The sequence below is a fragment of the Urocitellus parryii genome, chromosome 3 (genome assembly GCF_045843805.1).
Source record: "Urocitellus parryii isolate mUroPar1 chromosome 3, mUroPar1.hap1, whole genome shotgun sequence".
In the NCBI taxonomy this organism is placed as follows: domain Eukaryota; kingdom Metazoa; phylum Chordata; class Mammalia; order Rodentia; family Sciuridae; genus Urocitellus; species Urocitellus parryii.
Window position 1 is genome coordinate 198,736,332 of NC_135533.1, and position 144,179 is coordinate 198,880,510.

Genomic DNA, 144,179 nt, shown 5'->3' on the forward strand with positions numbered 1-144,179 from the left:
CAGGCATGGCCCGAGAAGGACAGGCCATGCCCTCATCCCGACCTCGGCCGGCTGGGTGGGTCGTGAGGGGCACTGGCAGGCCCCGGACACTGGCCATAGATTCCTGGTTCCCAGTAACTGCACAGCCAGCAGGCTGTTCAGATTCAGGCAGTGATAAGAATGGAGGTTCTTAAAGTTTTAACTGTTTAACCTCCAGGACACGCAGAAGAGCACTCCCTTCATGGCTCCCAGGGCCTAGTCTTTGCTCCAGCTGCGGAAGCCCCGGCCCTACCCCCTCGGCCTGTGTGTGGTTCACGTGCTCACTCCCTTTCAGTTGGTTCCAGGAAGTTGACGCGTCATAACTTCGTTCGCTTGGCAGGCATACACCACATCTGGAATAGACAGCAGCCAACATTTTGAGAGTACTGAAATGGGCGCTATTTTCCCTCCAACGTGGAGCCTCTTTAGTTCCCATATTGGAGAATGTGGAGCCTTGGGATTGGGATTGGCTCAAAAACTTGTTAAATTTCAAACCTCACGAGGCGTCATAGCCATCAGGCACCTAATTTGTGCTGTGTTTAAAATAGTTTCCTACATACAGTATTGGAGATATGGAAGAATAATAAAATAAAATATTATTTTATTTATTATTATTTTATTTATTATTTTTTAAGCTAGCTCTTTTTCACATGCTTTATTGTACTCATAACTTTCTCTTAACCTTTACTCCTTTGTCATAACCTAATTGTGAAGCTCATACTCAGTAGGTTCAAACATTTGGTCCCTGTCATTAGCAGAGTGTGTTGGCTTTTATTTATGCTTCAACTTATATGGTTTTCCAGTCAGAAAAGTTGGAGGGCATATTGTATGTTTTGTAGGGGGTCTCTGTGCTCTAATTTCAGATCACTTGCTTTACAGATTGTAAGCTGTACAGACAGTCCAGACCTTTTTTGCGTAAGTCCTTTTGTTTCATATGTCAACTCTATTAAATATTCAACTGAAAGAGCAATTCATTTCAGAGAACGAGAATATGATTTTAGAGAATTAAGAGTACACAACTACAAAGGGTACCTATTTACTCAGTAAGTATAGACTTAACTTAAAGTCTCCAAGAATTTAGCACCATTATTTGTAAGGCTAAAGCCTTACAAATAATGTTGTGTTTTCTTTTAAAGTCCTCTGTTTATTGTTTTTTATTAATTATTACTATTTTATTATTTATTATTATTATTTATTATTCTTTTTATTAAATAAAAACTTTATTGTTTTCTTACTAGAATCTCTACTTCCAGGGTACAGTTTCTAGTTCATCCTGACAACTCTGCTTCCCTGTCAACTTCAGCTTTCTCCTACTTTTCTGGAGACACTAAGAAGGGCCATTGGAAGGAGGATCAGTGCACTAACTGTAAAGTCTTTTGTCTGAAGCTGTTGTAGTACCCTAGGAATTATGGCAAACTGCACATGTGGGGTTAAAACAGAAGTTTTAAGGTTTACTAGTAGATGTACTTTATGTTTATTTATATGTTTGTTAGTATTCTATTCAATGGCAGCTGTTTATACTTCAGGTGTTGTTGTTAAGGCATAAATTTTGTTGATTCACTTTTTGTGAATGACAGAAGGTGTACTTCTTAATGATGAACCAATTAACTTACCCAAAATTGGAATGATAACTTTTAGAAATGAAACTGCTTTGCCTGCTTATACTATAAAATTTGGGACGTAGAGTTTTTGGGACATGTCATGAAGCTGATGGATTCCTTTAATGTGGTAGTGTTTTCCTTCTCACCACTAATCTTCAATACTATTTTAAAATTGAATGAAGATCTTATAATCAATCTGTATATTTAGGGGAAAACAGAATGAAGACATCAAAATACTCTTGAGAAGCCATTTTCAAATTCCATGTGACATTTATTACTAATGGTAGAAATTATCTTCTTCTGATATAAGGAGGATAGGAAGAAAATAAGACCCTGAGATCTTAACAACTTACTCCTATCTGTACTGCATGGATTTTTTTTTTTAAGTTGTAGATGGACACAATACCTTTACTTTATTTTATTTATTTTAAAATTCTTTTTAAATTTATTTTTTTCTAATCAGTTCTACATGACAGCAGAATGCTCTTTGATTCATTGTATACAAATGAGCACAATTTTTCAGTTCTTTGGTTGTACCAAAGTAGGGTCATACCACTTGTGCAATCATACATGTACCTAGGGTAATGATATCCATTTCATTCCACCATCTTTCTTACCCTCATGCCCCCCCTGCCACTTCCCTTTGCCCCATCCAAAGTTTCTCCATCCTTTCCTTGCCCCCCACAATTATGAATTAGCATCCACTTATCAGAGAAAACATTTGGCCTCTGATTTTTTTGGACTTAATTCGCTTAGCATGATATTTTCTAAAAACCCCATCCATTTACCTGAAAATGAATAATTTTATTCTCTTTTATTGCTGAGTAATATTCCATTGTGTATATGTACCACAGTTTCTTTATCCATTCATATACTGAAGGGCATCTAGGTTGGTTCCACAATTTGGCTATTGTGAATTGTCCTGCTATGAACATTGATGTGGCTGCATTACTGTAGTATGCTGTTTTTTTAAGTCTTTAGGGTATGGACCAAGGAGTGGGATAGCTGGATCAAATGGTAGTTCCATTCCAAGTTTTCTAAGGAATTTCCATACGGTTTTCCAGATTGGCTGCATCAATTTGCAGTCCTACCAGCAATGTATGTGTGTGCCTTTCCCCCATATCCTTGCCAACACTTATTGTTGATTGTATTCTTGATAACTGCCATTTTGATTGGAGTGAGATGAAATCATAGTTTGATTTTCAATTCTTTAATGACTAGAGATTTAAACATTTTTTCATATATTTGTTGATCAGTTGTATATCTTCTTCTGAGAAGTGTCTGTTCTACTCCTTAGCCCATTTATTGTTTGGTTTTTTGGTGTTAAGATTTTTAGTTTTTTATATATCTTGGAGATTAGTGCTCTGTCTCACATGTGTGTGGCAAAAATTTGCTCCCCAAATGTTGGCTCTCTATTAATTTCATTGATTGTTTTTTTTTTTTCCTGAGAAGAAGCTTTTTAGTTTGAATCCATCCCATTTATTGATTCCTGATTTTATTTCTTGTGCTTTAGGAGTCTTGTTAAGGAAGTGGGGGCTTAGTCCGACATGATGAAGATTTAGGCCTACTTTTTCTTCTATTAGGCTTAGGGTCTCTGGTGTAATTCCTAGGTCCTTGATCCACTTTGAGTTGATTTTTGTGCATGGTGAGAGACGGGTTTAGTTTCATTTTGCTGCATATGGATTTCCAGTTTTCCCAGCACTATTTGTTGAAGAGGCTATCTGTTCTCCAATATGTGTTTTTGGCATCTTTGTATAGTATGAGATAACTGTATTTATGACCACATGTCTATTTAGGTTAGGGTGAATGTCTTCTCTGAAATAAAGTGACTGACTCATAGTGGGGTAGGGAGAGAGAGCATGGGAGGAATAGACAAACTTTAGATAGGGAAGAGGGGTGGGAGGAAAAGGGAGGGGGCAGGTAGTTAACAATGATGGTAGAATGTGATGGACATCATCATATTTAAATTTTCCATAAATCTGATGTTGCCCTCACAATTCAGATTTTTTTCCTAGCATCAGAAAAAACAATGTAGTCATGTGGTAATTACATTGCAAGTGATACTTGGTAATTGAATCCATGAGTATTTCTAGATAGTTGGCAAAAAAGGAATTTGTCCTTGAAATCTGTTTTTGAGATGGAGAGAATATGACTAGGTCGGAGAGGAGATAAAGGGGCCTGAGCTCTCATAAGCATTCCTGCATATTAAATTGGGACAAACTGGATTCTGTCAATCTCATTTATTTGTAATTGCCAGCCTATATGAAATGCCTTATGTCTGAGGCCATCCAAACATTCTAGGGAACTGAAGATGTTTAGTGTGTTGCTGGGGGTTACCTTAAGAATGAATGTTGGAGAAGTAAACAGCACCTAAATCACCGAGAAACTCGTATACTAGGCTAAGGAAACTGAACTTCATTCTTGCCAAGGGAAACCAGTTGGGTTTGAAGTAGGGCTATATGTATGATTGATTTGTGTTCTAGCAAGGTCATTGGTAGCATGGTAAGAATTAAGGGTGGGTGAAATAGGGACCAGGAAAGCTTAATAGACCAGCAGTTCCTAAATGTGAGTCTAATAACAGTCTACGAATGTTTCCACTAATTTAAAGGGAGATAACGATGAAAACACAGATAAAATGCTTCAGATATAGCTGTACATGTCCACATAAGATAAGTTACAGTTGTCAGAAACTTATGCTTTCTTGTTTTTACATTAAACTTGTTTTTATGAATAATTATGAGGATTATAGCCTTTTGTTTTTTACTATAGTTAAAAAATATCTTTCATTAAAAAATTAAAAGATGGACATGCTATAATGCTGACCCTTTACCTTGCCATTCATGTTTTTCAAACTTTTTGAAAATAAAAAAATTGCTAATGTGTTAAATAAGGTTTTTCTGGATTGGCTTTGGAAAATTGAGTTAAGAGATTAAAACAGTGTTTCTCAGACTACCTGTAGTTAAGGATTAATTCCCTCCTCCCACTGCTAATCTTTCATAGAGAAATTTTTTTCTTTTTTACATGCCTAGCACATAGTATGTTACATAGGACTAATCACATGTTTATACAACATGTGTTATAAACCCTGTGTGAGATGAGTCCAATGATCTTCAGTTTGGATATCTTGGTGATGTCAGGTTGCTGTATAAAAATTTAAACATTTAATTTTTGCACTGATGAATTCATAAGAAACAGTCTACAGAAGGACACCAACCCACAAATCATCTTTTAATTGTAGGGCATTGGATTGTGCCTTAATGGATCAAATCAGGATCCTGCCAGGGTTAGTGCATTGAACAATTGAGAAGAATTGATTTTCCCTGTAGTCAAGAGTACCTTGGGGGCAAAAGCCTTGCTTTTCTTGGGTTCTGAGGGCTAAAGGGAACTCCTTTAGGCCCTGGAGAGAGAAGTAGTGTCATTGGATAGGGGCTCTGGAATTAAGAGCTGGGCTGTAGTCTAAAATTCTCAGGGAAGCCTGTAACCAGCAAGAACCCTTCTTGAATAAGACCTGTGCTTACTGAGATTGTGTAACTGCTTTTTAGGTCAACTGTATAATTTTTTAAAGATGTTTTTATAGTAGATGGACACAATACCTTTATTTAATTTTTATGTGGTGCTAAGGATGGAACCCAGTGCCTCACATGCGCTAGGCAAGCACTCTACCAACTGAACTATAGCCCCAGCCCTCACCTATTTAATTTGTATCTCTCAGATTGTTGAGCTGTAGTAGAGGTATAGGCTTAAAATAATTTTGTATTGTGAAGGGGGTGCTGTAAAAAAAAGTCTACTTTAGAGTATGGGTCAAGGCAAAGTTGGTTTAAGAACCTTCCGTCTGGAAGCCCCCTGAAGTGTCTAATTTGATCAGGTGGCTGAAATCTCACATGTCGACATAACTGCCTGCTACTGGCAGCCTTGAGTATCCTTGTGTGTAGTGCTTAACAGGCAGAGGGGAGGTGTGAAAGCAGCTTGTTGAGAAAACTCTGAACAAATTGCTGGCATGGCCTGCCCTTTGCTACAGATTCATATGATATTTTTATGCCTCCCTTATGTGAGCAGTGACCTGTTATAGAGAACAGAAATGTCCAGGAAGTCCTCTTCTTAACATAATAGAAACAACCATGTATTAAGTACTTATCATGGAGCAGGTACTAGGTTATGGACTTTACATGCTTTATCTCAGTTCTACAATAAGTATGAGATAAAGGGTTATTATTGTCAACATTTTATGGATGGTTACACTGGAACGTATTGAGGGGTCAGAATTTAAACCCACAGAATGACCCCAGGGTCTATACTTGTGATCAGGGTTGTATCACCTCCCTTATTCATCTACTGTATTGGTGCTTTGTATCCTAAACTAGGATCTTTGAGATCAGGAGTCCCAAATTTCTCTTTTTTATGCCTGTCCCTTCACACCTGAAGGACCACCTGTAATCCAGTTCTCACATATATTTAGAGGCCAGCTCCAGCCTCTGTTTTTCCACTCTCATGATTGGGAATGGCTGGTATCTTACTCAAAGGTCTTTCTAGTTAAAGATCAGATATTTAAAGAAAAATAGGGGTAAGAGAGAGGGCTTAGAAAGAGCAATCGTAGGCTTGATCACAGTACGCTGGTGAGGAAGAGGATCAGAGAACTGTGTTGGTTGGAAACTGATGGTACATAAATGAATGTGTGAGGATCAGATTGTGTATTTAACACAGTCAACTGGTGAGATAGGCAGATGTGCCAAAAATATGATAACCACTTGGACTTTTTAAATTGAATTAATTTTAAGCAATATACTTGGATCTCAAGTTTCATTTGATTATGACACTGGCATTATGTAGCCTACATAATTCAGTTTGTTCACATTATGAATATTATTATAGGACAATGAAAATCTATCATAGTATTGCACAGGCTAGTTATTAACTACTTTAAATTTTAAAAAATGTATCTTGAATTCTACTACCCTAGTAGATCCCCATTTTAATTTTTTCTGTGTTGATTGTTAGCCCATGTCTTATGCCAAAAATTGAAACATAACAGATAAAATGATATGCTTTGCTTTCATTTTTATTATTATAAGTTTCTTTCCTTTATTCAGTTCTCTATGATTTTCATAATTTCTGCTTCTGAGTGGAAGTACCCTTCTATATTTCCTTCTCCAAATTGTGAATTCTTTTTAGGGTAGAGACAGTGTCTTTTTTTTTTCTTTTCTGAGGAAAGGCTTATTTAGTTCATAAGTGTCTTATTCATATTTCCCCTCTTTTATCCATCCAGTAGATGGTAGATCATTTTTATTCAAGTTCATTTATTTGGGCATTAAGAAATTTCCATTCATAAGCCTATTAGTCAGCTTTGTGTTACTACAATGAAAACCGGAGGCAACTAACTTTGTAAAGCAAGAAGTTTTGTTTAGCTCACAATTTTGGAGGTTCAAAGTTCAAATGATATAGTGCAGGTTTGGTGAGGGGCACCTCTTGACTGCATTGCCTCATGGTGCATGGAGGAGGTGGTGGTGGGAACAAATGATGTTATCTTGAACCAGGAGCAGAGAGACAGAGACCAGGCCCTGCAATTCCCAATGACTGCATGATTCCAATGACCCAAGGACTCTTACTAGACCTTGCCTACTAAAGGTTCTATCACCCAACCAATGGCGCCACCCTGGGGACCAAGCCTTTAATATAGACCTCTGGGAGATCCTATACACATTCAAACCATAGTGGTGAGCTGTTGTAAATAATGTTGCTTTGACCATGTCATGAATATTGTTCCCCCTTCTTTTGCATGATTTTCTTGAAATACATTGCCAAGAATGAGATTAATCAAATCCAAGAGAGTAATAATGGTATATTTTAAAAACATGCTGCCTATGCCTTTTAAAAAGATTATTCAAATTACTTTGGTATCAGAAATGTTTGAGGTTAGTACTGGATTTCAATCTTATCAGCAGTATTAAAAATTAAACTTAAAAATTATTGGTATAAAATGCTACTTGTTTTATTTGTGATCCTTTACTATGATTACTAAGGTTGAACATTTTGCTATATTAGTTTACTGTATTAATTCCTAATGTGAAAATTTTCTGCTCATATTATATCCCTTTTTAAATGAACATAAATTCTTAAAATTTTGCTTAAGATTTTAAGATCTTTAATACAATGTATAAAATCCTATTGCTAATCTCCAGAGAAATAATACCTACTCATTTTCTATGTTATGCTATGTTTTTAAAACATAATTCAATTTAAAGTGTTTTTAAGTTTCTGAAGGTATTCTCATAACAGTAAATAACTATTCTAAGATGTGTGGTTTATGATAGCCCTGCAATGAAGTGTTTAAATAAAAAATGTAATAGGCTTAATTTTCAGGCTATTTTGCATCATTAATCACTAAATATTTTTCCTTCCTATCAGTATGTTAAGCTACTATATTAGTTGCTTGGAGATTTTTAAATGTCTGATAAGACTATTACCCATCAGAGAATCTTTTTCAAATACATTTATTCAACAACCTCTGTACTTTTCTAAATGATTATAATATATACATACTTCATAACATATAATATACATATTTTATAATTTTAAAAGGGCAAAAAAAATTTTTTAAAATGTTAATCTGGTGTGCACCCATACTAATCCAGTAATAACCTTAATACATTCCTGTATTACCTCCCAACCAAACTTTATTTTTTTTTAGAGAAGTTTTGGGTTCAAAGCAAAATTGAAAGAGATTTCCCATATAGTCCCCTACCCCACACATGCATAGTGTTAGTTAGCTTTCATTTCTATAACAAAATACTTGAGATACTTAACTTTAGAAAAGGTTTATTTTGGCTCATATATTTGGAGGTTCAGTCCATAATTGTTTGGCTTATTGCCCTGGGCCTGTGGTAAGGCTACCTCATCATGATGGGAGTGCATGGTGGAGCAAAACTAGAAACCACGGAGAAAGAGGAAGGGACCAGGCCCCACAATCCCCTTTGAGGGCACACCCTCAGTGATCTAAAGGTCTTCCACTAGGACCCAGTTCTTAAAAATTCTAAGAACTACCTCCCAATGAGGTACCCTGAGACCAAATCTATAACACATGGACCTGTCGGGAACAATCAAGATCCAAATGATAATATTCTGCCCCCGGACCCACAGTTTTATGTCCATCTCACAATGCAAAATGCATTAAATTTATTCCCAAGAGTCCCCAAAGTCTTAACTCTTGCAGCATTGCTCAAAATTCTAAGTACGCTTTGAGACTCAAGGCAAAATTTGTGAGTTTAGTGAGTTACTATAAGAAATAAAACAAACACATGCTTCTAAGATACAATTGTATGATAGGCATAAGGTAAATATTCCTATTCCAAAATAGAAGGATAGGAAAATAGTAAGAAGAGATCAGCCTGAAGCAAGACTGAAGCCCAGCAGAGCAAACACTGAATACTGAAATTCTTTGTCCAGCATCCAGGGTACACTGTGGCAAGAGATACACTATGGCCTTGCTCCGTACAGCCCACCTGGCCATGATCTTAGGTTTTATACGCTGCTTGCAGTTTCATTTGGCAGGCACTGCATGTTGTTGGCATCTGTCTTTTTGGGGTCTCCATTACAGCTTTAGCTTCACTTCCACAGCTCCATAGCTTGCCTTATCAGGGGCTTCTTGCAGGGATGCTGACCTTGCCATATGTTGCCTGGCTTCCCAGGGTTTCCTTTGAAATCCAGTGGAAGTCTCTGTGATCCAAAACTCTTGGATTCTACATACCTACAAGACTAGCAACACATGGATAGCACCAAGTTCTGCTATTGATGTGAACTGTACCTGGGCCCATTTGAATTATGGTTAAAGCAGTCTCCGAAGGTGCCATGCTAGCTGAACATGGGGAAATGAATCCCAGGGCAAAAATTACCTACATGATGCCAGGTAGACAGGGAATCCCAGGATTCTTTTCTGAAAACATACTGCCTGGAAAGTCTCTGAAATACATTTGCATTTCTGTATATCTGAGCTTAATGGCTGTAGTTTTGTCAGTTTGTGAGATGTCCTCAAGGTATCTTTCCCTTTGACCTGGTGCAAAGCACTTGGCTTCTTTTTATGGGCACTAGCAACCGCACCCTCCTGGCTTCACCTTTACACATGCTGCTTTCTTGGCAAGCTGCAAATTTTCCAAATCTTTTTGCTCTGATTGTCTTTGCTTCTGATTTCACTATGAATTTGGCTATAATCAGTAAGTTATACCCATACCTGAATGCTTTGCTGTCTTGAAATTTCCCCTGCCACCTAATCCAGTTTATTTCCTTTAAGTTCAGCCTACCACAAGTTATAGGGTATGTTCAAAATGTATACAAAAGTTTTCCCATAGTGTAACAAGGGTGACTTCTGATCCGGTTCCCAATAGAGTCCTTATTCCCCTCTGAAGCCTCATCAGCATGACCTTTACTACCTGCATTTCTATCAGCATTTTGGTCTTGTGAGTCCTTACTAGGATCAGCTGTTAAGCTCTGCTTACAACATTCTATGCTTTCTTTCCTTCCATAATCCAATTCCATGATTAGCAGTAAATAGTTAAGAGCAATGGCCCCACTTCTCAGTACTAATTTTCTATATTATCCAACTTTCCATTACTATAATGAAACATCTGAGATAATTAACTTAAAGAAAAATCTTTATTTTGGCTCACAGTTTTGGAGATTTCAGTCCATGATCAATTGGTCTCATTGCTTTGGCCCTACAGTGAGGCAGTACAATATGTTGGGAGTATGTGGCAACTCAAACTGCTCACTCATTAATCAGGAAGCAAAGAGAGTGAGGAGAGGTCTCAGTCTATTTTAAGGGTACACTCCCAGTGCCTTCAAGACCTCCCACTAGACCTCCCACCTCTTAAAACTTCCACCACCTCCTATTAGCACCACCTTAGGGACCATGCCTTAACACATGGGCCTTTGGGGTATATTTAATACCCAAACTATAGTATTACCTGTCATTGCTCAGGAAACCCCATAAATAGGAAGCTATACATGATGGAAGTAAGGACTGTGAAAGAAATATAGTTTCAAAAATCCCACATGGAAAGGTGAGCTGGCAATAAATAGTGGGATTTGTTCAGGTTAATGTCTATAAAAGACTCTGGAAAGATTGTTGAGTTAGAGCTTAGTTATAAAAATAGGAGGCCCTAAACACTCAGAGCCACAGATATTCTTGTTAAGGGACAGATTATGATCTGTGATTATGGCATCAATCAATTACTCATTGTCTTGAATTTCTCTTAGTTCTGTCTCCATCCCTGAGAGGCCAGGATATTATGCAATAGCTAAGAACGGCCTACAGCTGACGAATGGGTGGCATGATTCATTCCCGTAATCCCAGTGGCACAGGAGGCTGAGACAGGAGGATTGTGAGTTCTAAGCCAGCCTCAGCAAAAGCTAGACACTAAGCCACTCAGTGAGACCCTTTCTCTAAATAAAATACAAAATAGGGCTGGGGATGTGACTCAGTGGTCCAGTGCTCCTGAATTCAATCCTAGGTAACCAACCCCTCAGAAAAAAAAAAAAAAAAAGCATAGAATAACTTCCATAGGGGATGTTGGCCACACGGTGGCGCTGTTCGCTTCTTCAAATTCTCATTTAACACATTTCTTTCTTGTTCCTGGGATTTTGGATGTGTCAAATGCTGATTGCCAACCTGGAAGTTTAGTGCATTTCTTTCTTTTTAGTTTTTCAGTGCAGGAGGTGAGACTGGTCAATGGCTGATGAGAGAAATTTAGAATATCCATTACTGTTGAGTTCTCAGAATTCATTTCAGATCCTAGAGGAAGCAGTCGACTAAGCCACAAGTTCCTACCTTGGAGAAGTACCAGGCATTAGCAAGAACATTGAGCTGATGCTACCCTTCATTCATTCTCTTTCAGGAACAGGATTCCTGAAACTGTTTATTTTTTAAAGAGAGATGTCAGCAACTTAAAATTGATGAAAGAGAATTGCCTTTGTTGACATAGAAAGGTCATAATATATTGCTAAGTGAGAAAAAAATAAGCAAGTAGTATTCAGTGGAGGGGAACAGGGAATGAGCTTTCTAATACCCTTTGCCCAGCACAATAACATAGAAAGCTTCCTCACGTTTGTTTCTTGACCATCAAAGTCCTCCCAAGGGTTAACCATTGTAATGATTTCTATTGCTATAGTTAGAGTCTGTTCTACATGCAAGTAAGATCATTAGGTATGTACTCTTTTATGTTTGGATGCTTTCACCACAATTTGTCTATGAGATTTGTTCATGTTGTTGTTCATATCATAGGCTTAAACATTGCTGAGTGTGACTTCATTGACTGTGCCACCAGTTGATAAATATTTTCGTGGTTTTAGGTTTGGGACTGTTGTGAATAAAGCTAGTATGAACATTGTTTTACATGTCTTTTGGCTAACCTATTCCATCAGATCTCTTGGAAATGTGTGCATGTGCATATTTATGCACACACATATTTATATATGTAAGTGGAATTGTTATAGTAGGCATATGTTTAGTTTTAGTAGACATTGCCAAAAGTTTTATAAAATAGCTGTAATGAATTTTACTGCCTACAGCAATGTATGAAAGTCTTAGTTGTTCCCAGTCTCCATTTCTGCTAGTTTTTTAAAATTTAATTTGTTTTAGTCATGTATTACAGTAGAATGCATTTATGTACTTTGATATATCATATATAGATGGGGTATAATTTCTCATTTTTCTGATTGTACATGTTGTAGACTCACATCAGTCATGCAGACACACACACACAAGATAATAATGTTTGTTTCATTCTACTAACTTTCTTATCCCCATATACCCTCCCCTCCCCTCCCTTCACTCCCCTCTACCTAACCTAAGATAACTCTATTCTGCCCTCCTGACCCCACCTTATTCAGAATTAGCATCTGCATATCTAAGAAAACATTCAGACTTTGTTTTTTGGCTTATTTCACTTAGCATGATATTCTCCAACTCCATTCATTTATCTGCGAATGCCATAATTTTGTTCTTCTTTAAAGCTGAGTAATATTCCACAAAATATCTATACCACATTTTCTTTCTCCCTCCCCTAGTCTTTTTAATATCAAACATTCTGATGGGAGTATAGTAGTAAACTTACTGTGGTTTTAACATATATTTCAACTTTAACTTATATTTTAACTACGTTGTTTACTTTTTTCACATACTTATTTGCATTTTTAAAAATACTTCTTCAAATCTTTATCCCATTTTTCTCATTGAACTGTTTGTCTAGAAAAAAATCCCTTATCATATAATGTATTATGAATATCTCAGTCTATAGCTGACCTGTTCACTCTCCTAATTAAAAATGTCTTTTGACAAAGAGAGGCTTTAGTTATAAATTCAATATTTCAACAATATTCAGATTTTTCTATTCTTGTGTCACTTTTTTCAAATTGTGCTTTTCAAATGATTTGTTCATTTTATCTAAAGTGTCAGATTTATTGGCATGAGGTTGTTCATGATACTCTTTTATGTTTTCAGTATGTGTTGTGATTACTCGGCCAGGTAGGCTGGAACCCATTCACCTATCCATGCCCTCAAAATTAGTTTGGGCATCAAAATTCATGAGGCCACACATCCAAGGGGATATGAAGGAATTTATTACTTAAAAATATTATGGATTCTGGGGAGAGCAGGGAAGGTACCAGAGCCTGGGTGAAGACAGTTTAAGAGAAGGGCAGGGCAGGGCAGGTGGTTTGAAGTTTAATGGTACTTAAGGGTAGAGAGGGGGTGAGGGTTCTCATTGTGCCCCTGGGGCTTGCGTGGTTTGATCTTCCCACTCAGAGAGGGAGCCCACAGGCTGTGTATAGGGCTCGCCCACTTGTGACACCCAGAAGGAGAAGGAGCAGGGCTGGAAAGGGCAGGTGGTCAAACGTGAGTAGAGTTATACCTTTCAGTCTAATGTCTGTAGGATCTGTGGTGGATGGAGGAGGAAATCAATCTTAACATTCACTGAAATAGCCAATACTTTCCTAACTGTCTATATTTGAAAAACAAGATAACTAAGTATAAAAATGGGTTACCGATGATCTTAACTCTTTGAGCTTGGCCAAAGAATTAGATTTTAAATGTGAAACATCCTCACTGGCTGCACTGTGACTGTCTTATAAGTGAGAACTAATGTTAGAATTCCAGAAAAAGTACAATTAATGACAGGGCTCATTTATCCATGTTCATTTATCTTTACTAAGCTTGGATCCTTGATTGCCCCAATAGTAGGAAGCTTAAAAAACATGACTTATGAAATGTTCTTCTTGTTTCTTACAATAAATGAAAAGGGAAAGCACAATTTTTAATTCTTTGAGCAGAATAGAGGCTTATTTATATAGGTTAAATGGCTTGCCCATAATTACTGTTTTCTGGAGGAGCAATGACGTTAGGTAAAGATATTGAAACATAATGTCAAAATGTACTTATACATTCATACATTGCTGATCGGACTGCAAATTGGTGCAATCGCTTTGGAAACCAGTATGGATATTCTTCAGAAAACTTGGAATGGAACCACCATTTGACCCAATTATCCCACTCCTAAGTATATACCCAAAGGACTTAAAATCAGCATACTGTAGTGACACAGCCACATCAATGTTCATAGCAGCTTAATTCAGAATAGCTAAGCTATGGAACCAACCTAGGTACCCTTCAACAGATGAATGGATAAATAAAATGTGATATAAATACAAAATGGAATATTACTTGGCCATAAAGAAGAAGGAAATTATGGCATTTGCTGGTAAGTGGATGGAAATGTAGCCTATCATGCTAAGTGAAATTAGCCAATCCCAAAAAAACCAAAAGCCAAATGTTCTCTCTAAAACGTGGATGCTAATACACAATAAGCAGGGGAGGGAAGAATAGAAGTTCATTGGATTGGGCAAAGGGGAATAAAGGGAAGGGAAGGGGAATAGGAATAGGAAAGAGAGAAGAACGAATCAGACATAACTTTCTTATGTTCATATATGAATTAACAACCAGTGTAACTCCATATCATGTACAACCACAAGAATGGGAAGTTTTACTCCATGAATGTACACAATGTCAAAATACACTCTACTGTCATGTATATCTAAAAAGAACAGATTAAAAAATGTACCGAAAATTTTAGGTAATAATTTAATTATTTTAATATAAAATACATGTGTCCATAATCTATTAGGATGAAAAAAAAATGTCATGCTAGCTGTGAAGTAACTTAAGGCCCTGTCCCTGGTCATGTGCCTTGGGATCTGAATTTTCTCTGATCTGCCATTAAGGTGTGCAATTCTTCATAAAACAAGGCCTCGATCTTCCAGGAACAAAAGGAGTCACCTGGTAGCAGTGAGGGCTTACAGGATTGGCACACCCTAACTGATCACCCTGTAATTTGTTGTTTTTCTCTAGCGAGTTATCCAGCTCTGTCCTCCTTGCTAGCATGTCTGACCCTTGTTTTACTCACACATGGTTCCTCCCTACCAGAGTCACGGGCAGAAGTCCATTCTACTCTCCCCAAGTCCATAAGTGCCAGAGTCTAGATTTTTAGCCTCAGCATATTCATCTATAAAATAGAGAAAATTGTAATTTTCTATTGTAAATATTTTTTTAAAAATACATGTACCTGAAAATATTTTGTATTATTATGCCTGGTGCCTTGTGGATGCTCACCGAGTATATGCAATCTCTAGTTGAATTTATGCATCCTGGAAGTGAATATAACTGATACAGCTGCTGAGCTTCTTTTAGGCTACGGTGACCAGTAATCTCAGTTTACTCATTATTGTCTCAGTTTTAGCACTGCAAGTCCTATGTCCCATGAAACCCTTTCTTGGGACCTGAAAAACCCTAGCTTTTGGTAATGGGCAGGGAGGATTGGGGGTAAGTATAGAACTCACATTGTTGCCTGAAAAATAGGAGTTGAAAGCAGTCCTGTGTTTAGGATAAGACATAGTTTATCTGCCTTTTGTAACTGCTGATGCTTATTTTACTCTCCACTATTGATGTTGCGACCATGGTTTATGGTTCACAGCAATGGAAAATTCATTGTAGTGTCACTCCAGCTGATGGGACTTAGGTGTCTGGCTTAGGTGTATTGTAATCATGGCATTAATAGTCTTTTGAAATTTTGTCTGTGGATTAATCATTGGTTTAATTTTGAACATTATAAATATTATGATTACGTTTTCAAAGAAAAACGTGAATAAGAATGATTATCAAATCATTGCCAGCATGATCCAGACATCTCTGTGGTAAAAAAAAAATGGCTAAATGACTTACTTTAATGACAGATGGGAAGACACAACTGAATTAAGAAGGTGAGTAACCAAAACAGAGCTTACTACATACTATATGGGAAAGAATTTGGGATTGAGCACACTGGAGAAGGAGATATGAAAGCCCATATTTAGACTGGGTCTCACAAGCTAGGACGAGGCAGGCAAATGCCTCAAAATCAATCAAAGGTGGTTTTGTTTGTGTTTCTGCTTTTCCCTTGCCCTTCCCCAAAGACATCAATGCTTGGTCAAAAATAGAGGCCACTGATCTTGTTTGGGTCACTTCCTTGATTGCTTTATGAAAGTAAGTAAAATTATTGCATTAATCAGCCTTTTGTCACTACAATGAAGTGCCTTAGGCAGGCTGCTTATGGGGAAGAGTTTTATTTAGCTCACAGTTCTGGAAGTTCCAGGGCACAGTAGCTGCATCAGCTCAGTCTCCTCCTGGCAGGTGGAGATGGAGAAAGTGCACACAGTGTTATGCATTATGTCACATAACAGGAAGCCCTGGGGAGACAGGGTGGCCTGGCCTCAGGCTCTTATAACAGTCCTCTCACAAGAGCTACCTTAATCTCTTCCCAAGGCCAGCACCTTAGTCAACCTAAGGACCTCCCAATAGACCCACATCATCTCCCACTACCACCTTGGGGACCAAGCTTCCAGCCCATGAAACTTTGGAAGACAAATGACATCCAAATCATAGCATTCTGTGCCTGGTTGCCAAGGTTCATGTCTGTCTCATAATTCAAAATGAATTCATTTCATCTCTGGGAGTCCCAAAGTCTTAACTGTTCTGTCATCACTCAGAGGTCCAAGTCTGAAGTCTTCTGAAAGTCAAGACAGACTCTTCTAGCTCTGAGTCCCTGTAAAATCAAAACACAAGTTATATACTTCTGGGAGATAATGGCAGAACAGAGAGAGGTTAAACATTCCTGTTTCCAAAAAGGAGGAATAGGGAAGTTGAAAGAAATAATTGGCTCAAAGCAGGACTGAAACCTAAACCCAGCCAGGCAATGTTAAATCACAAATTCCAAGATCATATCTGCTGCAGGCTGCCCGGCCTGGCCGCGTGGGCTCTCCCGAGCTCCGCTCCTGCCGCTGCTGTCACCGAGCACGCCTGCTGCCTTCCTGCTGGGCGCCTTCCTGCTGGGCTGTCAGTGCACGCCGGCTTGCAATCTTGCAAACCGGTTGGGCACAAAAACACAAGCCAGTCAAACTGAAACAAAGTTTTATTTTGTGAGAGGCCGTGTGCGTCCCCTAACAAGCTGGTCCACACACGTGTGTTCTACCTGAGCCGGGGGCCCCACTTCCCCCGGAACACCCTCCTACCATCCTTTCTCAACCAATGGGAACTCTCCCATTATAAGAGTGACATGAGTAACCTGAGTCCCGAAACGGGCCCAGGTAAACAGCAGGAGTCCAATTACCATATGAATATAACTTAACATAATCATAATCTCAATGGCTGGCTGGCAGTCACTAAACCCAAAGGTGCCTGTATCAATATTTTTGCTGTGGCTCCTAGCAATATCTGTGCACCCTGCGTGGAGGGTTGGAGACCCTAAGGCCACAAGCATCCCTGCCTCTACTGCTCTGCTGGTCACTGCCCACATGGCTGCTCTCTGGGGCTGCAAGCTGATGTTGGAGCCTTTCCCTATTGGTCTCTGTACTTCTGGGTTCTCCCCATTAGCTCTCCTCCCTCAGCTCTACTAGGCACGGCCTCATCAGGATGTCTTTGTGGGGAGAGTCTTTGGCAGACAGTTTTCTTCCAGGCCTTCCCAGGTCCTTCTTAGAAATCTTGGTGGGAGCTGTCATGACTCTTGCATCCTACAAAGTCAACATCATGTGAACACTGACACCATGGTCTTCTGCCAGCACAAGCTGTGCGTGAGAACTTGAGCCACAACTGCAGGAGGCTTCTCCAATTGAATGCAGGGAAACAAATCTCCAAGTGGTCCTGGGTGGTGAACCTGCATAGAGTGCGTTATTTCTCTGAAACAATTCTGCCCTGGAACATTTCCAAAGCAAATTTGCACTTGTGGGCTTTTGGGCCTGGGATGGGAGAAATTGCCTCAAAGATTTCTGAGATACTTTTGAAGCCATCTTTTCTGTTGTCCTGATGAAAAGCACTTGGCTTCTTTTTATTGCACTAAAGTCTTCAATAAGTAGTTTGCCTATACCCTTGACTCTTGTACTCATTTTTTTTTTTTAATTTCCTGGTCAGGTTGTAGGTTTTCCAAATTTTCTACTTTGCTTCTTTTTGCTCTCCAATTTCACTGTAAGTATAACTAAAAGCAGTCAATACCCATGCTACAGCCTGCTCTGCTGTTGAAGTTGTCAAAGGGTGTGGACACAATGTAGCCAAGTTCTTTGCCATGAAGTAACAAGGCTAGCCTTTTGTCCAATTTCCATATTTCCATAAGAGATTGCTTCCCTGGAGTCCTGCCATCTGTGCCCTTACTAGAATTACCTATAACATTATTTGTAGCATTCTAGGCTTTTCCTGGCCTGCTCCTCCAGAATCTTTCAAACTCTACCAATAAACAAGTTCCAAAGCTTGATCCACATTTTTAGGAATGGTAACAACTCCATTCCTCAGTACAAATTTTATGTTTTTTTTTAGTCACTATAGTGAAATATCTGAGACCAGCTAATTTGAGAAAAAAGAAAGTTTTGGAGGCTTAGGGTATGATACCTGCATTTGGTGAGGGTCCTCTTACCTGCATCACATCATGATGGATAGCAATGGTGGGAACAAGTGATTAGCTCTGAAATGGGAATCCAGAGAGAGCTGGGTAGGTCAGACTCTGGTTGTTCTTACAACCTTATCCTGAGAACTACCAAGGGATTACAACAAGAAGTACCTTAATCCTTTCCAAGGGCAGGGCTCTTCATGACCTAAGGATCACCACTAAGCTCCTCCTCCTAAAGGTTCCATCAGCTCCTAACACCACCACACCTAGGACCAAGCCTCCAACAAACGACATCTAAACCAGAGCAGTTATATTCCTGATTACAGAGGTTGCAACTAAAAGGTCCTGTGGGCAAACAAAGGGAGATAATTTTATGAATGTGTTGGGCTCTTAGAGTGCAGAGCTCATTCTGAACAATCATACTTTCTGTGATTATCTACATCAAATGATATGTCAAATCATGGCAACGACAGCAAAAGTTGTCCCTAGCCATTAGATACTTGGATTTGAAAACTGGAGTATCAAATTGTCTTCTTGATTTCTATTAAGATCTTAATGAAACTGTGAGAAGCATAAAAAATTGTTGATATCTTGTCCAAGCATAAACTAGTCTTTCCTCATCAATCTGCCTATTAGGCAGACAGTGCAAATATAAATCTTTGGCAAATTCCATTCGTCTGGTCTATGATCTTCATACTAAAGAAAAAGAAAAGTCTTTGCCTGATACATGACCTGCATATCTTTTTTTTTAATTATTGCAACCATTTTATTATTTTTTTATTATTTTTTTATTGTTGTTCAAAACCTTACAGAGCTCTTGACATATCATGTTTCAAACATTAGTTTCAAGTGAGTTATGAACTCCCATTTTTACCCCAAATACAGATTGCAGAATCACATCGGTTACACATTCACATTTTTACATAATGCCATACTAGTGACTATTGTATTCTGCTGCCTTTCCTATCCTCTACTATCCCCCCTCCCCTCCCCTCCCCTCCCCTCTTCTCTCTCTACCCCCTCTACTGTAATTCATTTGTCTCCTTGTTTTTTCTTCCAATTCCCCTCACAACCTCTTTTATGTAGTTTTTCATAACAATGAGGGTCTCTTTCCATTTCCATGCAATTCCCCTTTTCTCTCTTTCCCTCCCATCTCGTGTCTCTGTTTAATGTCAATCTTTTCTTCCTGCTCTTCCTCCCTGCTCTATTCTTAGTTGCTCTCATTATATCAAAGAAGACATTTGGTATTTGTTTTTTAGGGATTGGCTAGCTTCACTAAGCATAATCTGCTCTAGTGCCATCCATTTCCCTGCAAATTCCATGATTTTGTCATTTTTTAGTGCTGCGTAATACTCCATGGTGTATAAATGCCACATTTTTTAATCCATTCATCCATTGAAGGGCATCTGGGTTGGTTCCACAGTCTAGCTATTGTAAATTGTGCTGCTGTGAACATCGATGTGGCAGTATCCCTGTAGTATGCTCTTTTAAGGTCTTCAGGGAATAGTCCGAGAAGGGCAATAACTGGGTCAAATGGTGGTTCCATTCCCAGCTTTCCCAGGAATCTCCATACTGCTTTCCAAATTGGCTGCACCAATTTGCAGTCCCACCAGCAATGTACAAGAGTACCCTTTTCCCCACATCCTCTCCAGCACTTGTTGTTGTTTGACTTCATAATGGCTGCCAATCTTACTGGAGTGAGATGGTATCTTAGGGTAGTTTTGATTTGCATTTCTCTGACTGCCAGAGATGGTGAGCATTTTTTCATGTATTTGTTGATTGATTGTATGTCCTCCTCTGAGAAGTGTCTGTTCAGGTCCTTGGCCCATTTGTTGATTGGGTTATTTGTTGTCTTATTGTCTAATTTTTTCAGTTCTTTGTATACTCTGGATATTAAGGCTCTATCTGAAGTGTGTGGAGTAAAAATTTGTTCCCATGATGTAGGCTCCCGATTTACTTCTCTTATTGTTTCTCTTGCTATGAAAAAACTTTTTAGTTTAAGTAAGTCCCATTTGTTGATTCTTGCTATTAACTCTTGTGCTATGGGTGTCCTATTAAGGAATTTGGAGCCTGACCCCACAATATGTAGATCAGAGCCAACTTTTTCTTCTATCATACGCAGAGTCTCTGATTTGATATCAAGGTCCTTGATCCATTTTGAGCTAACTTTTGTGCATGGTGAGAGGAGGGGATTCAGTTTCATTTTGTTGCATATGGATTTCCAGTTTTCCTAACACCATTTGTTGAAGATGCTATCCTTCCTCCATTGCATGCTTTTAGCCCCTTTATCAAATATAAGATAGTTGTAACTTTGTGGATTAGTCTCTGTATCCTCTATTCTGTACCATTGGTCCACCCGCCTGTTTTGGTACCAGTACCATGCTGTTTTTGTTACTATTGCTCTGTAGTATAGTTTGAAATCTGGTATCGCTATACCACCTGATTCACACTTCCTGCTTAGAATTGCTTTTGCTATTCTGGGTCTTTTATTTTTCCATATGAATTTCATGATTGCTTTATCTATTTCTACAAGCAATGCCATTGGGATTTTGATTGGCATTGCATTAAACCTATAGAGGACTTTTGGTAATATCACCATTTTGATGATGTTAGTTCTGCCTATCCATGAACAGGGTATATCTTTCCATCTTCTAAGATCTTCTTCTACTTCTCTTTTTAGGGTTATGTAGTTTTCATTGTATAAATCTTTCACCTCTTTTGTTAGGTTGATTCCCAAGTATTTTTTTTTTTGAGGATATTGTGAATGGAGTGTTTTTCCTTATTTCCATTTCAGAAGTTTTGTCGCTGATATACAGAAATGCCTTTGATTTGTGCGTGTTGATTTTATATCCTGCCACTTTGCTGAATTCATTTATTAGTTCTAGTAGTTTTTTTGTAGACCCTTTTGGGTCTTCTAGGTATAGAATCATGTCATCTGCAAATAGTGATAATTTAAGTTCTTCTTTTCCAATTTTTATGCCTTTAATTTCTTTTGTTTGTCTAATTGCTCTGGCCAGTGTTTCGAGAACTATATTGAATAGAAGTGGTGATAGAGGGCATCCCTGTCTTGTTCCAGATTTTAGAGGGAATGCCTTCAATTTTTCTCCGTTCAGTATGATGCTAGCCTGGGGCTTAGCATAGATAGCTTTTACAATATCAAGGTAAGTTCCTGTTATCCCTAGTTTTTCTAATGTTTTGAACATAAAGGGATGCTGTACTTTGTCGAATGCTTTTTCTGCATCTATCGGGATGATCATATGGTTCTTATCTTTAAGTCTATTGATATGGTGAATAACATTTATTGATTTCCGTATATTGAACCATCCCTGCATCCCAGGGGTGAATCCTACTTGATCATGGTGCACAATTTTTTTGATGTGTCTTTGTATCCGATTTGCCAGAATTTTATTGAGGATTTTTGCATCTAGATTCATCAGAGATACTGGTCTGTAGTTTTCTTTCTTTGATGTGTCTTTGTCTGGTTTCGGGATCAATGTGATGTTGGCCTCATAGAATGAATTTGGAAGAACTCCCTCTTTTTCTATTTCCTGGAATAACTTGAAAAGTATTAATTCGTCTTTAAAGATTTTGTAAAACTCCGCTGTATACCCATCCGGTCCTGGGCTTTTCTTGGTTGGTAGTCTTTTGATTGCTTCTTCAATTTCATCCATTGATATTGGTCTGTTCAAATCGTGTGTGTCCTCCTGAGTCAGTCTGGGCAAATCATATGTCTTAAGAAATTTATCGATGTCTTCACTATCTTCTATTTTATTGGAATATAGGTTTTCAAAATAATTTCTTTTTTTTTTTTTTTTTTAATTTTTAATATTTATTTTTTAGTTCTCAGCGGACACAACATCTTTGTTGGTATGTGGTGCTGGGGATCAAACCCGGGCCGCACGCATGCCAGGCGAGCGCGCTACTGCTGAGCCACATCTCCAGCCCCTCAAAATAATTTCTAATTGTCTTCTGTATTTCTGTAGCATCTGTTGTGATATTGCCTTTTTCATCCCTTATGTTAGTAATTTGAGTTCTCTCTCTTCTTCTCTTCGTTAGCATGGCTAAGGGTCTGTCAATCTTGTTTATTTTTTCAAAGAACCAACTTTTAGTTTTGTTAATTTTTTCAATAGTTTCTTTTGTTTCAATTTCGTTGATTTCCGCTCTGATTTTAATTATTTCTTGCCTTCTGCTGCATTTGCTATTGTTTTGCTCTTCCTTTTCTAGGGCTTTGAGATGAAATGTGAGCTCATTTATTTGTTGGTTTTTCCTTTTTTTGAGGAATGACCTCCAGGCGATGAATTTCCCTCTTAAAACTGCTTTCATTGTGTCCCATAGATTCCGATAGGTTGTGTCTGAATTTTCATTTATCTCTAAGAATTTTTTGATTTCCTCCTTTATGTCTTCTGTAACCCCTTGATCATTCAGTAACATATTGTTCATTTTCCATGTGATATTGGATTTTCCCTTCCTTCTTTTATCATTAATTTCCAGTTTCAATCCATTATGATCAGATAAAATGCATGGTATTATCTCCACCACTTTATATTTATTGAGGGTTGCCCTATGGCATAATATATGGTCTATTTTTGAGAAGGATCGATGTGCTGCTCAGAAAAAAGTATATCCATTTGATGATGGTTGGTATATTCTATATATGTCAGTTAAGTCTAGGTTATTGATTGTGGTATTGAGTTCTATAGTTTCTTTATTCAACTTTTGTTTGGAGGATCTGTCCAATGGTGAGAGAGGTGTGTTGAAGTCACCCATAATTATTGTGTTGTGGTCTATTTGATTCTTGAACTTGAGGAGAATTTGTTTTATGAACTTCGCAGCACCATTATTTGGTGCATAAATATTGATAATTGTTATATCTTGTTGTTTAATGGTTCCTTTTAACAGTATATAATGTCCTTCTTATCCCTTTGGATTAATTTAGTCTTGAAGTCGATTTTATTCGATATGAGGATGGCCACCCCTGCTTGCTTGCGAGGACCGTGTGCGTGGTATATTTTTTCCCAACCTTTCACCTTCAGCCTGTGTATGTCTTTTCCAGTCAGGTGTGTCTCCTGGAGGCAGCATATTGTTGGATTTGTTTTTTTAATCCATGTTACCAGCCTATGTCGCTTTATTGGAGTGTTTAAACCATTAATGTTTAGAGTTACTATTGATATATGGTTTGTACTTCCAGCCACTTTTGATTATTTATCTCTCTTTTTTTTTTTTTAAATTTCGTTTGTTTCTCCATGATTAGCTTTCCCCGCTCCGTCTGTCTTTACTGAGGTACTTCCCACTGTTGGCTCTGGTTATTGTTTTTCATTTCTTCCTCATGAAGTGTTTTGCTCAAGATGCTTTGCAATGCTGGTTTTCTGGCTGCAAATTCTTTTAGTTTTTGTTTATCGTGAAAGATTTTTATTTTGTTGTGGTATCTGAAGCTTAATTTTGCTGGGTACAGAATTCTTGGTTGGCATCCATTGTCTTTCAGTGTTTGAAATACGTTGTTCCAGGATCTTCTCGCTTTCAGCATCTGAGTTGAAAAGTCCGTTGTTAACTGTATTGGTTTACCCCTGAATGTAATCTTTCTCTTTTCTCTTGTAGCTTTTAATATTTTCTCTTTGTTCTGTATATTGGATATCTTCATAACAATGTGTCTTGGCATTGGTCTACTGTGATTTTATATGCTCGGTGTCCTGTATGCATCTACAATTTGTATATCTGTTTCCTTTTTTATTTCTGGAAAGTTTTCTGTAATTATTTCATCTAGTAGATTACTCATTCCCCTGGTTTGAATCTCTTTCCCTTCCTCTATCCCAATGACTCTTAAATTTTTTTTTATATTATCACATATCTCTTGTATGTTTCTCTCGTGATTTTTAACCAGCCTATCTGAGTCAGCTAGACTCTTTTCAAGATGATATATTTTGTCTTCATTATCTGACGTTCTGAGTTCTACTTGCTCCACTCTATTAATGATACTCTCATTTGAGTTTTTAATTTGGTTTATAATTTCCTTCATTTCTAAGATCATTGTTTGATTCTTTTTTATAATCTCTATCTCCTGATAAAGATGTTTAACTTCTTCTTTTATCTGTTTATGTAATTCATTCTCAATGTGTTCTTTCGCTGCTTGAATTTGCTGTCTCGTATCCTCTTTAAGGTTCCGGTCCATCTGTCTAAGGTGTTCCATGAGTTCTTTATATGACCATTTTTCTGATGACTCTATATCCTCCTGAATATTTAGGCTGCCCTGCATTGTTTGCACTCCTTTTCTTCCTTGCTTTTTCATGCTGTTCATATTGCTTCTTGTTCTGTTTGACTGCTGAGTTACTGTTTACTCCTATAAATTTATTTGATGCTTGGGAGGAAAGGTATTAGAAGGGGAGGGAAGAAGTCACTAAAGAGAATGAGAGTAAGCAGGTAGAATTCAAGGAAGGGGGAATAAGAAAATTGAAAAGAAATGTAAAGACAGAAGAAAAGAAGGAAAGAAAAAAATAGAAAATTAAAAATAATTTAAAGAAAAATAATAATAATAGAAATGAAAAATGAAATTAAAAAATAGAATAAAATAAAATAAAATGGATTAAAAAACATTTAAAAAGACAGCAAAAAAAAAATTTATAAATGCAGTCCTAGAGTTCGATTAACTGCTCTTCCAGTAGATGGAGCTATACCCACTGGGCCAAGTTTCTCCTCTCAGTAGGCGGGAGTCAATCACTGTGCAGCAGTTCTTCCTCCCGGACTGGGCGGGTCTCCACTCCTGCTGTTGGCTGTGTGGGCGGGGCCTTTCACAGAGCCGGTCAGGGGTCGTTTGCAGCGCCGGGCTGGCAGGTGGGGGGTGGTCATCTGCAGCTCCGAACTGCCAGAGGAGGTTCACAGAGTGGGGCCGGGGCCGGGCAGGCAGCGCCTGCTCCCACACTCACTGCAAGGGTGTAGGCAGCGGCCGCTTGGCGGTGGCCGGTGGCGGTTCACAGAGCCGGATGGGCGGGGGCCCAAGCAGGCAGCGTGCGTCCCCTCGTTCGCTGCAACGTATGGGCAGTGGGCGTTTGGCCGACAGCGGCTCACAGAGCGGGTCCAGCAAGGGCCCAGGCAGGCAGCGCCCGCTCCTCAGTTCGCTGCAACGTGTGGGAAGCGGCGCTGGCAGTTCACAGAGTCCAGCCGGAGGGGGCCCAGGCGATCAGTGTCGGCTCCTACATTAGCTGCAACGTGTGGGCAGCGGCCGCTTGGCGGTGGCAGGCGGGACTGTGCCCCTGCTCTGCGTTGCCGAGATTCAGTAGTCTGTGACAAGCTGACACCTCCAATTAAACTTACTAGTTCCCGGCCTGTCTCCTTTCAGTGGAATTTTGCTTGAAGTTTCTCAGCCTGACGCATGTGGGTGTATTAATGAGTCTCTCTGATCCCCTTACCACGGACGCATTGAATGTGCTGCCTTTTCGCCCGGCCGCCATGCCATGACCTGCATATCTTGACACACTGTCAGAATGGGGTGTCATGTGCTCACTTGGGATATTGAAGCTTTTATAATGAAATTGTTTGGCCACTTTAAAATTGCCTCAGTGCCTATAGAAGCACTTCATGAGATTTTTGGTTTTACAGAAATGGACCTTTCTAGACCTTGTTAGATGTGGCTAATTCTTGTTATCCATAGAAAACATTAAAATATTGGGCTGGAGGTGTGGCTCAGTGGTAGTGCACTTACCTAGCACATGTGGGGGACTGGGTTTGATCCACAGCATCACATACAAATAAATAAATAAGGGTATTGTGTCCATCTACAACTAAAAAAAATTTTAAAAAAGTTAAAAAGATTTTAAAATATTGGCCTGCCAGAAATCAAATTTTCAAAGTGTGAGACAAGAAGGGCATCTGATTTAGTTTGCTTGGGCTGCCATAACAAAATCTCATAGACTGGGTAGCTTAAACAATGCAAAATTATTTTCTCATGGTTATGGAGATTAAGATCGAGGTGATATCAGTGTTGGTGTCTGGTGAGGGTTCCCCTCTTGGGTTTCTTGGGTTACAGATGGCTTCTTGTGGTGTGCTCACTTGATGTTGTTGTGCCATACAGGATGGAGGATGGGGGTGGTGGTGGGAATGGAACACAACAGATAAAGATATTACTCCTACAGGATCCCACCATTATGACCTCCATTAGCCTTAATTACTTCCTTAGAGGACCCATTTCCAAATACTTCCATACCAGGGATTAAGGCTTTAATATATGAAGTTTGGAGAACAGAAATATCTAGGCCATAATGATGTCCTTTAATTTCAAAATATATTGAGGATGAGAAAGAGAAAATGATTCTAGTAAGACCAAAGTTTCTCCAAAACTCTTTCAGGAAGCCACAGGGAACCTGAAAAGATTACCTCTGAGTTAAGTGATGTTATGTGCTAAGATGTGACAAAAACTCATATAGCAAAACCTGCTTTTAGAAGTAAGACTGCTTTAGAACTCCAAAACTGCCACCAAAGGAGGATAGCCAAGATGAGCAGGAATTTTCAGTTTCTTTATTAGAAGTTGTAACTTATTTAGACTTCAACTTCAATTTCAAAAGATCCCATTACCTCTGTGCTTGTTTTCACTTGGCAAATCAAATACCAGGATGCATGCAATGCTGCACAATTGCTCGTTTCTGTCTGCTCATGCCCTATCAGTCAAAGTTAGTCTGTGGCCAAACCCAACAACAAAGGAACAAAGATCCAAGCTCTGCTCACTGCAGGGGGAAGAAGAGTGAACATTTGCTAAACAATAATCTAAATTACTCCAGCCCCCTTCAAGAGCTTTCTGTGGGCCTCTCTCAATGATTTCCATTTTCTCTTTGGCTGTCCTCTTTTGCAAGGAAGATTGTGAAATATGTCATTTTTTTTGACCAGGTACACTTCTGTCCCTAAATTATAGGGGTTCAGTGAATAATGAAAAAAAAAAAAGAAACATAAATTGGATGTTAGCAATCTCAGTTGCAAAATAAGCTCCTTTCTCATTTATTATTCATGGATTCAACAATTATTTTTCCACGTTGACTTTGAGAAAAGCCCTGTCCTGGATGATGTAACTTACTTGAACATATTCCATGGCCATGGGAACCCAGGGAGGTGGGCTGGGTAAGGTTGATGTTCCTTATTTGTCAGATGAGGAACCTGAAGTCAGTGGAGGGGAAGTTGCTTAGCTGAGGACCCAGAGACCCAGGGTGATGGAGGCTTCACCTTGACATATACTTTTTAGTCACTGACTAAAGGAAGGAATGTGGTCAATCATGCCTGGGTTCTTACAGCTTCCAACCAGAACTGATGTCACTTCCTTTCCCATCTCTTTGGCCAAAGCTAGAAAGATATTCACACCTAACTTCAATTGGGGTAGAGAGCATATCCTAACCATTGTCTGAAAGATGGAGAGCTAGGTGTTGATTAAACAGCTCTAGTGACTACCATAAATTAGCAACTTGGAAACAGGGCCTTCCAAATCTCCATTGCAATATAACTAAGAGACCCTTTGATATCTACGTGGTATGAGGTGGGTCAGGGACAGTTTAAAGGAGACCTTGCTTTCTAGAATGAAACAGTTAAGTCAAACACTGTGGCACACACCTATAGTTCCAGCTACTCAGAAGGTCAGGAATTTAAGGCCAGAGTGGACAACTTAGGAAGACTACTGTCTCAAAAGAAAGGAGAGAGAGGGAGGAGAGGAGGGAAGGGGAGGAGGTAAGGTAAGAGGGGGAAGAAAGGAAGAATAGTTAGACTTACAGGCATAAGTCTACACCTCTTACAAAACTGCCTGGGTCAAAACTTTAAAATTGTCCTTTTTTTTTCTCCCTCATGGGGTTGCAAAGCCCACAGGGGTGAGAGGTTCTGCAAGAAGACCCTGTCTTCAGCACAGGGAGGTCCGCCTGAGTTGGGGAAGGAAATGACAGAAGATCTAATTCTTTGCACCTTCTCTGACCTCTTCCACTCATTTATTGTGCCCTGATGTTTGAAGACCTGCATCCTGCCTTTTGTTCTTGCCTTAAAAATATCTTCCTCTTCATTACACTCTAGATTTGGGTTTGCTAAACCATTTAATATCTGGCCTCAGGAAAGTCATTTCAGTCTCCTAATCCTCAATTTCTTCATTTATAAAATGATCATCAAGCCGGGCTTGGTGGTGCCTGCCTGTAATCCCAGCAGCTCAGGAGGATTACGTGTTCAAAGCCAGCCTCAGTGACTGTGAGGCTGCTAAGCAACTCAGTGAGACCCTGTCTTTAAATAAAATACAAAATAGGGCTGGGGATGTGGATCAGTGGTTGAGTGCCCCTGAGTTCAATTCCTGGTATTCCCCCCCCAAAAAAAAAATGATCATTTTTTTTTTTCTGTTAGGATTGCTTGTAATGATTGAATGAAATAACGAACAGAAGGTACCTGCAACATTAAGGGCTGATTACATTCCCTTCCCCTGCCCTGGCCCCAATATGTATCCAAAAAGAACCCTCTGGGTCTTTGTTTCCCTTTAGAAACACCATGGTCAGTGATGACCTCCAATCGTTCTGGGGCAGAGGGCTATTGGAAAGATGCCAGTTTTAGTCACCTAGTGATGATTCCTGTTAATTTCAATCTTGAAGTGTAATTTTTTCAGCCTGGTCCACAGATTCTCTCAGGGCATCCTACTGCTGACTCTTCCCCTACTCCCACCCATTGCCTATAGGTTCTTAAGAATCTTGAGTTCAAAATATTGGACTACCTAGGGAGGGAAGTCCAGGGACTAGTTGAAAGCCACCTAGCTGTGAATAGTGAAGCCAATATGGTTCTGGGCTAAGAGCTCAAGTGCAGTGCTCTCTCCAACAAGGAGCATGCAGACCCTAGGGTCCTGCCCTGATTGTGCCACGGTGGGCAGTAAGTAGGCCACTCAGGAGACATGCAGGAACTGTCTGCACATCCGAAGAGGAGAATGTCACCGTATCCACCTCTTACTCCAGCAACTTTAACAGTGATTAGTTCTCCAGTTTCTCCAGAGGAAAATCTGTTCATTGTTAATGACCTTAAGCGGTCAACGGATTTTTCTTCCAAACCGCCCTTGGGAGCTGAGCCCAAACCAGGCGAAGAGGTGCCAATAAAAGAGACTTGTCTTTCCGAGGCTTTGCAGCAGAGGCGGTTTGAGGAAACCTCAGACAGGCCGTCGCAAGCTCATAAAGCATCCGCACACCTTACAGGAGGGATTGGGACGACGCATCCAGGCGCTGCCCGGCACCTCTCGCTTCCCAGCCTTGGCGCTTCACCCTGCGGGCGGGCAGGGAGGAGCCCTTTCCTTCCCAGCACCTGGGCCCCTATTCCCGGCAACTGTGGCTGGCTGAGCCCCGGGCAGGGCTCTTATTGTGAAAGGAGCTTCCCCCTCCCTCACTTTAGGGGGGAATGTGGGTGCTGGGCCAGGACTTGCAGCGGTGACTTTGCAAACTCCGCAAGCGTCCCCAGCAGATCTAGGAGGCTCCAGGCTGCGGGAGGGCTCGGGCAGACCTGCAGATATTGGCATCTGCACAAATCCCGCGTTAGCACCTGGCTCCTTACCCGCAGAACATCCCAGGACTCATTGCACGCCCGGGAGTTGGCGCCGGGCCACCTGGCCGCCAGAGAGGTGTGGACCTTCAGTACGCGAAACCCGAGCCGAGCGCAGCGGCCGCGTGTCCTGCCTGGGACGCCTGGAGAGCCGCGGCGCCGGGGCCGCCCGGAGGTGGCGGGATGAGTTTGCAAGGCGGCTGAGCGCGCGGAGGAACTGGCCCAGTCACCGCAGGGACATGGTAGGATGACCCAAGGGGATGCGCGCGGCGGGTGGGGCGGGCACCTGGACAGGTGGTTTCTAGGGCGCACAGTGTCTCTGCGGCGAGCCCGCGCTGTCTTCTGGGGCCTGTTGTTCCCCGAAAGTTGCAAGGGCCGCCGGCGGTTTTCTTTTCAGAACTGGGAGAGATCAGAGTTGCGGGTTCCCTTGCCGGAAGCACCTTGGTGGCTTTCATTGTGTTTGGACTCACACATCTTGGTTGAACCATAATCCATACGAAGTGCTGCTCAAATTGCATCCAATCCACAGAGAAAGGAAACGGGAGTATTCTGTATGGCATCCGAGGCTCCTGACAATGGGCAAGAAGCCTTTGAAGTCACAATGCTTTCTCTGGAAAATGCATGTGAATTCTAAATATGGAATTATATTTCTACAGCTTAGCTGGGTGTCCATATTTTAAAAACAATGCCTTATTGGTTTGTTTTTTTCCTTTTTTACCACGTAGTTGAAGTTGCTTTAGTAAGGTTCCACGCCTGGCTCCCAGTGCCCCCACCTCCCTCTACCTGCTGGTCAGAGGACTATTTAGGGCAGAGGTGGGAGACTGGTCAGTCTGAGATGTCTCTGATGAAGCTAGATCTGTGGACTGATAAACCTCAAAGATACCAACAAAAGGAAAGATTAAAAACCCTTTGAGAATTTGGCCAGGCAGGTTAGCTGAAACACTTAGGTAAACCCAAGGAAGAGACTCCCCCTAGGACTGGCTCAGATTTGATCTACTTCCAGAAACCATTTGAGAATTTGGCCAGACAGAACACCAGTGGTTCCCACCTGGTTTTCTGAGTACACTGAGCTCCCCTGTTTCTGTGTCCTCCCTCCTCCCTTCCCTTCCCCTTCAGGCTCACTGAGGACACATTAGAGCTCCACAGAGATGCTGTGGGCCTGGAATTTAGAAGGATATCTCAATACTGGATCTGAGAGGCTTTATCCAGTAATTCCTGTATGCCATCATATTACTGATCCAAGGTATACAAGGTGAGAAATGCTGGGTTAGAAATATAAAGCTGAAAGTTTGGAAACCTTCAGGGTCTTTAAAAAGTGAACCTGGAGTTGCAAGACCTGTGGGGCAGTTTTGATCATATGGAGGTGGGTGTGGGTCTCTGCCAGGGCTAGGTGTGTATATTTCAAAAGCTAAGATTGAGACAGTTGCCATTTTCTTTCTTTGCATCAGTAGTGGGAGACTTGATGTAGGCCAAGGGCTCTGAACTTGGATAAAAAAGACTGATAGAATTATTACTAGGGCTGGGGATGTGGCTCGTAATAGAGCACTTGCCTTGCCTATTATACACAAAGCCCTAGGTTCGATCCCGAGCACCAGGAAAAAAATAAATGTTTTCCTTCTGTATCTTTGAAAAAATAAACAATATATACAACTTCTGTCGGTACCATGATTATCACTGGGCATATCTCCTACTTTTTTTTTTTTGACTGGGTATTGAACTCAGAGGTGTTTAACCACTGAACTTACATACATCCCCAGGCATTTTTATTTTTTTATTTTGAGACAGTGTCTCACTAAGTTGCTTAGGGCCTCATTAAGTAGCTGAGGCTGGCTTCCAGAACCTGCAATCCTCCTGCCTCAGTCTCTCACGCTCCTAGGATTACAGGTGTGTGCCACTGCTCTGGCTTTCCTAGTCTTTCTGAATATTATTTTAAAGAGATGAGATTTTATCAAATGTGCAGTTTTGCATCTGCTTGGTGTTTATTCATAGTAAAGCATGTTTCCATGTCTGGAAGGTCTCTAAAGAAATCTTTATAACCTCACCTTTAACGTTCAGCATCATGATTTTGGTCATCATCTTGTTTGGGGGAAATCTGAGTGGTTTCCAGTTTGGGGTTGTTTTCAGTAGTGTGTGGCCAGCGTCCTGATTGTGGAAATGGGGATCTGAGTATCCAGCAAAGTGGAACTCAGGTGAATTCCATTGTAACCACCTTCCAGGACCCAGAGAGTGTGTTGTGGAAGTTTGTATGGCATTTTACTCTGTCACGTGGGCATGTGATCAGGTGGGCAGTCACGAGGATGGGATCCCAGGGGAGCCCATACATGGGCCAGTCTTTCTGAGAAGAGCCAAAGCCAAAATCCCTGGAGGTTAAGATTCAGAGAGGGAGGAGCTGAGCCTCCATCCCGTCTTAATCTCTTTGGGGTCACTCAGAGTTGGTGAGGACATCCCAGATTGCTTGTGTTAGTTGTGGGATTGGTGTGGTAAACAGTAGAGAAAAGGCCAAGGGTTTGTGCCAAGCAGGTCATTGCCTGGTTCTGGCAAAGCAGTCCATTATTCTGAACCTCAGTACTCATCTGTAAAATGAATTGTTATGGGGAGCAAATAGAATCATAGAAGCAAAAACGCTTAGTGCCCCATAGATGATATGTGTTGGAGTCTTGTGGGACACATGCATTTTTTTTGGTCTGAACCTAAAAGAAGTAAAAAAAAAAAATGCCTTTTTCATTCAATGCCAGTCAAGGGGATGCTTCTGGATGCTTCTCCAGGGTGGATCAAGTAGAACAGATTTAATCCCCCAATAGTTGTCTGGCTCCTTTCAGCCTCTCTTCTCGGTAGGCAGGAGAAATCCAGTCTACAGAGATGCTTGTCCTGCTGTGTCCCTGGGCCTTCTTGCTGAATGCTGCTTCCTGGGAATGAACAGCCCACAGACCTAGCAATCTGGGTCTGGCTGGGTGCCCCAGCAGTTGCCCGAGCTGAATAAGTCCCAGATGTTCTCAGAATCAACAGGAGAAGAGGTTAAACCAGTTTTGGAATCAAGAGTTGAGAACCTTGAAATCCAGCTGCTGAGCTTAGAGAATTTGATTCTCTCTCTCTCTCTCTCTCTCTCTCTCTCTCTCTCTCTCTCTCCCTTTCCCTCTCCCTCTCCCTCTCCTTCTCCCTCTCTCTCCTTTGGGCACTTCCTGCTGCATGCACTCAGCTCTGTGTAGGGCTGGGCTGGAGCAGAGGCTCTTTAACAATCTCCCACCCCCTAAGCAGACCACCAAACTGAGCAGGGGTTGTTCCACAAATCGGTGGCTGGGCAAGAGGGGGTGGAAATAGGCCACACAAAGAAATTAGTTCCTTACTTATATCAGGAACCAGTGAGAGAAACATACTGTAATCAGGTCTCAAAGAAGATGATGAACCCTCAGGATAGGCCTGGAAGACCCAGTCCAACTCCCCACTGAACTACAAGTAGACCACAGAGCATCAGTTTTCTTCAGGGCTTGGGTGCTGAGAGTGACAGGGGGCTATCTTTACTTGGGTCATTTTTTGAGTGACTGCTAAAATGTTCCCACCAGGGAAGTTTGAGATGCAATTCCTACGTTGTCCCTGCATGTGCACAGGCCTACATGAAAAGGACCAGCTGGCCTGAAGTAAAGATGGAAACCTTGATTTGTGGATAATCCCCAGATGCCTTTCTGTGTGTGGCATCCATCCCCCAGCCACACACACCTACTCTTGGAGTCTGGCCTTATTTCCCAGGACTGGGCATGGTGGCCCAGAACTGCTTGCTGAGCAAAAGAAGAAATGGGCTTTAAGACAGCAGCTGTCGGATCCTGGGGTTAAAAGTGGTAGGTAGGGAGGAGAGGGATGTGGAGGTGTGGAAACACTGGAGGCCTCAGGCTGGTCCCAGGCCTCCACCGAATTTGAAGGAATAGGTGTTCCCTTGGGCAGGGGCTGGGTTTTACCCCCAAAGGCTTTGGAATTCTTGCATGGTGTGTTAAGAAGGCCACAAAAGGGGATTCACAATCCATGTGTAAATATATGTTAATGTTCCCCTCATTCCCAGCTGCCTTGCCATTCACTCACTCACTCACTCACTCACTCACTCATTCATGAAATGCCTACCTTGAACCTGAAGTGGTGCCGGGGCAGAAAATAAAAAAATAAAAACACATACCTTGCTCCCAGGACTGCAGAATCTAATTAGGCTGCCTATGGGTACCTGTGGGTGCCTGGGGGTGTGGATGGGGATCAGGAGCTGGTGGTTGGTTTAGAAGAAAGGGAAGCACAAAATGTTTCAGTTCTGTGAACTGAATGTTCTGATGAGGACACAGAGGAAGGGTGGACCCAGACTGAGAGGAGTGGGGACACAGGGAGACCCCAGGACAGGGAGTATTTGAGGATGACCTGGATCTTTTCAAATGAAGAAAGGAAAAGCCATTACACATCTATTATAATAGTTAAAAAGCAACAAACATCCTGACAGTATCAAGTGCTGGTCAGGATGTGGAGCAACTGGAACTCTAAGAACTGTTTCCTGGTGTGGCAATGATACGGTCACATGAGAAAACAGTTTGCCAGTTCTTTTTCTTTTATCTTTCTGGTGCTGGTGATTGAACCCAGGGCCTTGTGCATGCTAACTACTCCAGAGTAGTTGGGATTATAGGCAGGCACCACTGCTATGCCCAGCCAACTCATTACCTCCCCACCACCCATTACTGAGAATTAAACCCACAGACTACCACATGCAAAGTACTCCACTGCTGAGCTTTAGTTTATTATAAAGTTTATTATGAAGTTAAGCATGCACTTATAGGATAACCCAGCAATCTTGTTCCTATGCATTTATGCAAGAGGAATGAAAACATATGTCTACACAAAACCCTGGATGTAAATAGTTATAATGGCTTTACTCATAATTGCCCCAAATTAGAAACAACCCAAATCCCATATGCTCCTCTGCTGTGGACTGGATAAATAAACGGTGGTAAACTTAAAAGCTTTTTCTGTGTGATTCCATGTATACAGCCTTGTAGAAGAGGCAAAACTATAGAGATGCAGAACAGATCAGTGGTTGCAGGGGTTAGGGATGGGGAGGCTGTGATTGCAAAGGGCCAGTACAAAGATTTTTGGAGGGATGGAAATGTTGGGTTCTGATTGTGGTGGTGGTTGCATGAAGCTGTCTGTATATCGAAACTCAAAAAACCGTACACACAGAAGTTTAGCCTTACTATATGTAGATTAAAAGACAATATAATCAAAAGAGGAGTGGAAAGCCCTCTAGCAGATGAAACAGCATGTTCATTTTGCCCTGGAGAAAAAAGTGAACTGTTAAAAGCTGTCTGATAGGGTGTACAACCAGAGATATGAAAAATTGTGCTCTTTGTGTGTAATATGAATTGTAATGCATTCTGCTGTCATATATAGCAAATTAAAAAAAAAAAAAGAAGTTGTCTGGAAGGGACTAGGGAAGACCACAAGGGAACCTCTGGGAGATGGGACTGTGGACAGAGCCTAGTTCTTAGATGTGGGAGGAGGTCTCTCCACTGAGTTAGGGATTTGTGTTATTGTCCTGAAGACAGAGCAGGCAGTGGAAGGGTTTTTGAGCTTGGAGAGATAAGACTGTGTTTGCATTTTGGAGAGTAGTTTTAGGACTGGGAGGAAGGGTTACTGAAAGGAGTGGGGTGTCTGGGGAGTGACTCAGGTGGCCCATAGGCAAAAGGTAAGAGGGATATTTGGGCAGGAGAAGCTGCAGCCTTTGGTAATCTCACCTTCTGAGTATGTGGCTTTCTGCCATCTTTCACCATCTTCATTTTTATTTATCTTTTGTTGTCTCTTAACTATCATACTTAGAAGTAATTATGATATAGCCAGGCACAGTGGCACACACCTGTAATCCCAGCAACCAGGAGGCTGAGACAGAGGATAGAAGTTTAAGGACAGCCTCAACAACTTAGCATGATCTTGCCTCACAATTAAAGAGAAGTGCTGGGGATATAGCTCAGTGATAAAGTCCCCTTTCCTGCCCCGGGGTTCAATCCTCAGAACCACCCCCACAAAAGTAATTATGGTATAATATAGAAATAGCTTCTTTTTACAATAACCGTATCATTTGAACTCTATGAAGTAGATTATTAGGTTATTCTTTTTTTTTTTTCAGTACTGAGATTTGAATCCAAGGGAGCTCTGCACCCCTCAGCTTTTTTAAAGCATTTTTAAAAATATATTTTGAGACAGGATCTTGCTAAGTTACCAAGGCTAACCTTGAACTAGTGGCCCTCCTGTTTCAGCCTCCCAAAACACTGTACCCACTGCATCTAGCTATTATGTTATTCTTAAAAGGAAGTGATATCTCTTCCTCAGTCCTCTGAATAGACTTTGTTCATATTGTCTTTATAATCAGAAGAGTAGGATGGAGACAATTCTAATAAAAAGTGAGTACAGTGTTGCACATGTCACCTGCGTGGCCTTGCCTGTGGTGCCTGATGCCTCCACTGGACCATACATCCAGCTGGCTCCCTTCTTTCTGGCCTCAGACCCTGCCAACCAGCCCTGCTAGAGGCCAGGCAGGGGTGGTGGCTGCTACTCCTCTTCTAACCCAGCTTCTCTGATGCTTGGGTTTGTGCTAAGTGGCCGAGGGAAAGGACTGTGTCACATGCTGTTTACTTGTGGGCAGTTTTTGTTTGGCTTTGGAGGGTGTTTGCTTGCAATGAGCAAACAGCCTCTTCCAGAACCATCTGGAGAATTCAAATACTCCTATCTTGGCTGGGCCAGCAGGTTCGTGGTTCTGTGTTTAGGAGCCAAGTTGGGTAGCAATTTTTCTAGAAATGCCATCAGCCAAAGCCTGGTCAAATACAGCAGAGTGGCTAGGGCTAGATGACACACAGGGAACAGTAAACAAAGAGAGGAGTCCCAGATGATGGATGTGTGATGAAGAGAGGGAGGCACAGGACGAGACTGGCTCTGTGGAGGGCCTTTCACCTGTGGGCACCGTGGGAGCAACAGGTGGCCCTTTCAGGCTGTGCGTGGGCCATGTGGCAGGGGCTCTGGGTGGTGCTGGGTATAGTGATCTGAGCTGGAGTTCATCAGTGGTGTCAGCCTTTGATGGAGCAGTGGTGTTTTCTGCAGGTCTGGCTGGCAAGGGCTGCCTGTGCCGCCTCTCACGTGCCCAGGAAGAGCCCTGTAGGCCTGCTGGGGAGGCATGATCAGCAGACAGTTCTGGCTCCTTCCGGTGGTGGTATTGGCTCTGCCAGGCTGGTTTTGCTCCAGTGCTGTGAGGTGACTTCTAATGCACTGGGCACTAGGAAATTCTCAAGATATATGTGTAAGGATTTAAAAAGTTGCCTTAGTACCTATAAAAGCTCTTGATGCCTTTGAGGTGGAAAGTGAAGACTTAGATATATAGGGTCAAATCAGCAACATCAGAGTCATAATTTCAAGAAGTGCAGAATCTATAATTGCCTTTGTCTTTTTCCCCAAAGGAGATGAATGAACGCCAGGCCCAGGGCTCATGTGAGAACCTGTCACTGCCAGGTGGGGAGGGGGAGCACCTTGTGGAGGGAGCAAGGAATGTTTTCTATAAAGCTCAGAGGAGGTGTGTCCTGGGAAGGGGCCTGTCCTCCCACTTGCTGTGTTCTGGTCTGGGCCATCTTGTCCCTCTAGGCCTCCATTCTGTCTGTCTGGACTTCTCTTTCAGGGTTCATGTTGATACATTTTGTGTGTGTGTGTGTGTGTGTGTGTGTGTGTGTGCCTGTGTGTGAATATAGAGTTGTAGAATTTTAAAAACTTGTTTTTTGAATGTTACTGCTTCTCTAATCATAGAGGAACTCGTTTGAAACTTTTATTTATTTATTTACTCATTTTGGTGCAGGGGATTGAACTCAGGGGTGCTTTTCTGCTGAGCTCCATCCGCAGCCCTTTTTATTTTGTCTTTTGAGCCAGGGCCTCATTAAGTTGCTGAGGCTGGCTTTGAACTCACAATTCTCCTGCCTCAGGCTCCCAAGTCACTGGGATCACAGGCATGTACCAATGCACATGGCCATTTTTGAGACCTGATAGTATTTTGAAAATCTCTTGTTTTATCTTCTCTGCTGCTTTTTTAGTGATAAGAGCAATCTCTGCATGTTGTGGAAAGTCCCACCTGCTTTCTGTTCTCTTTGGAGGAGTCTCTGAGCTGTGTGTCCACAGTAGAGCCTGCTAGGGGGTCCCATGTGCTCTTGGAGGGGAGCTTCCCACCAGCTTCTCAGAGTGCTGCTCTCTGGCTGCTCCTGGGTCAGTGGTCGCAGTTGTTTATAGTGGAGGGAGGGGGTATAAAGAGAACCCACATTAACTAAGTTTACTTATGGGAGAGGCATATGCCTGCAAGTGCCCAGGTCATGTAAGAGCATTGAGAAGGGAATGAGGAGCCCCAGGTCTGGGTAGGGAAGGGACCAGGCATAGTCAGTACCCTGACTGGGCCTCAGATGTGATGTTCTGTGTCCACCTGTGTTGCTCTGTGGTCCAGGCCCATTGTTCTGTGGGTCAGGGTCTTGTTCTATTGACATGATTCTGCCTTTTTTTGGGGGGGGGGTAGGGAGTACCAGGGATTGAACTCAGGGGCACTTGACCACTGAACCACATCCCCAGCCTTGTTTTGTATTTTATTTAGAGACAGGGTCTCACTGAGTTGCTTAGCGTCTCGCTTTTGCTGATGCTGGCTTTGAACTTGTGAGGGTGTCATGTGGGGTCTGGGGGCTTCTCTACTACCCATCTCTTTTTCTTGCTTGTATCTCAGCTTATTCACAGCCTCTACAGAGGCCTGCTCTCTCACACACTCACTCCACACCCTCATATACAACCACATGCTCACACTGACACACACACCCTCACACATACACTCACATAGCAGCTGCAGAGGTGCCGTGTGGGCTCACAGTGGCCTGCTGTAAGGTGAGCTGTTCAGAGGGTTGGGAGGGTGGGACCCAGGCTCATGCTGTGCCTGGGCTGTGGTGGGGGCTGTGGGTCATACCACCTGGCTGGCTGGGACCAGAGGAGGTAGAGACTGCAGGCAATTGAGGGCTTGAGGCTGGGGTGGCCAGTGAATGGACCATTGGTTGTCTGTCCCTGTGCTGGGTGGAAGGTGGGCAGGACATGCACACCTCCTCCAGGACAGAGCTGCTCTGTCATCTGTCCACACAGAGCTCAGTGTGTGCTCCTCGGGGCTTGGACCCCACTCAGGGACTGGCTACCAGCAGGACTGCCTCCTGGATGGCACAGTGCTCCCTCCAACCCCCACCTCCACATCCGGCCACTGGCTGCTGGCCTTGGTCCAAGTTGGCTGTAAGGTTAGCCATGACACTCACACCCCCGCAACCCCCACTTCTCCTGGTGGCCCATATCCTATTGCATCTACAAAGGTGCTGTTGTGTTCCTTTCTTTCAGAGCATTCTCCTTTGAAACTCTAGTTAGAATCTTCCCTCTCCTTGCAGAGAGAGTACTGATGTCTGGCTGGGCAGCGACACCCTGTCTAGTCACTTCCTTGTGACTAGAGGCTTCTGGCTCCTCATTAACACATTCTTTCGCCCCTGGCAGTGGCCCAATATGACTAGGTTTAGACTAATTGTCACAATATCTTAGTAAAGCATGAAGGGCTCAGAAGATGGGTTATAATCAGAACTGAATTCAAACCCTGCTTCCCACCTGGGGCAGGTCAGTGAATATATTACCCTTCAGCCTCAGTTTCCTTTTCAGAACACTGCCTCCTTGTGGAGCCTTATGCTCCATGCCATCTGAGCATGAAGGGCCTTGCACAGTATTTTGCAGCCTGGAGCACTGAGCTGTGGACATTGACCTTAGATGGCAGACAGGGCTGGAGACACAGCAAGACCTGGGCCTCCAGGACTGCCCTTGGGTCCTTCAGTGCACCAGGAGGAGAAGGAGTGGGGAAGCCTGGACTTTAGCTCCCACACAGAAGTAGTTTTGGCAGGGAAAGATCAGCACTGTGAACTAGAGAAAGATGGAATTGGAGCAAGGGGGAGAGCTCCGGGGCCTAGTACAACGGTTCCATGACCTGGGGTCCATGAATAGTACTCACGGGAGCCCTAAACTTGATTGAAGAACAATTAACATCTTTAGTCTCCCAAATCTCTAACTGAAATTCAGTATTTATTCAATAATGAATGTGGGAACCTGTTTTTGTCATTGTATCATGACAGTGGAAACAGACATTTTTTTTTAAATTTATTTATTTATTTATTTTTTGGCAGACACAACGTCTTTGTATGTGGTGCTGAGGATCGAACCTGGGTCACACGCATGCCAGGCGATCGCGCTACCGCTTGAGCCACATCCCCAGCCCCAGAAACAGACATTTTGAAATACAGTCTTCACACATCACTACCTTGAAAGTACATTTGTTACGAGATGTGCTGATCGACTGTGTTATTTAATGTTTTGGTAGAGAAGCACATATAAGATCAGATCACAGATTTGTACTTTAGAAGATTTTAGTTGCCATGTTTCAGTGCCAGTGATTACCTTTGTTATCCTGTCATTCATTTTATACATTTTAACATAGCATCCTGAGACAGGCCCACGGCTTTACCAAATGGTCAGAAGCATCTTTGGTATTAAAATCCAGAAGCCCTGCTTCTGTGTGGTACCTATCAGTGTGATCCAGTTGTTGGGGAGTACCCAAAGTCCATTTTGCCTAAAAGTCTTTCCCCAGCCTCCACTCCAGGGTCATTAAAAATAATCTCCAGCAAAATTCTAGCATGTGTTGCTTATTAGAAGAGAATTTCCCCTCAATAGTGAGAACGACATACTGTGTATGTAACTTGTATTATTCTAACAACATCAAAACAACCATATCATAAGCCCTGGGCTTTCTTGCTTTCTCTCTCACAATCTTATTGAATCCCCTCAAATCTTCAGACTGGTAACATTAGAAATCAATAAATACAGGCCCAGTGAGGTTGAGTAATGGCCAAGTCATGCAGTCCACAAGTTCTGAAGGCCTTCAAGGTGAGCCCTTCAACCACAAATGTGATGCTCTTCCCAGTCAGTTCACCTCCCAATCCTCCCACTTGGATGGAGCCCTTTCATTAGAGATTATCTGTTAAATGTAAATATCTTTGGACATCAGTAGAGGGTTGCCCGGAGGGTCTAGGTCCCAGGAGCATCTTGGGTAGATAGAGAGAGAAGGGTAAGGCTGGAGCAGGGGGGCCTGGAGTAGGGGCCTTATTCGGATCTGGGGAAGTCTGGGAAGAGGACATTTCCACAGAGGAGGTCGGGGATGGGGAAGCCAGCGCTGGAAGGAGGCATTCATAAGAAGGAGGAGCTCTGAAGCCGGACTTGACCCTGTGTACTGGCACATGTGGGGCTGAGCCCCTGTTATCTAAACACCTTCTGCGAGGTGCCGAGGGAGCTCCCATTTCTGGAGGCCTGACATAGTTTTCTGTCTGGGACTGAGCCATGAGGGCAGTGGTGGTAGAGAAACCGCGTTTTCTTTGTGTTATGGACACAGAAGCCTGCTTTCCTTCTCTGCCTTCAAGAGGGTCCACGTGATGCCCACAGGACACTTTCCAGAGCCTCTCGTCTTTAGTTATGGCTCTCTCCTTAATTAGGGAGTTCCTGGGAGGCAGCAGCCCCGGTGCCTATCACTTCCCCCCACAGTGCCCAGCATAGTGTAGACGGCCGAGGATGTGTGCAACAATTGTTCTGATTGCTTGGTAGCCTTCCATGTCTCACATTTAAATCTCTCCAGAACTTTCTCAGATGATGAAATACTCTATCCTGTGAGGTCAAACAGAGTAGCCACGACTCACAGGTGGCCCTTGAGCTCTTGAAATGTGACCAGTGTAGCCAGAAATGGAAGTATTTAATTTTAAGGCATTCCTATGTAAATTGTGCCCTGTGGCTAGTGGCTCTCATGTTGTATCAGTACAGCCCTGGAACAAGAGATGGAAATTGAGGTGCTAACGGAGCTTGGGCTGCTGGCAGAGGTGAATGAAGTAGACTGACTACAATTTAAACCAATCCAAGTTTAACTGAACAATGATCAGAGAAATGTTCATCTTCTGTAAGAAGAATAAAGCAAATGAGATGCCAAGGCACCTTGGTGCTGGGGGACAATATGGAGGGGTGGGGTCTGGGGTGAACTGCAGTGTCATTGAGAGAGGAAGCCATGTTCTACTCCAGCCATGCAGGAACATAGCTCAAAATGTGGCTGAAGTTCCCCCTTTCTGAGGAAAGCTGGAAATCTGTAAAATATCCTAGATTTTAAACATTGGCTCAAATATATTTACAACACTTTAGGTCAAACAAAACATACCTACAGGCCACATTTGGCCCATGGATCTGATTTACAAATTCTCCTCTAGGTCTGTAGCAGTCCATACCACTTGTTGGAGACTGAGATAGATTTAAGGCAGAGAGAGAGGTGCATTCTGTCCTGAGGCCTCCCTGATTGACTCTGCCTCCTCCCTTGTCAGCAATTTGTTCAGAGGGGAGGGTGGATGAAAGATACAGAGGCCCCTCCTCCACTCATCTCTGTATCTTGGCCTCAGAGCAGCCAGAGAGTAGAATCTCTGGAAGGTTGGAAAAGAGCAACCCAGAGAGAAACTTGCTTTAATTTTTTTTAGCCACAATCCCTATCCCCTCCGGCCTCAGTTCCACTTTCCAGCCTGAAAGCAAAATGTGTAGCTCTTAATACGATGGCAGCCAGAGAAAATTTCCAACAAATGACAGGGTCTCCTAAATTCCATCTGGCCTGCATGTTCCCACACTGGTGCTCTTGTGAACTGGAACAAAATGCTAATTCAACTATGGATTGAGCCGCAAAGCCCCAACCTATAATCAACGTAGAGGCTGGAGCAGAGCAAGCATCAATCAAGGCCCAGGAGATGAGGGACCCTCCTCTAACTCCTCATCTCAGGAGTGGCAGAGGGTTAACATTCCCACCTATAGGGCATGGGTTCTCAGCCCAGGTCCCAGGATCCCTGCCACAGAGCCAATCCCATGGCACTGCTAGAAAATCCCAGTTATTGTAATGGTAACGAGGTTAGCAACAGCTAACACTGATGAAACTTAACCATGTAGCAGGCTCTCTTGTGAACGCTTCATCTACAATAGCTCATATAACTCTCATGTACTTAGTTGAGTGTCTTTATTTTTATGAGTGACAAATAACATTGTTATCCCATCAGAATTGCGCCACCATAAGGGGAGGGCTTTGGTCTGTTTTGTTTGTAGTGCATCTCTCCTTCCTGGGAACAATATTTATCTCAGGGAACATCTGCTCACAAGGTACTATTATTATCCCCAGTGTACAGATGAAGACACCAAGACCCAAGGTCACACAGCAAGGGCGCAGGGGAGTTGGGATTGGTGCCCAAGCAGACTGGCTCTCGTGTTATTAACAACTACATTCACTGTGAGCAGATCAGGGTTTCAGTGGGGCTCTCCGGGACATTTTAGATTCAGGGTTCTCATTTCCTGGCTCAGCCTGTACCCTGTGGGCCTTGGGCTGTCCATGCTGAGCCTGAGGACTTGTGGCCTCCCTGGAAAATGTGTACAAACCTTGAGAGATTGTTTGTCTTTCTGATGACAAGTAGGTCCCTCTGTTCCGGGAGCAGAGATCTGGCAGCATGTGTGAAGGGCCAGCACAGCACATTCCATGTCCCCTCCCAGCTGAGCAGGCGGGCAGGGCTGAGCTCAGGCTGGAATAATGTCCCTCTGTGTGGGGGTCCAGGGGCAACCCCGTAGCTGGGGCTCCCTGGATTGGGTGGGAGATGGGGAGTTTTCCCTTCCTGCCCACTTCACCCTTCACCTTCTGCAACCCAGACTTGGGTTGCAAGTTCCTTTCAGAAAGTCACAGAGAAGTCATTTAGTGTGTGATGTGTCTGGGGATTGGCGAGGGGGGCCTGGGATCAAGTTGCCAGACCTGGGAGTGAGAAGGCCCTCAGCCAGTCTTGCTGGGCGCACCTCTGGCCTCTGCTCCCTGCTCTGTGGGGCTCTTCTTTGGCTTGAATTTGCAAGTGAGAGTCATTATGTGCACAAGTTTCTATGGTGGGGGTGGGGTGGGAGCAGGTGGGGTGGAGAGAAAGAAGGATAGATGTGGGATCCACAGAATTGGTGAGAATCTTCAGATTGCAAAACAATTCATTCTTTTCCAAAATTGTACCTCCCAAGGGCCTCTTACCAAGGGCTGCTGTGACCTCAGTGGACACACTCTTCCCCCCTATGCCTCACACGATAGCTGCCCAGGGGAGGAATCCTCTTCTTTCTGCTCTTTGTTGACATTTATTGAACATCTACTAGGAGTGGAGAAATTTTAAGTGTTTGACAGTTATAATTCAATTAGCATCATTGCCATAAAGTTTGTCCTCTTCAAAGGGCTTCCTCAGGGGGAGACCTGGAGACCAGAATTTCAGTGTGCGTAGGACTGTGGGAGACAGCAGGAGGGAGGAAGTGAGACAGGACAGGTAGCAGGTACAGGGCACGTAGGTGAGCAGGTGGATGCTATGGACAGCTGGGGCAGGGTCCTATGGAGACATCTGGGAGACCATGTAGAATATGCCCCAGGTCGGAGTCATGCTCCACCAGGAGCCTACCAATTCCTGTCTGTCAGGGGTGGGGGGCTGCTCCTGGGGGTATTTACTTCCCAGCAAGCATACTGCTGCTAACTACTTCTGAAGAACAGGGGAGGGTGCAGGAGAAGGGGTGGAGGAGGGAGGGGTCAAGACCAGCAAAGGAGACCCGTCACCAGCAAAGCTCAGTCCTGGGGTGCGTGTGTGTGCGCGCCTAGTTTGCTCTTTGTCCTGGTTCATTCTCGGTGGCATGATGTTAATAATGGTAGCTATCATATTTTGAATGGTTACTATGGTCCTGTGACTCTTACATAAGAGGTTTTACACATTAACTTATTATCATTTGGATATGAAGTATCCCTCCACCCAAAGCTCATGTGTTAGTCAATGTTCAGGAGTGAATGATTAGATTATGAGAGCTGTACCCTAATCAGTGGATTAATCAATTTGATGGATTAATAATTTGAAAGGACTGTCTGGTTGGAAACTATATATGCAGCTAGGCTGTGGTGTGAAGAAGTATGTCACTGTGGGCATAACCTTGGACTATATGTTGTCTCTAGTTTCTCTCTCTCTCTCTCTCTCTCTCTTTCTCTGTCTTTATCTCTTTCTCTCTCTGCTTCCTGGCTGCCATGAGCTGACCAATTTTCCTCCCATGCCCTTATCCCATGATGTTCTGTGTCACCTCGGCCCAGAGCAATGGAAGCAGCTGACCATGCACTGAACCTGGGAAAACGTAAGCCCGAAACCAACCTTTCCTCTTCTAAGATATTCTTGTCGGGGATTTTGGTCACAGTGACAAAAAGCTGACTAACATGCTCATTAATCATTTGCATCAACCGTAGGAGGTGGGTGCAATTATTTCCATCATTTTAGAAATAAATGAAGAGTTACAGCACCCATCCTGGGTGTCCTCCCTAGAAACAATGTGAGGGACAGTCTCTTCCTTCTGTCTTCTGGTATGATGGGCACAGTCTTGTGTGGGTGGCCCTCTTCCTGGTGGATCTTCCTCCCCACTGCTTACCCTCTTCCCTGTGACCTTGGTGCTAACCTGGGGTTTACCGGGGTGAGTTCACCTGACATCACCCCTGTCATCATAGCTGGTGCTGAGGTGGTCTCTATGCTCAGACTTGGGTGTGGGGACTTTCCATTCAGTGACAGCTTTCTTAGAATACACAGGCTGGGCAAAACCTGTTTCTTGACTGTCACAACTGTGTCATTTCACCCATTAGCTTTGGCATTTTTTTCTACTAACGTGCATAGAATGCATTTTACATTGTGACCTAGTGTGCGCCTGAACACACTCACACACACACACACATGCTTGTGCATGTGCATAGATAAATGAAATTAAAATTTCATGAAATAATGCTCCATGACATTTTCTCCTCTTTTTCTTTCTTCCTTTTCCTACACTTAAAAAAAAAAAATCAGGTAATGACCCAGACACCACTAATAAATCCTAACCACAATGTGACAACCTGTTTGAACTCTTCTCTCATTTTAATGTCTCCCTTCTGGAACTTGGCTCAGGTCCCAGAATGAAGCAAGTTTGGAAGACAAATGCGTGCTTTTGCATTATCAAGTCACCATGCCTCCCTGCCAACATACAGTCCCTCTTTTGGACTCAGCTGGTGCACATGGTGCTTCCTCTCCACAGATGAGTGAGTACCCCAAAGTGAAGGTGCTCAGATGCCAGACCTGGGCCCAGCTGTCAGCACCAACCCTGCTCTCCTCCCCACTCTTCCTTCTGGGCAGGTTTAGAGGGAGGGGGTGTCTATCGGTGTTCCAGTGGCTGCTTCCCAACTGCCCACACTAACGCAAAACTCAGGTTCCCAAAGTGGGGTGTGCCAGTTATGGACCTTATGGAACCCTGTGGCTTAGGAACTCCTGCAGTGGACAGATATCTTAAAGAAGCCAGGTGGTTAGTCCACAGCAGCCAGGGTAGGAGGTTGTATTAGTATTCTATTGCTGCTGTAACAAATGAACACACATTTAGTGGCTCAAAACAATGTAAATTTGTTTTCTGATGGTTCTGGCTGGAAGTCCAAAATCAGAGTCACTGGGCTGAAGGTGTGAGAGGTCTGACCCCTCCTGGTGGCACTAAGGGGTAATTCTTTTCCTTGCCTTTTCCAGCTTCCGGTAGCTGCCTATATGCCTGACCTGTGCCCACTTCAGAGACCACTGTTCTGATCCTGCTTCCATCACTAGATTGCCTTCTCCTCTTCTGTCATCCTTTTCCCTCTCCTAAGGACACTTGTCATTTTCACTTGGAGCCACCAGGTAGTCCAGGATGGTCTCTCCATCTCAAGATCCTTAATCGTATCATAGCTGCAAAATCTCTTTTTTCAGATGGAGTAACATAGGTCCAGGGATAAGGGCCTGGATATCTTTTGGAGGCACTGTTCAGTTAATCGTGGGGGTCACCCAGCCTCTGCTTTGAGGACCATGAATTACTCACCCCTTCAATAGCTGGCCTGCCATTGAGATTGGGCTGGCATCATGTGCTCCTAGGGGGCAGGTGAGACCAATGTGACTTCTTCATTGCTTTCCTACTTGCATCTACCAAAAATAAGGAAAATCACTAGTTATGAGACATTGAAGAAACAACTATGGTGTTCTTCCACTTCCAGGGCCAGATTTTCACTCTTCAGCCAAGTTCTTCTGTGGAAAGACAGGGAGCCCCAAAGTCTTACAAGTGGAAGAAACTTAAAGATTGTATAAGTCAGAGTCTCAAACTGGTGGCCCTGGGCAAAATCAATGAGATTCTCTAGACTTGGTCCTTGATGCTGAAGAGAGAGAGATGAAAAAATCTGGAGAATTTTCCCTCAAGACAGCAGCCATGTGCACCAAGCCATGCATTTCCACATAATTCCATGTCACATGCCAGAAGATAAACGTGCTCTTGGTGGAACTCTTAACATGTCTTTGTCACAATCCTCTGTAACACTCCCAGGTGGATGGGTAAGGTTCTTGGAAGGCAAACAGGACAAGTCCTTTAATACTTTGAAAATGCTATCCTTCTTAGATGAGTTGTTTTGGCATGGTGCTCCCATGGAATTCATTCAACCAGTGGCTGAGATTATGATCGATTTAGTTTTTGTTTTGTTTTGTTTTTTTTTTTTTGGTGGTGTGGGGGGGTGCAGGATGGGGCATGAAGGACAGTGACAATGAATTTCTCCTACCTGTTAGTTTTGTCTTTGGAAGTATTTTTCCTGGACCTTTCCCCCTCAACTAAATTGTACTTTTTTTTGAGGACAGGGAGAATTTTATGGTTTTGGGGGCCCTCACAGCACCATCATGATCTGGTGGAGGGGCCTATGTACCTGTCATAGGAAGGAAGAGGGAGTTGTGCCCCCATGTACCTAGGAAGAGTGCTCTTTCCTGGGCTCCTTTTGTCCTCTTCCACCTTTGCCCTGGCCCTGTCCACCAGATACACTGTTTATGAGAAACTCCAGTGCTGGGGATACCCAGGACTAGATCTTCACCTTGTCAGCACTCTGACCAGAGACCTCATAGTGTGGGCTAGTTAGCCTGTGCGCTGGGTCAGGCATTGTAACAGGTTCTACTTCATGATGTGAGGAAGGAGCAACAGCCTTACAGCTCCTGCTTTTCTTGGGAGAACTTGGCCATACGTAGTCCAGGAAGGGGATCATTCCTTCTAATACTGGATGCATTTAATCCAAACAGCATGTGGTCATATCCAGCCTGAAATGGACTTGGCCTCGTCAGAACAGAGGAAGAAGAGCCAGATGTTAAGAAATATTGTTCTGTGCTCAATGGGCTTGCATAGCCTTTAGCAAGTGTGTGGATGAGGTGGGATACCTGCTTATTTATTTTCAAATACAGAGCTGAAGGTAAGGAGCCGAGGGCTGGTGCTGATTGGCTTTGCCCCTTTCACAAGATAACTGAGCAGGGTATGGTGATGCGTGCCTGTAATCCCAGGGATTTGGGAGGCTGAGGCAGGAGGATCCCAAGTTCAAAGGTAGCCTCAGCAATTTAGCCCTAAGAAACTTAGCAAGACCTTTCTCAAAAACATAAAAAGGCTGGGAATGTGACTCAGTGGTTAAGTGCCCCTGGAATCAAGCCACAGTACCAAAAAAAAAAAAAATTACAAAAACCCAAAACAAAACAAAATACAAAAATCCTGAAATTCAAGGAGAGTTGGTAACTTCTAGAGCCTTAATTTCTCTAGGAGCTCAGTGAGAAGCTATGGGTGGTGAAGAAGAAAAAGGTGAGGGTCAGAACAGGTGGACTTCTGAGGGCATGATTACAGTGCTGGCATTGGGGGCCTCTGGGGATAATGGTACTTTTTCTGTTTCTGTAGCCAATGAGAAGTGGGTCAAGCTTGATTTGGAGAAGGAAATTCTGAGGGCTGGGGAGGCTTCCTATCATTTGGGTCTTTGGTTCAACCTTTCCTCTTATCCTGCAGATGCCAGGTATCTGGCCCGCTGCCTCTCCTCACCCTCCCTCTCTCCCACCTGGGGTTCTGCCTCCCCATGGCTTCCTGGGCGCATGAGGCATGTTCCTGACCCCCGACCACATTCTACTCCTACCCTCCCTTCCCTTTTGGATGCTTTTTATTGCTAGAAACTACATAACATAGAAAACTTGTTGATTGGAAATCTGGTCAAATATGAACGGAACTAGGTAGATCTGCATTCAGATGTTCTTCTTCCCAGAATCCCTCATTAGATGATGTTGCTTATTTTACAAGACTACAATGTTGGAGACTGAGTCTACCATAAGAATTTTCCAAATCTAGTTTCATTTTGTTGCTACAGAAGATTCAGTATCTGTTCTAAGACTCAGGGGAAAATGGATGAGTTTTCCAATCTCTTTTTTAAAGGTTATTTTCCAAGAGTAATTTGGATCTACACTTAATTTTTGCCTAATTTGATATATTTAGAATCTGACTTTCCCAAATGTTAATGTGTCCTGAGTACATGCTTGCCTTTGTATTTGTGTCTATATTCGCACTGGTACAGTTTATCCTTTAATACAGCATTTCTCCAAACCCTGTGGGCTCCAAGGATCTCTGCCTTGGTGTGGAGCTGTGCTGTTCAACATGGTAGCCACCAGCCATATGCTAGTCTAAATTGTGATGTGCTGTATGTGTGAGATTCACACTGGACTTTATTATGGTATGAATCTGGAATGTCCCTCCAAAGCTCATGTTTTGAAAGCATTGTCCCCAATGCAGCAAGATTTAGAGATGGGGCTTTTAGGCAATGGTTAGATCATGAGGGCTCTGATAAAAATCAGTGAATTAATTCACAGATGAATTAATCCATTGATAGCTGGATGGACTACTGAGAGGTGGGATGTAGTTGGAGGAATGCCATGGAAAGGCTTCTCTTCTACTGGTCCCTTGCTCTCTCCCTCCCTTTCTATTTCTCTTCACTTCCCTGGCTGCCATGAATTGAACAGCTTTCCTCTGCCACACTCTTCCACCATGACGTTCTGCCTCCTCTCAGACCCAGAGCCATGGGGTCAACTGACCTTGCACTGAATACTCTGAAACCATGAGCCAAAGTAGAATTTTTCTCTTCTGAGTTGTTCGTGTCAAGTGTTCTGGTCACAGCAATGAAAAGCTGACTAACACACACTTCAAAGACTTATTATAAACATTGCGAAATATGTAATTAAGAGGTTTTATGTTGGTAACATGTTGAAATGATAATGTTTTGGATATGTTGAGTTAGAAAAAATTATATATTTAGATCAATTTCCTATGTTTTTTTTTGTAATTTTAAAATGTGGCTACTAGAAAAATTTTAATTTCAGATATGGTTTACATTATATTTCTGCTGAATGGGTCGGAGTTAGAGAATACTGGCTCATAGCTGAGCCTCATTGCCCCAGTATTCTGGCTTTCTATCTCATAGAACAAACCCCCAGTTTTTGATGGTTGTTGTCCAACTTGCCAGTACAGAACAAGAGATCAGGGTGTCTAGCTTATTAGGTAGACTTCCAACCAATCCTCTGTTTGTTTTGATTCATCTTCACTACCCTCATCAGAGGCACCTTGTGACACCAGTTCTTGACCAGTTGGTGGCTTCTGTGGTGTAAGTCGTGGTGTCTTGACCTTCTGTCTTCCAGTTTAGGATTCACTTTTGTGGATCTGCTAAGGTTGTCGCCGCCACTCATTCACCTCTTTCCGGCTTCCTAAATTTTGCTTGTTTGCCTTCTCTCTTTTCTCATTGTCCTTCAGGGTTTGTCACTTAGAATAAAAATGCTTGGGCTAGGTTATAGCTCAGTGGTAGAGTACATGAGGCCTTGGGATCAATTCCCAGCATCATAGGTGGAAAAAAAAAAAGAATGCTTTGCTGCCATTTTACAAGACTTCAGGGGCAAGACAAGGAATAGCATGTGCTTAAATCACCAGTTTTGGCTGGACAACAGAATTTTTGTTTTAGCTTTGTGTCACTGTGACCAAAAGACCTGACAAGAACATTTTACAAGAGGAAAATTTTATTTTGGCTCACAGTTTCGGAGGTTCAGACCATGGTTGGCCAATTCCATAGCTCTGGGACCAAGGTGATAAACAACATCATGGCAGGAGGGCCTACTACAGGAAAGCAGCTCAGGACATGGAAACCAGGAAGAAAAGAGAGAGCTCCACTCACCAGAGACAAAGTATAAACCCCAAAGGCACGTCCCCAGTGACCTACTTCCTCCAGCCACACCCTAACCTTCCTACAATTACCACCTCGTTAATCCATCAGTGGATTAATCCACTGATTAGGCTAAAGCTATCATAACCTAATCATTTCACCTCTTGCATTGTCTCACATATGAACTTTTGGGGGAGGGGCTCATATTTAGATCATAACAACAGCATTGCTTTTCTGAGTCCAGTATCTGCCTCTGAGCCTGTCCTCCTCCTCATGACCCAGGATCAGTTAGATGACCCAGCTCAATTTGCCTCCAGAACTTGTTTGACTTTTGAAGGCAAAGCCCTCCCCACCACCGTTTTTTTTTTTTCCTTCTGGGACAGGAAGAACTATGTTTCAGCTCTCCAGGTTTGCTTACTCGTGGGGAGAAGGGAGGGAGAGGGGAAACGACTTTTGTTCTTTGAGTCTTTTATAATAGTAGGGACAAAAATCCAGTTAGTATGCAGATGGAAGAAGCCAGATTGGAGGCTGAGTCCAGCTTTTAGACTTAGATATAAGGCCATGAGAAAGTGACTGAAACTCTCTGTGCCTCAGTTTCCTCAGTTGCCAAAGTGAGTGATGACTCTTTCCTCATTGGAAAATCTTAGCTCATATAATCGTGAAGAGACAGATCCAATTATTTCTAGGTCTTCTATCACCTCTGCCAGCAATAGAGGAATTGAGCTTGGCAATGGTAGCTACAGGCAATGTCCTAGAGTCTCCTGAGGGGGGTTACTTTCATGTCTCCAAGTTGGTGACATGTGTCCCCAGACATGACTGCTTACACTTCCTCCTAAATCAACTTCAGCCTGAAGCCATCTGTCTGGAATGAGCTCTGTGCCACATAGTTGTCAGGAAATACCCACAAACGTACTCACTGCAGGGTCCCTTGATCCCATTGAGTCTAAGACCACTTATCTGAAGGAAAAGGTAAGGATTTATTTTTTTCATCTCAGGTTCCAAGCACAGTTTATTTGGTCTGAATCTTCCTGAAGGCCAGTCTTCCAGGGGTACCATGGCTCTCCTAGGGTGGCCATCCTCCCAGGAGTTCTTTAACCCTCCTCAGGGCTCTGCAAGAGTCCACAGAGCAGCTGGTTGCAGAAGTCTTCCTCACTGGACTACAAAGAAAGGGGGTTCAGAAGCTGCTCTTTTAGTCAACCAAGCAAGTGGTGCTCCCAAGGAGGGATCTTGACATCAGTTCCTAAGACTGTTGTCAATCTTTCTTCCCTTTCTTTTTCAACCATGGGTTATCAATTCTCAGAGTGCAGGGACACTGTTTTCAGCCCATTCATAGATAGAAAGAATGAGGCACAGAGTAGTGCCTAAAGAAGGTGCTGGAGTTATAAAGTACCTCAAGGACTTACTAATCCTGAGATTTAATGATAGTACAAGGTGATAACCATAAAGATATATGCAAATACTTAAATATATTAGCACTTACATATATTAAAACATATTGAATTCTCACTACAGTACTTTGAGGAAAAATATAATTTTCCCCATTTTTCAGATGGGGAAGCTGATGTTAAGTTACTGCTTGTCAGTGGCAGAGCTGAAGTCTGGCCCTAGATATTCCAGCTCCTATGAATCCTTCACCAAATCCTTCCAGATACTGCCTTTCTGAAGTAAGTGTTTGTAATACAGCCAGCCCTCACTGTCTGCAGGTCACACATCATGGATTCAACCAATCATGGGTTGAAAAAATTTGGAAAAAGTATGTCTGTACTGAATCTGTGCAGAATTTCCTTCTTGCCATTATCCCCTAAACAATATAGTATGACAACTATTTCCATAGCACTTACATTGTATTGGGTAGTGTAAGTCATTTAGAGATCATTTAAAGTAAAGACTATTTAAAGGAGGTGCCTACGTTAAATGCAAATACTACATCAGTTTATATAAGAGACTTGAACATCTGTGAAATTTGGTGTCCTCGGTGTCTTGGAACCAATCTCCCTCTAATACTGAAGAACAACTGTGTTTGTCCGTTGTCTCAGTCAGTATCAGGCTCTTAGCTCATATAATAAAGAGACAGATCCAATTATTTCTCAGTTTTCTAACACCTTTGCCAGCAATGCTTCCCCATGTCAGCTAGGAGCATCAGAAATGCTTCTGGATAAGGCCCTGAGCTGATCCCTCCAGCTCTGGCTGCTGGGAAGGGCTTGGTTTCTGGAGGCTGAAGACCTCAATGGAAATCCCAGCTCTTCTACTTAGTTAGCATGTCACCTTAAGCAAATTACTAGGTCTTTCTGAGTCTTGAGTTCCTCATCTGTAAAATGGGCATGATGAGAATTCCTTCTTATCATCCAGAGTCAATGTGAGATATACGGAAACAATATCTTTCTACTTATAATAGTGAAAATGCCAAACAAACGTTATTATCAGTCAGTGGAGTCCCTAGGAGGTGGCACCCAGCTCTGCTCTCCGGTCTTCCATTCTTTGCCAGCTCTGCCCCAAGCTTGAACAGATACCTGGCCTGAATGTAGACAAGGCCAGTTTTGTGGAAGAATTGGAGGTTAGGCCACACTGGAGCGGGGGGTGTGGAGGGGAATGATTATCATTCACATTTTTACTATGAGACAGTGAGTTGCTTGAGGGAAGGGGCCACACCTTCTTGACACTGGTGTCCCTATTTCCTGGTCTAGTGCTTGGCCTGGGGGGGATCAGAATATAAGGATAAAATTTTGATGTAGCAGAATTGTCCCTTTGGAGGCAACTACCTGCATCGTATCTCTGGATACCTAGGATTCCCCCACTGGTACCCCAGGGGTCTCAGAAGTGCCTGTTGTCACATGGTTTTCCCAGTGTCCTCTATTCTGTGGCACCACCCAGACATGTGTTGGATTCAGGCAGTTGTAGATAACAGCTCAGCTACCAAAAACAGAAGCCACTCTGGTGAAGGAGGGAGAGTGAAAAGGTGAACCCGCTTCAGGTTACCCTGTAAGAGCCTCCTTCCTGCTAGTGAGTGGGCTCCTAATGTTTTCAATGGCTGCTTCTTGAGTCTTTCTCCAATACCCAAATTTGAGAAATACGATTATATTAAATACCATTATAGCACGAATGTATAAAAATTCAATAAAGTAGGCTGAGAGAGTTAAATTTCAATTTTTATTGCTGTTCTTGAAATATAATTTTTATTTTGGCAAAAGGTCTACATGAAACAATTTCTTGAATTGCTTTTTCATTTCGTGAGGGCATGGAAATTTGTTTGGATTGCAGATTTCTGCCGTCTCTAAATTTGACATTCCTTTCTTTATTGTTTTTAAAAGTAGTATTTTCTGTGGCTTGTCTTCTTGTTTCTTTTTTTTTTCCTCTTTACAGGGAATAGTAACTTTCTAAACTTATTTGGGTTTTCATTTCCTTCCCAACACTAGCTATTGTTATTAGCTCACCAGGGGAGTTTCCATTCCATCACAGGGATACTGTGTCCCTGATGTCATTTGTGGACACTAGCAGCAGAATCTGGTGGAGAGCATGGACTCCTCCCACCATATTTGCTTGGAGAATATGAGACCCAGATCTGAGCCTCAGAGGTATTTCAAATGCCATGGACCTTCACCCCATCCAATCTCCAATAAATCCCCTAAATTGAGAATCCCCTAAGTTGAGACATCTATAGTCACTTTGCCTGTTCAAAATACTTTTTTTTTTTTCAAATATGCCAAGGGCATTTACTTGGGAAGATTAAGGAAAAGGATAAGGAGGAGATCAAAAAAGATGTTTGTTTTCAGTAGGAACTTTTTTCTGTCCTGAAGAATCTACTGTGTGGGCTGCCATCATTGATGAGGCTGGACTGGCTCCTTTGACTCAATACCCACTGCATGTCAGGGACACCTGAAGTCATTGGAAGGGGCTGGAGTTTACCCTCATCATTCTGATGTGAAGTAACAAGTATATGAAGTTTGGGGAACATTTAAGTCCTGCCAGCCACTTGCTAGTTGTGTGACCTTGAGAAAGGTACTTTACTTCTTTAAATTGGAATGTTGGCAATATAGTCACTCCATTAGTGCATGGTGGTAGGGTTTTGAGAGAGCCTTGTGCATGGTGGACACCCAGAGTGGTTACTGTTTTTAAGGGTTGCTAGATTTACCCCATAAGTCAGCTGTTTTCAATTTCCTGGCCTGTAGTCGAGAATGTTTGGGCTGGAAGGAACTGGGCCACCACCTGGTTCTGGAACAAGCAGGAGGCCTAGAATCTGCCTGGTTGTGAGATCAAGCCTCAGTTCCAATTAGGGGATAACAAGTTATTAAGAAGTTGATTCTGAGGCTGCCTCTCAAATATGCCCAGATTTGAGTGGGTCAAATGGTGGCATTTCTCATTGCTATCCTTCTATTTATAGGAGTAACGTAAGGCAAGAGACACAAATTTATTTTCGTTTTGAATGGAAAACATGAAGCCCACAAACATTTTTAATTTCCCTCAATGAATTTGCCCTGATGCAGAAAGGTGGCCACCCACCTTTGGTCTCATTCAAGTCTCACTTTACAGATGAACAGATCACTCCCAAACAGAGAGGACTCCTTTGAGAGAGGGGCCATTCCTACCATCAAGTGTAATCTTTTGGAGTTAGGGCTGGAGCAGGGGCTGCCACCCGCAGCACAGCAATCAAGCCAGGGGCTCAGGCCAAGCTGCTTGGGTTCACCCCCTAATGCCGCCCTCGCTAGCTGTGAGCCTTGCTTTCCTCACCTATAAAATGGGGATATCTGTACTAGTACCTGCCCCATAAATCCAGCCTGAGGATTCAATGAGGCTTCTTCCCCAAACAATTTCAGGCACAGTGAATACTGAATAAATGTTAGTTATCATTCCTTTGGTTTTGTTTCTTTTTTCCTCTAAATTGACTGGGTCAGAAATTACAGGGGCAAAAGTCCTTTCTTGCCTTGAAGTTGCTGATGTGGAAGGAAAATCACAGCCCTCTAATGGAACTAAGCAAGGGAGCCTGGCCGGGAGGTGGCTTTGGAGACAGGCAGCCTGGGATTCTGCCTGCAGTGGAAGGAGTGACTCCAGTCCTCCAGCACCCAAAAGATTTGACCAGGAGAGGGCTTTGGGGTGCTCAGTGGCTCTAAGGGCTGGGCCCATCCCCTTTTGCCCCTGAGGGCTTATGTCAGTCCAGCTTTCTCTGCCTGGGGCCTAGCTCTGGGAAGCTAAGGGCAGCAGAGCCCCACCAGGGCCTGCAGACTTGCTCCAGGGACTCTGACATGTGGTTTTAATCCAGGCTCTGAAAATCTGCTCATGCATTCTCTCTCGCCCCAGGCATAGTTTTGCTGTGACAGTTATTCAGCTAAACTTTAAAAAAAGAAAAAAAAATGGCACAGAAACTCCAAATTCTCAAGTCTCTGCCAGTTTCAGCCAGAGTCTGAATAGTGATAAATCAGTGATCAGTTAGTTGGTGGGGAGGTGCTGTTTAGAAGAGGGTAAAAGCTGGGGACGATGCAAGAGGCTGCCAACCCCTTAGTGATGACCCCAGAGTCAGAGTCAAACTCGGCTTCTACTAAACACACACACACACACACACACACACACACACACACACACACACACCACTAGGCTTCCCACATCCCTTCTCTCACTCAGAAAGCTCCTAAGAAATGCTTGGTGAGTGCTCTGTAGTGCTGCCTATGGGGTGGGGACAGGAGTGTGTGGTCTCTTCCCTCCACAGATTATGATTTCAACTTGAAAACATATTCTTTTTTTTTTTTTTTTTTTTTTTTAAAGAAGAAAGAGGAACCCAAACAAGCATTTCATGGTCATCCTGCCATCCTGTGATCCCACTCTCCATGACAGTTTGGTTGAGGACCAGGCTTCTGCCATCTTTTTCTGGTCTCTAATAGCTGAGAAGAGATGACTTTGCCTCTGTCTCTGCCAGGTCGTCCCTGTGCTGCCAACTGGCTGGAACCATGTTTGTTAAGCTCCGGGGCTGTCAGGGGGTAGAGGCAGTGTCAGCAATGGAGAGCTGGTGCCAAAATGTGAGCCAAATCCAACTGGGTTTTCCAGCAGTAGAAGAGCTTCCTTTTCCCTGTGACCCTATAGAAATGAGAGAAGTCTTCTGCTGGCGTCAGAGTAGAAACCATCATGAAGCTCGGCATTCCTGTTTCTCAAACTGTCTATTCGAAGGTCACTAGTTTGTGTTAGAATTTTTTTTTTAAAAAATCCTTCTTGAGAGCACTCCTTGGTTCCCATTTAACCGGCAAGTCCTTCCAGGTCATCTTACCCTTTCATGGTAAAAAGCAATTTTCCTGTTAGTCCTTCCACACCCTTCTGTGTCTGTGGTCAGGTGAGACCATCAGCCTCATCACAGCCTAAACCCTATCTGTAGTGACAGCACCACACTCTTCTTAGTCCAGGGAGGGTTTTGTGCTTCATTACTAAACTGCCTTGGTGTTACCTGACCAAGTGTACACATTGAGCCCAAGAGAGACTTTTGAAGCCAGGAATCTATAGAGTTGGGTTTTGCTGAGATAATGCTGCCTAGCAAGAGACCCATAATCTCAATGGCTCAGAACAACATATACCTGTATCTTGGCTCCAGGGCTCTGGGTAAACTGAGCCACAGAGGTGTGGCTGGGTTGACCCCAGGCAGAGGTTGGGATCAGGTCTTCTCCAAATGCTTCCCCTGGAGTTCACGCTTCCCATAGGACAGATTTGCAAGGAAGTAAGCAAACCATGCAAGCAAGTTTAGAGTCCACTTGTTGGATCCACTCATGTTCTAATGACAATGTTAAGTCACATGGCCAAGGTCAGAGAGAGTAGGCAGGTCAGGATTCTCCATCTGCAGCAAAACCACCACAAGGAGGAGAGGAAGAATTGTGAACAGATACCACCATCAGTGACATTGTCCTTCACTTCCTGTTGAGAGCTGTCTTCCATCCTGTGGAGGTTATGGTGGGGTGTGCTGGGGGGTCCTGTCTCTCCTCAGTACAGCCTCAGCTTCCCAGTAGGTTGGGGTCTTTTGATTACCAATCTCCTGGCCTCCCTTTGAATCATCCCTGGGGAGCTCCAACCCCACACCTGTCTGAATGTATCTTTTCCTGTTAGTCCCTCCATGCACTTCCCTCCTGGCTCCCACTCTGTTAACTGCATTTTCCCATATGCTTCTAAGCCAAGTGCTTCCTCCCCATCACATCCTGTTTGTCTCTGGACAGAGCCTCTGCAGAAAATTGAGACCCTCCTTATTGCCAGGTGGCTTCCTACTGGCTTACTCTGTAGGTTTAGGACCAAAGAGCTTCTTTTCTCCCTCTTTCTTGGGTTGGGCTCCAAAATATCTCCATTTTTACCCTGACATTACAATGTGCCAATACCTGGGAAGAGGAGTGGGTATTTTGCAGACCCCAGAAAGATAATGTCTAAAAAATGGGGAGAGAACAACTTGGATCCCACCACTCATGCAAATGGACCAAACCCCTTGGTGGGCCCTTTACACATTTTGACTCATTTGCATAGTTATATATGTCTTCCTTGGTGGGAGAAATGGTCTCATTTCCCTATTCTATAACTCAGGCCACGGAGCAGAGGCAGTGTGTGATTTGCACATGGTACGCAACTTAGAAGGGCAGGCACAGAACTCCGTGGAGTCTTCCCTAAGCCTGTGCTGTTGGTTCTTCTGGCTGATTCCTTTTCTCACTCCTCCTCCACAGCTGTGGGTGGATGTGGCCCTTGGGCCAGTGGGCATCTCCTCTGAGGAATTAATGGGGAGTCCTGCCAAAGGGGTAGATGGTAGGGAATTGAGAGGGAAGAAGAAATAGAGCAGCTGTAGGAGAAGACACACCATTTCACTGCAGGGCAGAGGACGATGGGAGTGTTTGGATGGTGAGAATTGGGGGGAGCAGGAAGCCTCACCCAGCCAGTGTGCAGCCGGGGTCAGCCGGGGTCCTATCAACAAACATTCCAGCATATTAGGCATCGATCCCTGCTCTTTTTTTTTCTAATGCATTTTTTTTATTATTCAGCTGAATATTTCTCTACAGAGGATTTTTTTTTTTTTTTCAGTTTGATCAAAGCTGCCTTTCATTTCTCAAAGCTTTACTTGGGTGGCCCTACCAGGGACATCTGCTCATGGCGGTTCTGAACCTCTCTCCCTGCAACTGCCAACTTTCCCCAGGTTGTCCGAAGCCAAGTAAGGCCGAGAGCAGGATCAAAACAGCCTGTCTCCTTGGAACATCTTTAGAAGATGATTTATTTCTCCCAGTGGTATCTAGTCGTTTGAGAATACAGATTATGACTTCAACTTGAAAACACATTTTTTTTTAAAGAAGAAGAAGGAACCCAAACAAGCATTCCATGGTCATTTTCCCCTGCAGTATTGATTTAGAATATTGGTATTCCTGCCAACTCTGTGACCCTAGGCAAACATTAGCTCTCTGGACTTTTTTGTTTTCTCAGCTGCAAAATAGGAATTAAATAATTCCAATTTCCATAGGTGGTTGTGCAGATTAAAGGAGATAATAACTGCCATCCAATGGAACAGGACCCAACAACTTCCTTTCTTAGTGTCTCCTCTATGGAAATAATCAGGATTTTCCCTAGAGAGATGTGTACCAGATATTCAGTGCAGCATTGTTTGTTATGAAAAAAAAAGGGAATTGCCAACACCTTGGTTTTGACTATGAAACTGATGTGAAACTTGGCTTCCAGAACTGTGAGGATATACACTTCTGTTGTCTTAAGCAGTCAGATCTGTATAATTTGTTACAGCAGCTACAGGAAACTGATACACTGTGATGGAGGCCTATATTGTAATGCGGGGAAAAGAAAGGCCTGGAGAGATGTATCCTCAAATGGCTAACTGTGGCTCCTTCTGGGTAGGGGAAGCAGATGTTCACTCTTGGCTCCGATTTCATAGTATTATTTGGATTTGTCATAGGCAATTTTTTTCTATATGCATGCTTTACTTGTGTGTGTTTTTAAAATGGTAAGAAAACCAAATTAAAAAGATATCTGACCTGGACAAAACTTTGGACTCTGACTTCAAAATGGTTATCAGATAAAGGCATCTTAGGGATGATATTCATTGCTTGATCAGGTTTGGTTCCACTGAGGACCCGGGGTTATATCATACAGAGTGCCTCTCAGAATTGTCTCTCTGAAGGATGGAGGCTGACTTTTGTCTCCTAGTGACTTAAAGTTTTCACAAAAGGCATTAATTTCTCCTGCAAGAAGGCAGAGAGTGATTCAGGCCTTGAGGTGGCAGCTGACGTTGTGCAGGAGGATTGTCCGCTGGGGCTGTAACATGAGTATGATAACTTTGATTTCCTCTTTTCTATATTCTTGATGCTCTGCTTTCCAAGGCCTTGCTGCTCAGGAAGGTCCTGTTTTTGTAGTGTTAGGTAATTCCTAGAGATAGTAGTATACAGACTTGCCTCTGAGTGTGACTTCATAAGTAAACGAACCAATCCTGGGTCCATATCCTCACCTGCTCCTTCTATCAGGCGTCTGCAGTCTGGGACACTATTCCCATCCCTCAACTCCCCCAGGATCAAGGGGAACCACACCTGTAGCCCAAAGCCAGAGGAAATTAGTCATGCAGCCCTGAACCTGCTCAGCTTCCTTCTTTTCTTTCCCCATTCTTCCAGGGGCCACCCGTCTATCTGCCTGTTTTTCTCCCTGTCTGGGCTTCACCTTGTGGCCCTGTGTGGCATGCCATGCCTCCTGTTTCTAGGGGACCTTGAGTTTAATAAAAACTTCTTTCATCCCAATCATTTTTATGTCTGTGTGTCAAACCACACCTGTTTGAAATGAATCGGAGTGCCTTAGGATTGGAGGAGTCCCCTTGGCCATCAGGTTAGCCAGGGAACAGTGTTTGCATCTCCCTGATAACCCCTCTTACCTGAAACTCATTTCATAGAGAGCTTCCTGTGTCCCAGGCACTGTGCCAGTCCTGAGATGCAATGGCAAGTGGGTCAGGGTCTTGTCAACCTGAATCAATCCATCCACGGGGAGAGATGACTGTTCAATGATAAAATACCGAACAAGAGTGAAAAATGTTGTGCCTGGGAGGAGCAATGAATTATGGGAGCACACAGAGAGGGTGTCCAACCCATGGAGGGGCCTCCAGGGAAGACTTCCAGGAGACATGTCTAAGCTGAGACCTGAAGAATAGCAGGGAGGAGAGGAATGTCCTGGATTAAAGGAACAGCAGGTGTGAAGGTGTGGAGACAGGATGCCTCTGTCCAGAAATGGAAGAAGCTCAGGATGGTTGGAGCACTGAGGCATGCGCACTTTCTCTAAAGAGCTCAGAACGGTGTAACCTAGCTGCAGAGAGTGGATCACAGAAGAGCGGGAGTTTGGCACTGGAGGCCAATCAGGAGGCTGTTGGCTGTTGCCAGTGTCCTTGATTCAGTCAAGTCATCACAGTGAGAAATGGACTGATTGAAGAGATGTGTAGAAGGAAAAAATGTGCTTGAGTATATGGAGCAGAAGAAGGTGTGGAATGAAGGTCAGGCTTCTGGTTTAGGTATCTGAGTGGAAAATGCTACCTTTTAGCCTGGTAAGAAACAGAAGCTATTTTGGTAAAGTGTGTGTGGGGGGTGGGGGGGACGAGTGCACAGCACACTCTCTTAAACTCCTGCCTCGAAGTCGACCATGATGGAACTCCCTTAGTAAGTTTGAAAACCATTTTTCTAATGCATCTCCAGTAAGAAGGAAAAGATTCTGGTAAAATCCAGGTTTGGGGAGCACAGATTTTTTTAGGACCACACATTTTCAAGGAAAATCTCCAGGCTCCTTCTCCCCATCTGGTGGCCCTGGGAGCCCTGTCTAGAGTGGGTGGAAATCTGAACCCTGCTTTTACTTCATTTCCTGTTGCTTACTGTTTCTGTTACTCATTTGTCCGTAGGACTGTTCCCTTCAGACTCTATAGTAGGGCATCTCTCCTGGAGACTGTGGTCCTGGGTTGTCAGGTGCCAGAAACCAGAGGGTAGTTCCCCTAGAGTCTCCTTCACCCAGGTGAGGGGGACAGTTACCTTAGTGGCCCCTCTGACAACAGCATCAGGTCTTGGCCTTGCACATCACCCTAGTGTTGGCACATCCCCGTGGGCTTTGGGACTGTCAGTCTAGAGCTTCAAGGGAACCTCACTATCCAGGTCAAGGTAGGTGATTGGGTCTCCTGGTGGTGACTAGGCAGTGGCAGGAAACCACCTCCATTTTAATCTGTCTTCTCCAAGGGTATCCCTCAAGGACCCACATTGCCTTAGGGGATGGTGGTGTTGGGGTTCCTCATGTCCAGCTTTGCTTTGCTGTAGATGCTTATCAGGGATGGATGGGTCAGGGGAAGGTCCATAAGGGCCCACATGAGGGTCAGTCCACTTCCAGTGTCCACCTGAATTGGAATCACTGGCTATTGTGGGGAAGGAGCCTTTAGGGTCATTCCATCCAAGCTGGCCCTTGGTAGTGAGGGAGGCTGGTCCAGAGAGTGAGGTCAGGCAGCCAACAAACACTGCCTCTGCTGACTCCTTGTCCCCTCTTCTCCCTAACGCTACACACTGGCTCCCTGCAGCCAAGGTATCCGGCATGAAGAGGGTCCACAAGACATGAATGCACCAGCCACGGGGTGGTGAGGGGGAGATGTTGGCCTCATTTCCAAAAGATAGGAAGACCTGGGGCAGGGAAGGCATGAGTGTGGAGGAACTGGAGGCAGGAGGGGGCCGTGGGATATTCTGAGGCTTTCCCACTTCCTTTTGCTTGTCTTTTGATGTTCAGGGTACTGAGAAGAGAATGTGTTTGGTTCCTGTAGAAACTGCCACTGGCTCGGAAAGAGAGTAAAAACAGACAAAAAAGAAAATGCATCTAGGGGCCATTCTTCCAGGTCACATGCTTGAAGGGAAGTGGAGGGCCTAATGGTGACTCAGGGAGGCTGGGGATGCTCTTAATTGCACAGGGAAGGGACCTCTGAGATGATCTTATGAGGCCTTTTTGGTTGCCTGAAGCAGGAGTGCACATGGTCCATGGCCCTGGTACAGAGAGGATGGGTCACATTGGATTTGCTGAGTCCCATGGAGTCCAGGCAGTAACTGCAGCTCCCAAGGGCCAGGCTCAGGACTGGGCCTGTAGCTCCAGGAAGCTGGCCAGGCTCCCTTCTGTTTCTGTCACTGGTTTGTCTGTAGAAGTCCTCCCTTCTCTCTCCCTACAGACTGGCTTTCAACAGAACAGACCAACTGCTGTCATACTTGCTGGGTGGCCACGGGCCCCCACTTTCATTTGATGAGCAGAGCAAGTCAACCTTACCACAATCCCAAGTTCCCAGGGCTGAGGACAAGGGCGAGGATCTGTTGGCCCAGAACTGGTCAGGGTCCAGGACCACCCCATCAGCTTTGGTCCGGGGTCAGGGTGCCTGGACAAATGTAGCTGCTGGGGTGGATTGTGGGGGACAGAACTGGAACTTTTGAGAGAAACTGGGAGTCTATTGATGCTGCACATTCACTGCAGAACTGATCCCGAACAATCCCCTTTTGTTACCCACAAAGGGACTTTTCAGAACAGCGAGCACATACATGAGAATAATGGAACTGGGTTTGTTCTGTTGGCCTGGTTTCCTCTTTAAGGGAGATCTTTTAAATTCTGTCTGCTTTGTGCCTAGTTTTCTATGCATTCCAGAAACTTATCCCATACTTCACGTAATATCAAAACTCTCTGAGAAGAATCTGGCAAATGCAATAAGTATATTTAATCTGGGGAGAATTTTTGTGATGTGAGCTACATTTTTTTTAAATTATTTATTCAGTCGCCTCATAGTCATTGATTCTTACTATATATGAGTGCTCTACCGGCAGGTGTCATTAAAGGAAATGCTCATGGGTACAGAGACCTCCCAGTGGAGTGCCTCAGACAGCTCCTGGCAGCTCTGCTCCTACTTTTCCTTGCAGGCACCCATATTCCTTCCCTTTCCAGTGGCTCCACGCTGCCTTAGAGCTGTGGTGCTGGCATCTGTCATAGGGGGAAGTTGGGAAAACCCAGGATGCTGGGCCCACTTCTGGTTCAGTGCTTCTGGAGTAGCGTTGTAATGCCAGATTCATGGGACCCCAATAAACCTCCAGGAGCCGAATCCAATGCAATCACACAAGAGTCTTTATTGCAAGCTCGAGCCTGGACTCACAACAGTGTCTGACGCAGCGGTCCCAAGGAATGAGTCCTGGCCCTTAGTTCAGTGAGGATTTTTAGTTTTTTTGGGGGGATACTCTATGCATCACAACATCACACAAATCATTCACACCACGGGACAATCAAACAACTCTTAACATTGATTGGCACATTCACTTGCAGGAACAAGTCAGGTAGGGGTGATTGGTGATTTCAAGAGGTGGATAAATTTGAACTGATGGGTGTACACGCTAAAATACACAGTTTCCTAATGTGTTATCAATCACCTAAACTACTGGGAGGGTCACCTGGCATTTCAGGTATTTTCCCTGTCTCACGCTGATTGGTGGTTGCTAGGGGGATGCTATGGGTCCTCACCTAGACTAACTGAGTCAGGGACACCTGGCTCTGCAGATCTCTCCTGTTATTTACAGACAAACAACTCAGCGGGTTGGGTATGTGCCTAGGGGCGCTCTATGGGTTTTTCTAAGGACAAGGGTCACGCCCCCTCCCTCTGGACAGGCCTTGAGGTAGAAGCTGGTTTCTCAAAAATGGAGTCACCTCAGTTTCTCAGGGCCTGAGAATCCACATTTCTGATCAGTTCCCAGGAGATACTGAGACTGCTAGTCTAGGTACCACGTGCTGGTCACTGCCACTGGATGTTCACTTGCTAAAGTGTACAGAGCTGATACTGCCACATTCAACTGCCAATGGGACAGAAAAGGGACAGAGAAAGGCCACCGCAGCCAACTTCCTTTGAAACAAGTGGCACAGGCAGAGTGATTGGCGCTCATGCCAAAGGTTAAGAACTTTGTCACATGGCTATGAGCACTGGCGACGGAGGTGGGGCAAAGTCATCTTTCACTGGATGGCCATGTGCCCTGGAGAGGAGGATGAGCATACTAGTGGAGGACAATTAGAAGTCTCTCAAGAGGGCCCATGGAATCACATGGAGATGGGAGCAGAGGAGTTCCCAGCACTTAGTGGAGGACACAGATGTGGAAAATTCCCTTGTGGGGCATGATGGCCAGCGTTGTATGGTGGCTAACCCATACAACGCATAGGAGAAGGAGAAGCCCAAGCCTGTGTGCAGGTGTTTTCTGCAAAGGCCTGCGGAAGGTAAGGGCAAGCCAAGCTGCCCAGACTTTGCTCTCTTTGCTCGCTCTCTCTCTCTCTCTCTCTCTCTCTCTCTCTCTCTCTCTCGAGAGAGAGAGAGAGAGAGAGAGAGAGAGCAGCTAGCTGTCCCTCCACCTGGGCTACAATTTCTTCACTCTTCCCTGCACCTAGGATGCTCCTTTGTTCACTGTCGCCATGGGTTTGTGGGTTGGGGCTGATGTCTTTCCCAGTCTCAAGCTATCTTTTCCCACCCCATCCCCCAGGCATCTTGGCTCTGGAGAAGGCTGCGTGGCAAGAGGCGCTCAGCGATGGCATTCTGCCTCTTGATGATCCTGTCTGTGGTGGCTGTTAACCGCTTCCCCCCAGAGCATCTAGCTGCTGGCCCAGACCCTGGCCCTATGGATCCCCAGGGGGAGACTGGCACCCCTGGGCCCCACATTCGCCAAGCTCTGAGCTCCAGCCGGAGACAGCGAGCAAGGAACATGGGATTCTGGAGAGGCCGGGCTTCGCCAAGGAATTCCATCTTGGCCTGTGCTGAGAAGCAAGGCCACAGAGGGCAAATGGACAGAAGGACACAGTCCCCAGAAGGGGACACCAGGCATTTGGGGAGGGCCAAGAGGGCCATTGCTTTGGCAAGAGATCTGAGAGTCAGTACCCAGCATCTTGTGCGTCTGGGGGAGCATGAAGTCAGAGGTGCAGGAACCAAAGCCCTGGGACACCCCTGGCACAGCAGCCCCATCAAGGAGACATGGAGAGAGATGGGTTTCCTGGTCAATCCACTCACAGGGAGCAACGAGGCAGCTCTTCCAGCCTGGAGAGCTACTGCTGCACTGACCCTCCCATCCGCTCCAGCGGCAGGCAGGGATCAGCTGCTGGAAACTGAAGACAGGATCTCAACTGGTGAGGAACAAACAGGGGACAACACCCCAGGCTTGGGGGCTCATCAGTGGCCTAACTCTGTTGGGGAGCTGCAGACATCTATATGGTGTGACGCGAAGACCCCCGGGCTGTTGGCCAGCCCAAGGACTGCTGGGCAGGTTCCCCCATGGCTCACAGAACATGATGTGCAGACCCTTCGGATGTTGGCCCAGGGAGAGGTGGTGGGCAAAGCCAGGGTCCCCGCCCATGGGCAGGTGCTGCAGGTTGGCTTCTCTGCCCAGGGTACCCTTCAGGACATGTCTCCTCCCAGCTTCAGCCAACTCTGCTCCCAGGGGCTCTGTGGTCTGATCAAGAGGCCTGGGGACCTGTTCGAAGTCCTTTCCTTCCACGTGGACCGTGTGCTGGGTCTTCGCAGGAGCCTGCCTGCTGTGGCCCGGAGCTTCCACAGTCCCCTGCTGCCCTATCGCTACATCGATGGTGGCATAAGGCCTGTCATTTGGTGGGCACCTGACGTGCAGCACCTGGGTGACCCAGATGAAGACCAGAACTCTCTGGCTTTGGGCTGGCTGCAGTATCAGGCCCTGCTGGCCCGTGGCTGCAGCGGGCCAGGCCAGGCCTCGTGCCTGGGCATCCACCGTGGGGAGTGGGCACGCCTGGCACTCTTTGACTTCCTTCTGCAGGTAGGTGACTCTTCCCCTGGTCCTGGTTTGACAGTGTATGAATATGTACACCACAGAAATTAACCAATGCTACAGATCAGACTATCTTTTATTCCTAGAGCATGGGTTGTTAAGTGTTTACCAGCATGCCACTGTTTATAACTGAATATTTTTGAATCAACAATGATTCAAAACAAGGAAAGAGATAAAGGGTAATAGCAGTTCAGTGTAGGCACCAAAGAGTGCCTGTGGTCCCTGCCATGCCCTGGTGTTGTTGTGTTGAAGGGAAGAATGGGGATCCTAGGAAAGGTTGGGCTCTTAGGGCATGGGATCTAACTGGGGAGTCTATCTGTCTGTCTATCTATCTATCTATCTATCTATCTATCTATCTATCTATCTATCTATCGTACCAGGGATTGAACCCAGGGTTACTTAACCACTGAGCCATATCCCCAGCCCTTTTTATTTTTTGAGACAGGGTCTCACTAATTGCTCAGGGCCTCCCTAAGTTGCTGAGGGCTTCAGCTCTTTATTAACTGGCCTGTTACCAGTGTGGCTGTCTCAGTTTTTGTAAGCTGGGAGTCAGTTGTAGACACACACATGCAGAAACACAGCTGGAAAGAAACATAGACAAAAATAAAGCTCAGCAAAGGTGGACATGTGCAGTACATGCACACTGGGTCAAGTCCCTATTTCTGTAGAGACCTTTATTTATTTATTTATTTATTTATTTTAAGAGAGAGAGAGCGAGAGAGAGAGAATTTTTTTTTTAATATTTATTTGTTAGTTTTCGGCGGACATAACATCTTTGTTTGTATGTGGTGCTGAGAATGGAACCTGGGCCACACATATGCCAGGCGAGCGCGTTACCGCTTGAGCCACATCCCCAGCCCCTATAGAGACCTTTATTGAAGATAAAGGTCAACACTAGCTCTTAGGTTCACCTATGGAGATGAGTAGACAGGCCATAGGACAAGATTCAGGGTCACAGCCAGGTAGCCAGGGACAAATATGCCATATTTGGTTGGTTAGAAAATTCTTAGATGAGGACTGGGGATATATCTCAGTTGGTAGAGCGCTTGCCTCGCATGCACAAGGCCCTGGATTTAATCCCCAGCAACACACACACACACACACACACACACAAATATTCTTAGGTGACACATAATACTTTGGAGATCTCCCATAAAAATCTAGCTTTCTTTAAAATTCAGGGTTGTTTGATAACACTGGGCCTCCATTCCCATAGGTCAGGATCAGCTCGAGCTGAGTAGCTGGAGCCTGCCATACTGTCCTTTTGGCCATGGGCCCCACCTCCTCATGGTCTAATATCCAGCTCCTCCTGCCTCTGTGGCCCCTTGAATATAGCAGACCTGTAGATGCTTCTAGTCACAGATTGGCCAATTCCCTGTAGTCCTTCCTGTTCCTCCAGTCTGTGTTCCACAGCTGTTTTGTGGAGGAGGAGTCATGGAGCCTGATAATCAGGAGCACGGGCTTCAGTATCGCATAGACTTGGGCTAAACCCCTGTGCCCAAGGCCACTTGCCACCCTGTGACACTGAGCAGATCACTTCACCTCTCCCAACCTCATGGTTCTCACCTCCACGATGGGATTGGGTATCCCATCCTCATCCCCTCAGGCCTGGCCGTTTTAGTACATAGTATCTCCTACAGGTCAGCAGTTCTATCTTCCGACTTGCTCTGGGCCCTGTAGTCGGCTCTGGCCAGTGTGTGACACCCTGGAAGTGCTGGGAAATTAGTGCTCTCCAGGGGATGTGACCATCCATCCAGGTTGGGGTGGGTTTCCCAGGTCATAGGACTCTCCATGCTGGAACTGGGACATTCCCAGGTAAATAGGGAAAAAAAGCTGGCATGCCTCCTCCTGAGGCAGCCCTCAACCATAACTGATGGGAGTTGGTGTAAATGTCCCATGGGCAGGTTCTGCACATCTCAGAGTCTCCAATGGGATTGAAGCCCAATTATCACTAGGGGTAAGTCTGGCTTTCCCTATCTTGTCCCCCAAGTTCTCTACTTATATGTCTTAGAGTTAGCTCACAAATACATTGCTTTCAGTTGAATCTTTGTCTCAAGCTCTGTCTCTGGGGGAGCCCAGCCTATGTCAGATGGTAACACAGACATTGTACAGTTTCTGCACGTGAAATCCTTTATGTAACATACTTTAATGCACTTAATGCAGTACCTGGAGGGTACACACTCAACCATCAGCAGGCAGCGAGCCCAACACTTGTCAGGGATTAACTCACTTGCAAATGAGATACTACATTTATCTCTATTTTAAAGTTGAGAAATTGAGCCCAGATAGGTTCAGTTACTTGCCTAGGGTCACAGCTGGTGGACTGAGATGCAGCCTGGATGATGGAACTCAAGAGCTCTCTTCATTGCAGGGTCCCTATTCAGCTGGCCATGAATGAGGGCAGGAAAAGGGGACACTTGCAGGGATGCCCTGGGGCCTCGGATCTGAGGCACAGTTCCATGCAGAGGCCCAGTCCCGATCATGTGCTTGAGGCTGCTTTCTGCTCCACACAGAGTCCCTCTGTTCATCTCCCAGGGTTGCAGCATGAGCGTCTTCCTCGCTGCCAAGCCCTGCTGTGGGGACAGAAGTCTCTGCAGCCAAGGCACACACAGACTGGCAGCATGTGCAAGCACACACTAAGAGATCATGCTCCTGCAGGCAGAGGATGGTCAAGGCAGAAAACTGCAGGTGTTTATCATAGAAAACACTGGAGCCTGCGTGGGGAACAGTGAGTGCCCAGGGTGTACGCGTGGGGCACTAATAGCTTCTGCTACTCTTGATGAATAAGTCAAAGATACGTTTCAACTGGCCAATATGACCAGGACTGTGCTCTCAATTAAGCAACTAGTTTCTCTGAGAAAGATAAAGCACTGATAGGTAGTGGAATATCCTCCCACCTTACCCCATGCTGTGTCGAAGGAAGAGGTTTGACTAAGAGAAAGCCCATTGCGTCTACATGGATCAGCGAGAAATCAGTTGTACTTTAATTGTTAGAAATACCCAGGTGCCGCAAGAAATCAAACACGTGCTCTAAAGTGGATAGGCAAGGCAAATTTTTGCCCTCTTGCTGGCTATTAAAACCTGGTCAGCAAGCGTGCCTAGTGGCAGTCCCTAACCCAGCGCTGCCCTTCACCCTGATTGGAGGAGCTCAGGTCACAATCTACTCGATTGGCTAATTTTAAAATTGGGGCAGGCAAAGGGAAGGGGGATAATTAAAATGGCTACAATTGGATCCAATTAAGGCTATATTTTGAAAATGAGCCGCAGGGCTTTTCTATTTCTCACATAATGAACAAAACGGGCGTGGAGTGTGTGTGCATGTGTGCTGTGCTTATAAGGAGGAGGTGGCTCAGTGAGCTCCGGCCATCTACAGCCACAGTTGCAGTCTCTCTGGTGGAAGGTGGAGTCCTTGTCTTAGAGTCTTGGAAAAGTTAAGATGGTGACTGCACAGCCAAGGTATGGCTGGGAGGAGCCGTGACCTTCATTCCGCTACACTACAGTTCTATCCGAAGGGGAGCCAAGAGGCTCTCTACTCAGGAGGCCAGGAAGGAGGGACTTGGGACTTGCTGGGGGATTTGACATTATCTATCCTTTTTTTTTCTTTCTTTCTTCCAAAGAGCTTCTTATGTCTGACTCCTTCAAGAGGACACATGATGGCTGGACTGGGTGGGTGAGCCGGAGAATTCTGGTAGACTGTGAGCTGGTAGTGTTAAAGCATAGAAGTCATTCTGCACCTCTGCCTGTGGGACAGATGGTCTGGGTTGCCACCATCCTAGTGCAGGTGGTAAAATCCCCTGTGTGCAATTGAGGGCTGCTCTTGGGAGTGGTCCTTCACTCCCTGGCAGGGCAGGCATGGGAAAGAGCTCTGTGGAAGCCACATGGCACTGGAAGTTAGAGGGAAAACTTGGAAGTTTGCCCACAGGGTCGGGCTCAGAGAGCATAGCTCTTCCCCAACCTAGTCAGATGGTGTATTTCCCTGCCAAGACCAGGCAAGGTCTTCTCAGTGCTTTAGTTATCAGTACTTCAAGTCCCCATGGCCTCAAGGACCTGCACACCCCATCTGCTTCTGTCCTCTCCAGCTTTATCCCTCAGATCCTGGCCTCGGTCAGTTTCTAAACGCACAGCTAAGGCCAGGCACAGAGCCTCTGCACCCACTCTCCTCCTGGCCTGGAGCCTCCTTGCTCTGACTGGCTTGTAACTCCTCCTCTGGCCTCAGCTCTCCCCACCTCCTCCTCCCCAGCTGTTCGCTGTTGGTTCTCTTTCACAGATCCTATTCACAGCTTCCTTTCTGATCCTATTTACAAATCATCATTTGTTCACACATTCTCTTTCTCTCTTTCCCTCTTTCTCTGTTTAGTTCAATACCACACCCCAGCACCTAGCACAGGGTCAAGCCCTCAGCTGGTCCTAGATTAGCACTTTCTAAATGAAGGAAAGAACAAGTGAACTTACAGGGTCTTTGTATGATTTTCTAAGTGCTGCTATGCTCTCTGCTTCTCAAATATCACTTCTTTATACCCTAAAAGAATTCCAGGGCTTTCTACAATTCTCTTAGTCTGTCCTACAATCCCAGAGGTTGAAACAAGACAATCATGACCCTGGCCTTCTGGCAGTTAACCTAGACTAGTTAACCTTCTAGTTAACCTCGACTCCAGAACAAAAGATGGTGCCTGACACCGTCCTGCACCTGCATGAGCCACCCTACAGAGGGGGAAACGGGTTTAGGAGGTGTTTTAGTCGGCTTTTTTTTTGCTGCTGCGACTAAAAGACCTGACAAAGACAACTAGAGGAGGAAAAGTTTATTTAGGGGCTCATGGTTTCAGAAGTCTCAATTCATAGCTCCATTCCTTGGGGCTCAAAGTGAGGCAGAATATCATGGCAGAGGAATGTGTTGGAGGGAAGCAGCTCAGGACAGGGCCAGGAAGTAGAGACTCCACTCACCAGATGCAAAATACATACCCCAAAGGCACGCCCCCCATGACCTATCTCTACCAACCATGCCCTACCGGCCTTTAGTTACCACTCAGCTAAGCCCCATCAGGGGATTAATTCACAGATTAGGTCAACACTCATAACAATCATTTTAATCAGTGTTCCTGCACTGTCTCTCACAGGAGCTTTTGGGAGACACATCATATTCCATATCACAAGAGGAGGGCTGAGGAGCCTAGCCACGGTCTCACAGCCTTCGGTATTGGAGCTGGGATCTAACCCAATGCAGTTTGGCCATAGAACATCAGATGTTCTATTAGACAGGAGCCCAGATTGGTGACCCCTGCCAAGCAGAGTTGGGAAACATGATGGTAGCTAATATTCATGAAGTACCTACGCCTGTCTGGCAATACCTGTTGCAAACTACTACACACACTCATTTGTGTCCTTGGGCCCAAGACAGGGGTGCCATGCTTGCTTCTCCCCATTTTACAAATGGTGCAGCCAAGTACAGTGAGACAAGCTGCCTGTTCACGGATGCTGGAAGGTGCCACTAAGCATCTTATCATATATTTAAATGCAGGATCTAGACTAGAGTGAAGTGTGATAGGCAAAATTCTATCATGGCTCCCGATATTCCCACCCACCCAGCAATAACCCCCTCCCCTGAAGTGTGAGACCTGTAAACACGAGGGAGTATCACTCCAGGGAACAGGTTACTGATCAGTTAACTTTGAGTTAATCAAAAGGGAGGTGACTCTAGATGGCCCTGACCAAATCAGGTGAGTTTTTCAAAGAAAGCAAAACATCTCATAGTCTCTTGCTGACCTCAAGAAAGAAAGTGAACAGCCTGTGTTGAGTTGCTATGGGGAGGGGTTGCTATGCAACAATAGAAAACTAATTCTCGAGGCAAGGGAGGTACCCCCAGGAATTTAAAGGGCTGGCCCTCTCAGCTCTGTGGTTAACTCTACTTTTGCACAAACCTGAAAGTTAATGATTTCTTTGGTTTTTGTTTTATCTCTAATCCTGCCTTCATCTAAAAGCCTTTAAAAACAACAAAGCAGTCCATATTCTTTGCCCCATTTTCTTTTTCATTCGGGGTGGGTACTGGGAATTGAACCCAGAGGTGCTTAACCACTGAGCAACATCCCCAGCCCGTTTTATGTTGAGACAGGGTCTCACCGAGTTGCTTAGGGCCTTGCTAAGTTACTGAGGCTGGCTTTGAACTCGTGATCCCCTGCCTTAGCCTCCAGAGGCTCTGGGATGACAGGTGTGCACCACCATGCCCAGCTACCCCATTTTCTGTTGGGTTCTTGGTCTTTTTTCCTAACGATTTAAAGAGATTTTTGTAGATTACGGAAAGTGGTCTTTTCTTTCATTGTAGTGTAAATCTTAAATCCAGTTGTCAATAGCTTTGTGTATATTTTTTTTGCTGGGCAGAAATTTTTAAAAACTTTACATTGTTGAAATGATCAAGCTTTTATCTTTTACAACTTCTAGGTTTGTGTGTTGTCTTAAAAGGCCGTTTTTGCTTCAGAGTTATTTTAAAAATTCTCTCCTGCTTTTCATAAGTTTTGGATCCATCTGGAAGTTATTTTGGAGTAAGGATAAGGTGTGAAATGACTTTTTTTTTTTCTTTTCAGATGGCAGCCCAAATGTCCCAGCACCATTTGTTGAAGATTCAGTCTCTCCCCCCGCCCCATCTGAAATGCTACCGGATAGCATTTCCTTATGTATACAGATACTACCAGTTAGCCAATTTCCTTATGTATATACACTTCTATTTCCCAGCCCTTTTCAGTTCCAGGAAAGGGTCTATTTATATGCCAGAATCACACTGTTTTAATTACTGAACTTTATACTTTATGTTAATAACCAGTAGGGCTTGGTCTTTCTCATTGCTCTTTTTTAGAATTTTCTTGATATTCTTGTATATTTTTTATAGGAAATTTACAGTCAGCTGTTACTTCCATCCCCTTCCTAAATCCTTTTGAGATTTTATTGGAGCCAAGTTAAATTTTTTGTGGACTGATTAAAAAAAATTACATCTTAAAATAGAGTAATTCTAGCCAAGAACAGGATATGTATTTGTCTGTGTTTCTCAGAAGCGTCTTGCTGTTTCTTCAGCTGATCTTCATTTTTATGTTGGGTTATTCCTGGGTACCTCATCTTCTTGTGGTTACCACAAGTAGGATCTTCCCTTGCAGGATATGTTCAGGTGGATCACCGGATTAAATAAGCCTATTATTACTATATCTTAATTTCATTACCATTGCCTACTAACACGGTCTTCTAATGGTTGTTCACTTTACCCTCTGGGGTTTTCCATCTGTTATGAAAGGAATTCTGTCTTCTCATTTCCTCTTCTTTCTAGTGTTTCAACCATGACTTTTTTTTTTTTTTTTAATACTGGAAATTGAACCCAGGGTGCTTAACCACTGAGCCACATCCTCAGCCCCTTTGATTTTATTTTGATTGCTAAGTTGCTTAGGTTCTGGCTGTTGCTGAGTCTAGCCTTGAACTTTTTTTTTTTTTTTTTTTGGTACTGGGGATTGAACTCAGGGACACTCGACCATTGAGCCACATCCCTAGCCACCCCCCCCCCCTTTTTGTATTTTATTTAGAGACAGGGTCTCTTTGAGTTGCTTAATGCCTCACTTTCGCTGAGGCTGGCTTTGAACTTGCAATCCTCCTGCCTCAGCCTCCCAAGTGGCTGGAATTACAGGTTTGTGCCACTGCGCCCTGGAAGACTTGAACTTTGATCCTCATTTCTTAGCCTCCTGAGTTGCTGGGAATACAGGTGTGCACCACCATGCCTGGCTCCCATGCTGGCTTTGACTGGAGATAGGAGAAAGCATTCCTTATTCCTGCTTTGTTAAGAATTGTCAGGGATGGGTGAATAGTCGAATTCCTTTTGGGGATCTGTGGAGGTCGGTGTTTCCCCTCACCGCGTTTCACGGGGCCCTTTCTGTGAAAGCTGTTTAGACGACAACTCACTCTAGCTTTCCCAGTTGGAACCTACCTTGCTCTGGTGGATTTTCCTTTTCGTGGCTGCTGGTTTTGTGTTTAGAGTGATGTACAGATGGCTTTTTGGATAAGCAGTAGTTCTTAATATAGCTCTCAAATCCCATCACCTGATTCCTAACCTGGTGCTGAGAATGTGGCGTTGGGCATGAGGCTGATGAGCTGAGGTGGATCAGTTTTTCCTTCCCTGAACCTGTCGGGGAAGATGCTGTGATGGTCATGGAGGGAGCATGGCAAGGTGAGTCTTTAGAGGAGAGTGAGAGAGTCAAAGCAGCACTGCCAGCCAGTCAGTCACTGTGATCCCAGCCTGATGCCTCCATGGAGAATGATGCAGGGGTTGGAAAGGGAGCCCCACATCCAGCCACGATGCAGCCCTCTGACCCTAGGTAGTGAGCCTGTATAGCCAAGAGCCACCCTTTCCATCCTGTGGATCCTGTGACTGCACCAGGTTGGGGAAAGATCCCTACCAGGGGCAGTAGGTTTCCCTCTGGAATCTATCAGACCTGGATGGGCACTGGCTGAGGAACCCCAGAGTTGGCTGGGGAGCCTGGTGAGTCTTGTTATAGGATTAGGGCCATCCCCATCCCCTGGGCGGAGCTTCCCCCTGGACCTTTCTTTCCACCACAGCTGGGCCTGATGTCCCTCCTTGGCAGACTGCAGTGCCTTGTCCTATTCAGATATCCTATTTGGGAGGTGACCACACTAGGCCACCCCTGAAGCCTGGGTGGGGAGGTGGGATGCAGTGGGCAGGTTGTGAGTACCATCCTCTTGGGAAGAGTCCACTGTGCCCTGTTCTGCACTTCATTTGTTCTCAAATTCAGAGTGCCTCAACTATGTCCTGGTTAGGCTGAGCACCTGTTGGGATCAGACTGAACCAAGTTCATTTTTGACACTCAAGAGCTTGTGATGCTGATGCTAGAGAACAACATTCCTGCCACACTGTCTGACTCAGTGGTCAGATCCAGACCACTCGGGGTTCCAATCCAGGCACCACCACTTCCTAGTTATGTGAACTTAGGCATAGTCAGTCCCGTGACTCAGTTTCCCCATTTCAAGAGAGGAAACTAACAGTGTCTGCTTCTTGGCTGCTGGGAGAGATCAAACAAGTTGTTCTGGGTAAATCACTCAGAACAGCAGCTTGGAACAGCGTAAAAGCTTTGAGATGTCTTAACTAAAATTAAACAAAACTTCAATTCACATCATGATTTTGCAACACTGCTAGTTTGGTTCAGCAAAAGAGAACTGCAAAGGGTTATCATTTCTTTAAGTAATGCCTCTTTTTTTTTTTTTTTTTTTTTTTAATGGGGGCAAAGGATCAGATCCTGAAGGAATGTGGGAATGAAATTTCAGCTCTATCCTGTTTGGCTCCTGATCTGCTGTCTCAACCTAACTTCTCCTAGTGGAAAAAAATAACCAGACTGCGTGGCAAAGTAATCAAGCTGGCAGTTCTGCCAGCCAAGCTCTTCCTGTCAAACATTCAAATGGGAGTAGATTTTGGGAAGCCAAAGTGGTACATATGATAGGGGCCCACATTCCTTATAGCTTCCTCTGGAAATGAATGCTGCTGCAAGTTAATTTCCTGCATGGAATGGCCTGGAGATAGGTCAGGGAGGGTTGGCAGGACCAGAGGGCCTTGTCTGGCCTTGTATCACGGCATGAAGCAAAAACCAGAGCAGTTACTGTATTCTAGTCTGACTAGAGCTGCCCTGACATTTCCTCTCCCAGCATAAGAGAACTCGGGCATTTTTGACTCACAGATACATTTGTCCTCAAAACAGTAGACCTGCTCTTGCTGGTCCTGATGTCCCTCCTTGGCAGACTGCAGTGCCTTGTCCCATTCAGATATCCTCTTTGGGAGGTGACCACGCTAGGCCACCCCTGAAGCCTGGGTGGGGAGGTGGGATGCAGTGGGCAGGTTGTGAGTACCATCCTCTTGGGAAGAGTCCACTGTGCCCTGTTCTGCACTTCATTTGTTCTCAAATTCAGAGTGCCTCAACTATGTCCTGGTTAGGCTGAGCACCTGTTGAAGAAGGAATGTGGGAATGTGTCACACTCTGGCTCTCAGGTCTGTAGCTCTGTGACAGCTAGGGGAGGCTTGCCCTTCCTGGGAGCCCAGAGACCACTGAGAACTCTCCATCAATAGTCCCCTGCTCTATGCATCTGTCGTCAGCCTGTGTGGTTCTCAGAGGAGTCCCTGGGAATGTCACTGCTCCTTCTTGTTGATGAGATAACTGAAGTGTAACAAGGCCAATACCTTCTTCGGCTTAGTGGAGAGAGTGAAGATACGGTGGAACCAGGATTTATCCCTAGAATGAACAGACTAAGAATAGTTTTAGCACTCTTAAATGGCTAAAATAAATTGGAATTTTGTACAGGGTACTTTGGATTTAACCCAGGGGTGCTTTACCACCGAGCCACATCCCCAGCTTTTTCTTTCTTTTCTTTTTTTTTTTTTTTTTGTAAGATGGTCTTGCTAAGTTGCTGAGGCTGGCCTCAAACTTGTGATCATTCTGTCTCCCAAGTCACTAGGATTACAGGCATGAACCACTGCATCCGACTCAGAATAGTATTTTTGGATATAACAAATTATTGTGAAATTCAAAATTCAGTATACATAAAGTTTTATTGGAACATGGGCATGTCCATATGTATCCATAATACATACAATAAGCACACCAGTGGCAGAGTGGAGCGGTGGTGACAGACTGTACAGCTTCCAAAGTCTTTAAGTATTTGCTCTCTGGTCCTTTATGGAGCAGTTTGCCAAACTATACTCAATCCCATTGGCAGCCCTTGGAGTGATCTTTGCTACATAAGGACAAGTATGAATGAAAGCATGGAATACAATCTGTAAGCAAAAATAACCAAAATGGGAACAGACCTCAGACAGACCAGAAAGCTTTCTCTATTAAGCAGCACAGAATGGCACATTTTCAGGGGAGAAAATGGTAACTGGTTACAAGATGGGTCTTTTTTTTATATATAGGTTTTAATGATAATCATAGCAGAATGTTTAGGGTGTCTTAATCATTAGAGACTTAGAACATGCCAGCTGGGTAGTCAGGAAACTAGTTGTGCAGGTTCAAAGTCTAAATTGGGAAAACTTAGACAATGCCAAAACGTGAAATCCATTGTTACTGGGATGAAAGTCCACAGCCCAGAGCCCATTGTTTGCCTTCCCCTCCTCCCCTCCTGGATCACACTGTCCTCCTTTCTCCCTGGGGGCTGTCATTCCCCTTTTCTTGGGGGATGTTATTTTCCATATCTTTCAGAATCTCCCTTGCTAAGTTCAAGGACAATATGGAGAAATAGGGTGATATGATACTAGCTTTAGTGGACTTGGAATGAATTGGAGGGATAGGAGGTCTCTGGTGGCTTGCTGCAGGGCCCTGTCCTCAGGCTTGTCCTGGCCAGTCTTTTAGTTGTCTGAATGAGGACTTCCACACTTCAGGAGACCCAGCTCTATGCTCCTTCCTCTGTTCCAATTTGACTCACTTTCTACCCACTCCTAGATTGGGAGAAGATGGGTTCAAGGATCAGTTCGTCACCACCTTCCACTGACTATTGTTGGACTAGGATGAATATGTCAGCTGCTCCCTTTGGCAGAAGGGAGGAATTTCTATGCTGTGGTTGGTGGGACAGGTCCTTTTTCTCTCTCCCATTCTCTCCTACTGGCCACCAACAGGAAAGTGGACCCACAGCAGGTCCCTGCAGGCTTCCTAAGGCAATATGGGGACGTTGGTAACATTGTGGGTGGAAAAGTAGAGAGCAGCAAGAAACCTGAGTCCTGATCACGGCGTTATGGAGCTGCTGAATCCACCCTGCCTGCGCCATCTTGAGACTTACTGTGTGTGTGTTTGGGGGGGGGTGTCTTAATTCTCCCACTGGGCTTGAGAGACCTTTGGTCTCTACCTAGCCAAAAGCCAAGGATGTGAGAATATCTGAATCCTGTAAAAGATTTCCCCACCTTGCTAAAGACAGCATCTGAGTCCTGGAGAAGGGATTTCCCTGCCTCTTTATAGTCCACCTGCTTGGTGACCCCACCTACTTTCTTTTGTGACTATAAAAGCTCCTGTAACTTCTTCCACAGAGGGAAGAGCTATATCATTCCATGTCGTTTTGAACTGTGTTTCTGGGTCATAGTTTATTCTGATTTGGCTCAGAATAAACTATTGTTTTCTTAATCTCCTCAAAGCAGAGTTATTTTAATTGCAACTGAAGACCTGGATGGATGGCCACAAGTGAGAGTCTTGGACTTGGATATGTTCACTTGGGGCATGCTCCGTAGGTATCAGCAATGTGAGCAGACTGGCAAGGATGCTACCCAGACTCAGCATCTGGAATCCGGGAAGTGATGTTTCCACACGGCTCTAATCTGACCCTCCCTCCATGGAGCATCGTGTCCTGTACTAGATGCTAAAGTTTAATTAAAACATTGATCAAGAAGTGCCTGGACACATGGCAGCAAATGTGAGGAGCTTCTGCCTAAATTTGGGGTCTTCCAAAAACAGACCTCGAAACTAGGATCTGTGTACCAGAAGTTCATTTTGGAGATGGTTCTAGGAAGCCTGACGAACAAATGGGGAGGAGAAAGAAGAAAGGAAGAAAAGTCCACCAAGGATGCAGTAATGAACGAGTGACCACTGTGGGCAAGTGAATGGGCGGCCACTGTGGGCGAGTGAGGCTTAACCCAGGTGGGGACCCGTGACAGACTGTGTAGTACACTCCTGTAGAGTATCATTCCTTTAGGAGGGAGGTGCCATGGTATTTGTCACCAACTCCCATAAGACATTGGTTGATGGTAGAAGGATATTAATTTTATGGCATTTTTAGTTTGCTGAGTTGGGAGGCCATATCTGTCCAGGGGCCAGAGGGCTCCCCTAGACCAGGGAGCTATATGATGGGGACCTTTCCAGATTCATGGGTGGGTACCAAGATATCTGCTATAGTCTTAGAAACTAAGCATGTTTCATCCAAAAGAGAAAACTCAAGCCACAGACTTCAGCAGTGTGAGAATTTGTTTTTGGTAAGACTTAAGAACTGGGGCTGGGGTTGTAGCTCAGTGGCAGAGCACTTGCCTAGCGTGTGTGAGGCACTGGGTTTGATTCTCAGCACCACATACAAATAAATAAAGGTCCGTCAACAACTAAAAAATTATTAAAAAAAAAAAAAGACTTAAGAACTTCAGAGAATGGAAGAAAAAAGCCCTGGGAAGCCTTGGGAGCCAGGAGCAGGGGTGAAGGTGAGTGGCCAGGGGAACTTGGCCCCTTTCTACCTTGTGATTGGGAATGCGGGGGACTTTGATGCCAACAAACAATATTCAGCAGGGAAGACAAGTTCTCCCACAGGAAAACTAGGTCCTCTAAGCAGCCTCGGCTCTCCTGTTATCCTGCCCTTTCTTGAAGCACAGGAAAGCCTGAGCCACTTGCAGAGGTCAAAGGAGGTCTCCATTGTCACTCATCATGGAATTAATTAATGAAACTGGTCTCAGCCTCACTAATTAAGGCTGGAAAAGAATTCAAAATTGTGAAGGAGGAAGAAAACCCAGAGCCTAACCACCCTCCATGACAGCTGAGGCAGCAGCAGGCCTGGGTGGGGTCTCAAGGGTTCAATCTATCTTCTGTGGTCTAACCTGAGTCAGACCTGGTTGGGCTTTAGCCAGCACCACCATCTTGTTTCCCTGGGCCCATCTGCAGCCCGCCCTGCACAAATAGGGGAACCCAGCCCATCACCTCCAGGATTGAAGCACTCACTCATCAAATTCAAATCCCAGCTGTACCCATCTTGCATTTATGACCTTGGGCATGTTTGAGCTCTGGGACCTCAAGGGTAGAGTGAGGATAATAATGCCTTCCCTGCAAGGCTGCGAAGAGGAAGAAGCCAGCTAGAGGTGACAGCGGTGGTGGTAGTGGTCACCTGATGATGTTTTTTTTTTCCTGATCCAATCAACTCTGCAACACCAATTTGGTGTCAAGACTTCTACCCAAAGTCAGTATCTGATCCTGCAAGTCAGTCTCCATTCAGATGCTAGTTACAGTGTACTTCTGAGCAACCAGATATGAAGTAAGGGATCCTCCTCAATGTGCAAAAAATGTGCAAAAAAATGACTCTGAGAACTCAGAAAAACATTTTACTTTTATTGGTTTATTGTAAAGGGTACAAGTAAACATCCAGATGAAGAGGTGGACAGGGGGAGGTTGAGATGGGCCTTAAGTGTAGCCTATGTCCCTGAGGATTTGGGGAGTGCCACCCTGCCACCGAGAAGTGACTGATGTGTTCACCGTTCTGGAAGTTTTTGGAATTTGAAGCTCTTTGCATTGTTCAGAAGTTTTTATAATCCCATCTGCAGTCCGCATGACCCGCTTGGCTGGAGTCAATGGGCTTCGTGAAAGTTCCCACCCCTGTTCACCCTGAGCAGCCACATTGGCAAAAACACAGATGTGACCCAAAGGGCCTCATTGTGAGTAATAAAATATTGCTATCACTTGAAAAATTCCAAGGCTTTTAGGAGCCTTTTGCCAGGAATTGGGATCGAAGACCAAATATATTTTCTACCGTTCTACAGCATCACTGCTGAGGGATGCTCCCTCATCGCTTCACTGGATGAAAATGGCTGCCATTTCTGTGCAGAGGAAGCCTGGACCTGTTCTGTGCCATCAGCACTAGGGTTGGGAATGAGTCTGGCTGCAAGAAACTGGAGCCTCCTGACTGTAGGGGGAGGGAGTTGGCCAGCTTTGTTCTGGGCTCTCCTCCCTTTCCTCCTAGCGTGGGGCCACCTGGCTTCCTGTACCTGCCCCCCTTGGCTGTCTTTCCCTCACCTCTGCCCAGACTCTTTCCTCTCTTACTGGGTGGCCCCAGCCCCAGGCATGTTCACTGGAGCTGGTTTGTAGGGCTGTTTGCTGGTGTCTTTCTCCCCGGTGGTATTCCCAGGCTTTTTTAGTGTAGACCAGCCATTCTGCGAAGATGGGATCATAGTCTTCCCCCTGCAGTGCTCTTTCAGGAACTTGGTTCACTTTGTGGCTGGAGAATTAGGCACCTGTGTGACTTATCCAGTGTCCAGAACTCAGATCCTTCCTCCCTACCGCTGCCACCTCCTGGAGATTTAAGGAAACGACTCAGGAAAATCCCAGAGAGCTGACTCTTCCTATTTTTGTGTATTTCCTGTGCCTCATCCCCTGATTTTTTCCTCCCCCATACCAACTGGAATTCAAAGCTCAGCCCCATTACCAGCACCCACTAAATAATTCACATGGGTGACATCTTTGCTCCAAGATGGAGTGACCGAAGGGCACATCTCACTCCTCTGCCCCCTGTGGCTCCTTGCGGCTCCCTGCATCACCTAACCCCTCTCTCCTCTCTCCCTTTCTACAGCAACAAACTGAATCTTCCTCCTGTCCCATGCAAAGCAAGTCCTTCCACACCCAGACCTCTTGAGAGCTCTCCTTCTACCTTAAGTGCTCAACAAGGTCATGTGTCAAATCAAGATCCCTTCCTAAGAGGGGGGAAAAGTGCGAGTCTTCCCTACTTGGGAATCCTGTAAGTGATGGTGATTCCCACTGGATACTCATCCTGAATTCATCTCTCATCCAATCCTAAGCCTTCTAAAATTGCCTCCCCTTTTTACTATGGTCCTTCTCCTGTCTTTCTCCCCCTAGCAGAACCCTCTCCTCTGTCTCCAGAGGACTCTGCCACCTCTACTTGGGCCTCTCTCTTGTCAGTCTCTTGGTTCTTGAGGCTCACAGCAGACAATATCTTCCTGTAGGTCAGGACGAGGGCCTGACCCACAATATTGTTGGTTTCTGACCCATAGGTCTCTGCTGCTGCCTTCTAAAGGGAGGATAATGCTAGGTGTTCTTATGGAACCCTTCTGGCCCACTCTAAAACGCCCAGTGTGTCCTCAAGGCCAGGGTTCAGGGGCAGTGGTGCAGGTGGAGCAGTGGGCATTGGGTGCAATCCATACTGAGCCATGAACAAACAGCTCCTGTTGGACAGAGCAAGCTGACCAGAGCAGCAAATTGGAGGCTCCATTTCTAGCTGGAGGTCAGCCATGGAGCTGACCAGCCCAGAGAGCCACTGAGGATGGTCCCCAGAGAGGCCCTGGTGTCGTGAGGGCACGGCAGGCCAGGTGGCCTCAGAGCTGGGCCTGCTGGAGGCAGGCACTGTGCCACCCCTTCAGAGACTGGCTGTCCCTGCAGGTTCATGACCGCCTGGATCGCTACTGCTGTGGCTTCGAGCCTGAGCCCTCAGACCCCTGTGTGGAAGAAAGACTCCGAGAGAAATGCTGGAACCCTGCAGAGCTGCGACTGGTCCACATCCTGGTATGTCTCCACCGCATAATAGCTCCTTGTCACTCCAGACCTGGGTCTTCCTGTCTCTTGCGGAAGACATTGTTGGCGAGTCTCAGTTTCCCAATCCTGTTCTTCTTAGCCGCAGAACCCTTTGCCTGTATATTTCCTGGAATCTGCAATGAATGCATAAATCTGACCAAATGGAGCTTTTAGGGTGTGGCTGAGGTGGGGTGGAGGTGGAACTCCACGGCCCCAGAGAAACTCCAGAGAACCCTGAGGGCTCCTGGAGTTTGAGAACAGGTCTTTGAGTGGACTGGAGAAGAGGCAGAGAGCGAGGAAGCAGGTGTCCTGAAAACAAAATCTCCTGACTTAAGCTTAGGTTGCTAGAGAGGATTGTGGGGAATTAGCATGGCATTTTGAAGAATAATGCAGGGGATGGAGTGTGTGCATGGGAGTAGGAGCCAGAAGAGATGGTTTCCAGTCCTAACCACACCTTATTTTTCTTAAGGTACTAAAGAATTTTGTTGCTGGTTGTACTTTGGAAAAGGGTTTGGAGACACTAAGCTCTCCTCCTCTGGAAATAGTCTGATCAGTGCTTTCTGAGGATAAATGGTGTGAGTCACTTGTGCTTTTAATCATGCTCAGGGGATGCCAGGTGCTCAGGTGCAGGTGGCAAAGTAGGTGTGTAGGTGTACACACGTATGTAGTGTGAGCATGCACGTGTGCAATCTCTTATGATGACCTGAGGAGTAGGCCCCTTTTGCACCTCCCAGCTCCCACTCATGCCCCCGCAAACAGGAAGCCGTTCCTTGTCTTGTACGTGAGCAGGTGGTGCTGGGGCTTAACTCTCTAGGTCCAGGTGTGAACCAGCCAGGCTACTTATAAGCTGTGATCTTGTGCAAATTGCTTTTTTTTTTTTATTGCTTCTGTTAAATGAGGCTAATCTAGTGTGTTCCTCCTAGGGTTGCTAGGAGGATTAATTGAGATCATGTTTGGGAAGCACTTAGCATAGTACCCCTTATAGAGTAAGCACTCAATCACAGGGACCATTTGGACAAGTAGGATGGATTGTGGGGACTGACAGCTCAGGGTCCCCAGCCCCTTAAGACTGACAGTCCATAGGTGCCAGCTATCCTGCACCCTTACCCACCTCTCTGTGTCCATCGTCTCCCCCGCCCCCGCCAGGTTCGGAGCAGCAATCCATCTCACCTGGTCTACATCGATAATGCCGGCCACCTTCAGCACCCTGAGGACAAGCTGAACTTTCGGCTGCTAGAAGGCATTGACGGGTGAGGATCTGAGGGGTTGGGCTGCAGGCTGTGGGACCACGGAAAGCCGCAGTCCATCAGACCAAAGTTGTTGGATCTGAGCTTTAAGTGGGGAGCCCTGAGAAAGCTGACAGGGGTACACCCTGATATCCTCCTGTTTCTGAAGAACCTGTGGCCCTACTGGGGTCTGGGAAGGCTAGTTCTTCTCCTGCTGTGGGTGGGAGAGCTAGCCTGGGGCCTGATATTCCCTGCTCACCCTTTGCAGGCAGCTGGGTCCTCCCAGGGCTTATTCTGGTTCTGCATTTGCCAAACAGAGCAGAGGAGAGCAGTCTTGATCCACCAGGCTTCTCTGTGGGATGGGCCCCATCTAGAAGATCTGCCCTGTGCTTTCACAGCACAGCAGGTCAAAAAATCCCCTGAGGACGAGATGGCAGAAGCGGGCCTGGGAACTTTGCCTGGTTTCTCCAGCTGTGCAACTTTGACAGTCTGCCTTCGCCTTTCACTGGAACTTTCTGAGATCACTTTTGCTTTCCCTTTCTATTGTGGGGTTCTGGGGACTTTGCTGCAGGTTTCCCGAGTCTGCTGTGCAGGTTCTTGCATCAGGCTGCCTACAGAATCTGCTGCTCAAGTCGTTGCAGATGGACCCAGTGTTCTGGGAGAGCCAAGGTGGAGCCCAGGGGCTGAAGCAGGTCCTGCAGACCCTGGAGCGGCGGGGGCAAGTCCTGCTGGGACACATCCGGAAGCACAACCTCACACTCTTCAGGGACAAGGACCCGTGAGCCCACGGCTGCCCAGACAGGGCCCAGTTGCTGATGGACTCCTCACCGCACAACCCTCGGCCAAGGAGCATCTGTCTGATGTTCATATTTCCTTGGGCTCACCCATCACCAGGACAAGCAGGAAAAGCCAAAAACCAGAGGGTCACATGGATGCCATGGACTATTCCACCTGGCTGGACAGGGGATGTGTTGAATTTTCAATCTCTCCACATTTTTTTCCCTGCCTTCTGGGCTCTGGCTGTTAACCCTGTCGCACAAATAAACGAGGTTGATTCTGGCCTGAGATTTTAAAGCCTATAAAGACAAATGCTTTGGTTTTACTATTCAATTCCTACCAGTTATGGGTTTTTTTGTTTGTTTCTTTAAAAGTGATAAAAGTAATCATGTTCACTAAAATCAAATCCATGAATAATAGAAGCAAAGAGGACAATAAGTGAAAGTACCAGAACCTCCCACAAGGATGTTTGTGTGTATATGTTCTTTAAATACACACTACGTGCAAATAAAGAATTGGAATTGTGCTTTGCTTTTCAATCACACTCTTTACTTTTTACTAAATTCTGTATTCATCTGAACTGACCTCATTTTTATTGGTGGGTACATGGAATTCCAAGGCAGGAATGTGTCATATTTTATTTAGACATTCCCATAATAATGAACATTAAATGGTTCTAATTTTTTTTCTTTTACAACAGTTATAAACAATGGTGCTGTGAACATCACTGCGTGACATGAAATATTTGCCAGCTAGATTCCCAGAAGTGGGTTTCTGGGTCCAAGTTACGGGCATTACTTATTTTAAAAGACATTGCTATCTAAAATGTGCTGTCAATCTAAGAGGGCAGAGAACTGATTATTTCCCTACACCCTAATACTTGATATCCTCAGAGTTGGTTTTTTATCACTTGAAGAAATAAATTTATTCATTATAAACACCAATTTATTGTATTCAATTTTCCAATATCTTTGTATTTTTGTTTTGTGGTGCTGGGGATTGAACCCAGAGCCTTGTGCATGTGAGGAGAGTAAGCACTCTACTAACTGAGCTATATCCCAGCCCCGATATCCTTGTACTACATTTTTATTCAAATTGGTTAAACATGAACATAGAATGCATTTTGACACATCACACATAAATGGAGTATAACTTCTCGTTCTTCTGGTTGTACATGATGTAGAGTTACACTGGTTGTGTAGTACATAGGATAATAATGTCTGATTCAGTCTATTATCCTTCCTCCCCTCCTTGCCCCCTCCCTTCACTCCCTGCTATCTAATCCAAAGTACCTCTATTCTTTCCTAGCCATGCCCCCTTATTGCGAATTAGCATCTACATATCAGAGAGAACATTTAGCCTTGGTTCTGTAGGATTGGCTTATTTCACTAAGCATAATATTCTCCAGTTCCATCCATTTACCAGCAAATGCCATAATTTCATTCTTTAAGGCTGAGTAATATGTCCATTGTGTATGTATACCACATTTTCTTTATCCATTCATTGGACTTGGTTTTTATCTAAGATGGAGACCTATTTTAAAATCTACATTTTCTTTTCTTTTCTTTTTTCTTTTTTTGTCCTGAGGTTGAATCCTGGCATGCTCTACTACTGAGCTCCATCCCCAGGATTTTTTTGAGATGGGGTCTCACTAAGTTGCTCAGGTTGACTTCAAACTTGCAACCCTCCCGCCTCATCTCCTGAGTTGCTGGGATTACCATGCTCAGCTGCATTTCTCTTATTACTAATGAAATGATCTTTCCATTTTTAGGCTTGTCATTTGCATTTTCTGTGGGTTGTCTTGTCTTCTGAAGGTATTTATCATTTCCTTGTTAATCTGGTAGAGATCTTCCAGTCTAATTAGTATAATCAATCTTTCCTGTTAAACATGTTATAAATGCTTTCTTCAAGTATGCCATTTGTGTCTGTTAATGGAGTCTTTGGCCAACTGGAAAATTTTAATTTTCATGTGTGTCTCGTCCCAAGACTAAAACACTCAGGGTCACTCCAGGTGAACTGGGCTGCACGAAATAACCACACAAGAGACAGAGATACCTTTCTCTTTAGGGTCCTTTGACAGCTCCTCTGACCTTAAGGGTCCACAAAAAGAGAGCAAGCCAGTGAGCAGGTGCTGAACCCTTTTATTGAGGAGAAGCCATTCAAATGAGGCCAGGGGTCAGGTTTCAGGGGGTTGAGTCTAGCTTCATGATGTCAGCTGTCAGCTGGTTGACTGTGGCAACGAAGAAGGCCACACACAAAGGCAGAGAAAGAGAAGGGGACACACAAAGGGAGTTTCCATGGAACATTCTATCCCAAACAGGGCAAAGGGGTATAGTTATAAAAGAACAGGTGAGTGTAGCTCTTTCCGATTCCCGGTGGTGCATCAGGACTGGAAGGCGTGGTAACTCCATGTGGCTTCCCACACATGTGATCAAATTTCTTCTTTTCCTTAGAGTCTCCTATATTTCATGTCCTATTAGGCTGTCACTATTTTGAGGATTGTTTAAATACTCATATATATTTATTTTCATATTCATTTTCAGTCCGAATGAAATTTATACTTGAGAATGGTGTGGATTAGAGATCTTTCATTTTCCCTCCAGTGGAGAGTCAGTTGTTTCAACATCAAGAGTCTCTTCTTCACTGATCGGGAAGTTGTACCCTTATCAGACGTGAAATACACATGTCCACCATGGTCCCTTTGTGATTTCTGTTCCACTGATTTTTTTTTTAAATTCCTGCATCAATATGACCCTTTTAATTTAAAGTTTGATTTTCTTCCTATCTAGTAGGGCAGGCTCCTTTCTTTTTGTTCTACTTTAATTTTTTTCTTTGCTATTTTTGTGCATTTGTCTTTAATATGATCTCATTTCCTGGAAGCATGCCACTCTTCTCCCACAGTTCTCAAAATCCCATTGGTGTTTTGATTGGGATTCTGTCAAATTACAGATGAATTGGCATCAATCTGACTCATTTAACTATTGAGTGCTCAGCCTTCAGGGACTTGGCTTATCAGTTCACTATTCTTTTTTTTTTAAATGTTTTTAGTTGTAGTTGGACATAATACCTTTTATTTCATTTATTTTTATATGGTGCTGAGGATTGAACCAGCGCCTCACAAATGCTAGGTGAGCGCTGTACCGCTGAGCCACAACCCTGGCCCCCACTTATTCTTTGATCTAATAAAATTTTAAAGTTTTCTTCCATAAATAAGCTCACTTTAAACATATAATTTTTAGCAATTGAGAATGATTTTTTATTTAGATTTTTAAAATAAATATTTAGATGCATGTCTTAGGGTTTTTAAGTGGAAAATCATATTTTCACAGAAGGATAAAAATTACCTTTTAAAATCTTTTGTGTATGAATGTATACCTGTCAATTATTTCTGTTGTCTTGGGATCTCTCTGGAAGAAAGTTGAATAATAGCAATAATAGCAACATCTGCATCTTATTCCTAACTTAAATGAGAGAACACCTACGGGTTCATCACTGACTATTATCAGACTTAAATCATTTCTGAAATATGTCTTTCACCAAGTCAAGGAAGGTCAAATCTATTTTTATTCTTTAAGAATTTTCAAAAAAAATCAAGATTTTAGGGGATCAAAGATCAAGATTGTAGGCATTTTATGAAATGCCTCTTCAGTGTCTATTGAACATACTGTTTTTCTCCTTTCTTTTCTAATACTAAATAACTTATGTTATCAGAATAAACCTGTTGGGCTGAGGTATATTAGTCTTCTAGGAACTGAAGCATTTGATTTACTAATATTTTATTTCAAATCTTTGCATATATATTCATGGATGGTCTAAAGTTTCCTTCAGTACTCTATGGCCATCTTGTTGAATCTAAGCAAGCCTCACAAAATAAATACAGAATCTTGTCCTTTTTTTTTTACTAATTTAAATATGAATCATTTATTCAAAGGTTTTACAGAACTCTCCCATAAAACCTTCTGGTCCCTGTGCCTTTCACCAGATTTTTTTTTTACAACCTTTTCAAGGAGCTTCCAACCCAGTGTGCGAGGTGGTGTGAGGGGCTACAATCAACCAGCACACCGCTCCGTGGGCATGGAAAGGCGGGTGTGTTCTAGGCAAGGCAAGGCCCTTGGAAGAGGGATTTTGGCTTCAGGTCACTCAGGGGTTTATCTGATGGTCACCAAGATGTGCTTCTTTGACTTCTTGTCTTTTCTCCCTTTGCTCTCAGTCCTCTCCAAGGATACCCAGGCCAAGCTTTCCTCCTGGACCCAGCCAGTTTCTATTTACCAGACACTGCTCTGCCTTCTGCCTAATGAACCAACTCAGCCAGAGGTGGGAGTGACACATTTACACTCTGGGAGAATGGCAAGGAGAGAGGAATACAAAGAGACATTTCATTGCCAAAGCAGAGTTGGGGCTGTCCCATCAGGTGAGACTCATTCTACTTAGAAAAAAATAACCTAGCCGACACTGTCTGATACTGGGGGGACTGAATATACAAACGGACAGTAGCCAGACCACACCTGACAATAGAACTATGACATGCAACCTCTGCACAACCAGCCCAGGAAACCAAACCACAGCATCTCAGCATCAGCCCAGTAGGGTGAGGACTTGGCCGATGGCTGTCAGCTGCCCCAATTCTTTTTTTTTTTCTTTCTGATCTCCTTCTCCAGGTCAGGACCAACCAGAGAAAGCCACCCCTAACCTGGCTCAGAGGCACTCCAGTTCTAGGTAACCCACCTCCAGAATCCCCCATATTAATAGCATCCACTCAGGGACACCTGACACCCTCCTTTTCCTCCAGTATAAACTCTCCCACTCCTCTGCCTACCTTGGAGTCCCTGCCAGACACAAATGATCGCTGACTCTCTAGCCAGAGCAAGCCCGTTCTCGTGTGGGAGGTCTTTGTTGATTTCCACACCATGGCTGTGAGAGTTGAACAGAGATGGTAATCTGGGTGATGGCAGCTATCTGGCCTCTATGGGGTAGCAGAGTCACATTCTGAGAACAGGTTCCCTTACATCTAACTGGGTCTGGATGACCACCTGGGAAAGGAGGGGTATTCTGCTGGCAGGTGGCATGGCTGGGGAGGGTGTGAAGCTTTCCTGAAAACACCAAGCCAGACTCTTCCTGTCTGTAGATGAGTTAAGCCCTTTGTGTCCTGGACATGATGAGAATTCTGCTCAGCACAGAAGGGGGAATGTGTGGGCAGACCCTGAGCAACCCCCTGCTAGCCTGTCCAGTGCATATCAACCACTGGTGACACTGTGGGACAAGGCCCAGGTCTCCCTGCCCAGCCCACCCAGTGAAGATACCATTTCTGGATGCTTCTCTCAACTGGCTCTTTCCTCCCTCTTCACCATGAAAGGTGGCTCACATGGATAAAGCATTTAACCTCACTGACTCTATGGATAGACATGATTATTATTATCTTCGTATTATTGATGATGCACAGAGAGGGTAATTTACCTGAGGTTACACAGCTTGTAGTTGGAAGGGTGAGACTTCAAGCCCAGGCAGGAAGTGTGCTAGCAATTCTCACTCCCAAGACCACCACTGAGTGATGCTCTCATTGCCCTCCCAGCCACGGACAGCTCCTCTCCTGGCTGTCCCTTTGGATGCATCTCTTTCTCTTTTCTGTTTTTATTTATTTTTTGGGTACTGGGGATTTTGGATCCAGGGGATGCTCAAACAAAACTACATCCAAAGCCCTTTTCAATTTTTGAGACAGGGTGTTGCTAGGTGGCCCAGGCTGGGCTTGAACTTGTGATCCTCCTGCCTCAGTCTTCCCAGTGGCTGGGATCCTAGGTGTATACCACTGTGTCTGGCAGGGCCATTTACCCTGAATGGAGGAGCAGCAATGCAACTCTTGGCCAATTGATAAGCTGGTTAAAGTCTGCTCAATCTATTAACTGAATCCTCCCTGCAAACTGGAAACTTCAAACTTCACCTTTTTAAAAAAAAAAAAAAAAAAAAGCTCAGCTTCAGTACTTGTTACTTACCTCCCTAGGACGTTACTTTTGGAATGAGAATGCTCTGCCACACTGAGGAGCCCGCACAGGGAATCAGGACATTCCCATCAACCTGAAGAGGCTGCTGGGAGAGGCCCTGAAGGTGTCTGCAGTGTGGTGGTGGGGAATGGGGGTTCTGCTCAGTTTTAGGCAAATCAGCCTTGAGAAAGGCCAGCCGAGGGGCCACAACTGCTGGCCTCCATGCTGCCCCAACTGGCTTCGTCCCAGGCCCAACTCTGTCCCTCCTGCACCCAAATGGGCTGCTCCAAAGAAAACGATGCAGTCTCCAAGTCGGAGGAGCTGACTATAGTAACACAGGTTCACAATCCTCTAGATGTGATTCTAGAAATCCTCAAAGCTCTGAAAATCAATGGGTTAGTGCCCAAACCCATGTTACCCTCAGTGTGAATTCCCTGCAGAAATCTGAGTATGTTTGGTGTTTAGGTCTAACCTCAGACCCAGCCGAGGGTATTGCATGCTGCATAGTCTATGTGCCATGCCACCTTTCTAAATCTGAAAAATTCAGAATTCTGAGTCACACATGGCCCCAGGGTTTGAATATGTAATAATTAATACTAAGGGCTTATACCAGGTTTTGAGGAACTTCCTGTTCACCCCAGGACCCAGTTCTCGGATTCTCCTAGTTCTTTGATGGGGCAGAGAGTTAAGATACAGGGGCTGAGGTTATAGCTCAGGGGTAGAGTTCTTGCCTAGCACCTACATGTGAGGCACTGGGTTTGATCCTCAGCACTGCATAAAAATAAATTTAAAAAAATAAAATAAATATAAAATAAATAGCATAGATAAAATACTCTTAATGTTAAATTAGCTCTGATAACTCCTATAATAATTTTTTTTGCATAATTTCTAGTTAAACAATTGTGACTGTGGGGCTCATGGAAATGATCTGTATTTGTTAGGAATCCAGGTAACAGGGATATGTGAACTTTTCAAAAACTGCAAAACACTAAAGCACTGTGCATTTCACTATAAATACACATAATAAAACTTGTTTTAAGAACACCAAAAAGCCGCAGCAGCACAGGGGGAGCTGGTACTGCTCAGCACTGACAAAGGTGACCTGGGCTCCTGCCCACGAAGGCCCCACTCCTGCCGTGCACAAGAGTGTGACCTGGGAAAGGATGCTAGCTTCCACGGAGTCCACACAATGTTCTGTAGACACCCAGAGTCCGTTTTCAAATAATGCTCAGTGACATGGCAGAGTGTTCATGTTATTATAATAAAGAACAAAACAAAGCTTCACTCTTCCACAGGAGGCCTATATGCTGCCGCCGTCATGTCTCTAGCAATCCCTGAAAAGTTCTAGCACATTCTGCAAGTATTTGACACTAACATTGATGGATGGCAGAAGTTAGCCTTTGCCATCCCTGCTGTGAAGGCTGAGGGGCAAAGATGTCCTCATGTGGTTTCAGGAGGGTGGACGCAGACCTCACCAAGAGAGCTGGGAGGTCCCTGAGGATGAGGTGGAATGTGTCATCACTGCTATGCAGAAGCCACACCAGTATGAACCCCACACCAGCCCTGAGCAGACAGGAGGATGTAAAGACAGAAAATACACCCAGGTTCTGCCCAACAGTCTGGACGACAAGTTCTGTGAAGACCTGGAGTGACTAAAGATTAGGACCACGGACGGCTGTGGTTCTAAGTTTTCTGGGCCTTCGTGTCCAAGGCCAGCACACCAAGACCACTGGCCCCCATGACCATGCTGTGTAGTGTCCAAGAAGGAATGAGTCTGTAGGCCTTTTCTGTTAATTGTTTATATACAAATAAATAAAAGAAAAAAATGCCATCAAAGTTTCACATAAAGCAGTATCCCAAACTTATAAAAACCATTTTAGACTTAGGCAGAAATCCCTTCACTCATTGAACCAATGAACATTTGCTGAGCTCCCAGCCTAGGAGCAAGCCTTTGTGGGCACCAAGAACCCTCCTGGGAGGCTGTGGTTGGGTCGCAGGGTTGGAGGTCAATTGCATGAAAGGCTTAGTTATCTGGGGAGCTGGAGGAGACACAGACCAGAGTTTTCAGGAGAGCTGGCCCTAAGCTGAGAGGTTCTTTTTAATCAAGGTGTAAATCCTATGCAGTACAGGAAGTGTGTGTAGGGCACTAATCTTAAGCTCAAGGAGAGCTTCCATGGACTCCCACGGTGAAACCACCACTTGGATCAAGATGCTTCCAGCCTCCCGTTTCCTGTGTCCATTCCTAGTCTTTACCCTCTTCCTGGAAACCACAATTCTGACTTCTCTGGCCATGGTTCCCTGTCCTAAGGACTTCATAGGAATAGTCACACAATACATGCTTTGGGGGAGGTTTCTGGTTTCTTCTGCTCGACATCATGTCTGTGAGATCCACGTTCCTGTGTTCACCCACATTTCATTCTTTTTATTTTCAAACTGCGGTGTCCATTTGATGAATATACCTATGATAGATTCTTGGGTCATTTAGTGGCTGATTATCAAGAGTGGAGCAGGGACACGTACCTTTTGGCTGCCCTAAGCGGTCATTCCTTTGGGGTTTCTGCCTAGAAATGAAATTGCTGAGACCTGGGGTAGCTAAGTGCTCAGCGGTTGTAGAAGTGGCCAAATGGTTTTCCAGGTAGTTGCTCTCCCCACCCCCTCGCAGGGTCTGAGACTTCCGGTTTTGGGTTGAGTCATGATGTGTGAACTCACATGGCAATTTATGGTGGTGGCAGATGGGGGCTATAGTTAGGGAGAAAGATGTACAGGGTGAAGGAAATGTTATGAAGGCACATGGCAACCATGAAAATGCATCCCTTGGATCTCCTGCTGTGGAGGTGACAGGTGGACAGCCTGCCTGCTGCAGTACTGGCACCGAAGTCAGCTTCCCACAGCACCTCTCAGCCGGGGACTAGTGTGGCAGGGATGCCCAGCTAATGGACAGCTTTGGCTCGGGAGCTCCTGACCAGCCTGGGAGACACTGAGCTACCGCCTGGGGCGGGGGTTCACTTACTTGCCCACCACCCTTTCCTTCCCCCACTGCCTTCATGAAAGTCTGACCTACAGCAGGGGCTCCTCGCCAATAAAGGACTAAAGTGTCTTCTCTCAAGTGGAATCTGATCTTGGGCTGACGGTCCAGTCTATTCCCATGGAAGCCAGAGGAATATCGGGTGCAGTGTTGGGCGAAACTACTGATAGAGGAAAGTGGATTAAAAACCACAGCTGGACTGGAAAGATGAGAAGCTGGTATCTGGTGGGCCACTGTTGCATGAGGCTTCCCTCAGAGCGATCCCACTCAGAACCGAGCACGTCCACTGAGGAACCCTGGGATCTACGGCTGTTGGTTATGGGGCTTCTGGGGTGGACCCAGTATCCTCACATTTGAGTGGTCACGTGGGGCACAGTGGACTAAGGTAAGGATACTCCACAGGAAGAAAACTGCTTGCCACACCCTGATGAGTGAACTGTCCTCCATCCTAACAGAACTGACGCCAGCTATGTCTACCCAGGTCTTGAGTCTAAGACAAACTCCTGGTGGCCATGCTCATCCTCACCACCACCCTCTCCCACCTACTTCTGGGCTTTATCCCACATCCACAACACAGGTGGCATGAATCCAGCTAGGCAGATGAGCTCTCTCCAGCCTGCTCCCTTCACAGTCCCAATGCTGACCCGCTGCCACATCTCCTTGGTTGACAATCGGGATTGAAGGACTACCAACCCCCTTCCTACTACTCAATGAAAAGACGTGACCAAGATGTTTATAATCATTTAATGACTGTTCCAAACACCCTTCACTGGGCTGCAGGTGAATTTCATGGCAATGAAGCTGATGGACCACCCAACCTACAACTCGGTGGTTACTCAGTTCCCAGTAGGCTGGACATAACCCAAAGGACCTTGAAGATCATTTAGCCAAAGCGGTTCCCTAGGATTATTTCTGCCCTTCCTCCTTCCCCTCCTGCCCACTAAGGAACTTCTCCAGGGTATGGATCATCAGGCCAGCAGAAGGGGGTGGGGGCCCCTCTCTCTAGCACAAAGAGGAGCCTGGTAACACCATACCCAGGTGCGATAAGACGACACAGGGACACAGGCCGCTCAATAAATAAACAAGTCAACCCTAGACGTTGCCACAGCAGGATCAGCGGGCTCAGGGACACAGAGCTGGAGAAGCCACCCTCCCTGGGGCCTGGCGGTGGCCTGCTTGCTACGTGCTGCACACCAGGACGTCTGCAAAAGGTCCGAGGAGGATCTTGTTGAAGATGCAGCGGACCCACACCAGGTAGGTCGTGAAGGGCTTGATGTTCTCGGTGAAGGTGTGGTTCTGCAGGGCCAGGATGTAAGGCACGTAGGTGTTCTCCCCCTGCTCCTGCAGCCACACCTCGTACTTCACCTCCCTCACCTTCAGGTACTTGAGGTTCCAGGGGATCTGCCAGGAAACGGTGAGGCGAGCCTCGGAGGCGCCCTGCACCGATGCCTGGCATCGCGCCTCCCGTACCTTGCCCGGGTACAAGCCCACTGTCCACTTCTGCTTTCGTGGCCCTGGCTGGCCCTTCACCACACGCCGTATGGTCTGCATGAGGGAAGAGACATCCACCTTGGTGTCCTGGTAGATTCGGAAGAGCCACTCGGGGTTCCGGCAACAGAGATGCCGGGGGACCTCACGGCTCTGCAGGATACGGGCCTGCTCGGCCCGGTCCAGGTGGGTGATGCCCCCCTGGTCCCAGGGCCGCTCAGGGTGTGTGACTGTATTCTCTGGCATCACGTTCCGCCAGGCGACATACTGGAGGTCCATGCCGGGCAGCGTGGCCAGCGTCTTATAGGGGGTGTAGTGTTCAGGATTGACAGCATATGGGAAGAGCTCAACCACAGTGGCCCCCCGGGGCAGGAAGAGGGCGGTGACCAGCTGGGCCCCATGCATGCTGACCAGCATGGAGGCGTTGCTGACCAGCCGCACAACATCTGCAAAGGTGTGGTCCTCCAGGGACACTGTCACCGTCTTCATCTGGAACTCCTGCGCCAGTGCCAGCAGCAGCTCTGCTTCGTTCAGGATGAGTCTGTTCTGGGTGCGGCTGAAGACCAGGATGTACTCCTCTCCCAGGGCGGCCCCAGCCTGGCTCACATTCAGCTTCTCCATCATGAACTGCGCAAACTGGCGGATCTCGTTGCCGGAGACGAGGATGTTGGCCTTTGGGCCCTGGGGCTGGACAAAGCCATACTGGTACCAGGTAGTGATCTTGGAGAGGCCCACAAAAGCATGGGAGAAGCACAGCAGCCGGCCCAGGGTCTTCAGCTGGGTCCGCAGGAGTGGCTGCTTGGGGCTGAGGAGCTTGTACAGGTCAAAGTGTGCCCCCTCGCCCCAGCCCTCCATGAAGAAGAGCCGGGCCTCCTGGGCGAGGCCGGGGAACTGCCGCAGGGTGTAGAAGAGGGGCAGCAGGTCATCGTGGAAGACGTGCATGAGGTTGTCGGGGTTGAAGCGGTTGGCAATGAGGGCCACGTCGGGCACGAACACGGGTTTGGGCATGAAGCGCAGGGCGGCGGCGGGCAGCTCCACGAAGTTGAAGTACTGGGTGTTGTGGTCCTCCACGGTGGACAGGTCCAGCAGTGCGGGCTGGAAGCGCCGAGAGCCCAGGTTGGGCAGCATGACGGAGGCGTTGCCGTGGAAGAAGATGAACTCCTCGGCCTCGTTGGAGTAGCAGAGCCACTTGAAGCGGCAGATGCGGTCGGTGTGTGTGCGGCCCGTGCACACCATGTGGGTGCCGCCCTCCATCAGGATCTGCAGAGCCTTTGGGTAGTCGATCCTCAGTGCCAGCGTTGGCTCTGGGTCCTGCTGGCCCAGGGCCAGCTCCTCTTCCAGAGTAGCCGCATGCTCACGTAGCCGCACGTGCTTCCACAGGACTGCCGCCAGCACGGACACCAGGAGGGCATTGAGCACCGCTGAGAGGTGCATCCTAATGCCACTGTGGGGCCCTAGTGAGATGATGGCTGCTGGGAGGTGTCACAGGTCAGGTGGGCCTCACCCATCCCTGTGGGTGCCCCAAGGATCAGGAAAGCCTGCAGGGGTAGAGAAAGGAAAGGGAGTTGACGAAGTCAGTCCAGAGTCATGACAAACTCCCACTATGTGCGAGGCACTGCACTAGGCTTTGTATGCCTGCTATAGCACTGGGTCTTTGTAACCACTGTGAACACGGGTAGCCGCAACAATAGACAGTTGTTCAAGAGCCACTCTAGCCCATGGCTCCTGCGGGTACAGTAGGCGTGTTTGCACCTGATCTTGGACCTGGCTGCACCAGCTGGCATTGGCCAGTGAGATGTTAGTAGGCAGAATCTAATGAAAGTTGTGGAAGGTGCTGGGACTGCCTTGGTCTCTTTACACTTGGCCTCTTTACATTGCTGTGTGTTCAGGCTAACTTACTGGCCCCAAAGGAATGAGAAGTGTGTAGCAGAGCTACTCCACTCATGCCTGGACCTGCTCAGTAGGCCCCCAGAGGCCTGAGTGAGCCCAGCCAAGATCAGCAGAGCCATCAGCCGAACCCAATCAGGCAACATGTGGATATCAGGGCAAGCAGTACTTATTATCATGTCATTGAAATTCTGGGGCTGTTTACAAAACACTTCTGGGGCCAAAGTTAACCAAGATCTGTGTGACTGGCAGGCCATGGGGAAAATGCCTTGGAGGGGCCTGACATTACTAGATGTCAGGTAATAATGCTCCTCACCAGGAGAACAAATGGCACTGAAGCCTGGGAGCACAGTTCCTGGGCTGCACCCCTGCTGAGAGACACGTGCATAGACACACAGCAGGCAGGTCAGGCAACGTCTGTTCCTGCTTAAAGCTCCCTTAGAAATCACTCCTGCTGGTTTTCAGAATTCTGGAGAAGAATGGATAGAAACTCAACCCTCCTCTGTGGTCTGATAAAAGGATATATCTGGGTGTCACCATTGACCAATGGTTTGCATAATGAGGCCCCCATACCTATAAAGAAGCTTGGCTCTCCTTTTTTTTTTTGTGATACTGAAAGGGTATTACACCGGTCCTGGGGATCAGGACTATTCAGACGGTTGAAGCAGCTCACCCTCAGCAACACAGGAGCAGCATGGGTGATATGTACTGCCACTTCCCTGGGGAGGCATCTATCCGCCCTTTATTCCCTTGCAGCTACCCTCAGATGCAATGTCTACCTTGTGACATCCAAAAGAATCAAAGCGCAATCTTTCCAAGAAAGAAAAAGTGTCTTTGGTTAGATTCCCTAAGAGGTAGAGGCAGAGAAGTATTTGAGACCAAACAGTTTGAGAAATTATCCTGAGAAACAGTCGTAGGAGAGTAGGAAGTGAGACAGAGAAAGGTGGTGAACCAACACAGGGTACGCTGATGAGCTGGCCACTGCTTGGGGAAACCTGGGATGTGTGTCTATCAGCTCCTGTCCAGCACTGGTTGAAGGACATTCCTGGAGGATGATCTCTTCTGGCCTATCCTCATTCAAGGATTGAGCACACACACAAGTCTGTTATATAATGTCCCCACCCGCATCCCCACCAGCACCCCCATCAATTTCAAGTGTAATGTACTCCAGTATTTTTTTCTTATTCTTTTTTTTTTTAAGAGAGAGAATTTTAATATTTTTTTAGTTTTCGGCGGACACAGCATCTTTTTTTTTTTTTTTTTGTATGAGGTGCTAAGGATCGAACCAGGGCCACACGCATGCCAGGCGAGCGCACTACTGCTTGAGCCACATCCCCAGCCCTTTTTTCTTATTCTAAAAAAAAAAAAAGGCTGGCCATGATCATCTTAATTGATTTTTACAACCTACTAATAGGTTGCCACTTACTGTTTAAAAAATACTAGTCTACACCAGAGGTTCTCAAACTGCTAATTATCAGGATCCCAGGGACGTATGCTAAAATCCCCATAACCTGGCACCAGCCTAGAGGTCCTGATTCAGTAGGTCTGGTGGGTGGCTTAGGCATATGCATTGTTGTTCCTGTTTCTCTTTTCCTACCTTCCTATGCACTACTTGGATTCCATTTTTACTTGTCTACCATCTACCGTGTTTCTGAGGATACCTCTTGGTATAGTTTCTGATGCTTTCTCCAAGGTCTTACATTGTACACATGAACTTACCAATCTGCTAGTTCCACATTTTGCCTTTTGAGTACACACAGAAATGCTACCTCCATCCAGTTTATTCTCCCCTCTTTATCAGGTAATGACAGTAAGGATTCCTCTACATACATCTGGACCCATACTGGACAATATTATAATTTTTGTTAAATATAATTTCCTCAAGAAGAATAGAATAGTCTGTTACATTTATCATTTTTACTTTTGTGCTTCTTTCTTCATTTCTGACGTTCCCCTTCTCCTTCAGTCATTAAATTCTCTCTTTTGAACTTTCGCTAGCCATTCTCTTCAGGCAGATCTGGCCACAAGTTCCGTTGGTTTTTCCTTCAAATGAAAACGGCTTTCACCTTCCTCCTAAGACATTTTCTCTGGGTATAAATTTGGGAGGGGGCGGGTGGGAGGGTGACAAATCTTTTCTTGCAACATTTGAAAAGTGATAAACAACTTCCTCTGGTCTCCTTGATTGCGGGTCAAGTGGCTGTCATTTGAGTTGCTTTCCCTCTAGAGGTCAAGTACTATTTGCCTCTTGCTGCTCTTCAGGTTTTTTTTTTTTTTTCTCTGTCTTTGGTTTTCAGAATTTTGATTATGGAGAGTCAGCATGTCTTTCCTTGGGTTTATTCTGTTTGGGGTTCACCAGATTCTTGAATCTGTAGGTTTCTGTCAACAAATTTGGGGATTTTTCAGCTATGATTTCTTTGGATAGTTTTTTTTCAGTCTCACTCTGCTCTTCTAGGTCTCCAATCACACTGATAGATTACAAAATTTATGGTCCCATAGACCTTTGAGGCTCAGTATGTTTTCTCTGTTGCTCTGACCTGAATTATTTTTTGTTTGTTTTGTGTTTTTTTATGTCTTTTTTTAGTTGTAGTTGAAACAACACCTTTATTTCACTTGCATATTTTTTATTTTTTTGTATGTGGTGATGAGGATCGAACCCATGGTCTCGCACTTACGAGGCGAGTGCTCTACCGCTGAGCCACAATCCCAGCCCTGACTGAATTCTTTTTTTTTTATTAGTTGTTCAAAACATTACATAGCTCTTGACATATCATATTTCATACATTTGATTCAAGTGGGTTATGAACTCCCATTTTTCCCCCGTATACAGATTGCAGAATCACATCAGTTACACATCCACGTTTTTACATACTGCCATACTAGTGTCTGTTGTATTCTGCTGTCTTTCCTATCCTCTACTATCTCCCCCACCCTTTTTTTTTTGCAGTACTGGGTATTGAACCCCAGGGGTACTCTACCACTGAGCTACAACCCAGGCTTGGTAAGATTTTTCTTAAAGTAGAAAATAACAAAGTTGCTGAGGTTGGCTTGGAAATTGTGATCCTCTTCCTCTGTCTTCTCATTTGCTGGGATTCCAGGTGTGTGGACCACCATGTGTGGCTTGACTGGGTATTTTGTCATTCTGTCTTTGATGTTTACTGATTCTTTTCTGTCATTGCCAGGTCTCCCTGAGTCCATCCAATAATTTAAAATGTTTGGTTGCTGTATATTTTAGTTCTCAAATATGCACTTAGTTTTTTATATCATTTCTTTTCTGAGACTTATTTGGACATTGGAAGCCTCATGTGATGATACTCTGGATCTTATTTAAGTACTCCATTTTAGCAGGCTTCTGCTAAAGCTGTGCTGCTGGAGGAAGGGTGACAAGGGCTCTCCTTGGAGTGGGGACTGAAGTCCAGGACCCCTACCTGGCCCCTGCCAACCCTACCAGGTGGATGTGGAGCGTCTCATGACTTCTGAAGTGGCATTTGAGTTTCCTCAGCCAGCTTCCACTGACCTCTGACTGGAGGGAGGTGTCATCACCATTGGGGAGGGGGCCTAGGGTCCATGACCCTCAAGGGGACTGCAGTGAGGAGGAACACCTGTTGCCACTAGGCAGTGGCACAAATCCAGGCCTCCGGCCCAGCCCCATGCCACAAGTAGGAGGTGGGCACTGGGTCCTCTGAACAGTCTTGGGTACCTCTCCACCATGAAGAGCAGGTCTGCTCCAGTCCCTGAAGCTTGCTCTGAGATTCCTCTGGAGTCCTCCCCTTGCCAGCACTGTGCCATCCCTGCCACCTTGGCTTGGCCAGGGACCATCAGAACATGTCTCAGGGAGCCGACTCCACAAATTAGTTCAACAGACAGCCGAGACTCTGAAAGAGCAAACCTAAAGGTCCACTAATCAATCAGTTATCACATTGGGTCCAAAACCAGCTGACTGACCTCCTGGTGCACTCCTGGTGGCAGGCAGTCCCCAGAAGAGGGTGTGTGTTGTCTGGGGAAGCTTAAAGATAAAAAGCCACATGACTAGTTCAAACTCCAGCTCCCTGACCTACTGGGTGGCCTTTTCCTCTGATCTCTGGTTTCTTGACAGTAAAAATAAGTGGCACAGCACCCTCCTCCCAGGGCTGTGGAGGAGGTCAGGGTTCATATACAGGTTGTAACATGAATGAATGGATAGTTGGGCCAATTTTGATGTGCAAAAATAGCAATTTCATTCAGTTAGGTTCCACCTAACAAGTGAAGTATATAACAGGGAGGAGAGAGAGAGGTTTTGAGGCACCTTCATGGTTAATAAAGGGCCGCAGAGAATTTGGCACTTTGAAATAGTTTGGACACACTTGGCTGCCTTCATCTGATTTCCAGCAAAAGCTGATCAGTGCTGAGGCAGAAACTGTCACTTTGCATCACCATCATTGGAAACAAAAGATTTAAACCCTAAAAAGAAGATTCTTTCCAAAGAAGACGGAGGCAGAGAGCAGACAGCAAATGTCACTGGCTATGCTGACTGTAGCACATTGGGTGCAGGTTAGAGGTGACCCTTTGCCTCTTGGGCACCCAGGTCAAGGACACTAATCAGCATTCTTGAAGACACTGCTGCATCCACCCAGCATCCACTCCATATCCTCCCTTTCCTAACACAACCCTGTGTTTGCAGACAGCCACCCCTCCCTTGCTCCCCACAAAACTCAAACGAGAATCCACGACTTTGTAGCTCCAGACACAGCTCCAGCACAGGGCACACTCCCGGAGCCAGATGCGGACCCCAGTGTGGTACACTGCCAGACTAGGACCAAAGGGAAGGAGTCATGGTCCATATTCCCACCCATGAACAGAACAAAGAAGGTATTGTCCCGTGGCTGTTGACAGCCACCTGCTGACCATATGGAGACCGACTTGGGGACAAAGAATGCCCAGGATGGCACAGCAGGAGAGACACAGTGGACCCTGGGGACATCCCCAGCCCCACCTCTGGCCTTCCCACTGTGAGAGGTAACTCTTCTTACTGTTTTTGAAGCCAGGCTGTGCTGAAGTTTTGGCATCTCACAGAAAAGAGCATTCTGACTGGTCCAAGGGAGCATCTCTGCAAATGTAGTGTACAGTGTGCAGCAAATGCAAGGGGGAATTACTTGGTATCAGTTTCCCTGTGACCCTTCTAACGTGGGTAAATGAAGCCCTCTCCCTAAGAAACTTGCATGAGAAATGAAAATGAATCAAAAATACTTATGTGGGCCAGAGAGGAGCTGTAGTTTCCCACCAGGGTGCCATCTGCTGGTAGGGAAGACTAGGGCAACTTGAGTGTCATGGTGCAGGTAGCAGGTGGCTCCAGGGAACCCTACAGGCAGCAAGTGCCTGACTCCTTGAGGAAGAGTCCTGGTTTGGCAGCTTCCTGGAGCTCTCAGGAGGAACACAGGGATATGATATCAAGGGTGAAAAGGAAGTCGGAGACCAACAGTCCAGTCAGGATTGGAGCAGACCACAATGAAGCAGGGGACGGAAGCTTAGAAAAGTCAGCTAAGAGCAATGTCAAAGGCTGGGTCCCAGCTCAAGGCACTTGAACTTGGCAATAGGAAGCTATTATAGATTTTCGAGCAGAGCAGCCTAGAAGCAGAGAAGCTAATTAGGAGCTTACGGGCTCAGTGTGTCTCCCTCTTGGCAAGGGAGAAGATGGCCTGGGAGTTAGGCTGTGGACACAGAAGAGGGAGCAGAGGGCCTGGTGGGTCCCACTCTGCATGGAGGGGATGCAGGGTAGGGAACTTCTGGTTCAGCCAAGAGGTGAGAGGCTAGGGTGCCACAGGTAACCTCTTGGCAGAGTTTTGACCTTCTGGTCAGCCCTGTTCATCTTCAGGGGAGAGTTTCTACAAGCCCAGGTACCCTGAGGGTGAGAAACGGACTCAAATTCAGTATTTCCTAATCTTTGCAAACCCATGTACCCACTGGTTAAACACACACACACACACACACACACACACACACACACACACACACCCCTTCATGCCTCAAATTGGTCTATATCTTTCCCTGAGAGTCTTAGTAATAAGAGAGTCTCTTCTTTAACATCTGTCCCTGAAGACGAGGGGATTTTATCAAGCTGATGTTGGTATTTTCTATCTGCACCTATACCTGTTTATCTGTTTCCTGATGTAAAATCATGCCACTGCATGTGCCTTTTCAAATACACACATCCTCACCTGCAAATTCTCCATCCAGTCCCACTAGCCAAGAACTATTTACTATGGATCCAAACCACATTAAACTGCTGATGTATGACCAGTTTTGATCAGTGTCCATGGTCCTGCCACAAGAACCAGCTCTCCTTACTGCCACCACAACCTGGAGACTATCAAGTCTGTTCAGAAGAGAGAGACTCTGTACTAAGATGTGATCTCAGCTGGACAGCCAGGAACCAGCAGTGGACACAAGGAGAGAGCTCATCCACCCTCAAGCTCAGGAGAGGAAAACAGAAAATAAGAGAAGGTACAAAAAAAGGGGGGGGGGGTAAGTAGGGAAATGCAAAATCAGGGAAGAGAAAGTCTCACCAGGATGTGATGAGACCACTTTGAAGTCCTCAGCTCAAATATGGTCCAGGGAATTGAAGACTCAGACAGAATGACAAGGAAGAAAATGAGAAGGAAGGACAACTAGGACACGTGTGATCACATACTATCCTACGGACAGTCCCTAGTTCTGTCCCCTGGGAGAGCCGTAGCTATGAGCACAACCATATCCAGTGTCGATCTCTAAACACATTTTTCTGCTACAAGGAACCAGGGTCCCTTGGGAAGTGGCTGATTCCAAGGGAGGGTAAGGGAGGTACAGATGAGCTTGGAAAAGCAAACTCATTAATAGAGATTAGTCCATGTGTAGATTCATAGTTGAATGGACCATTAGGGAGGTAGTGAAAACTGTAGGAGTAGGGCCACTTGAAGGAAGTGGCTCTTTAGGGATGGGCCTTTGGGAACTATATCTTGTCCCCAGCCCCTTCCTTTTTCTCTTCCTCTACTTTTGGCCACCATCAGGTGAGAAACTTTGACTTTGCTTTACCACATAGCCACCCCCAACTGCCATGATGTTCTGCCTTACCAGGGACCCAGAAACCATGGAGCCAAGTGACCAGACTAAAACCCCTGGAACCATGAGCCAAAATCTTTCCTCCTTAAAGTTGTTTTTCTGAGGTATTTTGTCACAGTGACAAAAAGCTGACTTAACATACACATGGTGCCAGAATCTAAGAAAGTGCTCCAAACAGTGGGGACACAGCAAAAGATACAGGAGCCAACCTAAAAGAATTCCCAGTAGAGAAATCTGAGATAATCTGAGTAACAAAATTAAAAAGTAATAGTAATGGGTTATAACCCATAGAAAACTATAAATATCCATGAGTCAATATTGATATGAATAATTGAATGAAAAGAAGGGACAGATCTTCCTTTCAGGATTCTAATTAATAAATGTAAAAGCAATGATAGAAATAGAAAAGTCACCATTTGGCAGATAGCACAGTAATGACTGTTGCCGAAAAGATCTGCTGATAGATGCTAAAATTAGTGGGTGAAAGCATAAAGAGAAATAGGATATTTGCATAGTCTCAAAGTATCCCCCCACAAGAGACATGTCACTTACAAAGGTAAAAACGGAGACTATAGGAGCAAGGCCTGGCAGACATCCCAGAACCAAGTAATCAAAGTCAATATCGCCAGTCGGAACACACTGACATCACGAGCCCCGACATGATGCAGTGAAAAGGGGGCCTCACTTCTGCAGTTTTCCCGCCCAAACTACCCACTTCAATCTGTATTTCCCTGTGTGGAACCTTGGCTAGTCCACAGAGAAAATATTAAACACAAATCAAGGGAAGGTCTACTGAATAACTGGTCAGTTCTTTCAACAGCAGTAAGGTCATGAAAGATAAGGGAAGACCTCGAGGAGCTGTCCCAGGGAGCACACCAAGGAGACTGAGCCACAAAAATCAATGTGGGATCCTAGTTTGCATCCTGGACCATGAAACAGGACCTGAGGGGGACAATGGGCAGAATCTGAATAAGGTCTGTGGTTTAGTTACCACATTGTATGAATGTCTTGTTTCTGATCATTCTACTGATGACCATGTAACAGGTTCACCTGGGGGAAGCTGGGTGACTGGTTTTTGTAATTTTGCAACAATTTTAGACTTGCTGAAAAATAAAAAGTTATAAAAACTGTCAGATGACTTAAGAAACCAGAGAACGTGAGTCTCTTTAGCTGAAGTGATATGTATGTGTTTTAAAATACTCCAGCATAAAAAGAAGACACGGGCAGAAACTGGCAGGAGGATACTCACTGTGGAAAACGATAATGGGGTTTTTTACATGGCCCCCTTCTGTATGTAAGAGATGGGTTAATATAAGAGAGAGGTTAAAAGGAAGCAATCATTAAATGACTCATTATTAAAAATGATGAGAATTCTGGTGGTGAGACAAGAAATTAATATTTAGAAAAAATAAAATCTTCCCTAGAAAGATGAGAGGCAGTTGCATGTAGCCCAAGATGACACATATTTTGCTCTGATTAGAGACAAGAACAACTTCCAACAGAAGCTAAAGCTAAAACAGCCACACTCATGGAATATCAGAAAGCAAGACCCTCAGGAAAACGAGGAAAGTAGAAAGGGAAGACCCACCTCCAGCCTGAACGGACCCCCCAGGCCCTGGGTACTCCCGACCTCTCTGTACTTGTTCTGCCCATCTGCCCCTCTCCTGGGTATCCCTGTGGTCCAAGGCAGGCTTGGGAGCAGGTGGAAATGTGGGGCAGGGGCCACAGGCAGGAAGGGGGCCAGGGTCCTCCTCTGAACCTGGCTGGCTGTGTGTGCTATGGCCAAGCCCAGCCAACCACTGAGCCCAGGGCCATGGGGCGAAGCTCACGAAAACTGGAAACCTGGGGTGGGTAGCAAAGACCAGTCTCTGAGTCACGGCTGGACAGTGGAAGAGGTTTTTACATTAGATGCTAAGCTCAGGCTCCTCCAGCATGGTGTTGTCAGAAGGCAGGATAGATCAAGACTGGGCACTTGAGGTTCCTGAGTTACCCATTCCAAGGGCAGGAGGTGAGGAACAGGAAGAAAGCTTTCCTGGTGATGGAGAAATGAACATTTTGCTAGAAACAGAGTGGGCTCTGAGGGTTGGATTGCCTGGGCTTCAACCAACTTCACAACTTGTGAAGCAGGCAGCCTGTGCTGCTGTGTGACGATGGAACTTGGGGCACAAACACTCCATGCCCCTCCTCCCAAGGTGGGGCAGCTTGAGGCTGTTCTCCATTGGCTTCCAGGCTTCACCAACACAGGGAGGCTCCAGTTGTCCCAATCCACACATTCCGACTGCTTTCCTTCCTTATCTCACTTCCCTATGCTCCTGTTGCTTATCGGGACCTAGTAAAAAATCCACTTGCATTTGAATCCTTGTTTGAGGATCAGTTTTGAAATCCTATATAGCACAGATGTGCTTGTATTTCAGCACTGCGGGGCACATGGACCTGCTGTGACGTAGCCAAGGTATAAGCAGGAAGGCAACAAGCACTTGGGCAGTCAATGGTCACCAGAAAGTCCTTCCAGTCTTTCCCACACCCCTGAGTGTCCCCACCCCCCATCAAGTCACTGCAGCCTCTGTAAGCCAGCCGAACTGAAGGATAAGGCAAAAGATAACAGATGGAAGCAAACAGTACAGTAATCAGATCCCCAGCCCTAAAGAAGATAAACGGGCCTTTCCCCATCACTGCATCAAAGTGCTCCTGGATAATAAGTACAGAGTTCTCTAGGAAGAAAATTCAAAACGGGGAAAATAACTGGGCCAAGCTGCTTACTGGGCAACAGGCCCAATGATGTTCCCTTTCTCCAGGCGAGTTTTCACTGCTCCTGAGGTTACCAGAGCCTGGAGAGGCTGCTAGACTCAGTGACAACAGGGCAGGGAGGCAAGGACCATGAGAGAGAACTTAGATTGCCATCCTTGGCCTTGGAGACTGAGAAGGACCTGGGGCCAAACAGCTGCCTTCTGCAGGACTGGAGTGTGGTTGGGCTGATACAACAGATGCTATTTGGTCCTGTTGTTTGACTAATCGTTCAAGGCAACTCCAGGAGCCAAGAGCCAGGAGCCTCCCCATGGCAACAGTGACAGAGTGCAAGAACTCGTTGACTGAAGGCCTTCATGCCCACTTTTTCATCTGGTTCTGCTGTAACAGGTGCAGGGGCCAGATCACAAAGAACCTTGCTCTGCAGTGACAGGGACCTCCCTCCCACTCCAAAAAAAGAAGCTCATTTTTCTTCACATGCTTCCTCTGAGCCCTCGAAAGCTCAAAAGCAGAGCCTGCCCCTCACCTGCTGCCTTTCATCCCCTCTCCCAATGAAATCACTTCTGAGCAGTGGGGCCGTATCCACCCTATACAGTAGCTGCCACATCTGACTGCAGATGTGCCAGCTACTGTATATGTAAGGAGCTCAGTGCACACCTGGGGAGAAACACACACACACACATACACACACACACACACACACACACACACACACACACACGCCTCACCACAATGCTGCTCAGCAGGGCAGTTCACTTTATCTCCATTTCTCACCCAGAGGGAGGCTTGAGGCTGGGCTGTATGTCCACAGTCCAGGACCCAACTCCACACATTTACCAGTGCTACCTGTTAGAGCTGAGGGCTGTCCAGAGGAATCCAGTCATGGTCAGTCATGAGGCTCCTTCTGAAAACCTATGCTGGTTCTTTTTTTCCTGGTGGTACTGGGGATTGAAACACTGAACCCAGGCATGCTCTCCCCCTGGCAATCTACTGAGCTACATCCCTAGCACTTTTTTTTTTTTAAATTTTAAGACAGGGTCTTGCTAAGCTGCCCAGGCTGACCTTGAACTTGTGATTCTCCTTAGTCTCCTGAGTAGCTGGGATTATAGTTGTGTGCCACCACACCCACCCCTGATCTGTAGATGAGCACAAAGGTCTGGTAGCCTGTTAGGAGCAAAAGACACAATTGCTTCTGGGCTTCAAAAATCCATCCCAGGGCTGCAGTGGGATGGGATCTGGATGGGATGGAGTTGTCTTTGACACGGGCCATTCCATGCAGAGGAAAAGAAAAGTCTGACAGTCCCTTTCCTGTTTAGGCAAGGCCATGATAGATGCTGTAACAAAGTTTGCCAACCTTGCCCTGGCCAGGACAGCTGAACATAAAAGTCAACACCAAGCTGGGTGCAGTGGTGCGTGCCTGTAATTCCAGCAGCTTGGGAGGCTGAGGCAGGAGAACTGCAAGTTCAAAGCCAGCCTCAGCAACTTGGCAAGGCCCTGAGCAATTTGGCAAGATCCTGCCTATAAATAAAATATAAGGAAAGGGCTGGGGATATGGCTCAGTAGTTAACTAGCCCTGGGATTAATCCTTAGTAAAAACACCTTCCCAGCAAAAAAAAAAAAAAAAAAAAAAAAAAAAGTCAAAACCACAAACAGAAAAAAATCTGCCTATGGAAAATGGACTCCACACCCATTTTTTTTTTTAAACTGTTCAGGGCTTAAAAAAATAACTCAAATTTCCCATTTTACCCTACATGCAAGAGATGTAATTGTTTTGCCCAAGGATTCTCTTTAGTCCTGTCTGCTGGCTGAGGGGACTTGTCTTTACCAGGCAGGAGGTACAAAGTCAGAAAAGGAGGGCCAGGGGTCCCTGCTGCCTTTTCCAATGACGTCTCACGTTGGAGGCTATTTCAAAGCAAGTCTGGCTGGGGGTGAAGAGATGCTCAAAAGGACAAACGCAAATCTTGATTCTATTCCTGAAAAGAAGTGGACTCAGATACTTAAATAGAATCAAACGTGGATTCCATTCTTCACTAGAAATGGCCTCAGTGGTATCTTCTCTGCTTGGGGGTAAGAATGTAAAACTGTCTTCTTTGGAAATAGACTTGTTACATGGCAAAGATCTCCCCCATTGGACTTGGGAGATGCATCAGCGGCTTCAACTGTGTTGTTTTCAGAAAACCTCTCCCACCACCACATGGGGGACCTAGGAAGGGAGGAGTCTGAAAATCACAGCCAGACCTCCCTAGTCTCTTGTTTCCTGCTGTGTTACTCTGTCCCAGACAAAGCCTGGTCTGTTGCAGTGGTACCTCCTTCCAGGAGAGGTAAGGAGCAGGGGAAGGACTCGATGCCTATGCTGAGTCAGAGCACAAATTCCCTTTAGGGACATTAGGATACCAAACAGCATGTGCCTGAGTTCCCATCTTCCATCTTCCAGCAAGGAGCCAAGCTCTGAAGAGGTCCCCAAAGGAAAATCTCTTCTGAAAACATCTGCTGAGGCCTGGATCTGTTGCATGGGGTGGAAAGCCTAGCCCTTGAGTCTCGCATGGCAAAGGTTTTTAGATTGCTTCCTTCGTCGTCCTGACAACAGGCATCAGTCAGTGTGGATATGCATGACTCTGAACTTATTTAATAACCAGCACGGCACAGCTACAAGCCAAGCAGAATGATGTCAGCCAGCATGGCTGTACCTGCCCCAACGGGCAGCACAGTGTGAGGGCCAGGGCAAGCCATCCCGACTTCCCACTGACTACACGAGAAGCTAAGGGGGAGGAGTAAACAGTATATATTTTTCTGTGAAACTGAGCCCAGAGACTTAGGAGGACAAGAAGAGAATGGGGGAATGAGGTTCTGTACTGGCCTAAATTGGAATATGTGCCAAAGATACGAAAATGAACAATGACATCCCTGTCCTCAAGGTTCTCACTGTGACAGAGGAGATTCAAGGCCACCGTTAACACCTGATATGACCCAGCTGTCAGACAGGAAGGGAATACGTGCTGTGGAGCAGTAATGAAGAGAGTATCTGAGCTCCTGAGGCCAAGGTGGGCCACAGACGTCGGGAGAGCCCTTTATCATGCAGGCTATGGTGTTCCGTCTTCAGTGGGGCCAGCCCAACTCCTCATCTGACGACCCCTCCCCTGCTTCGATGTACCACAGTGCTTCCATAATGCTCCCTTGAGAATGAGCACCATCAGGTGGGTATAAACAGTCTGCTTAGGCAACTGGAAAAACCCAGCAGATCTCCAACATCTCAGTGTGCTTGGTCTGGGCTAAGAGAGGGCACCAGGGCACACGGAAGGCTACATGCAGGTTCAAGTCCCACCGCCCAAAGGTGGCAGACAGGGATTCTTCCCTGGCCACAGACCTTACACACAGCTGCCTGCCTTCAGACTCAGGGGTAAAGTGGCCTTATGACCTGGGCTGGTTCCTTCACTTCTTTATCTGTACAATGGGAATAATCACCTCCTTAGGGTGTTCCAAGGACTAAATGAGGTTAAGGCATGGAAAGACTCTAATGCAGGCCTCGGCACCCATTAGCTACCATAATTGTTTTGCCATTAGTGTTTCTAAAATTAGCAATAAAAGGAAAATAAGAACCAAACTAGCCGTACAGCTTCAAATCAATTCCTAAAGGGACTGGACCCCCAATTGCTTTGGGGATGGGGGCACACTTATAGACTTCCAGGTTTGCTCAGTCTCCCAATGACTTCTTGACCTTCTCCTGTTAAAATGGCTCAATTCTGTTAAGATGGTGCAGAAAAAACTCCTCCCAGCCTGAGCAGTTTGTAACATAAAATAAACAGAACCACCACCTCCAATATATTATGTGCCAGACAGCAAACTAAAAACAATATATTCATTTCCTCATTTAATCCTCAAAACAATATTAAAAGACAGACACTATTTCTATCACCCCATTTGATAGAGGCTGGGAGAAGCTAAATAAACTTGTCCAGATTCCTTAGTCTGTATGGACTGAAATCAGGATTTGGACATGGAACCTAAGTACTGTGAAAAACTTGACAGCCCAGGCACCATGTAGGACCTCGTCTTCTCAATGCTCCATGGTAAAAATAGTGCAGGGTACTCTAATGGTCACCATTCTTACCATTCCCAGCCTCCTCCACCTCAGGCACCGGATTTAGGATCCAAGTGGCATGAGGAACAATGATTTTAGTGGCTTAGCCAGGATACAGCATAACACAGCAAGGATTGTTTTCCTTTCTCTTGGGGGAAAAAACACAAGAAATAAACAAGATCTTAAAATCATGCTTTAAAAAGCTGCTTAGAAACTGAGGCAGAAAGAGGATACTGCCAACTCACCCCTACCCTACAACCCACTGTACTCAGCTCCCAGAGCAGCTGAATATTATCAGATTTCCCTAGACTAAGTGAATCCTCCTTTCTAGGACCCATCTGTTCTAAGAGGTACTGCAGCACAGTACCAATAATGCTGCCACATCTGTCAGACACAATGCAAGCTGGACAGTGGGGTGGGGCTGCTTGCCTGAAGGGGCTCACCATCTGAGGCTGGTCAACCAGCACTGGGTGCAGGGTCCACTTCTGGGGTGCTCTGGCCAGACCCAGGCACAGACCTCCTTAAAGGGCTCATGTCCAAATATAATAACCTGGGCTTAGGGGTTCAACATATGGATTTTTTTTGGGGGGGATATCACATTTTAGTCTATAATAATACACTCTAAATTTTCCCAGAGAAGCTAGAAATCCATTTAAAATGTGAAATGTCCTAATCCGTAACTTCCAGCAACTATACAAACAGAGTGGAGACCACCTTCAGGTCCAAGGACTGGGCTGCAGGCCTCACTGCTGCTGGTAAAAACAGGTGCGTGTCTGTGAGCTCTAGTCTAAGCGAACCCCCTCCTCCTGGCCCTGAATCCTGCACCTGGTCCCCAGCTGCTTGTCTGACAGGAACAGCTGTTCACTGGTCACTCATGCAGGCACAGGGACTAAGGCGAGAGAATGGGTTCTGCCAGCACCTGCCAGACCCAGACTTACAGACAACCCAGCAGGGTCCAGTCCAGACGGGGAGCTGGCATGGTTATATTAATATTATAGCAATTAGACTTTAAAGGGCTTATAATTGAAAATGACAGAATCTTATTTTGTCACTGCAAAGTGGTTTTATCCTAAATGCAGCCTGAATATACAAGTGCTAAACTATGGAAGCTTTGGGTTCTTCATGGATGTATCTCATACACTGAGTTCATAAAGAGCCAACAACTTTCACTAATTTGGGCTTGCCCTTAGGATGGTCTCTCATACCTCCCCCGCATTCTGTTACCAGAAGTTGGGTAACAGAACTGAAACCATGAGCCCTCAAATAAACTGTATACATGGAAGATGTAGTAACAACATGTGTACCACAATTAAACATTAATTGGATGCTGTTGATAAACTTGCACATGTACCAAACGTATTTATCCTTTGGCAAAATGTTGACAGCTTCTGAGTGGCACCTGTGAACCTTAACAAGGATAATACCTCCTTGCTTTAGTTGAGTTAGTTGTTTTTCTTCAGTGCTAGGGATAGAACCCAGGGCCTCACACATGCTAGGCAAGTGCTCTAACACTGAGCTACATCTCCAGCCCTCCTTGCTTTAGATTAAAGGGCAAAGCAAACTCCAAGCTGGAGACAGGAATGGTCTGGAATGCCTTTCAAGGGGAAAGCCCTAGTGGAATTCAGGCCCATGACTCTGCTGAAGGGTGATGTCAGTGTTCCTGAGGATAAGCCCAGGCTTGTGCAGGAGGCAGGAGGCTCTGCTGAGCTGGAGGTGAGCCCAGCCTCCCTGCTGTGGCCTGTGTCCCTCTCACCAGTGTTCCACTTTGGAATGATGCAAACTTCTGCTCACCACACAGTCTGTCGTATCATCTAGCTTTTACTTGACACATGTGGGTCAACTGGAAGCTAAATCTGTCTGTATTGTCCTCTCTGGAGTCACAGGGCAGCACTACAGGTCACACAAAGGGACGTAGATGGGAAGAGAAAGAAGACAGCCTATCATGGGGCTCACCTAGGTGTCACAGAACCCAATGTGCCAAGTCTTCAAAGCGAAACTACAAGTTAAAACAACACAAAACAGAAAACAATTTCGTACAGGGAAAGCTCAGACCCTAACCCTATGCACACAGAATGCAAGGGCCTGGTGCAAGAGGGAGAATTGAAAAAGACACCCTCTATAAGAAGGCATAAGGCAGCCACAAAGAAATTTAAAGAAGTGTACATAATACACAGAGTTCTAGCACAAAACTGTCCAGAGAGGCTACCTGGAGAGCGGGTGCATGAGCTTTGAGCAATGTTTTGAAGGTGTCTGGTTGGAAACGACTACTATAAATCTGTCCTTTGTGGTCACTGCTGTGCCTAGTTCTCCTATCTGCCCGTAAGTCATGAGGCCTCCATGCCGTGGGGGTCCTTCTCCACCCTAGGTAGTGATAGCCAGGCCCAAAGCCATGTGCAGTTCAATGAGCAGACAGGTAGAACCTGGGAGCCCAGGCTGGGAGACAGGCCTGGGCAGGACCATGGACAGCAAGAGATGAAGCTGCCTGGAGACCTGGGTTTCTCCAGTGGAGCCTGATGGGCTCACCTGATCACTTGAAGCCCCCTGTAGGGTAAAGCTTTGTTGTGGCCAGATGACCAATAGTCCCTGCCAGATGACCAGGGAGCCTGGAGCCCAGAATTATTGAGTGGAGGGAGGTGACAGGTCTCAGGTTGGGATTTCCCTTGGTCTCATCACCATGGTGTCACCCTTGACTCCTCCCTTTCCTAACAATGATGATACAATCATTAGCTAGTGGCTAGTATCCACTGGCCAGGCTCGAGGAGCAGGGCTCTGTGTTTCCCAATGACAATCTTTACTGTATGGTTGGTAAAACCAAGGCTCAGAGAGGTCAGAAAGCTGCTCAAGTTTACACAAGAACCCATGCAGGCTGGCTAGAGCATCTGCAATCTTTTCTTCCTTTCCATTTGGAAAGAATTTCAAACATACCAAAAAGTTGCACGTACAGTGCCAAAAAAAACCTCCCACACTCTTACCCATATTCACCAACTGCTAATTTGACACACTGTTCTAGTAGTCTCTCTCTACAAACTCTCTGAACCATTAAAAAATAAGTTGGAGACATCTTGCCTCTTTAGCCCTTAACACTCTGAGCACTTCTAAAGAACAAGAATATTCAGGAAATTAATATTGTCATACTATTATTAATCCGTGGTCTCTATTTTGTGGTGCAGAATCCAATTAAGGATGAAGCATGGCATCCACAATGTCTTTCTGGTCCCCTCTAATCCGGGACAGGTGTCTCAGTCTTTCTGTGACTTTTATGATCTCGGCAATTTTTAAGTCAAAGAGGGTTATTTTCTAGTATGTTCCTCAATTTGGGTTTGTCTTGATGTTTCCTTATGATCAAGGTCAGTATGCATTTTTGTCAGGAATCAGCCTACCCACTTAAACATTCAGATGACCTGCTCTATGTGGCTCTTTCTGATACTCACCTTGGGGCAGCCAGGATGAGAAAAGATCAAGAAACCCCGCACTACATAGAATGCTCAGAGGAGGAGGGAAGATTCCCTGGAGAAAGGAAACCTCCAGACCCACAGCATTCTTCAAGCCTCTGAGGGGCTGGGTGGCAAGAGTGAGGCTGCTCCAAAGGGGTGGGATACAACCCTTTCTATCTGTGAGGACTCGTGTGTGCGTGAGGGTGACACATGTGATACGGGCGTCCAAGCAGAAGCATGGAATGCAGATTCACTAACTCCCATACCCTGCCCTGCTCCAGCATAGCCATGAGGGCTGCTTCAGCGACTACAGAGAGAAGTCATGGGCAGGCAGAGCTCAGCTCAGCAGGCAGGTAGCAGAACTCCAAGGTTAGGGCTGTTTAAGCAGGGCAGGGCCAGTGATCCCCTGCTTGGAAATGGCCCAGCAAAACAAGATCAAACTGCCAGGGCTTCTGCACAGGGGAGAGAAGTGCTGGTCATGGGATCCTCCTAAACAAGACTGGCAGTATCTGCATCACCTGGGATATTAGAAATATGGACCTACTGAATCAGAGTCTCTCTGAGAGTAGGTCCCAGGAATGTTTTAATAAAACTTCCAGGTAATTCTTATTGTGTTCAATAGAGGAGGGGACCTCTTCTATGTTTTGCAAGATGGAGAAAGAAACAAACTCTTGGCATATGTTATGGTTTGGATATAAAATGTCCTCCAAAAGCTCACATGGGAGACAATGCAAGAAAATTTGGAGGAGAAATGATTGGGTTACAGCCTTAGCCTTAACCTGAGTTAATCCCTGATGGGATTAACTGAAGTGGTAGGGTGAGGACTGGGGCGTGGCTTTGGGTATATATTTGTATCTGGAGAGTGGAGTTTCTCTGTTTCCTGATGTGAGCTGCTTCCCCTGCCACCTTCTCCTGTCATGATGTTCAGCTTCACCTCGAGCCCCGAGGAATGAAACTGGCCTTCTATGGACTAAGACCTCTGAAACCATGAGCCCTCAAATAAACTTTTCTTCCTTACAGTTATTCTGGTCAGATCCTTTAGTCACAGCAGGAAAAAACAAAACAAACAAACAAACAAAAAAAAAAAACAGCATAAGACTGTACCAACAGCAGTCCCAAGTGGCAGAGTGAAAAATCTGACTTTTAGATGCTGGGCACTGGGTAGGCACCAGTGAAAATATGGGAAGCCAGAAAAAAATGGAAAGCTTGCTCCCTGTCTAGGAGAGCTAAGGAAAAGAAACTATTGGCCTCTGTGGCAGGGAGGAATATCAATTCTACCACTATGTAATTTTACTGAGCATCTAGTATGTGCCAGGCACTATCCTAGGCCCTCTTCATGCCCTATTTCATTTAAGCCTCACAAAAGCCCTCCAATGCAGGTACCAATATTTTCCCCCATTTTCTTTTTCTCTTTTTAAATTTTAAATTACTTAATTTATTTTTTTTTGGAGGGTACTGGGGACCAAACCCAGGACCTTGCACATTCTAGGCAAGAGCTTTATCACTGAACTATATCCCCAGCCCTCTATTTTCTTTTGATAATAGAAAACTGAGGCTTAGTAGGGTTAAGTATCTTGCTTAAGGTCTTATATCTCAAAAAGAGGCACCGGGATTAGGACCTGCCTCTGACTTCAGGCGTCTTGTTCTTCAGAAGTGTGTTCATCTGTCCTTCGGACTTGAAGGAACAATCAGTGGCCGAGAAGCAGGACAGACCTCAGAGCAGTAAGCTTTTGTTACTCAAGGGCAGAGTAGGTGTGGACGGCTCTGGAAACACAGATCCACAGACCATAGATGGTAGCTTAGCAACCCAAGGCTTCTTGCTGTAATTACTCCCCATCCAGCCAGGCAGCGAGAGTACCAGGCTGTGGCAGGTGGCTTAGGGAGCTGTGGCCATTCTCTCACCCCAAGGAGAGTCTAGGCAACACACCGGGGTGATAATTGTCCCAGCTGCTGTGCCCTGGTGCTGTGCTGAGATGGTTACAGCATCAATATACAATTACAAAACCACCACTTTTTAGAGCTAAAAGAGCCCTTGGAAATGATTTTCTCCAACTCTTTTATTTCACAAAAGAGGTTTTGAGAGGTAGTGTGAGGTCTTACAGGCAGTGAGAATGAATATGATGGCCAGCTGGCTCTCGAGTCCTTCTCTCATACCCAACGCTCAAGAGCTGCCTTCTTAAAGCAGAGATCAGCCCAGAGACAAACCATGCAGCTCTGACATGTCCCAGCAGCGAAACAAGGGTATTCTTCTCATAACCAAGCCTTCCAGGTCCCAGCCAGACTGCAGCCACACCCACCCTGTGGCTCTGTGATGAGAGGTCACAGGGTTTGCCTCCTCCTAACCCCTCCTCCTGAACTCATGGAGGGGATGCCCTCCTTGGGTGTCGCCACTCATCCATCAGCAGGAGGAAACACAGGAGTAGCCAGGCTGCAGGGCTCTGCAAGTGGTGCCAGGAGACCCCTGCTGCAGCACTGGAGGCTGCCCTGGGTCAGATTGGCTTAAAGAATGGCAAAAACCATGGGCAGAGGAAAAGAAGGATTAAACGGTACCAGTTCTGGGACTGGAGAAGCCGGGTTCTGAGTTCCTCACCTGTCACTTAGCTACGTGACAGGCCAATCCTCAAACCCTCCAAGGCCTCCACTTCCTACTCTGGAAAATACAACGGATTATACCCACTTCACAAGGAGGTTCTGGCTTTGTGAATTCAAAGAGACAACATAAGCAAAGCACAGTACCTGACAATTATTCTCATCATATTAACAATAATAGTAATATAACAATTCCTATTTACTTACCCTATGCCAAGCTAAGTGCTTTACATGGAAGATCTCAATGACCCCCTACTACACACCACCTAAAGGAGGTGTTATTAATTCCATTTCACACTCAAGGAAGGATGTTCCTATTAAGTGGGGGCAGGGGCTGGGATTTGAACCCAAGTCTGCTTCCAAAGCCCAGGATGATATCTCTGGATTCTTCCTTTCACAATATTATGTCATCCAATTTGAAAAACCCTGGGAATTATATGATCAGCAGATCCTGGAGGAGAGTAAACCCTCTGACAAGCAAGCTGAGATTGATGAGGCCTCTTGGGGAATGAGGCATTTTGTAATTTAATTTTCTGGTGCTCTTAACATTCACTAGAATATACCCCCAGTCCTTTTTAAAATTTTATTTGGAGACAGGGTCTCACTAAGTTGCAGACACTGGCCTTGAACTTGTCTGTGATCCTCCTGCCTCAGCCTTCTGAGTTGCTGGGATTATAGGCGTGAGTCACTGCACCCAGCCTATTACTGCTATTTTCTGAAGCAAGGCTCAAAGCAAGCACTTGCCAAGCAGAAGGCCAGTTAGAAACACACGAAGCTGCTCCGATATCCCAATACACTGAGGTTATCAGGATGCTCACATGGCTACCATGACCCAGTAACAAGTACCCTGTCTTTTTCTCTGCTGAGGATCTCCACTCTTCCCTCCTCACCTCCCACAGGGACTCAACACTCAGGCTCTGACATGCTAGCCTCTCTAAGGATGAGGGGAGGGAACTTATGTTCTTTCCTGACTCTGCTACCACCTGGGATTCAAAGCCCTCATCTGTAATGTGAAAAGATGAATTGGAAAACTTCCAAGATCCATAGCAACTAGTTCTAGTAAAGACATACCTGGGTCCCAATCTCACCTCTAACACTCTATCGATAGCAAACATGGCTGCTGACATTGGCTGTGCACTCACACTGTTCCAGATCCAGGGCTGAAAACTTGCTTGAGGATTCATTTAATCCTCACAGCAACCTTGTGATGAAGGTATTCCATCCCCATTTTACAGAGAAAAAAAACAGGATCAGACAGGATAAGTGAGTTGGTAAAGGGCACACAGCTAGTAAATGAGCCAAATTTTTAATGTCCAGCACATGTAGCCATAAACATTTGGTGAATGAACCCTGGTCGGTCTGTGTTCTTAGCTACTGAACTCTAATCAAGCTCACTCCATAAAGCTTAAGTCCTCTTTTCCCAAGCGGGGCCATTTCTCCTAAGAGTAAGCTCTGAGAGCTGGCTGGAATAAAGTAAGTGGACACTGGTTGCTCACCAACTGCTGCAGGGCTCCGGATGAGGGTCCCATCCTTTAACAGCAATGAAGTCTTGTCAGTGACCAGGAGACGGGTTTCTACACACGAGCCCACTGGGGTGCCTCCATCATGGCTACACTGGCACTGTCAGTCAGGCCACAGCAGGCTCTTACCACTGATATCTCGGTTGGTGTCCTACTGAGCCCAAGGGACTCAGGGTCAGCTGCAGGCCTGCCCAGGTATTGCCTTCAAAGACAGCTCGGGCGGCCCAGAGCCGCTCCACGCACCTCGCCTGGCTCCGCGCCACCCGCATTAAATGCGCACCATCCTTCCCAAAGGAAAAGGGCTTGAGGACCCGCTGCCAGTGCCCGCCACGAGCGAAGGGCTTAGGCAGGACAGTCCCTGCCCAACCCACGGCCCCCAGGCCGCGGAGGACCCTCCCCCGCCCCGCCCACCGCCCGCGCCTCCTCCAGTCCGCACACACGTCACTTCTCCGTTCTGCAAACTCGCCGGCTCCTGAAGGCGGCTAACGCTTCGCCTTCACTCCAGGGCCCGACACCCCGCGAGTCCCTTCCGAAGGAGGTCGTGGGGCCGAACCCTCCACTCTAAACCTCAGCCGGGTCGCGGAGTCCGCGCCCGCCCCGACCAACCGTGCGCCTCACCTGAAGCCCGGGCTGCGCGTCCGGGCGGCCCCTCTGCTGCACTGGCTTTCCCACGCCGCCCCGCCGCCCATCCAACTCGGGGCGGCCCAGGCAGTGAACGAGGATCGGCCACCCGGTCCCGTCAGCCGCCAGCTGCCGGCTCACAGGTACCGGCGTGCGCCTGCCCGGCTGGCCAGCCCAGCGCGGGAGCCTGTACGCGTGCGCAGGCGCGGACTCCTCTGTCCAGGCCTCGGCCGGGACCACCCCCAGGCTCGTGGAGTCCTGGGAGTTGTAGTTTGCTCCCGAGGACAACCCGACCTGTCAGCGTGCGCAGTCTTGGGAGCTTAGTCAATGCCCCAGGCTTACACTTGGCGGTAGGCATACAGGATTATAGAAGTTGATAATAAATTTAAGTAAAAATTACAACAATAACCAAATGTCACTTGTAAAGGCAAAATGACCAATACCTTGACATAATTTTTAAAAATGTGCTACAGGGAACTTGAATACAAAAACGCCATTGCTTTCCAAGTGTTCCAATCATCCACCCCATCCTATCCCACCCGGGCCGTCCAGCTCCTAAGGGCAACTGCTCCCAGTTCTTATGGATGTTGCAACTGGCATTTGCTGCTCTCAGAATATGCATATGTCCCTATGTTTGATTTATTAATTTAAGTCATTTAGAGATCCACTAACCAGGACCTCCACCTCCACAAAGTTATTTCTGTATTTTCTAACATCAAGTTAGGAAAACCTGTCATTAATTTATAATTGTTCATTTATAATTATAACTTTATAATTGTAATTCATATCTTTAGATGATAATATTCAAGTGTGGAGGCAGTAGATTTATTCAGGGCAATTTTTCAATAGTCCGAAGCTTTTAAAAACAAGTAGTCAAAAGCCTCTAACCAAGAAATTATAATAATTGTGGATGACTGAAAAGACAGAACAGTGTTGTTTATAATGATAATAAATCAAAAGACTAATTACAGATAGAGTGGAATCAAGAGCAAGGAAAATTACTAGGGATAAAAAAAGATAAAATTATAAAAATTACTAGGGATAAAAGAGAGATAATTGATTAAAAAGATCAAAAAGACATCATAAACCAATATGCCAATGTATCTAACAACTGACCTTTAAAGTAAATGAATCAAATACTAGTAGAACTAAAGGTACAAATATACAAATCTGCAATTATAATTGGAAACTTCAATATCCTTCTCTCAACAATTGAAAGAACATCTAGAAAGGTCAGCAAGAATATAGAAAAGCCCAACTTGGTCTAATAGAAATTTACAAAATATTTCTCTGAACAACAGAATACACATAATTTTAAAGTATCCTTGGTGTGTGTGTGTGTGTGTGTGTAAAGATAAACTGTATCCTGGGCCATAAATTTTTAAATAGGCAAAAGAAATGAATAGATATTTTACCAAAGTGGATATCTAGATGGCAAAAAAGCACATGTGAAGATGTTCATCACTATCCATTAAGGAAGTACAAATTAAGACCACAGTGGAATATCATTATACATCTATTAGAACAGTTACACTTTAAAAAAAATGATGCCAATTCCAAATGCTGGTGAGTGTGGGCTCTCATACATTGCTGGTGGGAATTGTTTGGTAATTTCTTTTTAAAAAATGAGCTGAGTGCAGTGGTTTGGAAGGCTGAGCCAGTAGGGTTGCAAGTTTGAGGCCAGCCTCAGCAATTTAGCAAGGCCCTGAGCAAGTTAGCAAGACCCTGTCTCAGAATAAAAAGGGCTAGGGATGTGGCTCAGTGGTTAAGTGTTCCCTGTGTTCAATCCCTGCTTTTCCCCCCACCACTGAAAAAAGAAAAAACATACACCTATATGATTCATACCCCTAGGAATTTATCCCAGATAAATGGAAACTCGTGTTCACACAAAAATCTAGTACGCAATTTGTTCATGACTTCCTTATTTACAACTTCCCAATAATAAATAAGCTGTGCTTCTATCGGTGACTGGAAAGACAAACTATGATACATCTATACCACAGAATACCACTCAGCAATAAAAAGATAACAAAAACAATTGAGACATATAACAATTAAGCACTGTGCTAGGTGAAAAAAAGTCATTCTCAAAAGGTTACATAATGTATGGTTCCATTTATGTAGCATTCTTAACAGTAGAGGGATGGAGAAAATATCAGTGGTTGTCAGGGTTTGTGGGGGTGTAAGTAGTATTTGTGATAATGTAGGGGGTAGCAGGAGGGACATTTTGTGGTGATAGAGTTGTTTTATATCTTGATTATGGTGCTGGTTACACAAATCTACACATGTAATAAAATGACATATAACTAGACAAACTTAATACAAGCGTCAAATTTCTGAATTTGGTAATGTACAAAACTTATGTAAGATGGAATCACTGGGGGAAACTAGACAGAGGTTCTATGAAGCCTCTCTATACTATTTTTGAGACTTCTTATGAATATATAATTCCTTCAAAATTTAAAGAAGGAAAAAAAAACCTTGGAAACAGTTTGATTCCTCAAATAGAATTGATTATATAAAATTATGGCCAGTCTAAGAAATCATTAAAATTATGTTGTAAAATAATATTTACTTAATGTTGTGAGACATTTCAAATTGCATCAAATGTAATAAAACCAACATGAAGCATTCAATATTGTACCTTTTTTTTTTTTTTTTTTTTTTGGTACCAGGGATTGAACTCAGGGGCACTCAACCACTGAACCATACCCCCAGCACTATTTTTTTTTTTTTTTTTACAGACAGGGTTTCACTGAGTTGCTAAGTGCCTCGTCATTGCTGAGGATGGCTTTGAACTCAAGATCCTCCTTTCTTTGCCTCCAAAGCTGCTAGGATTATACGCATGAGCCACCATGCCTGGCCACAATATGGTACCTTTTAATAAAAGAGTAAGCTTATCATGGAAAAGAGCTCAGCAGGATGTCAGCAAGGTGTGGAGGATGGAGTACCTGGAGTGTTGAGATTACACGTGCTTACATTTTCATCTGTGTATATTTATCTCCGCAATGAGCATTTATTGTTCTGTGATTTTTAGATATAAATTGTTCTTAGTTTTTAAAAGCTCCTATGTTGAGTTCATGGTTCTCTACAAGAAAGCCAGCCATGGCCAGCTGATGATGATTCTCTCCTCCCTCCTCATTGCTTTTGGAAAACACACACACACACACACACACACACACACACACACGGAGAGGACATGCTTGACTATATTAGTTTGCTAGGTCTTGTACCAAAATACCACAGTCTGGGTGGCTTAGACAACAGAAACTCATTTTCTCAATTCTAGAGTCTGGAAGTCCAAGATCAAGGTGTTGATTTCTTCTGAGGTCTCCCTCCATGGCTTGTAGATTGCTGCCTTCTCCTCATTGTGTCTCTACGTGGTCTTTTCTCTGAGCACATCCTTGGTGTCTCTTAGGTCCTAGTCTCCTTATAAAACCACCAGTCAGATTGAATCAGGGCTTACCCCTAACCCTAACCTAACCACCTCTTTTTAATTTAATTACTACTTAAAGACTTTATCTTCACATATAGTCACATTCTGAGGTACTGGGGGTTAGGGCTTCCACATATGAATCTGGTGGGGGATGCCATTCAGCCTAAAATAATGGGTACAACAGGCCCTCAGCTCTCCACCCATATCAACTACTAGATATGCAAGTGAATGAGCCCTCAGAGATTCCAGACCCAGCTTTCAAGTGTCACTTGATCCCCAGGACATCATAAAACAAAGATAAGCCAGACCTGCTGTGTGATTTTCTGACCTACGGAAACTGCTATCAATAAGTGATTTCTGTTATTTTCAAGTCACTGAGTTTTAGAACATGGTTGTGTAGCATTCATTAATATCACCCTCCTGGATGAGTTACTCGTTGCTGCAGAACACATCACCACAAGCTTTAGTGGCATAAAGCAACAATACTGATTCATCTCATCTCACAGTTTCTTTGGGGGTGGGAATCAGTTGGCTCTGCTAAGGGCTGCTCATGAAGTTGCAGTCAGATGTCGGCTGAGGTGACAAGTCATCTGAAGGTCTGGCTGGGACTGAAGGATCAACTTCCAAGACAGCGAGCTCAAAAGGTTAGAAGAGTTGTACCCCGAGGGTGCTGGAATGTGCAGGGTGAGGTGGTTTGTTTCCTCCAAAGCAAGTGATCTGAGATACCAGGGCAGAAGCTGCTAGACCTTTTGTGAAGCCTCAGAGCTTCACATTCGGTCACTTTTGGGGTTCTCTGCTGGTCACATAGGCCAGCTGCATTGTTGGAGGGGACTGCGCAAGGTTGTGAATACCCAGACAAGAAGCACAGCGACATTCTCAGAAGCTGCCTACAACAATGTTAATAAGAGAGACCACCTACTTAGTACTCGTTATGTGCTTGGCTTTATAGAGAAAGGATCCCGTTTATCTTTACCACAACCTTATGCAGCAGATAATTTTCATACTGAGTTTACAGATGAGGAAACTGAGACTCAGAGTTATTAAATATCTTGCCCAAGGCCATATACAGAGCAAAGGGAGGAGCTGGCTGAGACTCCACCCTAGCCTCTCCTGCCTGTGTTCTCTTCCTTTCCATCTTCCCACTGCCAATTTTCACCTCTATTTCCTCCCCATTGCCCAGGTGTATGGATCCCTTCAAGGACTGTCTTCCTGCTCACCCTCTTCCAGGCTTGATCCCACTGTTCTGGCTCAGGGTGGGCCCGTACATATTAACTATTTCAAAAATTATATGAAAAAAGGACTTGTCTGTTAAATGAATGTCTACTGTAACCCTACACGATTTGACACCCCATGCATCTATTTGGATCTTTCAAAGGAATCCTCAGACTCAAGGCAAATGGAGAATCAGGAAGGCAGATAATCCCAGTGGAATCTGTGCCCAAATCAGAAAAATGGGGCCAGGGCAAGGTCTGGGATAGCTGAATTGATTGAAAAGGCAGAACTGGATTCCTCCTGCATCCATCAATCTAGGGCTGGTTTCTCCAGATATGGCGCTGAAATGAGAATTGGAAGGGCTTTAATAATACTTTTAAAATAGGACAATTTCATTGGAGAAAAAGTAAGTTTTGTTAATCTTCCCTGTCGTATGTTTTTACATACATACAAGGTTTTATTTGGCCAGTTCACTGATGGTGTGATGAGCAGTTCTGTTGTCATTGGGCTTACGAAGCCGGTTGGCCTTGGGCACACTTCACTTCCCTTCTCACGCACGGTGGGTACTCACTGCCCTGCAGGAGCAGAAGATGGAATCAGGGCTTTGTCAAGGTCTCTGCTGAGCAATGAGTTGGATAAATAATTAAATGTGACCTGGGGGGAGGATAATTATAAAAAACTTAACTGATTGGGTGCCTTTAATAAATGCTAAGCTGTGGAGGAAGATGTGCACCGTTTGCCTAATTCCCAATCACCCCAGTCTTTTATCTCCTCACCCCGACAGGGCCCCTTTGCTCCTTTTGCTCCCGTTAATGGCTGACATTTGAATTGTCCAGCCCACGTGGCCTGTGGAAGATTTTATTCCAAACATGAGAGGGAAGGAAGACACCCCTGTTTTTGTAAATGCCCAACATCACGTTGAAAAGAGGTGCAGTTGGTCTACACACCTAAGGAACAACACAACTGAGGACCCCAGGAACTGGCCACACCACACCTACAAGACTGTCTTGGGTCACTTCCTTGTCTCTCTCTGGGGCTTTATTTTGTCAAATAGATGCAGCTACCCCCTGAATTTGGCTACTTCTGAATTCTCCAACTCAGTGTCTTCACTCCCCCCAGCCCCCATATCTTCAATTTCTTGGAGGATAGTTCCACTGGAAATTTAATTGTCAATAGATGAATAGATAAAGAAACTGTGGTATCTATACACAATGGAATATTACTCAGCATCAAAAGAGAATAAAATTATGGCATTTGCAGGTAAATGGATAGAATTGGAGAATACCACGCTAAGCATAATAAGCCAATCTCAGAAAACCAGGGACCAAATGTTTCCTCTGATAAGTGGATGCTAATCCATACTGGGGGTGGGGCATGGGATGAGTGGAGGAAATTTGGATGGGGCAAAGGTCAGGGGAAAGGGAGGGGACACGGGGGTAGGAAAGATGGTAGAATGAGATGGACATCATTACCCTAGGTATGTGTATGATTGCACAAATGGTGTGACCCTACTTGGTGTACAACCAGAGAAGTGAAAACTTCTGCTCCATTTGTATACAATGAATGGAAGAGCTTTCTACTGTCCTGTGTAAGTGATTAGAACTAATAAAATAATGCAGAGTGCATTGGGATGCCTAATATTTGTGAGGGTATGTGGGGAAAGACACTCTCATTTACTACTGGTGAGAATAAAAACCAGTGTGAATCAGTTAGGAACTGCTTCAGGCTCTTAGAAACTGAGTCCTGCCTGAAATAGGTTAGAATAATCATGTCTTTGTTATTTATAAGAAATAGCCCAGAACTATTTGGCGGCTCTAAGATCCCAGGCTTATTTTTTTTTCTTTACTTTCCCATCCAAAGAGTACACAGCTTCCATCCTTGAAGTCATGACATAGTAGTTGTAGCTCCTGCCATCACCACAGAGATCCACAAAGGAAGTGGAGGAAAGGTTAGAAGCAAAGGAGCTCACTCAAATCGTTTCCCTATATTTTATCTGCCATCCCTACCTGCAAGGGAAGCCCAGCCTTTCGATTACTAAGGGAGAATGGATTTGGGGTAGATTACTAGCACTCTCCCCCAGGAAGTCTTTTTGGAGGAAAAGTCAGAGATTTAAAAATTTCAATGCATTGACTGTTGACTCAGAAATCCCACTGCTAGCCAGGCTCTGTGGAGCACGCCTGTAATCCCAGTGGCTCGGGAGGCTGAGGCAGGAGGATCACGAGTTCAAAACCAGCCTCAGCAAAAGCAAGGCGCTAAGCAACTCAGTGAGACCCTGTCTCTAAATAAAATACAAAATAGGGCCAGGGATTCGGCTCAGTGGTCGAGTGCCCCTGAGTTCAATTTCTGGTACCAAAGGTGGGGGGAAAAATCCCACTGCTAAGAATGTATCCTGGAGATATGTTCTCACAGGTGTGAATGCCCTTGCACCCTGCCCCCTGTTACCGGCTCAGGGAAGGACTCATGGAAATGCATTTGTCACTAAATCTAAGTCCCAGCACATGCCAGGCTCTGATCCACTGAACAGTCAGTGCCTCTTCCTAAGAAGGAGGTGGGTAGAGACTGGGAGCTGAAGTGCAGAGGTAGGGGCCCCTCTCTGAGCCAAAGCAGGACAGGAGGGAAAGATGCATAAGTGTGTCTCCTGCAGTCCCCCAAGCACCCACTCTGCAGGAAGGCAGAGGCAGGCCGGGCATCTCATGATTGCTGAGGGCTACTCCAGGGTCAAGGGTGAACCCTGAAACTTGGGCCTGTGTGCCAGGGCCTTGCCTGACCAGCCACGAAGACACAGCACTAGTGGCTCAGAGCAAACAGCTCTCTGCGCCCCTGGTGGTGCCCTTCACTCACTGCTCCTTCTAACCGAGAGCCTGAGAAGACCCCTGAAAGGGAAGGCTTGGAGATTCATGTGGAAATAGCCCCATCTGTGGGGAGGAATGAGGCCTGAGTCAGTTGGCAACTATGCTTTCTTTCTCCAAATTTCTCCAAATTCATGAGGTTTTTGGAAAAAGAGGACTGAGTTGTGACATGGCACACCATGTGCAAGCATAACTGGTCCCCCTTGCCTCCTCCCCTCTCCCCACGGAATTCTCAAAGGTCTCAGCAGGCAGGGGGACAGCATTGTCACCTACTCAGGACATCTTTCCTATCTACCTGAATCTTAAGCAGCACCTTCCTTATTGGAGAATAAAAGAAATGGAGTAAAGAAATGGAGGCGGAAGTGAAGGAGAGTAAGAGAGACAGACTAGCTGAGCCCCTGGATCAGGTGAGACCTGAAGCTAAACCCTGGGCATTTTAGAAATGCATGCCAATCATTTCTCTCCTCCCTGTTTTTTCCTCCCTTTCCTTGATCCAATTTAACTAAGGTTTGCACCACAGCTGGGGTTGAGTCACACTGATAAAGATAGGGAATTGAGGAAGAAAGGACAGAGAAATTCTTTCTCTTTCCCATCCTTCAAGTTCTCAAGGCTGCCTTGGAAGTCTTATAGGGGGAGAAGAACACACCAAGGGGTGTGACTGGGGCCACAGTGTGCTGGTGGTCTCCGAGAGAGGCACTACCGCTGAAACCCAAGGGAAGGGGAGTGGAGACTGGAGACTCACATCAGAGAGTGCAGCACAGGCCAGGGAAGGCCAGCTCTGAGAGGTTGGTTGCTCGACCCTTCAAGGCCCATGAGGAGATCAAGGCACCCCCAGATTGGGACTGACAGGCACCAGGAGTGTCCCCTGTTCATACACTGCTCACATGTTCTTTACTGGTGCTTTAATTTATCTTTCTAGCCAAACTGGGGGTGCACTATGAGTGGGGTTGTTGGAAAACAACCCTGGACCTCAGGTTTGGAATCAGACCTGACCGCGAATGCTCCGAGTGGCAGTGTGAACTTTCCCAGCCTCAAAATGTTGGCTCAGAAAATGGATGTCATGACACTGAAGGCATGATGGCACAGATGTCACCTGGAAGCTTCTTGCTCCCTGGAGAATCAGGAAAAATTACCTGACTTGTCCCCACTCCTAGAGTCTCAGGTCCTGGCTATTCTCAAGGTCACCCAGGGACGTCAGTGGACTTGTGTCCCCAGGGCTGCTGTAATGAATGAGTCCAGGCTAGAAGCTATGCACCTTCACAAGCTTCCAACAAAGCTCCTCATCACAAGAAGAATTTGTGAAAGGAATGGAACAATAGACTTTGCTAGAAAACGGACATTAAGAATTGGGAGGTGCTGTTCACCACATCCAAACAGCGTCCACATTAGACATTCTTGATCTGCAGCCACCAATGGGGCTTTTCTGTTGCCTCTTCCTTCCCTCCAAGCTCTGTGTGCACCTTCTGCCTTCCCCACTCTCCTCTCTTTTCCCCTTCCTTCCTCTTCCCTCTCCTCCCCCCTCTCTTGGCTTCCCCAAAACAATAATTCTTTCTCTTTGCCTTATATGGAACAGCCACTGCTTACTTCTGAGACCCCAATAACAACTACACCCAGGACCACGAGGCCTCAGCTTCTGTCTTGCATCAAAAGGGTCCTTAATTGCAGACAGCACAATCCACGCTGGCTGGCTTATGCATAACATGGGGAATATTAAATAACAGCTCTGTTGGGATAAAGAAGGATCAGAGGGGATTGGGCTTCTAGGAATAATTTCCACAACCAAAAAACTACCAAAGGATTTGCGGCCACAGTGGTCCCAGGATCTGGGTCCCCTGCCAATCCTAGAGAAGCCACATTTCTCTGCCATCCTTTCCCCAGGAGGGATACCAGCACACAGAGTTCCCTTCCTTCTTCCAAGTTGAGGGCACACCTGCCTGGGAGAGCCTCGGTCTCAGGTGGACCCTTAGCTACAGGGAGATGGAGTTCGTAGCTCTCCGTGTCCAGAGTGGAGGGTCAATAGACAGCGGCTGGAGTGACAGCTGAGCAAACCCGGCTGTGGCATGTGCTTCATGTTTTAAAAGGCAATTCCTTGCATAGGAGGAATTCTATCACCAGATTTTAAGGCTCCCCCCACCTTTTACCTTACTCTATGGCCGTGTAAAAATCAAATAAGTCTGTGAAGTTATTGGCATATTATGGGTGTTCAGTGCCTATTAATTAGGGAGGATCCTCTCCAGGTTGGAGAGGAATTTCCAAACCAAGATGCTTAAGGAGAAGGAAGAGAGAGGAGGAGAAGGAAAAAAAAGGGAATATAGGGAACAAGAGTTGATTTTTAGGATTTCCCCCCACCCCGGCCCCTTTTGATTTTGTTCAAATGCTTTTTTGTTCTACTCTAATGACCAGCTTCACTCAGCATCAACGCAGCCTGATGAAACTGAGGAATGAGTCTGTCCTTCTGTGTTTAGTCCTTGATTTGGTGTCCACCGTGTGTCTTCTCTAGTCCCTTGTCCAGAGGCATCATGAATGGAGAACCTGTGATGCCCAGGCCAAACCTCTGAGGTTAAGCAAGATGGACGACGTCCACTCCTTGGATGGTGCCCTGAGAAGCCTGGAGATCCTTGTGAAGGCTCAGTTGTTGAGTTTCCCACGCAGACTGCATTTTCTTTACAAACCACCTAAGCAGTCTGCTGACCATCACATGTAAACCAAAAGGCATCTGTGGATTAGGATGGCACCTCGTTAGTGGGGTCCCAGCTATGGGCCAAGTTGATTTCTATCTGATGCCAAGTGGAACACTATTTCCCACTCAGGAAAGCTCCCACGAATAAAGAGGGAGGCTAAGGTCTCCTCTTCTGCATGAAGCACACCATTCTTCAACAATTGCCTTCATGCTGTATTCTATCATTTGGAGCATTTATTAATTTATTGGGGGGGTTTGCAATGCACATTTTCAGACCACATGACCCCAGGAAAGACATCTGGTTGCTACATCCATCAAAGAGAAGGTGGAAGGCTCGCTGGCTTAGCTTCTTTTATTTTTTGAAAAATTCTTCAAGTCTGATTGAATCTACTTGGTTCACAGCCAAGCTGGATGGAGGCAATCATCTGACATTTTTAATAATTCTGGGGGCGGGAGGGGAAGAAACCCTCTGTTTGCCCTACTCTAATCAGATGGCCATCACTATGCCCCATTTAGCTCAGAGGGGAAATTGCCAGCCCTTGGCTTGACTTTGGGGGATGCAGAGACCAGGCTCTTTAATTTGCTCTGTCCTATATTTTGTTCTTCTGTCAAGTACTTGATCCTGGATTGTGAATGAGACATTTTGTAAAAGCAAAAAATAGTAATAAGGCTGATTTGCCAATGTGACCTAAAGAGCAAATGATCTCACCCGTGCATTAAGATTCACCAGTTCAGTAAACGAAAATTGTTCCCGAAGATGAGGGAGGAGAATTCTTATTAGACCAAAGGCGGCTTGTTAGAGCAGTAAAAGTCATTCCTTCCCTGGGACAGGGAAGGAAATTCAACACGAGCTGCTCATTTTCCCACGCTTCTTTGAAGCGTTGCGCCTAGGGCTCCCTCCATGTCCCCCAATTCCAGGATTTCAAAACCCAATTAGCCTGCTAGATATTGCCTGAAACCTGATCTTTCCCACCTGTAGGTAGTGCTCTCACCTCTGTGACTTCCATTTGGTGTGCTGCTCTTTTAAATTGGGTTTATTTGAGAGGTGGTACCAAAAAGCTCTGACCAGGGAGAGAGAAGCGAGATAAGAAGGGAAGGAAACTGGTGCAGGTTGGTGACATCAGCCCTGGAGGGATCTGGCTTGGTGCCAGTGGGGAGGCTACATAGACCATTCCTCAGAAGTATTCTACCCAGGCGGCAGGAGTAGCAGAAGCTATTTTGGGGAGCATCAGCACCTCTTTCTGCCCCACACCAGAGACAGGCTCAGGTGGAGAACCCCAGGTGTCTGTCTTAGGAAGCCTTGAGCATACAGAGGCTGAGGGGGTGGGGTCAGAAACCCACAGCATCTGCTCTACTCTGTCTCCTCCGTTTCTCACGAACGCATCACCTTGAATGAAGCCCTGTGACAGATACTGTAGCTGCCAAGGAGAATGAGATGGATGCTCTCTGGGATCTTCTGGAGCTTAGAATGTAGGAGGTAAGACTAACATATTCACATAAGCACAAGAGTATATAATGAAATCAGGGACAGCAAGAACTGAGCGCTTTGGGAGAGGATAGCAGGAACTCATATTCTAGTTGGAGGAATCAGAGTGTTTCTTTGAGGAAGACATGGCAGTTAAGCCAGTAGAGATGGGAGAGAGATGGAAAGCACATTTCAGGAAGCAAATACAGTATTTGCAAAGACTCTGAGGCACATGGGATCACGGTGATGAAGCTAGAGACTATCAGAGAGCAAGAGGGAGTGTTAGCTTAAATGAGACTAAAGAGGTAAATGTGGGACCAAGTGCAAAGAGCCACGTAAGTGGTGCTTAAGGTTTGGGGCTCTGTTCTTGAAGCAATGGAAGTTCCTGAGGGTGTTAAGCTAGGAACTCATATGATTCAATTTTACTCCTCCAATTTAATATTGTGGTAAGTTACACATAACAAAGTTTACCATCTCGATAACTGGTAAATTCAGTGGATTAAGTGCATTCATAATGTGCAACCTTCCTTCTCCAGTGAAATTCTGTACCCATTAGACATGAATTTCCCATCATGCCCTGCTTCCAACTCAGCCCCAGGCAACCAGTTTTCCTGTGTCTAGGACTTTGACTACTCTAAGTGCCTCATATAAGTGGCTCTTATATCTGGCACTTATATCTGTCTTTTTGTGATTGATTTATTTCACTTAGCACAATGTCCTCAAGGTTTGATATGATGAGATTTTTGAGTTTTAAAAGATAGATATCTATATGATAGCTGTTGGACAGAGGATGAATCAGCGTGGGAAAGAGAGATATGAGCAGGAAGTTGTAGATGACCATGTTTGAATTAAACCTTTTTTTTGTGGGATGCTGGGGATTGAACCCAGGGCCTCACACATGCTAAGCATCCACTCTACACCTGAGCTACCTTCCCAGGCCCCAGATGACCATGTTTGGAACTCAGAGGAAAGGTCTATTCTGGAGAGATGTCCTTGAAAACCTCTGGTGCTGACTGGTCATGAGATGACCTTACCCTCTTGTGTAAGGGTGTATGCATGTTATCTTTCCATCTAGGCTATAAGACCCATGGGTCTTCAACTTGTCCCTCTATCTGTGTCACATGCACCTCATTCCAGTTACTTTAGCAGAAGCAACATGACAAATAAAATTTGCAATAAGAAGAGCCTGGCTTCAATGCTAATTGCATGAACGTGGGCAAGTTACTTGCTGTAACATGCCAACAATAATAATAATGGGACCAATTTCACAGGTGACAGTGGGGGGGCACTTAATATGAGAGCATAAACTTTATGCTTAGAAAGGTGCCTGTTGAAAAGGAAGTGGGCAACAGAGATTGGCTATCAATTTGTCAGAACTAAGTCTCAGTTTTCTCCTCTGTAAAACGTACAAAATGAAAACTTCCTATCAGTTAGTCATTGCTACATCACAAACCATCCCAACATTCAGAGGCATAAAATATCAGTCACTTATTATTATCATGATTTGTGCATCTGTGCCAGCAGGGGCTGCTCCTCTGATCCCTGTGTGTGCTTGTGTGTCCCCAGGTGCAGTACAGCCGGTGGCCCTGCTCTACCCTCTCACTCTTCTCCTGGGTCCAGCAGGTTTGGAGTGGCATCCACTTTTTATGGACATGGCAAACTGCAAGAGCACAGGCCCCTGAACACTTTTATACACCCCTGTTCACATCATGTCAGCTAGCAATTCCACAAGAAAGTCACATAGAAAGTCACATAGTTGAGTGCAGGATCAAGGCACAGGGTGCCATAATAATAAAAGCTGGAAAAAGTCTCCCGCCCCCACACCTAATCAAAGTCTCCATATACACAGAAACCTGAAAAAAGGAAAATAATCCCTCTGCTCTCCCAGGGGCAGTGTGGACAGATGCCATACCTACTGGGCAGGCAACCACGACCTGGACACAGATTCCCAGGGAACCCAGGCTGCCGCATCAGAGATTGCTGGGTGTCTGCTGATAAGATGGCATCTGTGACACAGTCCCTTCCTGAAAGGCTTATTATACTTCCTCAGGAAGTGGAAGTTGGGAAAGAAGAGGTGTTTTGAAAAGGCTTTTGTGTTTTTTTTATTGAAGCAGTAATAATATGCTTTTCATGGTGGACAAAAGTAAAAAATGTAATTGAGATCTCCCTTCATTTCACCCTCTAGAGTCTTGCAGGTAGCCTTCTGGTCTACCTCCGCCAGGAGGTTTTCTCTGTGTGGGCGCATCAGCATGCAGAACGAGGTCACACTGTGTGCTTTCTTTTGTAATCTGTCTTTTCCTCTTTTTAATAGGTAGCTGTGTGGGCAAGAGGGTCTTTTGGGGATGACAGCAGTTCTCATGGGAATCACAGGTGGGTGGGAGTGGGGGGCATTGACTCACCTATGTGGCCCAAACCCTTTTACTTTAAGTGCCTTAGAAATGAGCGCAGACATTTTAAAATTATCGTTTTCTATTTTAATAAGCCCATAATTTTCTTTGTTGCCATGGGTGCATGTTTTCACTTTGTTCATGATTACTGTATTTTGTTCCATTGAGGTGAGTCTCTAATTATACCAGTGAAGTGAGCTAATTGCTCACTCTAGGGGACCGTAGAGAAATTATTTATTTTACAGAGGTTAAAGGAACCTTCACAATGATTTGGTCCAATCCCCCTAGTTCATGGATCAGAGAATTAAAGTCTAAGTTAGGTGACAAAACTGGATGAGGGTCATAAACCTAGCAAATGACAACATCTTCTGACCCCGGGAAAGCTTTGCACGTTTTCCAAATGCTTCCAACATGTGGGAAGATGTGAGAGTGTTGTAACACTGTGATGAGGGAGGGGGCCTTGGTTGAACATCCTGTTCAAGTCCACCTTAGCTGTGACCTTGCTTTTGTAGAAACCCCCACAACCAGGTGGGACTCTGGCCACGGGGGCTGACGGCAGAGAGGAGCCCTGGCATGACGTGGACTCCGAAGGCGCAAAGCTAGAGGAAGAGGGAGCAGGGCGGTTAAGAGTCATGTGCAGGAGGGTGTGTTGAGGGTGAGACTGTAGCAGCCAATGATCAGGAGCCTGTGACCACTGAAACAGGAGGAAAGGCACCAGGCAAGGCCAGGGATGAGGTATGGAGGAAGGGGTGGAAATACCTCTCTACAGCAGTGGTTTTCAGGGGTTTTCCTCTGGCTAGGAGCCTCCGCACTACCTGGGAACCTGGGCTCCCTCCCAGAGCTGCTGAGCCAGATGCTCTGGAAAACAACAGCCTGTTTTTCTAACAAGTCCATCAAGTGATTCTGTTGGGATACAAGTTTGAGAAACACTGGTCCAGCTCAATGTTCTCCACCCAGGATGGCACATTGTAAAATATCTGTTATCTGGGGTTCACCCCCAAATATTCTGATTTCACTGGTCAGGGGTAGGGTCATATCTATCATTTCTACTCCCAAATCCCACAGGTGATTCCCATGTGCTACCAAGTGTAAGACCCACTGAGGTGTTGTAATGGGTAGGGCTGGACGGGCCCCTCTGGGTTCCATGAGCTAATCCAGCTACACCAGGGACAGAGGCTGGTGTGTGTGTATGGTGGGGGTCAGCGTTGTGCTCATCAGAGGCTCTTGCCTGAGGTCCCCGGCCTATCCTAGGACATCTCTCTTCCAGTCTCTCTCTATAGTAGGGGAGACTAAAGGGGATAATTTCTTTTTACAACCAAGAGAATAAATAACAGTGATTTTCAAGTGTCTCATTTTTCTCATGTCTCTTTCCTTACCTCTTCCTGACTCATTACCTTTCACTTCCTTCCAGCCAGGTGGGTTTTTCTTTGATGAAACCTATGGGATTTATGGGTATCACAGGGAAAGAGCAAGAGATATCCAGGGCATGAAGGTATGAGGAGCAACATCTTAACAGGCAAACACAGCTCCGAATGAATGATAGTCACGTAAAACGTATATGATCAACCATGTAAGTTATATATCGTAACTTATGATGGTCTACAACAAAGCACAAGATCACAAAGTTTTCACCAAGGTAGAAATTACCAACTGAAGGAAACCCAGACTCTGTTTGGCTGAGTGTCAAAGACATGGCCTGTCACCAGCTCTGGGCTGGTGCTTGCTATACTTGTTCCTTCTCGTCAACATGTACATCACATGGGCACACTCTCAGGACACAGGTGTCTTGCTCACCTTCAGTATTTTCACTTCCAGTAGTGGTTGGTGGGAGCTTGCATTTCTTACAATTATTTGAAAATTCCGTGTAAACAGAAGTTCCCCTTTCTTCTCCACCTCCCACCCCCAGCAATCTCTTAGCGGATCGACATCTTCAACAACTCCTCTGGCTACCTATTTCATTTCCTTTATCTTTCTTGATCTCTCTGGATATCATTCCTGTCTTCTTTCTACCAGGCTCAGAACCTCTGAAGGGGTTAGGGAGGAGGCCCCTGGAGACACATAGTCAGGCTAAAGGACAGTAGCTACATGGTCTGTGGCAGATCCCTCCAACCCCTCACATTTGACCATGACACTCTGGCTAAGTTTCCTCTCCCTCCTGGGGGTCCATGGAAAGCAATCCCCTTCCCTATGCAAATAGAGAACAGTTTTAACTGCTCTAGTGACAGCTAAAGCTCCTCAACTCCTATCTTATGAGGTCTACCTACAGTCATATACTAAGCTGTTTCCTTTGCTGCTTTTAGGGGCTAATTACCCCAGCTCGTCAGCTGCCAACCAGTCCTCCTTCTTTCTTTACAGTCCTCTTTTCCTGGTTCTCAAGAATGTTTGACAAATATTTATTGACTATTTGGTATATACCAGGCTCTGCACATGCTTCAGGAGACACAGTGAACAAGACAGAATGGTCCCCACCATCGTAGAAAATACTGTCCATGGGGGGTTGATTGACAGACAATTTGCTAACAGGACGTGATGGGCACTAAACCAGACCTTGGGGGTCAAAAAGGGCTTCCCCAGCTGGGTGTGGTGGCACAAACCTGTAATCCCAGTGGCTCCAGAGGCTGAGGCAGGAGGATTGCGAATTCAAAGCCAACCTCAGCAACTGTGAGGCACTAAGCAACTCAGTGAGACCCTGTCTCTAAATAAAATACAAAATAGAGCTGGCGATGTGGTTCAGTGGTAGAGTGCCCCTGAGTTCAATCCCCAGTGCCAAAAAAAGAGATGGGGGGGAGAGGGTTTCCCCAGGGAATTGACATTTAAACTGCAGTTAAAAAAATCAGTAGGAATTGAACAGATGAAGGGATGGTGGTGGAGGAGAGTGTGTCAGGAACAAGGAACAGAGTAGGCAAAAGCTTGTCAATGAATCCAGCAATGAGCTGTTAGGAAATGGTAAAAAAAATGGTCATGGCTGGAGAATAGGATAAATGTTCTGTACTATGAGCCTGAGAAGCAGGCAGGACTGTCTTGGCCTTCACATCACCATTTGTATTAGTTATCTGTGTTATAACTAATCACCCCCAAATTGAGCAGTTAAACATAACGCATATCTATCATCTCTCGTGTCTGTGGACAGGAATCTGGATGCAGCTTGGCTGGGTGCCTCTGACTCCGGGGTGTTGAACCAGGGTTTACTCTTTGATCTGAAGTCTTGACTGAGGATTCATTTCCCTGCTCACCGTGTGGCTGCTGGGATGTCTTGGATCCTCTAGCTGTGGTCCTAAGACATCAGTTCTCTGCCTCCCGGGACTACATAAGGCAGCTAGCATCTGGCATCCAGGGAAAGGGCTCTAAGAGAATCCTTGTAACCTAATTTAGAAAGTGACATCCCATAACTTTTGTTTTATTTAACTTGTTAGAAGTGAGTCACCAGGTCGGAGACACTGGAGGGGAAGGGATTACACAAGGCTATGAGTCCCAGGAGGTGGTCTTTGGGGGCCGTTTGGAGACAGACTACCACACTGTTCTTTCATATAATTAGTTCCCATGGATAGCACAGGCCTCAGGGAAAGGTGAGCTTGTTAGCTCATCCATTTTACATGCCATTCCCTTGTACTGCTTTCTTCCTTATAGCACGAGAGCTTTTAAACCTCGTACCTGTATTCATTCATTGTCTGGGATCCAAATAAAAGAATTCGGTGAAGAAGGATTTTTTCAACAACTGCATCGTGTGATTTATCAAGTTACCCCCTCATGTCTTATGCCTTCTGTGTTTTGGTTCCAGAGCTGCAGTATTTCGAGTTGTTCTAACTTCTTACTTGGATGTGGTACTGTGACTTGGAACCTGTAGCTTCTTCACATAAATAGTTTCTCTTTGTGTGTTTACAAAGATTCTCAGGCTCTTTCATGAAATCCTGTTGTTTCAACCTATGAAAACTTGATGAGCTTTTTAAAAAAATAAATAAACAAAGCTCAGGAGTTTACAGGAACATGGAAGTGGGCACATGGGTGGGCAGTGGGTGCTAGGAGCAGGAGGCTGAGCCACAGCCAGAGTCCTTGAGGTACTGCTGTCCTGGGAAGCTTCCAACATTCTGAGGTTGCTCCACAGGCCTCTGGTCCAGAAACTGTCTTGCTCATGCCCCAGAGATGAGCAACTAGACAGAGGCTGACTGACCGATTTTACTTATAAATGACTTCTGATGTCTACAAGCCATGGATCAGCTTTATAAAGTACATGGGGAAGTATAAATGCTGGAGCCTGGACACTTCTGCCCTTGGACCAATGTCATTTCCCCATAGGGACAGCGACCGAATGAATGGGAACCAGGTGAGCTGGTTTGGTGACCTGAGTAGCCAAGAACTTTGTATTCTAATGGCATGAGATACCACCTGCCTGACTGGGATGACCCCTCCTGTTGGGATACCCGGTAACCACAGAAGTCTAAAGCATCCTCCCCTGTTCAACCTGGACAGTAATCTCATTATCTGTGTCACAGGGATGAGGCTCACCTGCCAGCTACCCCAGGACTGCGTAGGTTGGAGAATTCAGACGCTTGTCTGTTGACCATCCCTTTTAGTAGTAGAGCCTTAGATCCCTTTTGTCCACCATAGGAGTCACCAGCCACATATGGCCAGTGAACCCTTAGAGTGTGGCTAGTGAGATGAAAGACCAAGATTTTAAATGTTATTTGTTTTAACTCATTTACGATTTAAAACATACTCAGGCCAGGCATGGTGATGCACGCCTGTAATGCCAGCGGCTCAGGAGGCTGAGGCAGGAAGATCGCGAGTTCAGAGCCAGCCTCACCAAAAGTGAGGTCCTGTCTCTAAGTAAAATACAAAATAGGGCTGGGAATGTGGCTCAGTGGTCAAGTGCCCCTGAGTTCAATCCTCAGTACCTAAAAATAAAAAATACCTAGTTATTTGTTTCTCATGAGTTTGATTAACTTGGGCATTTGAATCAACTTTTTCAACTGTAAATTTTATGAAGCCTCCACACAGACCGAGTATTTCCATATCATATATCATATGAGTGTGATTTAAGTGCAAAGGAAACACTAAAGATCTGGTTTGAAAAAAAAAAAAAGAATGTGAAATATCTCATTTTACATTTATTCCATGTTGAAATATCATTTTGGATATGTTGGGTTAAACATAAACTATTTAAGTAAATTTGGCCTGTTTCTTTTAACCTTTTTAAATATGGGTACTAGGAAATGTAAAATTATGTTTGTGGCTCCGTAACATTTACAGCCCTGTTGCTCTAGGGGAGAGAGGTAGGTTGCCAAGAGACCCAGGAAGACTCCTGGACATGGGTATGAGCTAAAGGTTTATTAAGAAATGCTTCTGGTGGAGCTCTGGCGACAACTAGCTGGACAGGTGCTTCGCCAGAAAGTCCAGTGGCCGTGGGCTGCACCGTGCATCTCTGCTCCTTGCTGTGCCTTGGATATCTCACCAGAAAGTAGCCCTTTCTATTCCTCTCCATGCTTTACCCCAGACAGCCGCCAGGAGGAGCACTTCCCTCTCCTTGTTGCTATAATCCACCAGTTATAAATCAGGGTTTTATAAATCAGGCTCCAGAAGCAGTGACATCATTAATCTGCTTAGTTTGCTTTATTCCTTATGTAAACAGCACCCCAAGAAGCAGCTATCCTGGCACGTGTACAAGAAAGAAGCTTTATATAACACGAGCTTTACCCTAAGTCCCAGCACACCTGAGAGAAAGCCAGTGTCAGTCAAGATAATGTATATATACCTGGGCATGGCAGTCCAGTCCAGCTTTCATTATTCCCTAAAGTTGACCAGGTTTTGGGGAACAGAAAATGGCACTCGGGGACATGTTGCTTTGCTATCCTCCTTTTCTTTAAATATGACGCACTGGTGGCTCACACTCAGTTTCTTCTATTGGATAACACTGCCACAGATGAGAAGGAGCTATTTTCTGATGGTCATCTAAAGAGAATTTCTGGGAGTGGCTGATGGTGTATCCACTTGCAGAGTTGCTAGTTCATGGTGATTCCTCCCCACCCCATTCCCCAAGTGTGGGCAGATTGAAGACGTGAGGAAATTGATGTATTCTGGGATGGTGCCCTGGAAAACATTTATTTAAGGATGCCTGTGCCTGCATCCTTTCCTGTCCTGCATCCTTTCATAACCTAATATTATTGGGAAATGCTGCTAATTCTCATTACTTTTCTAGCCAGGACAAGAAGACAAACGGATGCATCTTACATGCAGCCCAGGGAACTCAGTGCCCAGCCTGTCACAGCTCACTTTCTGGTACACCTGTAACCATGACAACTCTATTGGCGCAAGTTGCCATGGAGCATAATTTAACCTGGAGCAGATTTAAAAAAAAAATGAATGTGAAAAAACTCAATTTTGTCTTCTCAGGGGACCATCAGAGATGGGCTCTCTGGTGATATGCTCTTAACTATCCTGCTCATTTAATTACTTTTTCTTGTGATTTCCCTGGGGAGGAGTTTCTGCCAGGAGTGATTTCCTGGGAAAGCTAGAGATGCTTATATGGAAATGATTGGTGTGATGAGGTCCAGTAGCTCACAAGACCTTGGGCTAGTCTGTGATACAAGATTTTTACCATGTCCTCTTAATTTCATCTTATTTCGGCTGCATTAGTTCTCAGGAGGGGAATAACCAGACTCTTCATTACAATTCAGAGCTAGAAGGAGTTCAGGTGAGAAAACGGGGAAGGGAATAAGAGATGGAGTTAAACCCACTGGATTTAGGTCTAGGGTCATATATCAAATCCAGGAAAGCTGAACAACTAGAAAAGGGTAAGAAGGAAGAGGTGGGACTCAAATAATGGTAAAACCCCATAATCTTAACTTTAACTAAGAAATATCAGTACCTCATTATTACTTTTGTTTCTTAAAAGAAATATGCATTTCTTAGAACTCTTTATAGCAATGAGCAGCTTTCATGGCTGAATTAAAGTCTCTAAATACTGTTTCTCAGAGATTCTTAACAAATGGCTGATTCTACACCTGAGGCAGGAAATGTACAAGGTGGTCCTGGGAGACCTGGCTGTGCAGAAGAGGAAGAAGCTCTCAAACATTAATGGGGTGATATCAGAGGCACCTCAGGAGATCAGTATGAATAGTTCCCTACTGCTAAAAATGGAACAACTTGGACATAAAAAAATTAATGCAATTGACCAAATTGGAATCCTTAAGTTTCTACTGATACTTAAAGGAAAAAAAAGTTCAGTGGTTGATTTTTTGGATATTGTTAGGGATGTTGATAAAGAAAGGGGGAAAAAAAATCAAGTATCTGTCCTGTCTCTTTTGTATAGCAACTTTTCAGGGTAACCAACTAGTTGATCCAAGTTCTTTGTAGACCATTCCTACTAATAAATGCAAATGGGAGGATACTGTTATTCTTTCAGAGCAATGCATTTAGGTAACAATCAGCAATGGATGCTGAAACCCCTGAGTGAAATATTGTTGAGGAACTTCATAAGGCTAGATCAGCTAAATCCACTGATGGAACTAGACTAAGATTGAAACAATAAGACCTCTTGTGCTTACTCATGTGGTATAGCAGCATCATCTTGGAGGCATTCTGGTTTAAAAAATTAACTAGAATCCAGCCAAACATTTGCCTTAAAATTTTTTGAATTAATTTTATTAGGTAGGATCATGGCATGATGGTCATATATATTTTTTTAATGTCCTTAGAAATGCACTCTGAAGTAATTTGGAGTGATGTGGCATAATACCTAGCATTTTCACTAAGTTACTCTTGCAAATAAATAAACACCCAAAAAGATGTGTAGATAAAACAGGGCTGACAAAATGCTGATAACTTCGAAAATTGGGTAGTTAGGGACTTGCGTTATCCTCTCTATTTTTATGAGTGTTTGAAGATTTGCATGATGAAATATGGGCTACACAGTTCTAGGAGACGGGAAGCAATTATTTTTTGCTCCAAAAGGAATAAAAAGCAGCTGCATTTTATGTTGGTTATGAGAGCTGTCCAGAGTCTTCACGCCGATGCTCTAGTTTAGCAAACAGTGAGCCACCAGCAGGTTCTCATCACAGTCATTCCTCGGAATTTACCTTTCATCAAGCATGTAATTAGCACCTGAAGTCTGAGAGCTTTTCTTAGTTGTTCCTGGTCTCTCATTTTTCACTTTTTCTCTTTTCTCCATCTAGTCTCTGATTGCATGTGTACACTCGGAGGTAGGGCTCTTTAAAAGACTGTTGGCTGATATTAGAGAATATGTCTGATTCTGAATAAGCAAAACATTTAAGGATACATCATTTTCAAGTGATTTATTTAATTATTTAATTTAATTTTTTTTTCCTGATAACCTGGTTAGTATTAAATATCTGACAGGGCAATACTCAACTAGTGTTGACTACTAATCCCAACGAATACTAGAGTCATACAAGACTGTCGTGCATCTATGCCATGACATGGCAACATTCAAAGAAAGTCAAAACAAATAATTAGAGCAATGCTTAACTTCCTTTTTCAATTTCCATCTATTTTGAAAGTAATAGTCCAAAATAGTCTCCTTTAATTCCTCTACCCTAAAGCTACTCATTTTGCTCTGTTTGCTCCTTGTGAACATATGCTGTAATAGTTGTAGTAAATTTGAAGCTTTGGACTATTTTTTAAACTTATATTACAGGGATATTTGCCTTCTGTTGGAACTTAATATTTTTTAAAATTTTTATTGTTATACAACTCACATACAATAAAACTCATGCTTTGAAAATATATCAAACAGTGGCTTTAATATATTCACTGCACTAATTCCAGAACATTGTCATCAAAAATAAACCCTGCACCTATTAGCAATCATTCCTCATTTCCTCCACTTCAGCTTTGGTAACCATTAACCTACTTTAAGAAATGAATTTACCTATTCTGAATGTTTTGTATAAGTGGAATCATTCAATATACGAACTTAGGTGTCTGGCTTCTTGCAATTAACATAACATTTTCAAGTTTCATCCATGTAACAGGGTGCATTTGTGCTTGATTCTTTTTGTGGCTGAATGCTATTCTATTTACAGTTATGCCACATTTCATTTATTCATTCATTAGTTGATAGACATTCAATTTATTTCTACATGTGGCTATTATGAATAATGATACTATGAGCAATGTCTACAGGATTTTGTGTGGACCTATGTTAATTCTCTTAGGTGTATATATATATATGAATGAAATGACTGGAGCACATAGAAACTCTGTATAATTTTCTGAGACATTATCAAACTGTTTTTCTATGGTGCTGCATCATTTTACATTCCCACCAGCTGTATAAACATTCTAATTTTCCCACACCTTCATCAACACATAGTATCTTCCATCTCTTTCATTATAGCTATCCAAGTGGGTATGAAGCTCATTATGGTTTGATTTGCATTTCCCTAATGACTAATGATGTTGAGCATATTTTGGTGTGTTTATTGGCTATATGCATATCTTCTTTGGAGACGTGTGTGTGTGTGTGTGTGTGTGTGTATGTGTGTGTGTGTGTGTATTTTTGGTCATGTATATACATATTTTTTGTCTCTCTCTCTCTCTCTCTCTCTCTCTCTCTCTCTCTATATATATATATATATATATATATATATATATATATATATATAATTTGTCTTTTTATCATTCAGTTGTAAGAATTCTTTATACATTCTGGCTACTAGACCCTTTTCAGGTATGATTATTTGTAAACAATTTTCTCCTATTCTGTGGGTTATCTTTTTATTTTCTTGGTGGTGATTCTTCATTGTTGGCTTTTGACACTTTGATCACAGCATGTATAGGTGTGAATTTCCTTGAGTTTATCCTTCTTGGAGTTTGCTGAGCTTTTTGGATGTAGAGATGGGCTTTCATCAAATTTAAGGAGTTTTAACTTATCATTTCCTCAAATATTTCTATGACGCTTTTTCTTTGTCTTTGTGACTCTTATTATGCATATATTGATATACTTCATGGCGTCTGTCTTAGTTCATTGGGGCTGCCATAACGAAAATACCAGGCTGGGTGGCTTTAACAACAAACATTTATTTCTCCCAGTTCTGGAGTCTGGGAAGTCCAAAATCAAGGTACTGACAAATGAGATAGATGTCTGGTGAAGATCTACTTTGTGGTTTATAGATGCTTGTCTAATTGCTAATGTCCTCACATGGCAGAACAGAGAGAGGAAATAAACACTCTCATAACTCTTAGAAGGACACTGTGTTAGTTTCTCACCACTGTGATCAAAATACCTGATAATAACAACTTGCAAGAGGAAAAATTTATTTTGGCTCATGGTTTCAGAGGTTCCAGTTCATGGTCAACTGACTCCCTTGCTCTGAGCCCAAGGTGAGGCAGAACATCATGGTGAAAGGGTGTCGTGGAGAAAGG

At 45.0% G+C, this 144,179-nt stretch overlaps 2 protein-coding genes and 1 pseudogene across 4 annotated transcripts; 2 read left to right on the plus strand and 1 right to left on the minus strand.

Annotated features, from left to right (window-relative positions):
• Nucleotides 1-29,994: 29,994 nt before the first annotated feature.
• Gask1a (golgi associated kinase 1A) lies at nucleotides 29,995-86,005 on the plus strand. Of its 2 annotated transcripts, XM_026408055.2 has the most exons (5): nucleotides 29,995-30,327; nucleotides 65,744-67,039; nucleotides 83,203-83,325; nucleotides 84,481-84,584; nucleotides 85,132-86,005. In XM_026408055.2, exons 1-5 carry the CDS (start codon nucleotides 30,325-30,327, stop codon nucleotides 85,340-85,342), a joined length of 1,737 nt encoding a protein of 578 aa, XP_026263840.1. In that variant the 5' UTR covers nucleotides 29,995-30,324; the 3' UTR covers nucleotides 85,343-86,005. The 2 variants fall into 2 exon arrangements, with proteins under 2 accessions (XP_026263840.1, XP_026263842.1); XM_026408057.2 differs by lacking the exon at nucleotides 83,203-83,325.
• A 6,625-nt stretch (nucleotides 86,006-92,630) lies between these two features.
• Nucleotides 92,631-93,067, plus strand: LOC144253818 (small ribosomal subunit protein uS13 pseudogene; annotated as a pseudogene).
• A 1,566-nt stretch (nucleotides 93,068-94,633) lies between these two features.
• On the minus strand, nucleotides 94,634-119,947 carry Pomgnt2 (protein O-linked mannose N-acetylglucosaminyltransferase 2 (beta 1,4-)). 2 transcript variants are annotated; one of them, XM_026408103.2, is made up of 2 exons: nucleotides 119,768-119,947; nucleotides 94,634-97,363 (listed from the first exon to the last, which is right to left on the minus strand). In XM_026408103.2, exon 2 carries the CDS (start codon nucleotides 97,257-97,259, stop codon nucleotides 95,517-95,519), a length of 1,743 nt encoding a protein of 580 aa, XP_026263888.2. In that variant the 5' UTR covers nucleotides 97,260-97,363; nucleotides 119,768-119,947; the 3' UTR covers nucleotides 94,634-95,516. The 2 variants fall into 2 exon arrangements, with proteins under 2 accessions (XP_026263888.2, XP_026263889.2); XM_026408104.2 differs by lacking the exon at nucleotides 119,768-119,947 and adding an exon at nucleotides 119,126-119,208.
• Nucleotides 119,948-144,179: the final 24,232 nt, after the last annotated feature.

What these genes read in the sequence shown, in the direction of transcription:
- Gask1a (XM_026408055.2), top strand. An exon ending in TGCGACTGGTCCACATCCTG is followed by an intron (nt 83,326 to 84,480) that starts GTATGTCTCCAC and finishes CGCCCCCGCCAG; the next exon opens with GTTCGGAGCAGCAATCCATC. An exon ending in CTGCTAGAAGGCATTGACGG is followed by an intron (nt 84,585 to 85,131) that starts GTGAGGATCTGA and finishes ACTTTGCTGCAG; the next exon opens with GTTTCCCGAGTCTGCTGTGC.
- Pomgnt2 (XM_026408103.2), bottom strand. Translation starts at nt 97,259, where the DNA reads ATGCACCTCTCAGCGGTGCTCAATGCCCTCCTGGTGTCCGTGCTGGCG.